Source organism: Primulina tabacum, chromosome 9 (genome assembly GCF_025594145.1).
Source record: "Primulina tabacum isolate GXHZ01 chromosome 9, ASM2559414v2, whole genome shotgun sequence".
NCBI classification, from domain to species: Eukaryota; Viridiplantae; Streptophyta; class Magnoliopsida; order Lamiales; family Gesneriaceae; genus Primulina; species Primulina tabacum.
Genome location: NC_134558.1, coordinates 2,661,814 through 2,805,992, shown reverse-complemented (window position 1 = coordinate 2,805,992; position 144,179 = coordinate 2,661,814). Strand labels below are relative to the sequence as shown.

General features: G+C 34.5%; 10 protein-coding genes, 2 non-coding genes and 1 pseudogene across 21 annotated transcripts in view; 5 read left to right on the top strand and 8 right to left on the bottom strand.

Annotated features, from left to right (window-relative positions):
* LOC142556432 (phosphate transporter PHO1 homolog 3-like) overlaps positions 1-3,254 on the bottom strand; it is a 5,414-nt gene extending 2,160 nt beyond the window's left edge. Inside the window, exons 1-11 of the mRNA XM_075667894.1 lie at positions 2,681-3,254; positions 2,241-2,601; positions 2,097-2,145; positions 1,911-1,982; positions 1,678-1,807; positions 1,452-1,572; positions 1,063-1,321; positions 873-977; positions 592-786; positions 218-496; positions 1-111 (exon numbers count right to left, since the gene is read on the bottom strand). The exon at positions 1-111 is cut by the window's left edge and continues 26 nt beyond it. Of these exons, the coding sequence (XP_075524009.1) occupies positions 1-111; positions 218-496; positions 592-786; positions 873-977; positions 1,063-1,321; positions 1,452-1,572; positions 1,678-1,807; positions 1,911-1,982; positions 2,097-2,145; positions 2,241-2,601; positions 2,681-3,254 (2,256 nt within the window). The remainder of the gene's footprint in view (positions 112-217; positions 497-591; positions 787-872; positions 978-1,062; positions 1,322-1,451; positions 1,573-1,677; positions 1,808-1,910; positions 1,983-2,096; positions 2,146-2,240; positions 2,602-2,680) is intronic.
* A 27,045-nt stretch (positions 3,255-30,299) lies between these two features.
* On the bottom strand, positions 30,300-32,597 carry LOC142556677 (uncharacterized). The gene is made up of 2 exons (XM_075668161.1): positions 30,963-32,597; positions 30,300-30,866 (listed from the first exon to the last, which is right to left on the bottom strand). The coding sequence occupies exon 1, from the start codon at positions 32,268-32,270 to the stop codon at positions 31,158-31,160; it is 1,113 nt and encodes a 370-aa protein (XP_075524276.1). The 5' UTR covers positions 32,271-32,597; the 3' UTR covers positions 30,300-30,866; positions 30,963-31,157.
* On the top strand, positions 32,596-34,184 carry LOC142556854 (ribulose-1,5 bisphosphate carboxylase/oxygenase large subunit N-methyltransferase, chloroplastic-like; annotated as a pseudogene).
* A 197-nt stretch (positions 34,185-34,381) lies between these two features.
* LOC142556675 (rhamnogalacturonan I rhamnosyltransferase 1-like) lies at positions 34,382-39,812 on the bottom strand. 3 transcript variants are annotated; one of them, XM_075668160.1, is made up of 8 exons: positions 39,127-39,812; positions 38,836-38,903; positions 38,671-38,759; positions 38,430-38,592; positions 37,044-37,333; positions 35,446-35,650; positions 35,110-35,267; positions 34,382-34,905 (listed from the first exon to the last, which is right to left on the bottom strand). In XM_075668160.1, the coding sequence occupies exons 1-8, from the start codon at positions 39,380-39,382 to the stop codon at positions 34,731-34,733; spliced, it is 1,404 nt and encodes a 467-aa protein (XP_075524275.1). In that variant the 5' UTR covers positions 39,383-39,812; the 3' UTR covers positions 34,382-34,730. The 3 variants fall into 3 exon arrangements, 2 of the variants coding, with proteins under 2 accessions (XP_075524275.1, XP_075524274.1); XM_075668159.1 differs by having other exon boundaries at positions 34,390-35,020; positions 39,127-39,808; XR_012822668.1 differs by having other exon boundaries at positions 34,777-34,905; positions 35,021-35,267; positions 39,127-39,811.
* A 1,444-nt stretch (positions 39,813-41,256) lies between these two features.
* Positions 41,257-44,967, bottom strand: LOC142504546 (rhamnogalacturonan I rhamnosyltransferase 1-like). The gene is made up of 6 exons (XM_075617391.1): positions 44,278-44,967; positions 43,987-44,054; positions 43,822-43,910; positions 43,581-43,743; positions 42,195-42,484; positions 41,257-41,900 (listed from the first exon to the last, which is right to left on the bottom strand). The coding sequence occupies exons 1-6, from the start codon at positions 44,531-44,533 to the stop codon at positions 41,834-41,836; spliced, it is 933 nt and encodes a 310-aa protein (XP_075473506.1). The 5' UTR covers positions 44,534-44,967; the 3' UTR covers positions 41,257-41,833.
* Positions 44,968-46,411: 1,444 nt separating this feature from the next.
* LOC142556673 (uncharacterized) lies at positions 46,412-49,375 on the bottom strand. Of its 2 annotated transcripts, XM_075668157.1 has the most exons (3): positions 49,175-49,374; positions 48,640-49,069; positions 46,412-48,226 (listed from the first exon to the last, which is right to left on the bottom strand). In XM_075668157.1, exons 2-3 carry the CDS (start codon positions 48,808-48,810, stop codon positions 47,468-47,470), a joined length of 930 nt encoding a protein of 309 aa, XP_075524272.1. In that variant the 5' UTR covers positions 48,811-49,069; positions 49,175-49,374; the 3' UTR covers positions 46,412-47,467. The 2 variants fall into 2 exon arrangements, with proteins under 2 accessions (XP_075524272.1, XP_075524271.1); XM_075668156.1 differs by having other exon boundaries at positions 46,413-48,226; positions 48,640-49,375.
* A 660-nt stretch (positions 49,376-50,035) lies between these two features.
* On the top strand, positions 50,036-50,196 carry LOC142504710 (U1 spliceosomal RNA). The gene has a single exon (XR_012804332.1). It is a non-coding gene; the product is annotated as a U1 spliceosomal RNA (small nuclear RNA).
* LOC142556672 (vacuolar protein sorting-associated protein 2 homolog 3-like) lies at positions 50,053-54,769 on the top strand. Of its 2 annotated transcripts, none has more exons than XM_075668154.1 (10): positions 50,053-50,219; positions 52,154-52,198; positions 52,855-52,889; positions 52,978-53,028; positions 53,153-53,257; positions 53,336-53,407; positions 53,628-53,699; positions 53,808-53,888; positions 54,204-54,239; positions 54,324-54,769. In XM_075668154.1, exons 2-10 carry the CDS (start codon positions 52,180-52,182, stop codon positions 54,429-54,431), a joined length of 579 nt encoding a protein of 192 aa, XP_075524269.1. In that variant the 5' UTR covers positions 50,053-50,219; positions 52,154-52,179; the 3' UTR covers positions 54,432-54,769. The 2 variants fall into 2 exon arrangements, with proteins under 2 accessions (XP_075524269.1, XP_075524268.1); XM_075668153.1 differs by lacking the exon at positions 50,053-50,219 and adding an exon at positions 51,820-51,981.
* A 90-nt stretch (positions 54,770-54,859) lies between these two features.
* LOC142556670 (casein kinase 1-like protein 10) lies at positions 54,860-98,479 on the bottom strand. 2 transcript variants are annotated; one of them, XM_075668152.1, is made up of 14 exons: positions 97,776-98,479; positions 97,615-97,655; positions 97,202-97,271; positions 96,659-96,807; positions 96,471-96,566; positions 96,128-96,198; positions 95,037-95,098; positions 94,881-94,944; positions 94,664-94,748; positions 94,362-94,488; positions 94,152-94,225; positions 94,018-94,075; positions 93,328-93,464; positions 54,860-55,236 (listed from the first exon to the last, which is right to left on the bottom strand). In XM_075668152.1, the coding sequence occupies exons 1-14, from the start codon at positions 97,849-97,851 to the stop codon at positions 55,225-55,227; spliced, it is 1,122 nt and encodes a 373-aa protein (XP_075524267.1). In that variant the 5' UTR covers positions 97,852-98,479; the 3' UTR covers positions 54,860-55,224. The 2 variants fall into 2 exon arrangements, with proteins under 2 accessions (XP_075524267.1, XP_075524266.1); XM_075668151.1 differs by lacking the exon at positions 54,860-55,236 and adding an exon at positions 92,441-92,945.
* LOC142556669 (pentatricopeptide repeat-containing protein At5g46100-like) lies at positions 55,761-90,685 on the bottom strand. 4 transcript variants are annotated; one of them, XM_075668150.1, is made up of 2 exons: positions 90,034-90,685; positions 55,761-57,733 (listed from the first exon to the last, which is right to left on the bottom strand). In XM_075668150.1, exon 2 carries the CDS (start codon positions 57,665-57,667, stop codon positions 56,231-56,233), a length of 1,437 nt encoding a protein of 478 aa, XP_075524265.1. In that variant the 5' UTR covers positions 57,668-57,733; positions 90,034-90,685; the 3' UTR covers positions 55,761-56,230. The 4 variants fall into 4 exon arrangements, with proteins under 4 accessions (XP_075524265.1, XP_075524263.1, XP_075524264.1 ...); XM_075668148.1 differs by having other exon boundaries at positions 56,214-57,733; positions 90,549-90,681; XM_075668149.1 differs by having other exon boundaries at positions 56,214-57,733; positions 90,611-90,661.
* On the top strand, positions 58,074-62,892 carry LOC142556668 (uncharacterized). 2 transcript variants are annotated; one of them, XM_075668146.1, is made up of 5 exons: positions 58,074-59,690; positions 59,771-59,901; positions 59,977-60,052; positions 60,124-61,399; positions 61,511-62,892. In XM_075668146.1, the coding sequence occupies exons 1-4, from the start codon at positions 58,526-58,528 to the stop codon at positions 61,374-61,376; spliced, it is 2,625 nt and encodes an 874-aa protein (XP_075524261.1). In that variant the 5' UTR covers positions 58,074-58,525; the 3' UTR covers positions 61,377-61,399; positions 61,511-62,892. The 2 variants fall into 2 exon arrangements, with proteins under 2 accessions (XP_075524261.1, XP_075524260.1); XM_075668145.1 differs by having other exon boundaries at positions 60,124-62,892.
* Positions 76,164-76,269, top strand: LOC142504649 (small nucleolar RNA R71). The gene has a single exon (XR_012804275.1). It is a non-coding gene; the product is annotated as a small nucleolar RNA R71 (small nucleolar RNA).
* A 1,843-nt stretch (positions 98,480-100,322) lies between the features above and the next one.
* LOC142556750 (ABC transporter I family member 19-like) lies at positions 100,323-116,130 on the bottom strand. Its single transcript, XM_075668232.1, has 6 exons — positions 115,890-116,130; positions 115,650-115,810; positions 114,734-114,785; positions 101,291-101,427; positions 100,988-101,074; positions 100,323-100,824 (listed from the first exon to the last, which is right to left on the bottom strand). Exons 1-6 carry the CDS (start codon positions 116,026-116,028, stop codon positions 100,555-100,557), a joined length of 846 nt encoding a protein of 281 aa, XP_075524347.1. The 5' UTR covers positions 116,029-116,130; the 3' UTR covers positions 100,323-100,554.
* Between the last annotated feature and the right edge of the window lie 28,049 nt (positions 116,131-144,179).

The following is a 144,179-nucleotide window of genomic DNA, read 5'->3' as shown; positions in this document are numbered from 1 at the left end:
AACGATCTCTAAAATCGCGACTAGCGCAATCATCATCTGTGTATGCAAGGAAAAGATTTTGAAGTTCAGCACAGTTTGCATCCAAGCCAATCTTAACAACACATTCAACACCTGCAATAAGAGAAAATACACCCGTTAGCTCGAAGTCGTTTATATTTTTACCCAGCTGGAATCTAGAGAATTAAGAACCCGGTAAAGCTCAATTCTTGAATCTTACTACTGCTGCATAGTATACACTTATGTGCGGAACAAGTAGCTTGTCTCTCAAGAACCGATTCTTAGAGTTTCGTTGGAAAAGTCCCCAGTCGAAAACGATGTCCCAATACGTGCTAACAATCGTTGCACCAATTGAAGTTATCCAGGCAACAATCTTCCAACTGTTTGCTCTACTGAGGGTGTATGCTGTTCTGGTAGAGACCGCAACAATGATTGAGAAATATTTCAACCCATTGTAGCCTTGCATGATGTCTCCCTCATCATATAGGCGACGTAGACACTGAGAAATCAAGAAACTCGTGTTAGATTTTATATAGCGCATAGCATAAAACATAGGGTTGATTCTATATAATTCTATATGGTTGAATTATACACCTGAAGGAATCGCCACCAGAACGGTAGAGCGGCTATAATGTACGAGAACGTGTTGAAAATGTCGCTGTCGCCACAGCTGTTTAGCCTGTGTTTATAGTCTCCCCAACCGTAGTAACAAATATAAAACTCGAAACTTCTCAGTGCTTCAGCCTGACTACTAATCTGGTCTGCTAATAAGAAGTCTGGTAGTGTAACCTGAAAGAAATTGGTAAAGAAATAGGCCGATTGATATCGTATACAGTTTCAAGAATATATTGGCAAAAATATGATACCTCGCTTACCTTGTATAGAGGAGAAAATAGACAATGAAACAGGGAGACGAGCAGGAAGAAACGACTTGAACGGTAAATAATGTTGAAAGGGCATAGCATAATGACAACTAAAAGCTGCAATAAAAAGGGAACATCAGATTGAGCAAGGGCCATTAAAAGGTTGAATAGCTATTGTTGATTGGAAGCGAGGTTTTTTTACCCCTACGAGCCCGAGAGGAAGAAGCTCGGTTATGGCTTTATATTCTTTTGTGACTGGATTCATTTCCATGTCCAAATTAGCAAGTACACAAGCTAGAGCTAGCACACTTATACAGAAACCGACTAGTAAAATCTCATTGTATCCTAGTTCGGTTCCTTGCTTGAAGCCGAATATGAACGAGTAATTGACTCGGTACCGCCTCCAGAAGTATATGTTTCCAGCATACAACACAAGGTGGAGTACAATGAAGCCAAACAAACTGCAAAGAAAAGTTTTTTACTTTACCATAAAGCGATGGAAAGTTGCAAGAAAATTGTATAAATATTCTTTAGTTTGGTGCAGAATTTGAAATCAAGAAAATGGATAGCAGTATATATATAAGGGCTCACCTGTAAAGAGGAAACATGGTTTCCATGTAGAGAACCTTGCCTTCTTTATCGAGAATTTTACGTGTACGAATGATTAATATTAACGCTATTATAAGAGCAAATGTGCAGCCTACAAGAAATCCTGCAATTTTATGAAACAATAGGAATGTGAGTGACAATCCAAAATCACCATAAAATTTTCATTTCCGAAAGTATGAAGTACTTCATGATTCAACACATTACGTACCCATCGAGAATGTCACTCTATGCTTTTCTCTTTTGGTCTTTGGTCTCAGAATATTTATCCCTTTACTACGATTCGAATTCGTGAAATGCTTGATGAAAATAACTTCGACCCGTTCCATCAATTTGTTGACCTAGGGGTTTCAAAGATAACCTATCTCAAATTTCACATTTCTTATATGTTTTTAGAGAATCAACGACTCTTATTAATGAAAATGATGAATAAATTAAGCTTACCTCATCTGAGCTTCCGAGGTAGGAATTGTCGACCATTTTCATATACAATTTGGATGCATTTCTTGAAGCAGTCTAACAAATATAGAACAAGCTCAGATGTATTAGTATTTATATATGTTCGACTCCTTTAATTAGTTGACATGCATAATAAAACTAAAAGAAATTAATTCTTGACAGATGATATACCTTGTCGTATTTCTTCATGATCTTTGAAAAGGCCAAAATATTGAGAAAACTGTTACATATATGAAGTTCATAAGTTAATCTTTCATTTGAAAACCAATAGTGATTAAGGGTAAATTTAGAACATGTATTCATCATCTAATCTACCTGTAGCTTTTTAGAAGCCTCAGCTTGTTGTAGAATTCGACGAAAGCCTTCTTAAGCTGTGCTTCTGCTTTCCTCAAATTATCCTTACTAAACTTTAAGTCAGTCTGATTAGGAATGTTGAGAAATCCTTTAATAGTCGAACGAGGGGTTCCTTGTGGTGTGTTGAACTTTACATATTGCAGTATCTCTAAAGGTGCCGGCCTTTTAGCTCTAGCACCATTTTGTGTATCTTCTTGAATCTGTGAGCTTGTCGATATCCTTTTCATCTCCTTGTTTTCTTTACAATCACCATGACTCGATTCATCGGAGAGCCCTCCGCTTCTTGAACTTTCCTCGTCTTTTACATCCATTGGAACCCTTTCTGCATAAAAAATAAGCAAACATTTCTGTTTAAGTACCATGCATAGGAGATATTTATAACACGGGGATAATAAACTTACTGCTAGCTCGAACTGCAGATGGAGCAGTAGCAAACAATTCAGCTCTAGAAGCTGCAACATCCGAAGCGAGCTGCCTAGTCTCCTCCACGCTGTTCGTCCATCCTTCCGGATGCTCCACCTTAACTCGGAAAGCAACTAAAGCCTCCATTTGCTTATTCAAAGCACCAGCCTCATCCACCACTTCCTTCATCTTTTCCTTGTAAAACTTCAACACCTTATTGAATTCGTCGTCCAATCTCTTGAAATACACCAGCTCGTATTCTCCCCCTTCATCATGCACATTGAGAAACGTTGTCTCCGCAGAATCACCGAACTCGTTCACAAGAATGACCTGGTTTTCGATGTCGGGGGGGCTGTGGTTTCGAGGGGAATGATGCACCATATGTGTCAGGCCACTGAAGGCCCGATAAAGGGTGGCATTTCGTTTCAGGCCATGCGGCCTGTGTGGGGCGGGACGGTTCCTTTGCTTGAAGAGATGGATCTCTTTTAGCAAAGATTTCATCGAACCATAGTTCATGTATGCTTCTTGCCATTCCGGCACCATCTGCGATGCTAATTCTTTACCAAACTTCATCTTCTTTTCGAAAAAAAAAAATGGTTAATATCTTCGTTATATGATCAGGAAATTAGATTTTCGCTACCACCAAAAGATTGAGTAATAATTTCAATGGGGATGTTCGGAAGAACAGATATTTCTTACACAAACTAGACCTTTGTGTTGTGCATGAGATATCTCTGTATATATAGAAACACTCACAGGAAATGAAGAAGCTCTAAAGCATCCTTGTTTGACCACTTTAACTTGATTATCCAGAAGATCGTTAACAGAAGATCAGAAATATTATATTTTAATTTCATGAAAACTTTGATCTAGATGAGTTGTATGAACAATTCAAAAGTTTCCAAATATTTAATAGCACGCACTGTTTTAGTTGATATTTGAATTTCCTTTGGTTGACGGTACGGTCTTTCAGGTCTTTCGACATCACACATGACACGTATATGGTTCTTTTTTTTTTTTTTAAATCATAATGTTGTATTTTTCTCCAACTTTTGTCAATCATTTTTTTTTTTTAAATCATAATGTTGTATTTTTCTCCAACTTTTGTCAATCAAAAGATGTGTTTTTCTTTATCAAACTAACATGAAAAATAAGGGGTTTTATCATAGTATCATCTTTTTCTGAAACTTTTACAATTTAACATTTTTTTATGTTTTAAAATTTTTTTTATTAACCGCTCGAACCGATTTGCACCGTACCATTTTTCCTAATATTTTATAAAAGCCGCGATTAAAAATAGTAATCGCAAATCACATCGTATACGCGGTTCAGTTATCTTTTTTATCAAGAACCGCACCAAAACGCACTGCCTAAACCGCTTGTCATAATATTTGGCCTAGAATTATAATAACTTGTAAATAACATATTCAATTAAAAAAGTCGTCATTCATTATATACCAACTCTCTTCAAAATTATTATTCCTACAAAGAAAACTTATCTTCTTCTTAATTATTCTATATATTAGTCTTATATTAGAGTATTTATTTCTTTTACCATAATATTTTGTTTGAAGTTTGAAAGTAAAAATAAAAATAAAAATAGTATAAATGTCATTTTTGTTGTGAGTGTGTTGTGTTTTTAAATTATTGTTTTATTTTTGAATCTTGATTATTGTTTTATCCAGTTTTATCTTTGTATGATTTGAATTATATTTTATATTTGAAGACACTATATTTTTGTTGTTTTCAAATAAATTAGAATATATGTTCTAATATTTTTCATTAAAAAACCGTAAACCGACCGCAACCGCCTGAAACCGCTCAAAATCGTAAGACTAATTCTACATGTAAAACCGCAATTATTTTTTAAAAATGCTAACCGACCGCATACGGCAATTCGATTCGAATTTTTTGCCACTTCTTGCCACTGGTAGAGGCTACCATTCATGTAAAATAATGATATTATAATTGTAAATTTTATCAATATTATTGTAACTATCTATTATTGTAGTTATTAGTATTATTTTCATTTTTACTATCTGATTTTAGTTTTTGAAGTCAATAAATATCAATTTAGATATTAAGTTTAGACTTTTATTTATTTTATTGTCAAATTTGAAGTTTACACTTATCAATAAGTATGGGTGATCACGGTGAGGTTTGAGCATTTTTTTTGTTAAATTCAAACCGAATTGTTAGATAATTTTAGTTTCATTGATTTAACAAAAGGTTTCTGTTAAAAGAAGAATTATTATAAGCTTAGCCGAACAGAATTCATAAGGAAAATCGATTATTCACGAGTTAATGTTTTCAGAGCCGAACTTACCTTAAAAACTAACTAATATAAAGTGTAGATGATGGAATATAAATGATTCGAGGGCCACTTCAACGAGACATGACAAAATTACCTCTTTATTTGGGAACAACTATCAGAATAAAATTGTCGACCGTTGGAATCGAAACTTATAAATAGATCATTTGATGAACTTTCAAACTCTACATGATTTTCCAAATCATCAAGTATTATCAAGTTTTTTAGAGCCTAACTGATCAATAAATTCTTCAGCACACACAATGATTTTATATCTGATCAATTTTTGCTTAGGATTTTGGTTCTAAATACTATAATTAACAATAAGAGTCTTACTAATAACTTGTTTTAAGTCTGTGAGCCTGCTCTAGGATTTTCAGTGGGCAAGAGATAAGTCCTACTAAATCGGGTGGTTTTAAATTGAATGTAATCACCAAATTCTTCAAGGGAATCTTTTTTGAGTAGAAGAAAGGGTGACGTGAGATTTTTTCAAATATCCGAACATCCAGAAATAATTATGTGTTTTTTTTACTTTCTACTTTCATATAAGTTTGATAGCCCAAGCGCTTTTTTTATTAGTCATTTTCAGTGTTCAATTGTTTTAGTGAATAATTGTTAGTATATTGATATCCAACTGATTACAATTCCAACTTTGTGTTGCTAACTCAACTAAGTTAATTTTGAAACTGTTGAGTTGTTTATTCATCTCACCCCTCTAAACCAATCTTCCAATCCCAACAATTGGTATCAGAGTAGGCTAATTCTTGTCTTTGAACAATAAATTGATAAAATGGTCTCTTTCAGCAAGATTATTTTATTTTCATAAGGATGTAGGCTCATTTAACTTCACAAAACAATTATATGTGGTACATCGTCACTAACGGGTCAAATGAAAATTATGAAAGCCAATACAACTTTTGCAATTTCAGATAGTGCATCTCAGATGATTGAAAAGCCACTAATGGAGTGGACTGGTGAAGATAAGAAGAAATCCAACTTACACAATGTGGCTAAGGATATTATGTACAAAACTTTGGACAAAAATACCTTTACCAAAATCAAGATGTGCTCTACTTGCAAAGACATATGGGAGAAATTGATTCAGTTGTGCAAGGGTAATGACTAAACGAAAGAAAACAAATTGTCTGTTGCAATATAAAAGTTTGACAACATCAAGATGAAGGCCAAAAAAATATGGAAATCAAGATATAGCCTTGAAAGTGATTAGGGTAGTCCCGATAGAATGGGAAATTCAGGACAAGGGCTATACGAGAATCCAAATATCTTAACAAGCTTGAATTGCATGATTTATTTGCATATTTTAAAGCCTATGAATTCGAATTGTATTCGAGAACAGGCGGTGACTCGACTACCAAATTGACAAATATTCTGGCTGCTACATCCATTGATCAATCTATCTCGAAAGAGAAGTTAGTTAAACATTTTAATAATGATGCGATGTCATTATTCATGATGAAATTTGGGAAATTTCTAAGGAAAAATCAAGGCAATATTTAGAACTCTCACCGAAGATTTCACCAAAATAAAGAGTCAACTGATGAGAAAAATTATTGTTTCAACTGTGGGAAAGTTGGTTACTTCGTAACTGACTATCCCAAACCCAAGAAGAATGGGAAAAAGCCAACTAACAGGGACAATAGATCTCAAGACAAAAAGAAGATATCCAAAGATGATAAGAAGTCCTTCACAAAGAGAAGAGACCAGAAGGTACTTGTGGTAGAGGAAAGTAAGGCCGAGTGAATGGATTCTGACTCTGATTCATCTGCATCGGAGTGTTCCAGTAGCAGTAGTGATGAGCAGGAGGTACAGTACCTCATGGCAAATGCCGAGCTGGAATCCACCAATGAAGAGGTATTTGACTTTAGCTCAATTGATTTACACTAGATGATCTTATAATTGCACTTCATGATATGATAAATGAGTACAAGAGACTTCTCTTTCATTTGAGGAAGTTAAATATAATATGTCAAGCCTTCCTTACAAAGTTGCTGAATTTAACTGTGAACAGTCGGGTTAAGTCTCAAGTTTTAAGGCAAAGAATGAAAGGCTTAAGATATAGAATGAACAAGTACATGTTGAGCATCAGTAGTTGAATTCTGAGAATTAAAAAATTATCCGAGCTAATCAAAATTTGGAACAAGTGATTAGTCAGCCTTGAGAAAATGTAAGGGCTACAAAAGTCATCAGGTGACATGACAAGTCTCGACTTTAGCAGTAATGATGGCAGCCTCACTGACAGCAAAACTCAGTCGCAACTGAACATGTGCAAAAGGAAATATATTCATTTTTTTAAATCCAGTGTGATATATAAACATTCGGAGCCAACCCCCAAAGTTGAAAAACATGTTGAACAGATGAACAATGGCCTGAAAATTTGGTATAGTTTATACACCAATTATAAGTGTAAGAATTGCACGTAATTTATGCGAGAATCCATTTTGGATTATGTTAGCTTCGAACGGAATTATGCGTTTTCGGGTTATTTTGAATTTGAATACATGAATGGAGAAAAAAAAAAGTATATGATGCCACACTGATTCAAGAATGACAGAGCTGCGCACGCACCCGCAACAAATCATGCGCATCAGCGCGCATGGAAAATTAGTAAGTGCCAGAATGATGCGTGCGGCCGTGCCAGAACACGTGCAGCTGCGTTCGCAGAGTTGCACAAAGAAGAACAGAAGGTTGCGTGCGGCCGCCGTGAGAATGAGACAGCCGCAGGACTTCCAGGATTTTGCACGCGGTAACGTCAGAACTACAGAATCCGACTTGCGTGAATAAAAGGAGACCTAGGGTAGAAAAGAAGGACACAACCGTTCTTTGGGAGAGAATTGACGTGAGAGACAAGAGGACACACGAGATAAAGAATTGGAGCACAAACATCGATCAGGAAGACAAAGAACGATGAATTTGGGGATAGAGACGCCACTTCTGATTTGTCATCTAATTCTTTCGCATTTTTTATTTCTTGAGTTGCGATGTCTAAACCTTCGAACATGTTTTGTTTAGATTTCATTATCAACTAATTTTTTCATTCTAGAGGATGATGTAGCTTTGTTGATACAGTAATTTTGATCCGGTTGTTTATATGAGTAAATTCTTTTGGTTTAATTGTGTTTCTTTATTTTAATTCGAATTCATTTACAGGCCATAAATTGTTTGTTGTCTGATTAATTCTACAACTCGGGAGAGGAACTAGGATTATAGATCATTGGAGACACATCGTTGAATGTTTATATCGTTCGAAATGTGTATAACTGTAGCGAGGCCTAGGTAAGATCATCGTTTGCATATATCATTTAAACTTAGATTTTTATTAGGAATGTTTAAATCGAAGTTTGAATGATACAATTTATTCGTCAATTGAGAAAGTGAATTAAGTGTTCTTGGCCATTAAATGATTGGAATTCGTGAATATAAATGCAACCGATTATTGTGGAAACTTAGTGAAATTACTCCTCTAGATATTTTCTTTCATTGATATTTCTCAATTCGGTGATTAGATTAATATTTATTTGCAATTGATTTGTTTTAAACAGACCAAATCATTAATTGATTTTTCTAGATAAAGTCATGAATATTTTAATTATAAGCATTGATATACTTTTATTTATACACTCCTCGTGGGAACGATACTTTACTCTCATATATTAAAACTTGACAACGGTGCGTTTGTGAGCAGAAAATACACAACAACCAGAGAGATCTCATGCCAAGCTTAACTAGTCTGGTAACAGATTCAGTTCGGTAAGATACAAATCTATAAAGGGTAAGCCCTACCAATATTATAACAGTATGCATGTTCAAAAGAGATACAAGCATACCAACAATCATAGGAAGGCGAAAAAAAATTTGTTTCAAATGCACACAGAGCATCGAACACACATATGTTTTCACAGCCCTTTCGGAACAAACTCGGTGTTCGGAAAGTTTGACTGATCTAAGTGTGAGTTCCTAAGGAACTGATCCTTTTTGGAGCCAAATAAAATTGAGTACTAGTTGATTTTATTTGTGCTTGTAGGTGAACAAGGAAAAAAGGGTTGAGAAATTTAGTTTGGAACTTGGACAGTGGTTGTTTGATATACATAATTGTTCAAGCCCAACTGTTAGCAAAACTAATCAAATGTGAAGGACCTGAGTTCGCTTTTGGTGACAACGCAAATGATAAAATCGTAGGTAAAGGAAATATTACTCATGGAAATGTTGTGATTAATGATGTGCTAGTTTTTTAAAAAATATGTTTTATAATTTAATCAGTATCAGTCAACTTTGTGATAATGGTCATTTAGTTGAATTTTATAAGAATAATTTTTTGAATAAGGATGTTGACGGTCGAACCTTACTGACATGCTTTAGAAATGATAATACCTATAAAATTAATGGAATAATAATTATCTAGTCTCAACTAAGTGTTTTGTAGTAGTAAATCATGATAAACATTGATTACGACATAAGAAGATAAATCATCTTAATTTTAGATGATCAATTAATAATCTTTGTAGATTGAACCAAGTTGATGGATTACTTGAAATAGAATTTGTAAAGAATTGTGTATGTTCTGCATATCCCTGTAATGATCTTACGGAGAATTAAATACAATTTTGTTATTGTTGATGATTATTTCAGATTTACACGAATTATATTCTTAAATGGTAAGGGTCATACAATTGATCATCTAATTAAATTTCTTATACGCACTATTATCATAACAGTGAATTCAAAATGAGTACTTTTCCGCTAAAACTCTTTAGCAAAATAGAGTTACTGAAAGAATAAACATGACCTTGAAGAAAGCTGCCCGGACAATACTTGTATATTTTGGTGTTTCTCGGAAACTTTTTACAGAAGCAATCAACATTGCCTGCTACATACAAAACAGAACGATGATTAACAATAAGGATAGTAAAAATCCATATTAGATATGGAATGAGATTAAACCAATTCTATCTTATTTCATACATTTGGATGTAAATATTATATTCATAATAATGACAAAAATCATCTATTTGCTTTTTATGCCAAGTATGAAATTTGTATATTTCTTGATTATTCTGATATCAGCCAGGCTTTTCGTTTGTTTAACAAAAAAACTTTAAATGTTGAGGAAATTGTTCATGTTGTATTCGATGAAACTGAACTAACTGATTATGAAATTAACCTTGCGGATATAAGTAATTAGATGAAAGATATTATTTAAAAGATCGCAACAAGGAAGAGATCAACTTGAACAAAAGAATTCATCACTCACATGAACCAGAAATTCCAGATCAATTAGTCAGACAGGTTATTGAGGAACAAGAAATTATGTTGGACCAGACTGATCTAAATCAAATCGACTTGAACCAGACAATTGATATACAAATTGATGACATCCAAGCCACCGAGAATCAAGCTGATGGGAACCCAACTAGACATAACCAAACTGATCATACTTCAAACATTGACAACAATCATCCTCTCGGACCATACTACAAATGGAGTAAAACTCATCCACTCTCACTGGTGATCGGTAACCCTTCAGCACCTCTCATAACTAGACAACAAATTATTAATGAATTTTTATGTCATGTTTTTATTTCGGAATTATAGACTAGAAATACAGATGAAGCACACTAGACAACAGTTTGGATAGAAGCATTGCAGGAAGAATTAAATCAGTTTTATAGAAAATAAAGTCTGGAACTTAGTTCCTAGACCTTCACATCAGTCGATCATAGGAACTCGATGGGTTTATAGAAACAAAATGGATGAAAATAGAATTGTGATTAGTAATAAAACAAAATTAGTTGCACAAGGCTTTATACAAGAAGAAAATATAGACTTTGAACAAATTTTTGCACCAGTAGCTAGGCTAGAGGCTATCATAATATTTCATGCTTATGCTGCTTATAGAAACTTTAATAGATTATTGCAAGAGGAAGTTTATGTGCAATAACCTTAAGGTTTTGTTAATCATACATTTCCAAATCATGTTTTTATATTAGGCAAAGCACTGCATTGTTTAAAACAAAGGACAGACAGCCCTATATCCTAGACAAGTCTTGTGGTCTTTGTGGTACTGTAAATGAAACTGCACAGCATGTTTTCTTTGAGTGTACAGCTTCTACACAGCTTTGGGTTAGATTGTGGGAGTGGTTGGAAGTTCAGTGTATGGCGCGTTCTATGACAGGTTTACTTCGTCTTCTCCGCAGGAGATTCAGAGGTACTACCATGCGTGCACGAAGGTGCCACTCGGGGATAGCTGCATTAGTTTATCACATTTGGAGTGCTCGTAACAGGGCACTTTTTGACGGTGAGAGGCCGGATGTGGAAGCTATCTTTCAGAAGATTTTGATTCATGTTGATCGAACGCTGGCTGCTGGATGATGTTCATATTTTGTCTCCCAGTATTTGGATTTCATTCTTGGGATGTATCTATTTTTTGATATAACCATTTTCTTCGATTATGGTTTTTGAACACTGATTATGTGATCCCTGGGTATGCCCAGTGTATTTTGTATTCTCTTTATTTACCATCTATGATATGTGTTCATATCAAAAAAATATCACGAACCTGGTAGACACACTATCACAATTATTGCTTAATCATAATTTTACAATCGTCTCATTAGATAAAAATTTATTTACATTTTTAAAAAACTTTGTTAGTCCATATTTATGCTGATGATATTATATTCTGTTCAACTAACCTAAAACTATGCGAGAAGTTTTCCAAGATGATATTGGACAAGTTCGAAATGAGCATGATGAATAAACTGACATTCTTTCCCAGCTTACAAGTGAAGCAGTTAGACTCAGGGATTTTTTTAACCAAATCAAATACACTGAAGAGTTGCTGAAACATTTTAGAATGGAAACTTGCTCAGCTACAGCAATCTCATGAGTTCATCAGTTAAGCTCGCTAAAGACGAAGTGATAATAATGTTGAGGTAACAATGTATCGAGGTTTAATAGGTTCTGTATTATACATAACTGTCAGTCAACCTGATATTATGTTTGTAGTATGTATATGTGCTCGTTTTCAATCTAGTCTTAAGCAATCACATTTATATATATTATAAATGTTGGGTTTTAATACATCAAGATTTTGCGTATTTTATTTTATATATTTTTTTACTATATGTTATTGATGGGTTAATATATTTAATTTTTAATGAAAATTTGTTAGCATAAATAACTTATCAAAATTTATAAATGCAATAAAAGTATTGTTTTTGGTAATATACATCCCCAAAAGTCATACTTGTCGGCTAACGAATAGTCTAATTAAATTGTATATAATTTTGGCAGAAATTTTCTATTTACTATATTAAATTAAATAGTTTGAACTAATCTATCCACATAAAACGTAGCACAGTTGAGTCAAAATGGTGTTACAGTACTTTTGTCTTGGAATCAATCTTAATAATCAACTATGTGGTCTACTTTAGAGAATTATCATTTTTTTATGTCTACTTTAAGGATTGTCATTAACAAGAAATATTGTAAATAGTACAAAAATTTAAATATAAAAATATCTTGAAATGTTTTTTTTAAAAAAAATTACAATTTTACTCTAGTAAGTTAGACATGTTTTTGGTTTTATCCAGTAACTTGGATTTTTTATTTTGGCCTTTTTTACCCGAAGCTACTAAATCCACAAATATTAGATATTTTGCAATGATATTGTTGGGTGCAATAATTGTCCATTTTTAGTAGAGCGATCGAACCGTGGTGCTTGAGCTGCTGTGCGGTTTAAAAGATTTGAGTTGCACCATAACCATGTTTGTAAAACGGTAAGCACTCGGTCCTAAAATTGATATCAGAGTCAAGGTCACGGGTTTGATTCCCATTGATTGGTTTAAAAGATTTGAGTTGCACCATTACCAATAGCTATAGCTTTTTGTAAAGCGGTAAGCACTCGGTCCTACAGATGCTCTCATATGTGTTTCATGTGACAAGAATAAAGCTTACATTACACACATTAAATATATATAAACAAAAATTATGAGAAACAGGAAATTATTTTCCTATCATTTTGAAGTATTGGGGGTCTTTTTGCTTTATTTTTTCTTTCTTCTTGATGAGATGAATTTAATTTGAGTAATGTGTTCTTAATTTTCGTCGCATATACCACGTAGAAGAACATCAGTATCAAATGAATTTTATTCGATATATTTAGTGGATTCATGTAAAATAAGACAAAAAAAAATCATAGTTGCTACATGAGAATCAAATTTTGATAAATTATATGACTAAACTCAAAACAGTCTAACTTACCAAACTAAAATTGTAATTTTTCAAAATAAAAAAAAATACTATATCTTGAAGGTTGCTGGTTCTTGGCACGAAATATGTGTACCTAGACTGAATTTTTTTCATTTCACCCTAAATAATAAAATTATATTAAAATTTGAAACTTATACATATTATATTTTATGTTTCTTACAAAATTCTTGGACAGATGGTATGGTCTTCTAAACTCGGATGTCATTGGAGATAGTTCTGTGTGAATAGATCATTTATTCTAGTGGGGTTTTAGTCAACATCAAATATTATAAATAAAGTAATGGTATATCTTATATTAAATAAACCAAAAAAACATATGATGATCTCAAAATTAGTATTAAAATATAGAAAAAAATGAAATTTGTGTTATTTATATTTATGTCTTTACGATTTTTATCTAATATGTAGTCAAATTTCACTTTTTATTTTGACATCTTTGTTTTTTTAATATAATTTTGGTCTTTTTTCCGTATGCGAGTTTAATATATCATTTACCTAACGTCGACGCGATGTTTGCTGTGTAACTTTACATGAATACTTTCAATGAAAAATAATTAAAACTGTCAAAATTTGAAAATATAAGACCAAGATCTAATTTTTATGATATAAATAACTAGAATTACAGGAAAAGAAAAGAACACAACTTAAAAAAAACAAAACAAAACAAAAAAAAAAGAAGAAGAAGAAGAAGCGGTTCGGTCGACCCTACCCCTGCGGGCACTGCCTGCAGGGGTCGATCCAACGGTTCGGATTTTTTCGAGCCAATTTTTTTTTTTCTTTACATGGAGGTGGGCCCGGATCACTCATGTGGAGTGATCCGGGCCGTTCATTGCCCGTGCAGGCACTGCCTGCACGGGTAGGATGAAACAAATCAGAAGGAGCAATGACTAGTTCTGTACAAACGTTTGTGATTGACCCATAAAGCTAATCTGAATAATCAAAGTTTCTGTCTTTTGAATTTTTTTAACAAATAAAAAAATTTGCCTACTTTTTGAAAATACTAATACAAATAAAGGTCATGTAAGGCACTAATTTAAAACACGTAACAATATATTTTCATGGGTTAAAGACTGTTCTTGTCTTATATTGACATATATTTCTAGCATTCCTATTTTTTATTCAAAGTTTTTGAATAAAAAATCTATTGTTTTTCCAACCGAACGCGCGATTTTTGGTGTATCGTTATTTTTGGAAAAAAAATCATGCATCGATCGGGACAGCACATACAGAATCTAGCTGAAATATTACTGAGTCTTAATTAAGCCACATGATTCCATTGGAAAAATCTTCCAGGGAGATAAATATATATATATATATATATATATATGTATAATATTATATATTCATACTTCCAGAAGTTTCCTAATTTGTCAAGTTTTTTATTCTCACCAATATTTATATTTTAAAAAGTAGAGTACATCTCTTGTGAGACGATCTCACGAATCTTTATCTGTGAGATGAGTCAACCCTACCGATATTCACAATAAAAAGTAACACTCTTAGCATAAAAAGTAATATTTTTTCATGGATAACCCAAATAAGATATCCGTCTCACAAAATACGATCCGTGAGACCGTCTCATACAAGTTTTTGCCTAAAAAATATGTCATTTTGAGTCATTAGACAATAAAATATTTGTACTGTTTTTTACAAAAACTTCATAGAAAGTTTTAAAATTTGTTTTAAGAATAAATATATATTTAGATTAGAGCTGTCAAAATTAGACACGACCCACCAACCCGACACGGTTCAACCCAAAAAAATCAGGTTTGGGTTTGGATTTTTCGGGTTCGGGTCAGATCGGGTTGGACCCGATAGCTGACCCGAAAAAAATGATCGGGTTGAGTTTGGTTCGGGTCAACCCGAATTGACCCGAAATTTTTTATTTTTTTTAAAAAAAATAATAAATAATGCCTATATTTTTATATATTATATGTCTGAAAAATATTTATTGTATATTTATATCATAAATTTTCATAATTTAATATTTATTTTGAACATTTTTTATTTTTTATACAATTGTTTATTTGATTTAGTAAATACAATTTATTTTTCTATATTTAAACTTTCAAATTTAAATCATATATATGACGGAGATTTTGTTATTATGTGTTTAAATTAAAATATTATAAAAAATTAAAAAAAATTCAAAATCAGTTTAATCGGGTTGATCGGTTTGATTCGGGTTTGGGTTCAAATTGGCAGTTTTCTGGTTGGCTCTGGTTCGGGTTGGGCAATTTTTTAATAGTACTATTGCTCGACACGATCCGACCCACCTAACCCACTCGAATTGACACCCCTAATTTAGACAACTATTTTATAAAAATGTTTTACAATTAAAAAATATTATATTTTGATTTTCATTATTGTATCAATTCTAAAAACATCAAAAAAACATATCTCAATTGTTTTTTTAAACTTTATATTACGATAACACTTTTTTGAAAATATTTTTAAACAATATTATTTTGAAAAAATATTATTCAGACACATACTTCAAGTTTTTTTCACTTATAAAATATTTTTAAAGTATTTTTTTTAAACAGGGTCTAACTATTTTAAGTCTTGTCTGACAAATCTCTCGCAACAATAATGGATTTTTTTTTTTAAGTAAACGGTTCATACAAAATGTACTCTTATCGAAAACGAGAAAAAAATACATAGAAAATTGGGACGGATGGGAACATACAGGTTCACAAGTGTATCGCAATAGGACAATCTGTTATAATATAAATTACCATAAGTTTTGGTAACGACAATAACATCATCGAGTTGTTTTCAGAAATCCAACTGCCAATTTCTTTTTATTATAAGACTTCTGACCATTGGACCAACTCAAGCTATTATATATCAATTGTTCATCTAAGCATAAGCTTATCAGATTGCATCTGATCATCTGAGGATCAATTTGTGTTACTATACCAACTCAAGTCATCAAAGATAATTGTTGATTGTGTTGTTATTTCTGGTAAATTGAAGGTTCTTAAACAATCATAAGTTGTGAGATCATTAAAAATTTTGATTTAGTCGGTGATAAGTCCTAATCGAAATTGGTTATTATAAAAGTTGTAAAACCAAAGTCTTTTAATAGATTTAATCTTAAGTAGAAGGAGTTAAGTATGAGTATTCATGTAACGTCTGAAAAACCAACCTACGTAAACCACATGCATGCAAATTGTTTTAATTGCTTAATTGTTTTAATTAATTGATTTTAAATGCTAGCATGATATTTAATATATGGTTAAATATATGATTGCATGATTAAATGATTATATGACATGATTACATGAAATTTAAAGCTTTTACCCGGATATTCGATAATAGGCAGGGGAAAGGAGACCAGGGACGACCAAGACAAGAATATGTAATTTCCATTAAATAATGGCAAGGCGACCTAATACGATTAAAAATGATTTAATTTTTCTAAAAATGTTAGAGTTCGACTTATTTTACGAGTCGAGTTCGATTTTCCCGGGAAGCCGGTTTTGGGCAAATAAGGAGTTTTAAAATATCAAAAATATTATTTTTGGGAAACTAATTTTACAAACTTTTATGTTTTAATTAAATAAGTATTATTGGGCCCAATTTAATTATTTAAATTAGACCCACTTGCCCTTAAACTTGCAGGTCCCAAAACTAAAGCCCATTAGCTTGTTAATTAAATTATAAATATGCTACCTAGGTCTTTTTGACACCACAATTCATCACATCAGCAGCCGAAATCACACCTTGTACACATCTACAATTTTCGAAAAAATAGGAAGGAAGAAAGGTTTGTGTTATTCGTCGTCCGGTCGTCCAACTCGCACCCTCGCCAACAATCATATATTCGAGCGTTATGAATGCAAAGGCATGTTTCCTAAAACCCTTTTAAACATCATACAAATCAAAATATGTGTGTGTTTATTGATTATGCATGAAAAATAGTGGTGTTCGATTATTTTACGATATGATACGTATTTGCAAAGTTTTAATGATTTTACGCTGGTTTTGAAAACGTTTTTGGATCCAACGAGTACGCTGCCAAGGTAGGATGTTATATGATTGAAATATGAACAAAACATGATAAATTTAAAGGTAAAACAAAAGCTGGAATAGCCGAGGGAAAAACCAGAGAGGAACCGTGGGTTGTGATGGTTTGTTCTTGGTTCTAGGGGTCGGCTACTGTTGCATGGGCACTTGGGGCTCGACCAGGTCTGGAGGTTGGGTCCTAAGGGTTTTGGTTAGGTCCTAGGAAGAGTCCTAGCATGGCTAGGACTCGTGTATCAGGGCTGGGGAGGAGTCCACGAAAGTTAGCACTCTCCCCAAGCAACTTCTCGGTAGGCTGCTGCACAAGGGGGATGAAGCTCGGCAGAGGCGTGGGTTAGGTGGTGTAGGCAGTGGATCAAAGTGGTCCAGTGAGGGTTATGAAGGGTAAGGCTCGGTGGTGGCCTGGGTAGAAGCCTCCACGCAAAGATGGCAGCAGCAGCGTGAGTTGAGAGGGGCGCAGCTTGTTCTTGTTTCAAGTGGTTTGCTGTAGGGGTTCAAGAGTCTGGGCTAGGCTCGGTTGGGTTTGGGCATGGTCCAGGGTCGGTTAGGGTCAAGTGGGCTTGGTGGTGGCTCGACTGGAAGTGTCCTAAGTTGGCTAGGAGTCTTAGGCGTGAGTAGCATGCTGGTTCGCAGATTGTGTCTTTGGGCAGGGCTTTTTGCGTGGGTTAGGGGATGGTCCGAGGGCTTGGGCTGGTCTGGGACGAGGCTGGGCGTGGTCAGGGTCAGTGAGGGTCCGAGTTGGTCGCCAGTTAAGTGGCTAGAAGAGTCCTATTTCGATCAAGAGTCCTAAGGGTGGTAGCATCTTGTGCGCAGAATTTTGGGGCTCGGGTGCTGGGCTTGTGCGTGACTTAGGGGCTGTTTCTATGGGTCACTGTCACTCAGTAGGGTTCTTAGGTGGGTTGGCTCGGGTTTGGCTCGAGGTGGATCGGGCGTGGCTCGAGTAAATTGGGAAATGGCTCGGTGTGTTCGAGTGAGGGTCAATTTCGAGATTTAAAGAATAAAATTGGAATCATGGCTCCACGGGTGTGGTTCATGACTCAAAAGGGTAGATTAGGTATTAAAAATATTATTTTTAAAATTTGGGATCAAATTATGGAGTTTGAATTTATCCGGGATTTAATCGTCTCTTGAAACGTTAAATTAAAGAATTAATTGAAACACCTAAATTTAAGCGGAATAAAATTATAGAAAATTATATTTAAGCTTAAATAATTATTTGGAATATACTCGTGTCATTGAAAGTGAGAAAAAGATAAAATCGAGAATTTTTACGTCTGTCGTCTAGAGGCAAAACGATAATTTTACACTTAGAAAAATATATAAAAGCTTGATAACGCCACGAAGGATCATAATGCATGTAAAATAATCTTTATTTTAATAATATTTTACTGTATTATCCAATTGTGACATTTATTTTATTTGTATAATCATGCAATCTGCATATGTAAATTCTTTGAATATACAATAGGCATCACGAGGTCTATGAGGTCAAATTATTATAATTATAATTAATTATCAAAAAATATATTGATTAAATTTAAATTTTTCAATGGAAAAATAGTTTAAAATACTTAAAATGGATCTCATGGCCTGGAAAAATTTCGACATGATCTCCTCATAAATATGACATATAAAAAATTTTAAATACTTGTAAAAGAAAAATTACTCAAGGACGACGTTGTTGTATTTATAAACAATCACACACAAGTGCCGACTAGACACAAATCAACAATTCACAAGCAACTGTTCAAAATATAGTCGGCATGACTCACAACTACAAAACTAAATCCAAACTTACCATAACATTTTAAATAACCATATAAACACACGGGGCATATCTCGGTAAAAAGACTCTGATATAAAATTAACCAGACTTCAATATAATAAAAATAGACTAACTGAGAGACTTCAACTCTGACAACCAATAAATCATATCTCATTCACGAGCTCCACGGACAGAATCTCCGCTGCAAAATTACTCGGGTGACCTATCATGGTGCCCAACAGCAACCACAATAGCCCCCCAGTATAAAATACTAAGGTTAGGATTATGCTATGAAATAGTTAAACAATAATAACGATAATCATAAATCATGCATAAACATATAATAAAATGAAATATGCATTGCATGAACATGACTCAATACCAACAAGAGAATAGGAACCAATAAACTTTACGATAACAACATGAATAATGCTCGAGCAACAACACACATGAGAGTAACATCGTCATGCAACTAATCCGTCTTGTCAAGTATGCGAGGTATGCCATTTTGTGTCCAATAAACACCCACGACTCGACTTCCATACAATCGATAACGATACAACAGGAAGCCACAATAACAAACACCATATGATGTCAATATTTCAAATGCATATCACACATAATATGCATCAAGAAATAGATAGTGATAATTTTGGTATCATGAATAACTCGACTCGAAAGCCTCCAACTGATTCAGAAATAACCATCTCTTGTGCCAAGAAAATAATACAAAAATAGTAACGACAACAAGAATGATAGGGCTCAAGATGTATGTCATAATATCATGTCATATATTAAATATCATAAAATATGTCAAATAATTTGAACATATAATTCAACAAGACATTTAATTCACATAATTCATAAAAATCAAATAAACAACTTAAAATATGAATAAAAAATAATTTATAATTTATCGTCGTGTGATATTGAACTGCAACACACTTATATCTTCTACAAAAATAAAAATGATCAACTTTAACTTCAAAATTAATCACTTTGACCTACTGTTAAGAAATTATTATTACCCTAAAGTTTTGGTGATTGACAAAATCAAAAAATCACCTAACTGTTTTATGAAACAACTGCAATCTTCTTTGTATAACAGGAACCATTTAAATCGCTTGGTCTTCGACCGCTAGATCTTCAAACTGCCTATTCTTCAACCATCAGAAAGCAGAAGACCGTCAACCGCTATAATAATTCCAACCGGATGTTCCAAGACAGATTTCGACCGCTTCATTAAAGAGATTTTTATTGCTCATTTAGTGAAAGACATTCTCTGACCGGCTCAGGATATTCAATGATTTTGCACCGCTACAAGTCAACCATATCCTGCACGAGTCCCGATAAAGATCTGCATTAATGTCAATATCCCATAAATAGAAAGATTGCTTATACATCCTTCAGGTTCTGATGAAGATAAGAGTCACCACAAAGGGATGCTCAGCACAAACTCTTCAAGAAACGAGATTCAAAGCTACACAAGAAAATAGAACATTAAATGTTTGTTGAAGAACATTTGATGTAGTTGCAGTTGATAGTGGCACATCATTCCAATGCTACAAGTTTACGTTATGTAACTTCTCTGACCGTTGAGATGATAGCTTATAAAATAAGAGCTAAAGAATGCAGTTAATATTTCGATCATTTTTAAACTTTTCAACCACGCGATTGACATACTACTGAAGTTTGCATACTCAAAGATCTGAGCGCTCTTAAAGTTCATATACTTCATCGTTCATCAAACACGCACTCAGCAAAAAGATATCTGATCATTCAAGGATCAATTTCTTGCTACACAAAACATAAAATTTTATTTTATCAGTAAAATTTTTGTTATTTGATTGATTGTGTTGTCTGGTGAACGGAGGGTTCTTAAAATTCATAAGTGTAAAGCGATCACTAAGAGTTCCAAAACAGGCAGTGTGATAAGTCTTGATTGGAGTGGGCTGTTGCAATAAGTTTGTAAAGCAAAAGTTTTTTTAAGGAATCCTTCCTAAAGAGGAAGAAGGGGTGACGTGGGAGTTTTTATCTCCGAACATCCATAAAAAGCATACGTCTTTGCTTTTCGCGTGCACTTACTTTTCGAACTGTTTCTTGTTAACAAGTCAGTCAACCAGTTGAAGCTATCATTAGAAATTGTGAATCATTTTTCGCACTTTTTAAGTGTTTCATATTTCTAACCGTTCAAAAAAAACTTTCAACCACCTAAAAACGATTGAAAACCAATTTTAAAAAGCAAATATTTTTAAAGAGTTTATTCACCCCCCTCTAAACTCTTTCCTGATCCTAACACCTACAAAATAAATAATATAAAAAGTCCTGTAAATTTCTAATTCATCAACAATAATTCTAATAATTCAACTATTGTTTCAAAAATCCTTATAATTTAGTTATTTTTCCAAAAATCCAAATTCGACGCATTATTATCCTAAAGCTTCAACTTTCCACTTACGATTATTTTTCTTACTAAATAATTGTATTTAAAGTCTATGAATTTTTGTATATTCAACTTTTTGTCAAAATTTTATATTTCGTCATTTTCAGCTTGTAAATGGGCTTGTTTTATGGTCATAACTCATTAAATGCTTATACAAAATGTACTTACAATATATGGTTGAAATCCTAACTCAATTTTCCACGTCATCTGGAAACACCAAAATGAGATTCAATAATTTCAATAGGCTAATACTCAAAAAACAACAAATATATTCAGCAAATCTCGAAATCGAATCCAGATTCGTCACTTGATGGCATAAAATTCATATCCCACTCATTATTAACTCAAATTAATATCCATCAATTGAAAATGAAAGAAAACTTGAATATCTAAGTTTTCTAGTTGAAAGAATATTCAAAACGTTTGAACCCACAACTTTCTAGATTACACGGCAACAAACCAAATCGCGGACAAAAATTTCCAAGAAAACATGCATAACTATCTTGATTTTCAATGGAATTAAGCAAGGTGGTTTCATTTCAATGATAACACAAAGCTCTACAAATTTCATTTGAACCATATATCCAGAATCCCAGTGCAAAAACCTCATATCCTTGAAATAAAGTATATTTTCTTCTCACTCTAATTACATAGTACTGTTTTGACACATTTTAGTAGAAAATGCATATCGATATATGGCTTAATAAAATTCGATTATTCTAGTGACTAATGAAAGCCAACACAAAGCTACAAGTTCTATTTTAACTAAAACTACAAATTCCCAACGTAAAAATCGCACAAACACGAAAATAAGACACATTATACAATAAATCTCAACATTGAAACAAAAATAGAATTCCATGAATAAATTTGAAACCCTAGTCTTAGGTTACACCTTCAATAGTTTCCTATATACTGAAATGAAGCTAGAATCAAGCTCCACACACTTCGAGAAACAAGAAAATAACAAGAAGAAAGGTTGAAGAAAAAGCTGTAGCTCACGCATATCAGTAGCACCAGCAGGGGAAGAGCTTGAATTATTCCTTACAGACTGAAATATAAGGCAAGACTACTTGGTTTAGCTTGGACAAGCTCCGATGACCTGCTTTCAAGAAGCAAGGGGCGGCGATGGGAGAAAGTTGGACGAAGGAGACAGACGAGAGCTGTTGGGATGGGAAGGCTAGCTGTTGTCTTGGGAAGAAAGAAATGAACGTATATCGTATATGGTTGTTGCGTGTGTGTGTACATTTATATTAAATTATACTTAAATGACCCGTTTCAATTATTTCAATTTTCGTGTGTTATTAAACTTCAATATATATTTTAATATCGTTTATAATTTTGATATTTTCTAATACATATATTTTAAACTTACAATAAAATTATTTGACTTAATTATTTTAATTTCGTAATTTAAAATAGTTATTTCTAATTCTTGCTAAATATTGGTTAACTAAATTCAGATTCTCACAAGGTCTGACTCTCAATATAAGATCATGAAACTCATTAAGAAATATACCGTATATTCTAAAAAAGTTCCTAGTCGAATTAGCCACCTAAAATAAGGATAAATGTCACTTGAACTTTGCACTAGCATCTATGTTGTAAACGTCACTACAAGAAAAATGATTTTCCGTATATTGTAGTGCGTTATGATTCATTGATAAGGGCTTAGAGATGTTCATTCGTATACATAAATGATCATTTGATGATGCACTGAACAACTCTTCCTCAGACTGTCCAAGTGGTTATCAGTTATCGAGTGGAATAATCCGCGGTAATGGTTGTACACTATTAGTCCTTTGACCTGAAATACATAAATGCTCTACATACTAGTATGCATTTTGATCTTTTTACCGACTCTATTTCGGCCACCATAATTTGTAAAACAAAATATCAACCACCACTATTTCACTACACCGCCGCAACACCATCGGATTTCTAAAATTCCAGCGATCCAATCTAGATAATAAATTCGTTTAGATCTCTAGTGCGATCTATACGAGAAACAAAGTTTCTGATTATGGACTTGATTTGACGATTGAAGGAGGAAGATTGGTTCGTAGAGATTTACGAGAAGAGTTATGTTTACTTAAAACCCGGAATAGTTGGAGTCGACGTTATATACGCAATTATAAATCGGATTTAAACAATCCATGATTTAAACACCTTATGAATTGTTTAAATCATACGACATCTAAGGAACATTTGAATGTTAAACTAAAATTTTTATACTTTCACTGTGTCTTGGGTGTTATAAAATGGTACTCCAACATAGAATCCATGCATCCATAATTGATCCAATTATTTAACTAATTTTCCATAAAAAAATCTCAATTTGGCCACTTGCTTATACGAAGGTCACATGGTTAGGGGTGGCATACCGTATCATAACGAAAATTATGGTATAAGAAAATTTTACACCGATACTGTGCTGAAATCAGTATACCGAAAATTTCGGTACATATAACTAGCATATTAATTATACCGAAATTGTACGGTGTACTGAGATTTTAGTCAGTATATGTCGTTTTACACCCCAAAAAAAACCTTATATTTTTAAAATTTTAAAAATTTATTGTTTCAAAATTTTTTTAATTTTTATATATTGCTTCAGCATTTCGGTATTCCTGTATATGCCAAAATTTTCAAATTTCATATCGTTACCATATAGAAAAATTTGGTATCATTACCGTACCGAAATCTTCGTTATGCCGAAAATTTATTATTTTTCTCACCATACACATGGTCCTCTGTTCATATTAGACGTGACACAAAATAAATAACACGGTGACCAACTTGTAGTTCGAAGGGTGGTCGAGTTGGTTTCTTGTTGTCCACCAACCGTGTCAACTTATGTGTTTATCAATGAGATGACATTCATTTATTCTATATACAATTTTGATATATTTCATCATATCCACTGGGTGTGTCACCTCATCGGTGGATAAAGAGGTTGGCACGGTTGGTAGCGAAACTATATATATATATATATATATAAATGTGTGTGTATATATATGTATGTATGTATGTATGTATGTATGTATGTATGTACATATGTGGAATTTATATATACACTCCATTTTTTGTTATTTTACTCCATTTATGAATAAATTTGACACATATTTTATCTTTGGAATAAAATTTTAGATAAAAAGTTTTTTTTAATAAAAATCAGAATTGTGACACTAGTTTAAATGAAAAATCTATCAATATATTTATGGATAATGACAACTTTCAAAAGCCATATAAAAAGACTTTGGAAAAAAAAAATTACGCTTAGAAATATAGTCAACGCAAATTTCAAAAAGTACATCATTCTAGAGTCCACTCCGGATAATTTTTTTTTAAAAAGAAGAAATTACGCTTAGAAATATAGTCAACGCAAATTTCAAAAAGTACATCATTCTAGAGTCCACTCCGGATAATTTTTTTAAAAAAAGAAGAAAAATTCATGTTTGAATCATTAATATCGAAGTTTCCAAATTTTTTTGTATAGACTAAATTCAAGTGAATATCAAATTACTTTATATAAAGTTAAAAAAATTCAACAATTTATTGTGATGGATTTCACATATATTCATCTTTGATTTCTTCGAACAACATCTTAAACTCATTCACAAATCAAATCAAATCAAAAATAGTTTGGTTCGGTAGGTATACCGATTTTTTAAAATAACTGTATGCCATACTGAATTTTGGTATTGGAAAAAAGATATTATTACTGTATCAAAATTTCGATATATGGTACGATATCAATAAATGCCACATATGCCAAAATTATAAAATAATATAAAAAAACTTTTGCAATACAAAAAAATATAATTTATGTTACTTAGATCTCTTATTTTGTGAGACAGATATCTTATTTGGTTCATCCATGAAAAAGTATTACTTTTTATGCTAAGAGTATTATTTTTATTGTGAATATCGGTAGGGTTGACCCGTCTCACAGATAAAGATTCGTGAGACCGTGTCAAAAGAGACCCACTCAAATCTAAATGCATAAGAAATATAGCTAAAATTATATTTGTTATAAAAATTTTGTTCGGTATTTCGATATATACCAAAATACCGAAATTTTTCACATCTCCTACCGTTACCGAAATTTGCATATCTTTAAGCCAACTAAGAGCTTCCCGAATTCCCAACGCTTGTGGAACTTCTGGGGTGCATTTTTCTGGGTTGCTTCCATGTGCGGCGGAGATCAGGAAACCTTGTGAGTCCCTAAGAACTCCTCATAACCCGCCTGGAAAGGGTTAGAAAAGATAGCCGCATCGACATTACTTTTCACGTCTCCTATTGCATCTGGAGAGTTATCGTGAAGAAAATGTGTTCTCATTCATCTCAAATGTAAGCAGTTACATAACTACATATACACCAACCAACCAAGTGGTTATCAACCAAAAATATCTTAAACTAACTGTGCCAACTACTATGCCAGCTGGCTTGGACTAAATTAATTACATTTCAGTCTAATACTCCCCCTCAAGGAGGACGGTAGATATCTCGGACGGCCAACTTGGATAGTAAAGGAAGAAGCATTGTAGATGGTAATGGCTTGGTGAACATGTCGGCTGGTGCTGAGAGCGAATGGGAAGGAGTTTGAGAGTTCCATGCGTAATCTTTTCACGAACAAAATGACAATCGAGCTCGATGTGTTTCGTACATTCATGAAAAATGGGGTTGGAAGCAATATGGACTGCAGCAGTATTATCACAAAAGAGAAGAGCCGGAGACGTAACTATAATGTGAAAGTCCGAGAGAAGCTGCTGCAGCTAGGGATGTAAATGAACCAAACCGTTTGCGAGCTATTCGAAGCTCGGTTCGATTAAAAGCTCGTTTGATTTCGTTTGTTAATCATATCAAGCCAAACTCAATCTCGATTTTGAGCTCGAAAATTTAATCAAACCAAGCTCAAGCCAAAAGATATTCGGCTCGTGAGCTCACAAACATGTTTGATAATAGGCTCGCAAGCTCGAGCTCGAGTCGTTTATGTGGCTCGTAAGCTTGAGCTTGACTCATTTGTTGAGTTGACAAATAAAAATATTAATACTAATGTCAATGGAAGGAATTGAACACAAGACAAATAAAAATATTAATACAAATGTTATTTTGAACTTTGCAGGATACTTGAATATATGTTATTGGAGATGATTTTGTAATTCTTGATTTTAATGGATTCTTTGACGTCCTCCCTACTTTCTCACCAGACTTAGTTGAAATATTAAACGTGTGAAATTATTTCATTGTTATTTATATGGTGATATCAGTGTATAATGAATATTCTAGATGTATTATTTTGGAATGTTCTATAATATATTGATTTATGTTTTTTTAGCTCTTATTTGTGTCGTTTTGGTTATTTATGAATGAATTTACATTTTTATGTCTGATTTAAAATTAGTTTATAGATATATTTAATTTTTATCAAGCTCGAATCAAGTTCAATTCTATGCTTTACGAGCTCGAAAACGAGCCGAGCTCAAGTCAGGCTTGTTAAACATGCAAAACGAGCTATTAATGAATCAAGCTCGAGCCTGACTTGATTAAAATGCTAAACGAGCTTTTAACGAGCCGAGCTCGAGCTTTTCTCAAGCTTGGTAATTTCAAGACAAACCAAGCTCGAGCCTGATAATAAAAGCTCGAATCGAGCTCGAGCCTCAAATAATATTAAACGAGCCAAGCTCAAGCCTGATATTGTTTAGTTTGGTTTGGATCGTTCACATCCCTAGCTGAAGCCAAGTAAGTTCACATGTTGTTGTTGCTAGAGCTCGATATTCGGCTTCAGCGGAAGAACGACACACAATCGACTGTTTCTTGGACTTCCAGGAAATTAGAGAGTCGCCTAAAAAATGCAGAAACCAATTGTGGACTTGTGGGTGTCAAGGCAGGCTCCCCAATCAGCATCAAAGAAAGCCCTTAAATGCAATGAAGAAGAAGCAGAAAAGAAAATTCCTTGCCCAGGCGTGCCTTTGAGATAGCGAAGCAAGTGATGAACAGCCTGCAAATGAGGCACTCGTGGCTTGGAAATGAATTGACTCAGTTTATGTATGGCAAAGGTAATATCAGGACGAGATAATGTGAGGTATAACAAGCGCCCAACAAGAAGACGGTATTGCGAATGATCAGAAATGATCTCGCCTTCAGTGGAACTAAGTTGGATGCGGGGATCCATGGGAGTAGAGGTAGGCTTAGAAGCTAAGAAACCAGTGTCATCAAGTAACTGTAAACTATATTGCCTTTGAGACAAATAAATTCCAGGAGCAGCCCGTGCTATCTCGATACCCAGAAAATAATGCAGCATGCCCAAGTCTTGGAGTTTAAAATGGGAGTTTAAGAACTGTTTAAGTGACGCAATTGCAGTAGAAGATGGGCCAGTAATGATGATATCGTCAACATAGACGAGCAAAGCGACAAAGGATGAACATGTGCCTTTGGTAAACAAGGAGTAGTCAGACTTTGATCTTTGGAAACCACAATCAAGTAAGGCATATGAAAATTTTGTGTACCACTTTCGTGAAGCTTGGCGGAGTTCATAAATCGATCGATTCAACTTGCAAACTAGATAAGGAGAACGATGCTCCCCCTGTCGAGCATATCCCATTGGCAAATCCATGTATACTTCTTCCATCAAATCACCATTGAGAAAAGCATTGTTCACATATAATTGAACCAAATGCCAACACTTGATCGCAGCCAAGGCTAATAAGACTTTTACTGTGACTAATTTTGCAACCGGCGAGAATGTATCAAAAAAATCGACACCTTCTTGTTGGGTGAAGCACTTAGCGACTAAACGAGCTTTGTAACGCTCAATAGAACCATCATCCCGGAATTTGATTTAATAAACCCACTTGCAGACAATAGAGTGTTTACCCAAGGGAAGAGGCACAAGGGACCATGTGTCATTTGCCTCTAAGGCATCAATTTCACACTTCATAGCAGCACACCATTCAGGAACCTTGACCGCTTGATGATAAAACTTGGGCTCAACATGGGAAGGTATATTCAATGCAAATTTTCGATATTTAGATGAAAGGTTGTCATAAGAAATAGATTGAGATATGGGATACAGAGGAGAAGTGGAAGAAATGAGAGAATGAGGGGTGCTGGTGAGCAAATTATAGTGATATTCATATATATAAGAATGTGGACGGAACTGTCTGGAAGAACGACGAGGAAGCACAACATCTGAATGTGCGGAAGCTAATGGTAATGGGGATGATATAGAAGAATCTGAAACGAAAGTTGTAGGAGGCCCGGGTAGAACTAACTCAGGAAAATGATCCACAAGAGAATCAGAACATGAGATGGAATGAAAGGGGAAATGTCTTTGTGAAAAACATCCCAAGAGAAAAATATATGTTTGTTTTCGAGATCGTAAACCTTGTAGCCTTTAATTCCTGGTTGGTAGCCAAGGAACACACAGGTGCGAGCCCAAGGATGGAATTTTAAACGATGACAGGAAAGTGTGGACACAAAAGCGCACTACAAGAAAAATGATTTTCCGCAGCACGTCATCAACAGCATGCATTAAAAGCACGCTGCGAATATTACTTTTAACGGCGTGCACCCATATGTTCGCTGTTAAAATTGTTGCACTTGACATAAATAACGGGGTGCATCAAAAGCACGCTGCAGATAGTAATATCCGCAACATGCATTTATGTGTGCTGTTAATAAATTATATAAACGACAGCGTGCAGTTATATGTGAGCTGTTAATAACCTATGAAATTTTCGCAGCGCACAATAAAGGCACGCCGTTAATAGTATTATTAACAGCGTGCATGTTTTTGTGCACTGTTAAAAGTAAATCATTTTAAAAAAAATCGTGTCTAGACATTAACGGCGTACATTAATCGCACGCCGTCAATATTATTATTCACGGCATGCATATTAGCACGCTGCGAAAAATGGACGCTCCGCGACGGTTTTTGACATCAGCGACGGTTTAATAAAAAATCGTCGCTATTAGACCAAAAACTGTCGCAAATTATCTATAAATACCAGCATCTTCGATCCATTTTTCTCCACACCACTTCACAACACTTAAAATTACACGATTTTAGTTTCGATTTATGTTATGTTTTTTCGTTTCAATTTTTGGTTAATTTTTAAGTGTTATTTAAGATCATGAGTATTGTTATCATATAAGTTTTTTTAAAAATTCATTAAATTATAAAAGTAATTTTTTTTTTAACAAAAACATTAGCGACGGTTTTTGATTAGTCGCTAAATGTAGCGACGGACATAAAATGTCGTTAAATTTAAACATCGTCCCTAAATTGGCAACGGATTTTAAACCGTCACTAAAGTAGTTAGGGTTTAAAAAACGTCGCTAAGTAGCGACGGTTTTGTTAAAAACCATCGCTAATTTTAGATGTTTTATGAATATTAACGGCGTACATTGCACGCTGCGGATAATTGTATTAACGGTGTGCATATGCACGCCGCAGATAATAGTATTAACAGGGTGCACATGTACGCCGCGAATAATCTTGAACTTTCAACAGCTTGCAGTTGTGCAGTGTGCAATGTGCGCCGCGGAAAAAAAATTTGCGCGCTGCTAAAAGCCATTTTTGTTGTAGTACGAGGCAACCAAAAGTGCGGAAAAATGAATAATCGGTTGGAGAACCATACAGAAGCCCATAAGGAGAATTTCAAGGCTGGAGTTCCTTGCTCTAGCCCGCGAAAAAGGCATCTCGGGACTAAACATGTTTTTATATGAGCATACCCCAATTAATTCATTCTGAATTATCAACTCCTTGATAAATCTTAAAATTCTAGCTCTTTAGCATTGTCGGAGCGAAATCTCTTGATAGTAGTATGAAACTGAGTTTGAACCATTGCAAAAAATCTTGGAATGACAAAGCTCACATCAGATTTATATTTGAGCATAAAGACCCATGTGAATCTAGTACAATCATCAACAAGAGTCACAAAAAACAATCTCCATTATGTGCCGGTACACTGTATGGACCCAAAATATCACAGAGTATTAAATCGAAAGGCAATTCTGACATGTTATTGTGAGCAATGAAAGGTAACCTATGTTGCTTAGCTTTGGGGCAAACATAGCATGGAGACGAATGAATAGAATGAAGGTCATCACATGGAAAGAAAGTCTTCAAGGCCTCAAGAGATTTTGATGAAGGATGACCAAGTCGATTGTGCCAAATGGAAGCTGACACTTTATTCACAGCAGCAATAATATGTGATGCAGATGATACATGATAAAAGATGTATAGATCGCCAACTCGATCACCCTTGCCTATCATCCTCTGGGGTGAGATCTCCTAAATAATGAATTGATCACGATAAAAATGAACCATAAGCCGTGAGTCTGCGGTTAAAGCACTGACGAATATCAGATTAAAAGCAAATTGTGGAACATATAAGGTATCCTTCAGGAACAAGTGAGAACTTAGGCGGACATCACCAAGTGCAGTTACTGGAATAATAGTGCTATTCGGAAGAGTCACCGTAGAGTTCTGCATAGGCTTCATGTTCAAAAATAGAGTAGCATCGAAACAAATATGCTTAGATGCACCAGAATCTACAATTCAGAACTTATTAGGCACTGAATCATGGTTTAATGACACTGATAAGCAGGTACATGTAGCGAAAGACGAGCCTATCTATCATTGTGGAGGAACCAGTGGGAGCAGAACTTGATAAGTGCGTAGCAAACATCCTCATTAGTTGTTTGTATTGTCGAGGGTTCAATGATTGGAAAAAATGCCATCTTGAGGTGCTGCTGGACTGTCATTGTTGACCACATGATTGACAGTGGCGTTGACTGCTGGAGAATGAGTTGCCATGTGCTCAAACTTTGGCTTAGGTTTGGGCTTATAACCAGAGGGTACCCATGAATTTTATGGCAAGTATCAATCGTATGACCATTAATTTGGCATTTAGTACAAAATGGACGCTCCCTTTGAGCACCTCGAGTTGGAAAACCAAAATCATGACCAGAACTCCTTCCTTTAACAGCAAAGGCCAAGTTATTTGACAAAGAGGTGTTAGCATCAGATTGCGAGCTTAAAGTTCGTTGGCATTCCTCTTGCGACACCAACCAAAAGACCTTGTTGATAGGAGGTAAAGGATTCAAGAGTAATAATTGTCCACGAATCTGTGTAAATGATTCATTCAACCCCAAGAGAAATGTCAAGACATATTCATGATGAGAAAATGCAGCAAGATTTTTGACGCCTCCGAATGTACACTGACCACAAGTACAGCTAGGGCGAAAATTTGACAGCTCAACCCAAAGAGATTTAAGTTTGGTGAAATAGACAGCCACCGATTGTTGATCTTGACGGAGATTTATCAGTTCTCGACGCAATTGAAAAATGCGTGGTCCATTCGATTGTTGGAATTGCTCGCGTAGATCATTCCAAATCTCATATGCCGAATCAGCAAACAGAATGCTTGCCGAGATGTCCTTCGAAACCGAATTTAAAATCCAGGCAATAACAACATTGTTGTTCCGAATCCAAGACGATAAATTCAGATCTGTATCTGCTGGCTTCGCAATTGATCCATCCAAGAACCCCAATTTGTTTTTGACGGTCATAGCGATGATCGTAGCTCGACTCCAGGAGGCATAGTTATCTCCTGTTAGCGGTTGAGAAACGAGCGAGATCGCCGGATTATCTGAATGATGTAAGAAATAGGGGCTGAGCAGATCATCAATGGCAGCTCGTCCAGCGGAAACAGAACTTGAATTTTGAAGAAAAGAAGCCATGTAAATCTCCAGAGATGACTATCAGCAAGAAATTTTCATAATCTGATAGTAAGATTGAATCTTCGAACAACGATCATTTGCACCTGCCGATCGGTGTAGAGCAGTGACGGCAAATTGCTCTGATACCATATTGCATCTGGAGAGTTATCGTGAAGAAAATGTGTTCTCATTCTCTCAAATGTAAGCAGTTACATGACTATATATACACCAACCAACCAAGTGGTTATCAACCAAAAATATCTTAAACTCACTGGCCAACTACTATGCCAGCTGGCTTGGCCTAAATTAATTACATTTCAGTCTAATATCTCCCGCCGGAGACTGACTCCAATGTATTTGTGACAGACTCAGATCGAGAGCATCTTCACGTCTTCGTAATCTAAATCTTGTAGTAATCCCCTTTGCGGACCTGGTAAAACTCTATGGTCTTGATGCTGTCCAGTGTCCTGCACTACGTATTTTTAGTATCCTCGAGCTAATGTAATTTGCTACTCTACAACTCATGAATTCACTTTTAAATTTTACTTTTTTGTAATTTATTTGTTTCATATCAACCACAATGTCAGAGTTACTACAGAAGATCATGCCTATGAGGTTAGAGGACCTGCAGGCCTTTTGTTTGCGTTGAGGATTCCTTCAGCACTCAAGGTTGGTGAGCAGGTGAACTTCGTTAGTAAGTCTTGAGTCCCTTCTATGTTAGAGTTCAATAAGCTATTGTGCGATTGCCCATGTACCATAGTGATTGAATTGTACATTTGGACTGGCTTATTATTCAAAAGAATTGTGTTTCACTATCACGATCACTTGTAGATTTTTATCAGCAAATGCTCGGTCTTTAATTTGTGTTAAATCCAAGGCATCTGTTCGATTTCCAGTTATTTCATGTTGGAACAATTGTTGAGAATTTGCTATGATATCACTAGGTGTTTACGCCTGTATATGATTTAAAATATTTGAGATGAATGGTTTTGGTCAGCTGGAGGCGCTCATTCCATTCTATCTTCATTTTCTTGCGTTAGGCCTGTAACCCATTTTGACACGACAGGTTTTTATCCAATATGATCTGAATAAGAGTAATGCTGATATGGCTCTGGACTATGGGTTTTTGACTCAACACCAAGCCGTGATGCATTCACGTTGACATGGGAAACATCGGAGACTGATAATTTTTATGCTGACAAGTTGGATATAGCTGAGATGAATGATTTAGGGGAAACTGCTTATTTTGACATTAAGTACGGCCAATCTCTTCCAATGGCTCTGCTTCCATATCTTCGGCTGGTAGCAAATGGTGAAACCTATGCTTTTCTTAAGGAGTCGATTTTCAGAAACTCCATTTGATGAAGAGCTAATATGTCAAACGGTTTGCCGAACATGTGAATCTGCGATATCTGGTTATCATACGACCATTGAAGAGGTAATCCGTTTATCCTCCTTGTTTCATCAAGATGACTTCCCGAACAAAACTAAATATTCAAGCAAATTACAGGATGAAAAGCTGAAGGAGGGAGGAAATCTTGGTCCAAGGCTTCAGATAGCAGTTGGTTTAAGATTAGGAGAGAAAAGGGTATTACAACAAATTTATGATGTCTTCAAGGAAAAGGAATTGGAATTAGATGTACTGGAATATTACCAGGAAAGGAGACTTGAAAATCTCGGTCTGGTAGGGGAGCAAGGTGATATAATCTTCTGGGAACCTAAGTAAAGCGGATAACACCGATTTTCTTATGGAATGTAATGATTTCTCCAAAAAAGCGAAGTTATGTTTGCATGCGCAAATTTGTGACAAGATTTCTGAGGAACTGCAGAAGCATTTCACAGCACTTTTTGGTAATTTATTGAAGAAACGGGGATTGAAACCATAGATAGCAGGAAGTTTCTTTGGGTTGTATTGAGTTCTACTTCTTGTGAAAGAGTTACACAGATTAGGGAATTTTAAGATTGTTTTTGAGTTGTGGGGTTATCTACAGCCTATTGTTAACAGGTGCCGGATCTACATCGTGAATGTTTTAAGGGAATCCACGTTTCAATATACCAGACAAGAAATTGAGTATAAAGCAAAATTTATGTTTATTCCACAACACATCCTTTCGATGAATGAGTTAGTTCTACCCGTAACTTTCTCGTGATACAGATTACAAAGAAACTAGTGTATAATATAGCTGTGGTATCAAGGTGGTACACTGCTTCAAATAAGGGAAAAGTAAGGCAAAAACACACCAACAAAATGACTACCGGCACTAAATCCTTTAAGGAGTAGCACGTCTTCTTCTCCCATTTTGACCTTCTTCCATGCCCGGGAAGAACATTCAATCAAACATCTTGCTATTTCCTAAAATGAATTCGAGCGCCTTTGATGTCCATGTCATTCTAGCTTGGCTTATAAAAAAGGATTTCATTTCTTTCATTTCGCCACTAAATGCACATATGCAGGTCGAGTTTCTGAATATCTTTGAAATTTCAGACATGTTTCGCCGGACTATACTGTGGTTGTATTGCCAGGGCTGGATGAGTACCCACACCCCGTACCTTCACGTAGACATTCTTGCGGATTCGCATAGAAATACTCTTCTTCTTTAGGCTTGTCTGCAATAACCCTTCTATGAATTGGCTGACCCGTTCTTTTTTCATGTGCCTGCCGAACAGCAAAGGAAAATTCGTCCCATGATAAAGTTCCATTTTGATGTAAATCCAACAATTCAACAAGTTTGGTACGATTCAGTTGGAAGGTCTTTTTGAACCCATGATACCTGCAAAAGATGGGATGAGAAATATCCTTGGAGATGGTTTCAAATTAATCTCGTTAAGAGTATTATATCCATTATTTCAAACTGGTTACCTACGATGACCTTCCACGATTCTTGCCATATTTCCATCATATGTGGGAACAAAAATATCGCTGGCAACAGAAACCATGAAGTCAAGAGCTGCCATTTGAGACGAATGATTCTGGAATTGCCGCAAATCTTCAGGATCTAGCAGCATCTCCTTTTTCAACTGTATTAACAATGATGGCAAAATTTTCGATAAATGACAAACTTAACCATAGAAACAGAGCACGAAAGGTAAATCATGGTCTACTTTTTGCTAAATGGCTCCCCCTCACACACTCATGTGAGCACTAATTTCGATAGGCACTAGGAGAAAAAAAGATGTGGAAAATGGCATGACTCACAATCCTCGGAAAGGCAGCTCTTAGTGTTGCAAGTCTCCTTTCATTACCATAGATTTCACCGGATGCAATATAGATCTGAATCTTTTTATTGAAATCCAATGCTTGCAAAACCAAAGCTGTCTCTTCGGGGGTAAGAGGACATAAGCCATGAGATCTTTTCTCTTCTGATACTATTTCTTTCTCCCTCCACCAAGGAAATGCATACCTGAATCAAGAATGACATCAAGAAATCAAATGAAGCAGCTAAAAGAAAGGAAAGGAAGGGGTGGGGGTTGGAGAACCCGAATTGCCAACATTACCAGGAGATAAAGGAATAGAACGAGTTGCAAAATTATATTGCTAAAAGCCCCCAGAAATAAGATAAGTACGTTAAGAAATTCCATTATCATAGTTTAGACATCCAAGATTTGTATCATCATCATTGCCATACAAAAATGAGCATCACATGTATCTGGGTTCTTTATTCCCAAGTGAGTGGCCTGATTGAACACTAAATAGCAATTTTTCTTGAGTTCTCTTAAAATTTAAAACCTTGTGAAGACTGGAGTCGAGGAAGTCCCGGACTTGTATAAATAGGTATAGAGAGAGAGTTGGTCCTGACCTCCGAAGCAAAAACAACTGGATAATACCAACCACCCAAACTTTGGGAAAGAGAGACAAAAGGCAATGATGATGCAGCTGCCACAACTAGATAGGGCTGAACTTGGACTAAATTAAACTTAGTTAATAAGCATACCTAAGCACTGCAACAACACCAAATGCTAAGGGGTTGTTTAGTTCCCTGGAATGGTAAAATCACCATCTATTGGCCATGAAAGAGATAAATTGACAAGATGATGGACGTGAATGCTGTACTTATTTCTGGAGAACTTTAAGCAGGGTGTCTGGAAACAAAAGCACATAAATGGATTCAAACATTTTAATATGGTAGAAAGCTCACTGTTGGATGATAAAATAGCAATCTTGAAGTATTGAATTATGGAAGTATTTCGATAGTATTCACAAAGTCGATGACTGTAAATCTTAAGCTCGTGTGACTTCTCTCTCTCTTTTTAAAATCCTGCCAAACTTACCCATTTATTAATCTTTCTCTATCAGGAAGTAGAAAACACCCCCGCCCTCACTCAATTTGTGAAAAGTGTCTAACCAGGCATATAAACAAGTTCTGCAAAATATAAAGGTTTGTTTGTTATATAAAGCTCATCTACATCAGACTTTGATTACAGGGGCCACATGGGATTTAAGTAGAAACAGTAAAACACATGGTAGAAGAGTAATTCAAAAATACAGTATCTACACAAGACAGTATAGCGCAATGTTGCAGAAGTGGAGAAACATCATTTTCAAGTATTGTGAGTCTGTGACCGTTATTAGGATAGTATTTATGATATTTGAGTTTTAGAACAAATTTCCAAAAGATATATGTATTAATTTCCTTGATCAAAACAAGAAACTCAGGTACATTAACACATTTTAAAAAGTGAATTTTTCTATCACCATGAAAGAGATGTTATAGAAATGAATCTTTTGACTTTTGTTCTCACAACTATATCCATATATAATTACTGGATAATGGTTGAAATCCTAGAAGCAGTTACCTCAGTCGTTTGAGATTATCTGCTTCCTCGTCGGTGCAGCCATGAGTGCAACCTGAGAAAGCCAGCATATCCATCTCATATCTCAAATGCAACGCTAAATAAGGTCCCTTCTGTTGAATAATATGAATCAACTTATTTCCCAAGGCCTCAATTTCATGCGTGAACTTTAATGCATGAAAATTGACACGACATCTAAGTCTCTGGAGCTCCAGAGGGATTCCATTATTTGTCAGCCGTGAGTCTGTTCGGTTAAATTGAATCACCTTGTGCTTTTCAAAGAGAGGCAGAAGCTGTATGATGTATACATAAAAACTAATAATGTCCAATAGATTACCAATTTGTGAAAAGATTACTAAGAAAAACATGAAGAGAGAGAAGTTACATCTTAAAGTAACATTGATATAAAATACGCTGGTCAAGTTTTAGACAGAGTTCAAATTTTCTAAGCAATTTGTGCCCCATATCATAAGCCTTAGAGGGAACATGTGATAGAGTTTGTAAAGACAAACAAATTATGGAGTAAGAACTGTAAGGCAGGCTGCAACCACAGACAAATTTATAAGAAACGTAATTTGGGAATTCTGTTGTAATTTATGTAGCTCTAAGATGCTACTGTATACATGTGTGTTGTTGTGTCACACTTTGTAATTGTATTAAAGCTTCCAGAAGAAGTAAAATGTATTTTATTGCGACAGGAATGGATTTTCTTTTTTCATTTACTCATCAGTGTGTCTTCATTTATTTGCTTTTCTTTTCGATTTTTAGTTTTGTTGTTCCTAACACCACATTTCTTCTCTCTACTAAAATATGATATTTAACAATTCAAACGTAGCCCTTCTCTCTTACCTTCAAATATGTTTAATTTCTCATACATCGATCTCATAAGATTTAATTGAATATTGAACACTGAGATTGAACAAAATCCAAAAAAAACATCTATGTTTGCATAAACAAAAATTTTGAGATTGGAAACAAAGTTGATATGTTGTTATAGAAGCTCGTGTGTCATTAATTGATCTTGTAAAGAGCTTTAAACAAAATGAAATCATTGTTCCCTATTCTGCACTTTCGAATATTCAAATCAAAATAATTTTCAGGTTATCACTTGCATCTGAATTGCATTTGATATTTTGCTTGCAACTGATCATATTTAAAAAGAAACAACTTCAAAAAATAAAAAAATCACTTTGTTTCCCTTTGCTGCTGCATGCATAGATGAGATACAAACCAAAATGAATGTAAAAATAACTCGTGCAAAGATGGCATAGCTCTCTGATCTTTTATACTCAAACAAAGAAAACAACAAATACATTCCAGTTTAACATGGTTTATTAAAAAATCAGACTGAAATTAAAACATATTTGTGATGATATAAATTATACTGACCTGTTGCAGGTAGTATCGCTCACTTGACCAGCTAACTGGAGACATCACAAGTGGTTGATATCCATAATTCAGGCCAAATCTCTTTGGTAACCTCTTGATAATTCGAACTTCATCTCTTAATGAATCGATGAAATGTTTCACATCAAAAATGTCCTCAAAATTGCTGCACAATAAACCACTTAGTTTCTAAATGCATGAATGAAATATATATGAAAGCAAATACTCATTTCACAATATCTACCTGGGATCAGCCCAGAATGACGTCTTGTCAAGCTCAGGAACAACCAATGTAAGATTTAAAAGCCGGGCAACTGTTACCATATCACAAATCTGATGTTTCAGGCAGCTAATTAGCCAAAGGAAACATAATAAGTAGAATATGGAAAAAGAAATGTATAAAACTTACTGCGGATCGCATTTGATTCAAGCCGCCATTGCAAGAAACTTTTAGAAAGCCATTGCTTGTGTAATTCCCTTCAAGATATTATGTTAAATTAAACAACTTGCACATGCTAACTATGCCACATAGAAGTCCAAACCACATTTAAAATTTTGAAATCCTTCTACATTGCAGTTCTTGCATACATAGCAAAGCAGCAACAAATCAGATTAAATCAAAAGAATCAAGTAATAAGCAAACAATGCATCAACTCAAAAACCACAATCAACCCGCTTAGACCTAAAAAAGACTACTCACTGGCAGGAACTAGAGGCGGAGGGGAAGAAGGCAAAGATCCCTCAACGCGAATCAACATTTTCGTGAAACCCGGGATTCCACCTAACAAACGGGGGTGCCACAGCTCTCCAACTGTAACAAGTTGAACCAAACACGTCCATATTAAAATGCTAGAACACACCCTAATAAACCAAACTTGCAATCTCGTCCTCGGCGTGGCATGCCCCTGTAATGGCAGCACTTTTTCTACAAATCTCTCCGATCTAACCCCCTCCATTTAACCCTCATTTCCGACGCCAAGAATTCATCACGGATGATTCAAGCAGCTAGTATAACACGAATTTTGTTCGCAAACAGTGTTCTTAAACCACAACAACATGTGCACCTCCCTGTATCATGAAATTTGAAATGTGGGCTGGCCGAAGATTCAAACTTTGTCGCACATCAGGGAGTTCGAACAAAACCCAATTCACAAAAATCTGGAGAAAAAAATACTTCTAAAAATATATATACGTAGGGATATTCGCAACAAGATTGAGGAGGTGGGATTCCTATGAAAAAGGGATGAATTGATAAATCTAAACAGGAAACGGTGAATTTCACGAGCAAGAAAGAAGTGGAATTAATGAGGAGTGATTCTCAAGAAAGGAAAAAAAAAAAACTAATCAAACTCTTTTTTCTCTGATTTTCCAAAAATGATTTCTAGTTGGGGTGTGGAAAATGATGACAAAAAAAAACACACACACACACTCCCCTTTCAACTCTCTTACACTGAATTTTTTTAAAAAAAAAAAACTCTTACATTTAGACCTAAGAGATCAGATTTAGGAGTACAAATAAGTCGGTCATACTCGAACTCAAGCTTGGTTTAATCGAGTTCGAGATGAGTTCCATTAGCTCGATCTTGTAATTGAGTCGAGCTCGAGTCTATGATGAGTCTGTTTGAGTAGCTCGCAAAAGTTTGAGTTGCTCGCAAATTATCGATTTATATATGTATATTTAAATTAAAATAAAATCGAAATCGACTTTCTCGAATTTAAACTCGAATAAACTAAATATTTTATCGAATCGAGTTCGTGTTTGAAAATCAATACTCGAGTCAATTCCAAATGAAATATTTTAAATTTTGTTTGCTCGACTCGATTGGACCCTTATATCAGAATCTTACAGCGGAGTGACGGTAGATAATTTTTCAAATTCTTTGCTTACTTTACTACCGATTATTAGTAGCAATTTATTATTTTAGCAGATCAAGAAAATCTGTTATGCGATCAACTATATCTATATTTGCCATCAATTATTCAGCATAATATATTTAAAGTTCATGTAGAAATTTATAATATATATTAAAAACCCTTTTTATTTAATATTATTATTAATTTTCTCGACAAAATATTTTACACCCAATAGTTTATTGGAGTACCTTAAAATAAGTTGGTTCACACAATATTTTTATTAATAATCATTAGGTGACGTTCTGCCAAAGTTTTTTTTAAAGTAAATCATATGCAAAGGTGAGACCGGGGTCTCACCCTCTACCTGATTAGCCGGTTCTCCGGGTTCGCTTTCCCCTCTCCGTATGTGTTGTAATAAAAGAAAAAAAAATCATATGCAAAGTTTCTCCCAAAGTTAGTTGACCTAAATAGGTTCCTGGATACTAATTAAAATATTATCACTTTCTTTAAAAAAAAATGTGTAAATTTAATAGAAAACTTCGTATTTTATTAAAAAAAAAATTTCCTACTTGTCATTAATTTTATATAAAAAAATATAACCATGACCATGAGATTAACTCGATTCAAATCAATTTTTAATCAAGCTCGATACATGTTATGATCCATTTTTTTATTGTATCGAATGTTAGTCACAAACCATGCAAATTTTTTAAAGCTCGATCCCATAAAATATTAAAGAAAAAACGAAAAATAGTAAATCAAAATTTTTAAACATTTTTCGGTGTATAATCAATAATATTGGTCTTTATTCCTTATTCTCAAGTCAAGACATGTAAAAAAAAAAAACATTTTATCATATTTTTTAGCTTGATTATGCATAAGTTTAAAAAGTAACATGGCAAAGCAATAATTATAGACAAAAAATTGATTGAAATAAATGTTTGAATTGTGTCATTAGTAATATAGACAATGATTTTTGTCAAACTGGCAGGCAGATAGATATTATTGAATGATGAGAAAATAAGGCAATTGAGCATTAGATCAAGACTACAAGCATGATGCAACCAAGGAGAAATGGGACTGTAGAAACCTATGGGCATTGATACAATCACATTTAACATTTCCTTCGATCAATGACGATTGCACTCTCCATCAAGAACAATTATGTTACGATGGGTTACGCCAGGACATTCCTCATGGGTCTCAATGACTCGTTTGCTCGTGTTCGAAGTCAAGTTTTTCTACTTGATGCTCTTATGTCTATAAACCGAGTATTTTGCTTTAGTCATACAAAAGGAAAGGCAAAAGGCCTTTGGAAGTCGACTCAATTCCAACATAACTACCAATGACATGGCATTTGTACTCAAGGGTGAACAATCTCAATAACAACCCAACAATTGAGCAAAACATATATATAAAAAAGGCAGGCCCTACTGTACTTCTTGCCATGCTCTTGGCCACACGGTTGAGACGTGCTATAAGGTCCACGGCTATCCACCCGGGTACAAACACAGAAGCAAACAAGTGAAATGGGGGTCATCTGCTCCTGTAAATCAAGTATCTGGGCAGATTTCTTCGTCTGAATCCCGAGGCACCCTTGATGCTTCCTTCCTCTTCAAACTTTTGACAAGAAAATCCAAAAGATATATGTATTAATTTCCAAGTATTGTGAGTCTGTGACCGTTATTAGGATAGTATTTATGATATTTGAGTTTTAGAACAAATTTCCAAAAGATATATGTATTAATTTCCTTGATCAAAACAAGAAACTCAGGTACATTAACACATTTTAAAAAGTGAATTTTTCTATCACCATGAAAGAGATGTTATAGAAATGAATCTTTTGACTTTTGTTCTCACAACTATATCCATATATAATTACTGGATAATGGTTGAAATCCTAGAAGCAGTTACCTCAGTCGTTTGAGATTATCTGCTTCCTCGTCGGTGCAGCCATGAGTGCAACCTGAGAAAGCCAGCATATCCATCTCATATCTCAAATGCAACGCTAAATAAGGTCCCTTCTGTTGAATAATATGAATCAACTTATTTCCCAAGGCCTCAATTTCATGCGTGAACTTTAATGCATGAAAATTGACACGACATCTAAGTCTCTGGAGCTCCAGAGGGATTCCATTATTTGTCAGCCGTGAGTCTGTTCGGTTAAATTGAATCACCTTGTGCTTTTCAAAGAGAGGCAGAAGCTGTATGATGTATACATAAAAACTAATAATGTCCAATAGATTACCAATTTGTGAAAAGATTACTAAGAAAAACATGAAGAGAGAGAAGTTACATCTTAAAGTAACATTGATATAAAATACGCTGGTCAAGTTTTAGACAGAGTTCAAATTTTCTAAGCAATTTGTGCCCCATATCATAAGCCTTAGAGGGAACATGTGATAGAGTTTGTAAAGACAAACAAATTATGGAGTAAGAACTGTAAGGCAGGCTGCAACCACAGACAAATTTATAAGAAACGTAATTTGGGAATTCTGTTGTAATTTATGTAGCTCTAAGATGCTACTGTATACATGTGTGTTGTTGTGTCACACTTTGTAATTGTATTAAAGCTTCCAGAAGAAGTAAAATGTATTTTATTGCGACAGGAATGGATTTTCTTTTTTCATTTACTCATCAGTGTGTCTTCATTTATTTGCTTTTCTTTTCGATTTTTAGTTTTGTTGTTCCTAACACCACATTTCTTCTCTCTACTAAAATATGATATTTAACAATTCAAACGTAGCCCTTCTCTCTTACCTTCAAATATGTTTAATTTCTCATACATCGATCTCATAAGATTTAATTGAATATTGAACACTGAGATTGAACAAAATCCAAAAAAAACATCTATGTTTGCATAAACAAAAATTTTGAGATTGGAAACAAAGTTGATATGTTGTTATAGAAGCTCGTGTGTCATTAATTGATCTTGTAAAGAGCTTTAAACAAAATGAAATCATTGTTCCCTATTCTGCACTTTCGAATATTCAAATCAAAATAATTTTCAGGTTATCACTTGCATCTGAATTGCATTTGATATTTTGCTTGCAACTGATCATATTTAAAAAGAAACAACTTCAAAAAATAAAAAAATCACTTTGTTTCCCTTTGCTGCTGCATGCATAGATGAGATACAAACCAAAATGAATGTAAAAATAACTCGTGCAAAGATGGCATAGCTCTCTGATCTTTTATACTCAAACAAAGAAAACAACAAATACATTCCAGTTTAACATGGTTTATTAAAAAATCAGACTGAAATTAAAACATATTTGTGATGATATAAATTATACTGACCTGTTGCAGGTAGTATCGCTCACTTGACCAGCTAACTGGAGACATCACAAGTGGTTGATATCCATAATTCAGGCCAAATCTCTTTGGTAACCTCTTGATAATTCGAACTTCATCTCTTAATGAATCGATGAAATGTTTCACATCAAAAATGTCCTCAAAATTGCTGCACAATAAACCACTTAGTTTCTAAATGCATGAATGAAATATATATGAAAGCAAATACTCATTTCACAATATCTACCTGGGATCAGCCCAGAATGACGTCTTGTCAAGCTCAGGAACAACCAATGTAAGATTTAAAAGCCGGGCAACTGTTACCATATCACAAATCTGATGTTTCAGGCAGCTAATTAGCCAAAGGAAACATAATAAGTAGAATATGGAAAAAGAAATGTATAAAACTTACTGCGGATCGCATTTGATTCAAGCCGCCATTGCAAGAAACTTTTAGAAAGCCATTGCTTGTGTAATTCCCTTCAAGATATTATGTTAAATTAAACAACTTGCACATGCTAACTATGCCACATAGAAGTCCAAACCACATTTAAAATTTTGAAATCCTTCTACATTGCAGTTCTTGCATACATAGCAAAGCAGCAACAAATCAGATTAAATCAAAAGAATCAAGTAATAAGCAAACAATGCATCAACTCAAAAACCACAATCAACCCGCTTAGACCTAAAAAAGACTACTCACTGGCAGGAACTAGAGGCGGAGGGGAAGAAGGCAAAGATCCCTCAACGCGAATCAACATTTTCGTGAAACCCGGGATTCCACCTAACAAACGGGGGTGCCACAGCTCTCCAACTGTAACAAGTTGAACCAAACACGTCCATATTAAAATGCTAGAACACACCCTAATAAACCAAACTTGCAATCTCGTCCTCGGCGTGGCATGCCCCTGTAATGGCAGCACTTTTTCTACAAATCTCTCCGATCTAACCCCCTCCATTTAACCCTCATTTCCGACGCCAAGAATTCATCACGGATGATTCAAGCAGCTAGTATAACACGAATTTTGTTCGCAAACAGTGTTCTTTAACCACAACAACATGTGCACCTCCCTGTATCATGAAATTTGAAATGTGGGCTGGCCGAAGATTCAAACTTTGTCGCACATCAGGGAGTTCGAACAAAACCCAATTCACAAAAATCTGGAGAAAAAAATACTTCTAAAAATATATATACGTAGGGATATTCGCAACAAGATTGAGGAGGTGGGATTCCTATGAAAAAGGGATGAATTGATAAATCTAAACAGGAAACGGTGAATTTCACGAGGAAGAAAGAAGTGGAATTAATGAGGAGTGATTCTCAAGAAAGGAAAAAAAAAAACTAATCAAACTCTTTTTTCTCTGATTTTCCAAAAATGATTTCTAGTTGGGGTGTGGAAAATGATGACAAAAAAAAACACACACACACACTCCCCTTTCAACTCTCTTACACTGAATTTTTTTTTAAAAAAAAAACTCTTACATTTAGACCTAAGAGATCAGATTTAGGAGTACAAATAAGTCGGTCATACTCGAACTCAAGCTTGGTTTAATCGAGTTCGAGATGAGTTCCATTAGCTCGATCTTGTAATTGAGTCGAGCTCGAGTCTATGATGAGTCTGTTTGAGTAGCTCGCAAAAGTTTGAGTTGCTCGCAAATTATCGATTTATATATGTATATTTAAATTAAAATAAAATCGAAATCGACTTTCTCGAATTTAAACTCGAATAAACTAAATATTTTATCGAATCGAGTTCGTGTTTGAAAATCAATACTCGAGTCAATTCCAAATGAAATATTTTAAATTTTGTTTGCTCGACTCGATTGGACCCTTATATCAGAATCTTACAGCGGAGTGACGGTAGATAATTTTTCAAATTCTTTGCTTACTTTACTACCGATTATTAGTAGCAATTTATTATTTTAGCAGATCAAGAAAATCTGTTATGCGATCAACTATATCTATATTTGCCATCAATTATTCAGCATAATATATTTAAAGTTCATGTAGAAATTTATAATATATATTAAAAACCCTTTTTATTTAATATTATTATTAATTTTCTCGACAAAATATTTTACACCCAATAGTTTATTGGAGTACCTTAAAATAAGTTGGTTCACACAATATTTTTATTAATAATCATTAGGTGACGTTCTGCCAAAGTTTTTTTTAAAGTAAATCATATGCAAAGGTGAGACCGGGGTCTCACCCTCTACCTGATTAGCCGGTTCTCCGGGTTCGCTTTCCCCTCTCCGTATGTGTTGTAATAAAAGAAAAAAAAATCATATGCAAAGTTTCTCCCAAAGTTAGTTGACCTAAATAGGTTCCTGGATACTAATTAAAATATTATCACTTTCTTTAAAAAAAAATGTGTAAATTTAATAGAAAACTTCGTATTTTATTAAAAAAAAAATTTCCTACTTGTCATTAATTTTATATAAAAAAATATAACCATGACCATGAGATTAACTCGATTCAAATCAATTTTTAATCAAGCTCGATACATGTTATGATCCATTTTTTTATTGTATCGAATGTTAGTCACAAACCATGCAAATTTTTTAAAGCTCGATCCCATAAAATATTAAAGAAAAAACGAAAAATAGTAAATCAAAATTTTTAAACATTTTTCGGTGTATAATCAATAATATTGGTCTTTATTCCTTATTCTCAAGTCAAGACATGTAAAAAAAAAAAACATTTTATCATATTTTTTAGCTTGATTATGCATAAGTTTAAAAAGTAACATGGCAAAGCAATAATTATAGACAAAAAATTGATTGAAATAAATGTTTGAATTGTGTCATTAGTAATATAGACAATGATTTTTGTCAAACTGGCAGGCAGATAGATATTATTGAATGATGAGAAAATAAGGCAATTGAGCATTAGATCAAGACTACAAGCATGATGCAACCAAGGAGAAATGGGACTGTAGAAACCTATGGGCATTGATACAATCACATTTAACATTTCCTTCGATCAATGACGATTGCACTCTCCATCAAGAACAATTATGTTACGATGGGTTACGCCAGGACATTCCTCATGGGTCTCAATGACTCGTTTGCTCGTGTTCGAAGTCAAGTTTTTCTACTTGATGCTCTTATGTCTGTAAACCGAGTATTTTGCTTTAGTCATACAAAAGGAAAGGCAAAAGGCCTTTGGAAGTCGACTCAATTCCAACATAACTACCAATGACATGGCATTTGTACTCAAGGGTGAACAATCTCAATAACAACCCAACAATTGAGCAAAACATATATATAAAAAAGGCAGGCCCTACTGTACTTCTTGCCATGCTCTTGGCCACACGGTTGAGACGTGCTATAAGGTCCACGGCTATCCACCCGGGTACAAACACAGAAGCAAACAAGTGAAATGGGGGTCATCTGCTCCTGTAAATCAAGTATCTGGGCAGATTTCTTCGTCTGAATCCCGAGGCACCCTTGATGCTTCCTTCCTCTTCAAACTTTTGACAAGAAAATCCAATGGAACAATTAATGGCCATGTTTGTCCAACACCTATCTACATTTTAAATAATTAATTATAATTTAAATAAAAGTATTGGCTAAATAATTTGAGCCTCATTAAGCTCTCTAAGACTTTGGAATGGATAGTGTTGCCTTCTATTGAGAAAATACACAGGGATCTGTCTCAACTGTTTTCACCATTTTGATTGCCATATAAAAGCAGAAAGATTAGCAGAGCATGATCTCATCAGATTGTTTCGTGCAAGATGCATCAGGAACTTGGTTTTCTGGGGGCGATGACTTCTCCAGTTAGGTCTGCCAGTGTTTCATGGAGCGGTTCGAGGAACAGAACATCTCAACATTCCAAGGACGTCAAAAAACCTGGAGAAAATTGGTACATTTCTTCCACAACTCCCTCAAACAAAATCCCTCAGCGCAAGCTCGATTTCTTCCACGACTCCCAACACTCGAAACCACTTTGCTAGTAACTGTGAAGCTTCTTTTCCGAGTACAAGACTCGCCCTTTCTAGTTCACTAAGAAAATCCAACGCTTCACTCACTCTGTTTTCCTTCTCATAAGCAGCCAACACCAATGCCACACATTTATCATTAGGTTCAAGACCAGCTCTTTTCATATTATCGAATGCAATACGAGCTTCACGTGTCATTCCTGAGACAACATAAGCATTTATCAGAAGCGCGCAGACCTTGTCATCAGGAGTGATACCAGCCCATTGGATAGCATCGAAAACTCTCTGAGCCCCATGACTATCACCAGCCATGGAATATGATCTCAGCAATGCTTTATAAACCTCTCTTCCAGCGAAAATTTCTTTAGCTTCTGTTTCTCTTAGTAAACTCTCTCCATGGTGGAACATTCCGGCTCTGATATAGGCCATGATCATTGAACCATACGACCTTTTGTCTAATGGAACGCCGAGTAATTTCATCTCTTCAAATGAATCTTGAGCTAGCTTGAGATTACCAGCCTTGCTATACATGTGAACTAGCGCAGTCAAGATGACTTGGTCGCAGATGAAGCCTTGGGTTTTCATGGCTAACAGCAATCTTTCGGCATCTAACAACCGGTTTTCCTTCGCACAAAAGTGAATTGCCTTGGTATAATCACGGATACTAGCTTCAAATGATTCTTCTGCGAGACCATGTTCCAGTATCTTAAAATAGAAAAACAAAGATACGATATTCAACATCCTGATGCATAACTTGTGTAACCAACCATAAAGTGCAGCACTGTATTATGCATATCGAAAATAATTTAAATTTAAGTACTTATTGTGGTTTGCTGAGACTTGAACACCACCATCATAATATCTGAAGAAATTTTACCCAACTGATACTTGGCTTGTCAAAATTGCAGAAGTAACCAGTTAACAATATAGAAAAACCTAAAAGGCATAGCATCCAAAAATGATTCACAAAAACGCCACAGCCAACCAGAGAAGCAAATATGCAGAGTCTAATCTGATTATATGAATAATCACCTAGTGTTTGGTACCTAGCATATCAAACACCATTCTCCGGCGAAAAACCAAAATCAGAGCATCCAAGAATGATATTCTATCTATACCTCCAAAAATAATGGATGATTTAACCTCTCCAGTTCTTTGAGAATCGAAAGCCAATCAGTTCTTCGCGGCTTCGTACTCTTAACCCAAGCATCCAACATAGCAGGAACACTCCCATTTCCCATTGAAAAGAAAATGATTTGTTTCATCAACGCCTTGCACCTATTGGTCATCTTTGGTGGAAGTTGAGAAATAGCCTGTCTTTGCTCCTCGGTAGAATCGAAACCTCTTGCAACCCACTTAAATTTTTTCTTCTCCACTTCTTCCTGATATTTCCCACTACCCTCCACTCCATTAATGCGAATAGAAGCCAACGGTTGATAAAGACTGGACCTTTTTCCTCTAAATGTTGAAGGGTCTTGAAACAATGAAGCTACCAATGACGGAAAGTCGTGAATGCCCACAAAATTTTGGTTGTGCACGCGAATGTGGCTGAGCAAAGGAAGTGAATTACAGGTAAAAGAAGCCATCGAACAAATCGCTTCTCGCATAATACAAACAAATACCAATTCAAGAACAGCTCAATAATGGATATACCAGTTCAAAAACAACAATTCAGTAAATTGGTTCTTCCAGAATACGAAGAAATCGTACTTCTAAATTCCTCTACCAAACCAAGAATTGCTGAAAAGGCAACATGAAATTGAAATGGGTTCTTATCCCGTTGTTGAGAGTTCAGGTTTCACATTTTGTTCGGGAAAGTGGAGAGGAGGGATGAGAAGAAGTTGGAACTAAATCTTTGGGCCCAAACAGGCTGTCTTGTAAACATGGATTAACCCAACAAAACTCCATTTGATCCACTTGAATAAATAATTACAATGTATTTTTTTATTATGCCGAATTATAAATCCAAATTTTAAAAAATACATCCATTTTAATTTTCATTTATGGTAAATATATATTTTTATATATTATATGTTTATAAAAGCATACATTTTCTCTTCCTAATATTTTTCAAACATTGATTATTACTTTCATTGCAAAAAATCTTATGAGACCCGTCAATCCAATTTGAATTTTTTTTGTGTAATTAAAATTTATTACCTCTAAATTTCTTGAGAAATTATCCGATTAATTGATCATATTAATAAAATAAAACATTTCGAAATATTTTTACTAAGAGAACCGATTTCTCAAGAATTATTGAGCTACTATTTAGTTGAACCATAATTATTCTTAAAAGTTAGTATATAATTGTATATATTATAGTACCCAGTAAGTTTTAGAATTTTCTTACTATTTATTAATTTTATTTTATTTTATTTATTATTATTATTATTATTGTTATTGTTAATCTCACATCCCAATTTTAACGGCTGTTCAAGTTCCCACATCGAAAGAGAAAGAATGTGAGAACCGTTTAGCACTATAAATAGATAGGGGAATGCATCTAGTTCCATACTTACCTGGACGGGATCAATTGGTGATCATGAAGGCCCATGGTCTAGGTTGGCGACTTTCATTGCACTTAGAAAGGGAGTCCGCCTAAGGTCGGCCCAAGTGGTCGAGCCTACGTCATAATTTGTGTTAGAGGGGGCCTGCGTTCGCGCGGCCCCTGCCAATTCAGTCTCAATTTTATCACGGAAGAGATGTACTTTATTTAATTATTCCTATGTTTTGATTTAGTATTTAGTGTAGTCCATTGAATAAATAGCAAGTCGAAATGTACAAATTATTGTTTGATTAAATTAATACGCCTTTTCGTCAGTCAATCTTACTCATTTTTTCTATTCTATTATTTATGTTTTTTTATAATTTCAAGCATTTAATTAACTTGATCTTTCTTTTGTAAAGATTTCCTTAAAAATGGATAAGAATGATAGTATCTAAATTTTATAGTTTGTTGATGGTATTGATAAAATTATAAACTCCAACAAATATTGAAGAAATATCATGTTTTTTTTTTTGCTATCATAAATTCATGAAAAGAGAAATTCACAAGCTATTAAGAGTACATTAAATCTAATTAAATGTGTTAGTGTCCAATTTTATATATTATTTTAATCAAAATTTAAAATATTTTTCAAAATTACATGTTCAATTTTTTTTTATTCTTCTTTTTTTAGTTATGCACAGATTCTGATTTAAGGACGTTCTTACAATTCATAATATCTATCAAAAAAATTTCAAAGAAATCATCGAGAAAATTTAATAATCTATTACATATTAAAATATAAAAATTTATGTGAGACAGATCTTTTATTTGGGTCATCCACGCAAAAGTATTATTTTTTATACTAAAAGTATTACTTTTTATTGTGAATATCATCGGTATGATTGACTCATCTCATAGATAAAGATTTGTGAGACCGTCTCACAATAAACCTACTCTATATACAAAGAAAGGTATATTAATATCAATCAACTTTAAAAATACGGAATAATTAAATGGAGATAATTTTGTTGAAAAAATTACATTAAATGTCAACAGTCGAATGCTACCTTTAGAATTCATTCCCAATAATAATATTTGATTTGACAGATAAGTTCAATAGAAATATACTAAAATCTTTGTTTAAAACTATATTTATATTGGAACAAATATTTCCCATCAAATTTATATTTGAACCATAATGTTATACTTTATTGTATCACGGAAATAATAGTATCTTTTGAACTTAAAAAGAGTTTTCTTTAATGGATTATATAGGCAAAATAATTATTATCGCGATCGTTTGCGTAATGATATATTTTATATGAAAATAATAAAAAATATTTTTTCTAAAATTAAATAAAACTGTTCAATAAATTTTTATCTGATTGCTGAAACTAAAAAACTGGATTTTCTAAAACTTGTTCATTCCCAAAATATAAATAAATAAAACTAATTGGAGTCAATGTTAAATTATCCGAAACTATAGGAGTCAATTTAATTAATTAATTGAAGAACATATGATTACTAGTCTTTTTATTCTAAATTTGTAAACCAATTCGATTCGCAAATTTTTTGAGTTGACTTGATAAATATTTGATTCGTATTTAAATTTATCGAACTCGAGTCGAAATTCAACACTTTTTTTTAGCCGAACTCAAGTAAAAACTATTTTGTTCAATAGTTCGCGAACCGATTACAAGTCTTATTATTCAAATAACCCGTGAACTTATTTCGATCCTAATCGAACTTATTTTAGATCCAAACTCGGGGGAAAAAAAGTCAAGCCTTAATTTTTTAAAAAATATTAAATTCAATTCATTTACACTCAACTACCATTATCCCATTTCAGCGCCAACATATATATATATATATACATACATAGTTGCGTCGATATATAATTTCTTGAAACTCTACAAACTTTGTGGCAATCGAAACATGAACATCTTCTCCAAAAAGCCCACGGCTAAAGGTTTCTGTTATGTTTTTCCCGTATATCTGTTATTAATATCACGTTCTGCAAGAAATTGTTGTTTACTTGAATATTCTTTAATTTCATGGTCAATTGTTGATGTGTTGACTGCTGGAGTAATTGACTCTCGATTTTGTTTGTGATCTGTTTGTGGGTTTTGCTTTGATTTCAGAGGCGCTTCGGGAGAGTAAACGGGAAATGGCCAATGCCACTAGAGGTATGTATTTGTTTTCCGAATTTTGTGATCTCTTTGCTCGTAATTTTCCTCTAAAATTTGCTTTCCGAAATCAGTTTGATCTTATTTTGATAGCGCTGTTCTGTTGTTTTTGTTGCGAAGCAAATTGATACTGCGAGCTCCCGTAGATGAAAATTTGACCAAATAAAAGAGACTTATTAAGAATGCCTTTGGATGAAGAAGAATCGTTTTAGGATATGGAAGCTTTTCTTGAAATAGCATTTACAAAGTTAAAGGTCAGATGCCAGAAAATGTGTTTTTCTCTGACTCCGAATTCATTTTCTCTTAAAAAAATCAAAGAGGTTGTTTCAATGTAAGTCGTAGGCTAGATAGTTAGATTCCCTTCTTCGGGTGTAGCGGGTATCCTACTCACTAAACTGATTGTGCGTTTTGTGAAAGAAACACTTGATCTGCTTTGCAAATTTGTTTTAAAGATAGTTTCTTTATCCAAATTGGCACCAGGTTGGAATTTTTTGAGCGCTTTTAGAATCAAACACGTAGTTTTATGCTACAATTAGGACTGCAATATAGCTCTAGCAGCTCAGTCAAAGTTCAACATTGAGCTGACATATGCTATTGAGTTTTATGTTGACTATTGAGTTGACATATGCTATTTTGGATCTGTGATTTTGATTCAGGTATCGAGAGGGAAATCCATACATTGCAGTTGGAGGTAATCAAAGATTCTTGGTGTCTTCCGCATTACGGTTTCCTCATTTTCGTAAAAAAGGAATAGATTAAATTCATGTTTGGTGTTTCAGGAAAGGAAACTTGTTGCTGAGATAAAGAGAACTGCTAAAACGGGGAATGAGGTGTATAACACTTGGATTGCATATTTGATAAATATTACATGAATACTCGAGTGACTTTTAAGAGATTACTTGGAATGGTTTTCCTATCTCTCACTGTCCCTGCCTTTTTTGTCTTGCCTTGCAGGCAGCAACTAAAGTTCTTGCTCGCCAATTGGTCCGGCTTCATCAACAAATAGCCAATTTACAAGGTAGTCGAGCTCAAATGAGGGGCATAGCGACTCATACCCAGGTAAGATGTTAGATAATCATAATGATTGTATTCTTTTGTTTTAGAAGGAGCACAACTAGTTCATTTGTCCCTTCGCAGGCAATGTCTGCTCAATCTTCTGTTGCTGTCGGTATGAAAGGTGCCAGTAAAGCAATGGCGGCCATGAATAAGGCAAGACCCTCAACTTTTAATGGAATCCTATCTTTTTATTTATTTTTCAATTCACTAATATCAAATTGCTTCTGATGTATACCACTCACGATCCCTTTTTAGAAAACACATACACAACAGTCTGTGTGTGTGTGTGTTGTGTAGTTTTGTGTAGTTGAGCTATTACGTAATGTGATCTATGATTGCTCGTTGTTTTAATTTTGATCACATGTACTGGCAGCAAATGGCCCCTGCCAAGCAAATGAAAGTGGTTCAAGAATTTCAAAAACAATCAGCACAAATGGATATGACTGTAAGTTTGAATCAATTCATTTTTACCAAACTGTGTTACGAACATGCGTACATTAATTCATTTAAAATTGTTATTAACTTTTCTCTGCCTTTTTTTTTTCTCTTTCAGACTGAAATGATGTCAGATGCCATAGATGATGCTTTAGATGACGATGAGGCCGAAGAGGAAACAGACGAGTTGACAAATCAAGTAAATATTTGTTTTTTCCTGAGTAAAGCTTATATTTTTTGTGATTATGTTGGCTGATTTATTAACCAGATGTGATCCATTTCAAAAGAAGTCTTGGCATGAGGCTCTCTAATGATGGTTATGGAGTTTCATATACATCAACCACAACTCATTCAACTGTTTTATCATCCTTAACTTATTTTGGAAGTTACTAATGTTATTGGCTTGGAGTATTTGAGATCAAAATTCAAACTTTTTCATCAATGTCTGCCAGAGAATTTGGTTTATTTTTCTCTTGTTTATGCACATTCACTTGATTTGCAAAAACGTTTCCAGGTGCTGGATGATATCGGTGTGGACGTCGCCTCGCAGGTTCGTTTCTTTGAGAAACATTTTCTGTAATTTCAAATATTTGCATCTACGATCAAGCTAATCTAGTTTCTGAACTATCAACAGTTGTCAGCTGCTCCCAAAAGTAAAATTGCGGGGAAGAACGCCGAGGCTACTGGCAGTTCAAACATCCACGAACTGGAGAAGAGATTGGCAGCCCTCAGAAATCCTTGAGAGCTGCAGCAGCCTGGAAAGTTATTTGTTGTATTGCTTGTTGACCAGCCTGTGTGTGTTTTTTTTCCTTTACCGTGGTACTCTTGTGTAAATAATTCCTTCTTTCTTCCATCAGTTTTAAGGCCGCAATTTTTCCAGGCTTTTTGGTGGAATAGAATCGAGTTGCAAACTATTTAAATCTCTATTCATATAATTATTAGCTTTGCAGTCTAAAGCGTATTAAATCAAACATGTATCGATATATTTCAACTCAAATCAAGCTGATTTTATCGTAGTTTTGAGTATATTTAATTAGTTATTTACATTTGCATTTTATAAATGCATCCAAAATCTATTTATTTTTTGGGTCGATTTCAACATTCAATCACCGAATAAATCATCTTGAGTTTGATTTGAATTGATCTCAAATATAGAATAATGTGTTGATATAGGAACACAATTTTTATTGCCAACTTTATGATCATTTGTCAAAGAAAAGTTTGGAAAAAGATGCGTGGATAGATAAAATATACCATTATCATACGCACACAACTTTTCTCAGATCTATCAGCCATACCGACTCTTCGTCTCGAGAACCATTAGTAATAGCAGCACGAGTGAGAGATGATTTGCTTGGGTTGATGCCGGGTTGAATGAAAGATGATTGCTTGGGTTGATGCCGGGTTGAATGAATTCTGTGCGTGTTGGATTTACGACGAGTGCTCGAGTCTAATCTGCTAGAGAACGGCCATCTGGAGATGTACGGCCTCTTTCTGATCAATCAAGTTGCTGCATACAAGAAACCGTGGAATCTTCATATTACATGCTTCATAATGAAGACAGATGACGATTATCATTATAATTTTAATGAAAGAATACAAAGCCAAAAAATACAATCAAACAAAAATATCGAGTTGGATTGTGATGTACATGCACAACCAAAGCCAGTCAGCTCAAGGCCTTGGTGCTTAGAGCTGCTAGAGAGCTTTCAGACTTATAATGGAAAGAGTATAAACCCAAATAGATACAATTTTTGTATGACCTAATTGCTAATGGGAGGGGAAAAAGGAATAAATACCACATCCTCGGATGAAGCTACATCTGCCGATTATGTACTGTGCCTTGGATGCTCAGAATGCCGAGTAGCAGTCGAAGCCTTCCTTCTAACTGCAGCTTAAAATTGATCTCGAATATTGTGCCCCACTGGACAGAAATAAAAACCTATTAAGAGAACGATGATTAATCTTGATGCAACCCGTCCAAAATTTCCAAGGGAGACAAAAATGTATTAGATTGGCATTCATCACATAAAAATCACATAATGACTGGAAAGATCGGAATGATAATTAATTCAATTTCACAAAAAACAAAAATTATATAGGATGGAGCACACATGACACATCAGTAGAGTCCTAATCCACTATTGCATCCAAGGAAAACATTAACCTCAACTGACAACATAGACTTGGATAAATCTCATGTAGAAGCCACACTGATTAGCTTATAATGCAAATTCATTGACATTTCATCATTGGCACTTTTTCCTTAACCAGCATGGCCCCTGAATACAAGGAAACAATTGTCAGGTATCCAGTCTACTGTCACCCAGAAATTTTAGGATATTTTTATGTGTAAATCTACTTCCTTCCTCACCCGCTCTGCTCTCATTTTGACTCAAGTATCTTTATCATTGATCCCCTTCTACTAATTTGTTCGGTCTCTCATCAGTATGAAAAATTCAATAAGCAAACACAAACACCAAGAATGATATCTGAACTAACGTTATATAATTTCTACTCACTGAAGAATTTGCTGACATCTCATATTTTCGAATGAAATTCTTCTATTAGTTTGGACTGCATCAATTCAGCAGCTTTGCGAACTTTTCCTCGGTCCCAAAAATAATCTAATATTCTATTCCAGGTTTTCGTATCTGGAATGCATCCATCAACCACCATTTCATCAATAATTTGAGCAGCTTTGTGAAAATCTTCTTTATCGCAAGAACATTCTACAAGCGATTCGAAAGTGGTTGCCTCAATAGATATGCCCCTATTTCGCAAGCTTAGGTACTTTTGGAAAGCTTGATTAATATTACTCTCGGAGCAAAGACCTTGAACTACTCGATTATGTATCCTAACATGAAGCCCCCAAGTTACACGGTTTGGTGTTATACCTGAAAGGACCATTTCATCAAGGAAGTTTGCTGCTTCCTGGAACTTGCTAATATCACAGAAGCAGTTTATTATTTTCGAGTACAGCCCCACATCAGGTTTCAATTCTTGTAGCTTTATTCTGTCAAGAATCTGAACCGCATCTTGAACTTTACCTTCGCTGCAGAAACCATGTATTAAAGAACTGTAAGTTATCAAATTAGGAACCAGACATTTCCGAATCATCCTGTCTAACAGTTTCATGGCCTGAGAAGAATGTCCATTCTTGCAAAGACCGTCAATAAGAGAACTATAAGTATATACATTGGGCTCAATGCCTTTGCCTTTCATCTCCGTGAGCAATTCCAGTGCCTCATCCAATTTATTTGTCTGGCAAAGCCCATGTACCAGCAAACTGTAGGTAACAACAGAGGGTGAACAACCGTTAGCCTCCATCTCAAGCAAAAGCTCCCTAGCTTCAAGATTTCTCCCAGCTTTGCACAGCCCACAGATCAAAGTTCCATACGTGTAAGAATCCGGAGTATGCCCACGTTTGGGCATCTCTCGAAATATCATAAAAGCAGAATCCAAAGATCCCCTGCTCTTGCATAGTGCTTTTATCAAAACATTAAGAGAAGTAACACTAGTTGGTATTCCCATCTGCCTCATGTATCGGTAAAAGTTAAACGCCATTTTTAGTTGACTTTCATCGACAAGAACTGAAAACACTGTTACATAAGATTTTACTGTGGGTTCACACTCATACTCCTTCATCTTCCTGAAAACTCTCACCACTTCATGCGGCTTGTGGACCCTAGCATAGGCCCTCAAAAAAGAGAGTAATATATTTTCAGTGATTGTACACTTCTCTCTTCTCATTCTATCAAGCATATCTTCAGCTGTCATGAATTTGTTGGCAGAGAGTAATCGCTTGATAACTAAACCAAAAGTGTTTTGGTCATGATGGAAACCAGTACAATACTCTGCTGTAGCAGCATCAAATATTGAAATTGCTTTCTCCAAGTCCTTTTCAGAACGAATTAACTGCTCAACTAGAGATGTTGTGACTTGCTGCGGCCACCTCATTATTGACCTGCTGCCCATCTCTGTATAGACCTTCTCTTTTTATTTGTTTTCTTCCTCAGTCTTCGTAGGACACAGATTGTTCACCTGCATCGCATACATAAAATTTATCAAGTTGTTTAAACAATAATTGCGTTTTTTTTAGATGAGCACATTTAACTTGTTAACTTCAGGATAAAACTTCCTTTAGAATAGGTGGTTAATCCAATTTCAGGAGATTTATAGCCTAAATATAAATATTTTTGAATTGAATTGATTTAAGAAGATAACTTTACCGATTTGCACACTAAATCATAGTTCACTTTGCATAGATGGGAATACCTGGGATATGCAAGTTTTAGAGAAAACGATTCAGACACACAACGTTCCAACTTCCAACATTCATCTAGTAAGGGAGATTAATATCCTCATCTCTGAATCTGCTCCGAAAATAATATTAATAACAAAATAATAATACTTCTAGTATTAATAATATAATAATATTATTATTTTTTAAAATATTAATATATTATTATTATTAATATTGATATTATCACTAATAATAATAGATAATAATAAGGTTTGGTTCGAAAAAATCCTCGAACCCATTCTCGTATTGCCCCTATTAATATTTTTGAAATGAGGATGAAGACGGGAAGAGGATTTGATCATCGCGATTTCGAGTTCGGGGATTCTCCTAACCCGAAAAAGCAGGGATTTAGGCGGGTATAAGGGTAGGGATGGAATTCGATGACGTGAATTGCAAACCCACCTGCTCATGGTTCGCCGGAACGGCCGTGTTGCGACCGGAACGGCCGTTCCGGTTCCAAAGTTCCGGGGTGGGTAGGTTGATGGCTTGTAGCGGCGTCACCAAGTGCAAATCCCAATTTAAGAAAACAGATGACTCGTAGCTTTAGCGTACGAGAGGGAGCTCAGTTACCATCGAAAGGGATTGATTCTTACATGTTTTCATCAAAACGAAAGAGTATAAAAAATTGGTTTGCTCCTGAAAAGGTCAAAGATGTTGGGAAGACTATTTCAAAATGGTTTATATACAATGCAATTTCATTTCATGCAGCAGATAGTGGTCCATACTACCAAGCAATGATTAATACCATCGCAAATGTTGGACCTGGAGTACAAGGTCCTTCGGGACGTCAAATAGGTGGTGTTTTCCTGGAAGAGGAGGTCGAAGATATCACTATATATTTGAATACATTAAAATCCAAATGGCCAAAATATGGATGTACAATAATGTGTGATGGTTGGAGCACACGCAACAAGCATCCTATCATTAATTTTATGATATACTGCAATCGCAACATGATATTTCATAGTTCAGTGGATTGCACAAACAAAAGAAAGACAGCCGATTTTATATTATCTCTTCTGAATAATGTTATTGACGAAATTGGAGAAGAAAATGTTGTACATGTGGTTACAGATAGTGAAAGTGCAAACAAAGCTGCTGGACAGAAATTGATGATTGAAAGACCTCACATGTTTTGGTCACCTTGTGCTGCACACTGCATTGATCTTATGCTTGAAGATATTGGTAAGATGACAAAGGTAAAGAGGTGCATTGATAAAGCAAAGCAAATAACAAGTTTTATATACAATAGTGACAAAATCGTGAACTTAATGAAAATCTACACAAATGATCGTGAATTGTTGAGACCTGGAATCACTCGCTTTGCTACTGAATTTATTTCTTTAGAAAGTCTCGTCCGGTATTATCAAGATTTGAAGAGATTGTGCACTTCAGTTGAGTGGCGTGAGTACAACAATACAAGCAAGAGAAGAAAAGATGTCGAAAAAATTACAGCGATCATTTTGGACACAAAATTTTGGAAGTCGGCTCGTGATATATGCACAGCAATGGAACCTCTCGTCAAAGTTTTGAAGTTGGTTGATCAAGACAATAAGCCAACGCTATCGATTATATATGAAGCAATGGATAGAGCTAAATTATCTATAAAAGAAAGTGTGAAAGACTGGCAATTGTACTGGGATGTGATTGATGAGCGTTGGTATAATCAATTACACCAACACCTACATGATGCAGGTAAAATTAGATTATATTTACAAAAAATAAATCCATTGTTGTGGTTATCGTTATATAATTTTAAATTTGTGTGTTTTTAGCATATTTTCTCAATCCAATGCTCCAATATTCTGGAACATGTGTTTACACCGATGAAGTAAGACGAGGATTGAAGACAGTAATCAAAAAACTAGAGCCCGATTTAAATACACAAGCTGCAATAATTAATGATGTATGATATTTATAAGTTTTGCTTAACATATTTTATATCCAGTATACTATAGTTTTTATCAAACATGTTTCACAGATTAAATTGTTTACTGAACAAATTGGAGAGTTTGGATCTCCACTTGCAAAAATGGCGGTTAAAAAAAGTCTTCCAGGTTTGAATTTCTTTATGTTTTTTCATAGATATTAAAGTTATACAATATATATCATATGTTTCATTTCTCAGCTGAATGGTGGAATGAGTATGGTGAAGAAGCTCCCCACCTAAGAAAACTTGCAATTAAAGTTCTTAGTCAAACATGTTCATCTTCTGGTTGTGAGAGAAATTGGAGCACATGGTCTTTAATACATACTAAGCTTCGCAATCGTTTGGCGATTGAAAAATTGCATAAATTGGTATATGTCCATTACAATATGCGGTTAAGGGTAAGAAATTTGATGCAAAAAAGTGGAGATGATGATTACTATAGTCCTATAGATCTTGATCACATATTCAAAGATGATGATATTTTAAATGAATGGACTAGAGATAATGAACCCTCTGTGTTGCAAGACGATGACTTAGAATGGTTAGATCAAGGTCATGAAATATCAAATGCCCAAGAGAGCAACAAGAACAAAAACAATGAGGGCACCTCAAGAGTATCAAAAGGAAAAGTAAACATATTAAATGAAAGTGATGAAACTGACAATGACGATAAAAGTGACGACAATGATGATAGTGGTGATGGGAACAATCGGGAAAGTGGCAAAAAACATGGAGACGCTGATCAAGCATGTCAAGATGATCAATATGATGCTGGCATGTCATGGGCACGGGGGAAAGAGAATTATTATGCAACACAAGACACTGATCATGGGTATCGTCCTGGGATAGAAGAACGTCGCTTTTTAGCAAGTTTGACAGGGTTCTCGAGTGCTGAAGATGATGAACATTTTAGTGGATCTTCAGATTCATATATGCGTGTGGAAGAGGAAATAAAAAATTTGGGCTTGGGGGGTCACCATCAATTTCAGTTTGGAGATGATTCGAGAAATTACCATTGGAGCTCTCAAGATTTTGGTCGTGGTGCCATTGGATATAATGAACCAGACTTTGGGTATTCTCATGGTTCTAGGAATAATCAATTTGAGAGATTTTCTAATAGTTGCCGAAATAGATATCATAATCCTCAAGCACCAGCAGCCACTAGTATTAGACATGAAGGTCATGGTTCTATATCTTCAAGTGAGGCCAGTAATTCTTTTGGACATCAAGAATTTGGAGACTACCATCGTCGTGACGATACATTATTAAATTCTCCCTCATTGCACCATATACATTCAGTTTCAAATCCACTATTCAATGCATATCCACCAGGACAATTTAACACTGGTTTATATCAGCAACCATATGGTGGAGATCAATTTTCTCAACTGAATCCCGAAGAAGAATACACTAATGATTTTGTTCCTCCACGTCATTCCTCATGGTATTAGTCTCGATGATATAACATTTACAGGTACCTTTCTGTATAAATGTTTGTTTTCATCAACTTATATTTTATTTCTCATTGTTATTTTATTATCATATGATATGAGTAATTTAATAAGCTTAACATTAATTTCACTAGGAACATTGGAAAGCAAAGCAACTCGGTTGATGTGAGATGGTGAATCTTGAGTCTTCTTCCCGCTGCATCCATCAATAAAAGACTAATAAAGAAGAGACCGCAAGTCAACCATTTCTATTGAGAAATTTTCATTATAAAGTGTGAAAAAAACTAAGTTAATTATAAAATTTTTCTATTTTAATTGATGTTAAATAATTTGTAACATCACTTTATATAAGATTTGATGGTTATTATTAGTCCATCACTCTAAATTGATTCAAATTTGTGCGAACTTATATATATCCAATCGAAAATATTTTAATGTTTTAATTAATTAAATACAAATAACTTTTAATAGTATATTTAATTTTTGATATGATTGGAAATATTTTAAATATAATGACGATATAAATTGTGTTCAATAAATTGTTAATAAAATTTTAAAAATATTTAAATTTCTTATTTACATCAAATATTCTATTTAAATGATATTTATTTTAATTTTTTTATTTCTAAATATTTTCCAAAAATTTTAAATTTTTATATATTTATAATATTTTTTTATAATACCCGTTCCGCGACCGTTCCGCGAAATTTCATTGTAACTGGAACGGTAGCATCCGTTACGATCTCCGCGACCGCGACAGCGAACCATGCACCTGCCCGATTGTCATCCCTAAATCTACTCGACATCATACAGAAATTGAATTTTATTTAAAATAAATAAATTTGTTATTTAAGTTTAAGTGGTGTTTATCATAAATTATAATTTTTTATTTTAATAATTGTATAAAAAATCTGCACATTATATTAAAATCTAAAACTTTAAAAATAACATTTTATAATACCTATTTATATCTATAATGATAATATAATAAATATTAATTTTTATATTAATAATTGTATACAAAATCTAGATAAAAATAACATTTTATAATACTTGTATATTATAGATAATATAATCAATCTTTTACAAATTAAAAATACAGATTAGATTAAAAAAAACATAATTTACCCATATAAAAATGCTATCAACCATGTAACTGCTGCAATTCAATCAAAGTTGAATTAAAAAGAACTAGCAAAAAATAGTATTCGGGGGTAAAACTTTTGGAGATGACATCTGGTATTCTTGTTTGTTTCAATTATCTAACTTCAAGCAAAAAAGCAAGTAGAAGCAGCGGGTTGTTCATCATTCCAGCTAACTTTACAGGTGTTTTATTTCTTAATCCGGTTAGCATGATATCTCAATTAGAAGATTTAACCGTGCATATGTGTTTGTGTAATTCAACGGAATATCAATTATCATATAATTGACTAATATTAATCAAGTTATAACATATATTTTCAACTAAAAATACGTATTTAACAACTATCAAAGATAATCTTACACTTATCCACAGCCTTACCTTTAGAATCCTCTCCAAAAGTGATTATTGGATTTTTTTTATACCTGCAACCATTGAAATACAACACTTGATACCCAAACAAGACATAAATAAAATTAAAAAACAAATTGTCCGCTCCTAGCTGCAGATCCAATATACCCACAAAAGGTAAAGGTTAAAAAGAATCGAAAATATGAAACACCCTATATGGAACCCTAGTTCGCGATTATATCAACAGCTAATGGGAGCATTAATATAAGAGAAGTAGGCCGCATTCCGCCCAATTTCAATCAAAAAAATGATGAATCAACAAATAATGATACAGAAGAACACGGGGGTGAGGGGATTAGCGAAAATTGAGGGGTTGGCAACGAAGAGAAGAGCAGGGGAAGGTGAATTAGGAAGGGAAAAGTAAATCGGGGAGACACAGAGAGAATTTAGGGTTTGAGTGGTGCGGATTTTGGGAGGGGGGGAAGTGGATGTAATTTCCGATTATGATAAGGAAAGTACACTTATATTTATATTTAGAATTTAGATTAGACCTTTTAAATTTTAATCAAATACTCTCTTTTGTTAATGGAATAATTTATTTTTCTATATTTTTAACACATTTTCTTAATTTTTAAAACCATACATTTTATATTCTTATGTTTATAGTTTTTTTTTTATTTGTTACAATCAGATCTTCGGTCATGAAAAATAAAAAAATTGGTGTAATTTTGTTAATATAATACAATTACTTTCTATACAAAGTATTATTATATCGTAAAACTTATTTTTGCAAAAAAAGTAATAATGTTCCACATAGGGACCGAACAAATTAGACACACAAGTGTTTAGGAAACTTTTTGTTGGGGCAGTCGGAATTTTTTATTGGGTTTTCTTACATCGACGACTGGATTAAATTTTTTAGAATTGTGTATGTGAACTTAAACAATCTCCCTCATTGAGCTAGTTTATAGGATGAACTCACGCTCAATCCATGATTTTAACATCTTTAAGATGATATATATACAAATATATAAATAATAATAAAAGATGTACACGCGTTCATATGTTATTGTTATTATAAATTTGATTAAATAATACTAAATAATTAATATGAAATTATTTTTAATTTATAAGAATTGTTCGATTTAAAAGAGAAATTTTGTACAAATCTTTTCTATGTAAAATATGGAATGACTTGAGAAAGTTTTTAGTAAAATAAGAAGGATAATTATGGAATTAAATATCTTGGTACACTGTAAAGTAATTATTCGGATGGTCTCACACTTTCAACAAAAGAATACGAACGTCACAAAATGGTCACAGAGAATATTCAAATGGCTGTCCTTTATTCATGTGTGCTCATTTCTGTTTTGTTGGGGAGTAAAGAACACATTTTTGATACAACGGGAGCAAAAAAAGTGCTAAAAACAGAAGATTTGAACCACCAGCAAGCTGACGATTTCTAATTTGAAAGTAGATTGTTCTCTAAGACATGGAATTCGGTCACCCAAACAATTTCTTGGTTCAAATTTCAGCTGAAAGGTAGCGAATTATCTTGATCAACGATAGTATGCCATATGCCTCGAAGATCTAAAAGGAGAAGATGCTTGAGGCTGGGGCGTCGGATTAATGGGTTTCTTTTCTATCTTAGTTTCAGATCGAAGCCAAGACTCGACCACAGATAGCAAATTAGGAAAATAATCCAGCTCTTTAAGACCTGATGCCTTCTCTGATCTCATCAACACGCCATCTTGAACATAAACAAGATCAGTAGCCCAAGTTTCCAGCCCATCAAATATGTGGGTTGCGTAAACAATTGTTGCTCCTCTCTGAAAATATGACAAATGGTTAATGAATCCTGATATTGCATATATTTTCTTTAGAAATCAAGAAATTGCAAACAAAACAAATATGACAATCATCACGTATATTAGCGATAGGATAGCTGTGTTTACTCAGACTGACTTGAAGTTTAAGTGTTTCTGTTGAGATAGTCAAATTTCAATGAGTTGGGATTTGACGATTATTGTTTGATATATATCAAACTGGATGCTTATAAAAGAGTTTATTTGCTGATTCCATAAAATAGAAGAAATGGAAGTTAGCATGATTGCTAAATAAAGAAGAAAAATGGAACTGCCTGTTTTGTGAAGAAGTTCACTAAAACTTGCAGCTGTCCAATATGGTAAATGAAAATTTTGATCTTTGAAATTTTCGATTTTCATTATATGAACAAGACTTGTATCATTGATACATCGGCACTCTCAGATTGTCGATCGGGGTTATAATGTGTTGTAATCATTTATTTAATGAATTTTTAATTTACTAATTAAATGTTGGTGCTAGTAGTGATGACTACTAACATGTACAAATTTTCATAAATGTTCTAGAAGAGTCTAGAATTAAATTAACCAACGATTTAGTTTATAATTAAATAATGATTATTTAGTTTAATGAACACACACACTATATATATATATATATATATTATATGAGAGTTTTAATATAATGATATATGTAGAGTCCTTATAGGAGAGAGACTCCTAATTAGATTAGGAGTCTCATTCTATGTATATATCATGAGGGGTGCTAATATAATAACCACAATTTAGCACACAAAGCTTGCAAAATTCTCCCATCCTCTTCCATAAAGTCTCAATGCATAAATCGCTTACGATTTCTAGTGCAATCCAAGCGGGGAGGATAACTTCTGATCGTTGACCTAATTAGATGATCGAGTTTGAAGAGCCGTTCATAGAGATATACAAAAAGAGCTATATCCGCTTAAAATCCGAAATAGCTTGGAGTTCAGAGTTATATATACGAAGATATAATTCTTAGAATAGCCTATGAATGTTTTTGAACACATGATGCCCAAGAACGAAAATTTTAAACTCCCACTGCGACTTAGGTACGAGAACACGATGTACCAACACAACCATGGTTTACACTAGGAGAATATTGAACGCATATGATGGCAGATTCTAATAATGTTCACGATGAACAAAATTGGGATGAACCTACATTCCAATTACAACACATTTTCCAATTATAACACAACGTGTTCATAGAGAAAAGAAGGTAGCCTGGTAGAGATGGCACGACATGCATAAGAAATTAGATGGACCAAGCATAATCGAGGGAGAAACAACGTGAGAGGTAAAAGATCTAAAACGAAATATTGTACTATGTTTTTACTTGATAGAATTTGAAGTTATTAATTTAATTTAAATTTTTTTTAAAAAAATTTGTATATTTCTTAATGATTGTTCTCCATTGCATTCAGATGAATGTGAGAAGATCGAGTCAGAAAGGCAAAAACATATGTTGGTAAAGCTGGTGTCACATTTTAAGATAAGTATGAATTAAACTTCATTTTATCGCTAGACTAAGTGTTGTATTGTTTTTTTAGTGTTTTGATTTTTTTTTTTATGAAGTGTTGTATTCTTTAAGATTTGTTTGGATATGAAGTGTTTTGCTTTCATTTGATTATGGTTGTGATTTTCATTATTAGCAAAATTGTCCATATATTTCGTATATAATTTTTAGATTATTTTAAAAAAATTATAGGTTTTTTAAATAAAGTAATAATAATTGAATATTTTAAAAAATGTTTTTTTCAAAATAAATAGCTAATATATTATATATACTAATTTGAATATAAAGTTGGAGTCGTAGACTAAACAACGTAACATTTAAATTCAGTTGCAATCACCGATAAAGGAAACTGATATAGATAATAATACAAGTAATATCTAATCAAATTTCGCCTTCATTACATGAAATTGAAAAGCAAGCATTAAAGTAAGATAAACAACACACAATAATTTATTTTTTAGTTTGAAATAGTTTGTCCATGATGATGGTAACAATGCACCTCGATGCCACACGAAGGTCTTATATTAACTCTGTGACCATGACCTAACATCTTCTCATCATCTCTCTATGCATGTGTTTGAGCTGCAGATTTACTGGTACCAGCCATGTTCCCGCCAACCTCATATCCTGGTGTCTGTGAATATTTTTGAAATGATATGGGTGACGTATTTAATGTAGGGCGACTTTAATTAATAAACGGTGGAAAGTCACTTTGTAAAAATTGTGTAAAACACTGGCAAATAGGGTGTGGTAATCATAATCATATGATGGAAAGCTTGTAACCACGGGTGTAGTAGTGTATGTAGTATTTGAAGATGAAGGTCTGAATTCTCCTCATTTTTTGTCCATGTCGGCGGAGGTTGCATATGAACAAGGCTTATCTGTGACATAGATGCATAACATCTTTGTTGATACAGTTGTTCCTGTATTGTGTAATGGTTATGATATGATATATATTGTCATCTATATGTGATCGAGCAATACTTGCACTGTGGAATCCTCAATAAAAATATGGTTTTGAATGCTCGAAAATTAATCGCAAGTGCACTATGTCAAGTAATAGTATAATGTACGAGAGTATGAGTATCGTTCCACTGAAGACTGTATTTTACAATTATTATTTTCAGTTATCAAATCTTTAGCAACGAAATTTGATTGATTGTTTATTACTACTATGCTCAAATAAACATGCAAATAAAAAGATTCATGAATTAAATAATGAGATATAATATCTAGAATGTTTGATTAAAATTCAATGAAAAATGAATTTGTTGGGAATTTCAGTTCACCTACCCCTTGTTAATTTATTAATTCGTTCAATATTGATTGTATGCTTCCGACAGGATTTTCTATTCAATTAAACACGCCCTCTCGAACTATGCCAAACTAATTCTACTCAATGAAGTAATTAAATGTCTTTAATTATTTATCAAGAGTGAATCACATATCGGTCTATGAAATCCCCTAGTTTTCGCCCTACTGGACTATGACTATCGGCGCGTATCCAATTTCATATGTCTATGTAAATTGTAGATCCACAAACTATGCTACTCAAATTCATATCACAAGCTATTCTCTCGAACTCACTCGCAATATAAAACGTTGTTAAAGTTAGCTATGCTCTAACAACACAATGAAAAACAGTAACACAATCAAGAATAAACCAACAATTGAAGCATGAATTAACTAAATCAGAGTTCGGGGTAGGATTGCCTTAAATCCCAACAAATATTGTAGTTTAGCTACTCGAATTCATAATAAACATAAACACACCAATGTTTAAAAGATAAAAACTAAATTGGAAATACTAGATTTGACGAAAAACGCAAAGACGATGCCGGGAAATCTTTGAATCTTCAATCCAAGCGCGAAATCCTCTCCAAGGCTTGTGGTGGCTGCTGAATAATCTCTGAATTTCGTGCCTCTTCTCCTTCCATATCCTTCCCACTTCAGAAATAAGGGAAGAAATCGGCCAAGAATCTTTCCAAAATTACAAGCGCGCCCCGGCGGACATAAGTTTCCACCCGGGCGGATGACCTTCACAGATCTTGTTCCAAAATTTTGATTGACGCGCCCGGGCGGACATAAGTTTCCGCCCGGCGGATGACTTTCGCAAATATTCTTCTTTCTCACACCTTGCAGGCGCCCGGGCGGATGTAAGTTTCCGCCCGGGCGGGTGGCCTTCGAAATTCTCCCATTGTTTTTGGTTCAGTCACGAATTACCTGTATTTTCAACCAAGAGCTTTATGAGCAACAAGAAAACATAAATTATGCTAAAATAACACAAAATGCATGCAATGTAAACGATAAATGCAACACAATGAACTATCACATAATAAGATAAACACGTAAAATCCACATATATCAACCCCCCAATACTAACATTTTGCTCGCCCTCGAGCAAAACAGGTGACAAGACAAAATGGAACATGACACAAAGTAGCTCGACAGTGACTTCATAGTCATCAAGTAGCCTCAGCGAAACTCAACATATTCCTTTGTCGATCAATGTAAAAGCATAACTCTTCGCACTTTCCTTAGTCTAGACATTGTTTCAAATAAAACCTGAACGTGTATGTGTGTGTCGTTAGTCCTAGCATCATAAATGACAGAGGGATCCATTCTCAACCATTATCAGAGATTTAAATCGGCCTGTTAGTTTAAATCTTACTCTCCTCTATTCCTCTGCACTCAGTAATCACCAACAGCTTCTCTTTTTTTTTTCTTTTTCTTTTTTTTTGATTGAATTGGAATACAGTAATAAAAGGACTGCATTAGAACCTTTCATTTCAGATTCAAATCCATGTGTTTTACAATTTTAGCCACGAATAGGATTTCATTCCTTTATTCGGCTCCCCAACACCTTACATCTCCAACTTTAGCCAGGAATAGGATTTCATTCCTTTATTCGGCTCCCCCACACCTTACATCTCCATTGTTTTTTTTTTTTTTAACGCTGCTGATAAATATCTCGATTCAAGATAATATAGTCAAGCTCAATTCACACCTTCAAACCGCTTCGTTCCCCACGTTGGTTTTAAATTTTCACCATCTTATCATGCATGATTCTAGTTCTAACATTCGTGCAAATAGAATTCAATGTTTTAAATAAAACTTTATGTCTTCACCATAGTATGTGCAAAAGAAGTGCGAGTACACGACCGACAGGACATGTCTCATCTCCTCTTAATCATCCTTGGCTAACAAGTGCTACTTCGAACACTCTCGGCTGACACACACACCAATGCAAAACGATTAAAACTAAATGCCAACAGATAAAACCAACAAAGAAAAAAAATGAACACACAAAACAACACCCATCCACCCCCCAATACTAAAGTCGAGCAGTGTCCCCAATGCAACAGACGATAGAAAAAGAGACAGATAGTGCATAACAAAATGGATGCAATATAGCCTAAGCATGCAACCGAAACAGAAATAACGAAAATGATTTAAACGAAATGCAAGAAATAAAAAGAAGGACAGAAGTGACTCCCCTCTCCATGATCATCCTGCTCGTGCTCCTCTGGAGGAATGACGCCAGCTTCGGCTCTAGTTCATCGGCATAGGGAAACTGAAACGGTGGCGGGAAAGCTGGCATAGGCGGTGGCATAATGGCCGGGTCAATACCACTGTGGCTCAAGGACAGACGCAGCATGGCATCAGTGGCGGTCTGATATGTCTGACTCACAGCCTGCCACTGTAATTGATGGTCAGCGAATGCAGCAAGTTCGTCCATCCGGTCCTGAAGTAGGCGACGTCGAGGTCGCGGGGCCAATGGTAGGGGCTACTGTGGCAGTGGATCGAACGTCAAGACGTCCCATATAGGGCCAAACTGAGGAAAGGCCTTCCGTCCGTACCGCAGTCTTCTATAGCCAGCTGGCGTCATCCAGGTCCTTGGTCGGTGGCAACCACTCATCGTCATCCTGAAAAACAACCCCGGCGCACGCACACAGCTCGGTGATAATGTGGGGAAATAATAATGCCACATTCAGGTTGTGGATACTCAGCTGGATCTGTGAATTAATAATTTTCCCCACATTGACCGGCATATGGGTTATCAGTGCGTAAAGCAACAGCCCCCTCTCCTTCTGTACTTCGCTGGTGTGCTCGACTGGCATCAATCGTGTGGCCAAAAATGCATATCACATCGCAGCCGGGACTAACAAATATTTATCGACAAAACAGGTGTACGATCCAGGTGTCTTCCACGTAGACCCCGGATAGCAGATTCTGCGCATCATCAAATCTAAGTTGGGGTTTGCAGCCCATGCCGTATATACCGAATCATCCACAACCGGTGTCTGCAAGCACCCTATTAATCTCCATTGAACTAAAATCCACAAAATTTCCTCTCACAATTGCTTTCTGATCGCTCCTCTCAGCCGCATTGGCGTAAAACTCCCGCACTACTGGCGCCACCGCGGCTTGCAGTTGGCTACAAAATTTTCCCCATCTTCTATTCTCAATTTTATTTATAATAAAAATGTTTTGCACAAGCTGGAAACCACATTCCCGAATCGGGGCTCGATGTATCTTTGCATGTTCATATCGTTCCTTGGCAGCAGTATTCATAAATAACTGGGAATTATGAGATGACGAGAAAGAAGCATTGTGACTTACCCGAGCTTTCTTAAGCGGCATAGTTGATGATTTGTGAAGAACAAGAAGCCCGGAGTAGGAGGTGTGTTGCCGGAAGTCAGTGGTGGTCGGAAGCTTCAGCGGCGGCCGGAGAGTTGCAGCGGTGGCTGGAGAGTTAACGTGGTGGCCGGAAAATTGATGCCCTTGGTGCTTGGTGAAGGTGGTGACACTTAATTGTACCTGAAATTGGCACAAAACAAGTTATTTGAGCGAGATTGAGAGAGGAGGAGGTGAAAATCGAAGGGGGGCGGCTAGGTTTCGAATGGAGGAAGAGGAAAAGAGTCTGCAGATTTTAACAAAATTCGCGTCCTGCCCGGGAAGACATAAGTTTCCGCTCGGGCTGATGTGTTGCGGCTTTCAGAAGAAAATCTTTTTTTTAAAAAAAAAAATTTGACACGCCCGGGCGGAAGCTTCACGGCTTTTCATTAATTTTTTGTAAAAGGATCGCGCCTGGGCGGAAGCTTCACGGCTTTACATTTTTTTAAATAGATAAATAAACACATAAACTAAAATAATAAAATCGAATTAAGTAGGGAAAATAGGTAGTTGTCGATTTATAGTCGAGAGCTTGACTGTCGATCAGTTTCAGTTCAGCTTGTCCTGGAACCGGGTGATTCCAAGTTGTGGCGCAATTGTGCCACCCATGTAGTGCTTCAGTCGCTGGGCATTGACCGTAAACGTCCTATCCTTTCCATCCTGCAGTTCTACAGCTCCCGATGGGTATACTTTGGAAATCACGAATGGACCAGACCATCGCGACTTCAATTTTTCGGGAAACAGTTGCAACCGGGAGTTGTAGAGCAGGACATTTTCACCTTCTTTGAATTCTCTTTCGATGATCCGCCTATCATGAGCCTTCTTTGTCTTTTCTTTGTATGATAGTGCGAGGTCATACGCCAAATTCCGGAATTCCTCCAACTGATCCAGCTTGAAGCAGACGTCGTTCACCTGCATCAGTAAAGTTAAAGTTTAGTGGTTCCGTTGCCCAATATGCCCGATGCTCTAACTCTACAGGTAGATGACATGCTTTGCCAAACAATAACCTATATGGTGTAGTGCCTATAGGTGTTTTGGAGGCAGTCCTATATGCCCAAAGAGCATCATCTAACATTATAGACCAATCTTTTCGACTGACACCTACCACTTTTTCTAAAATCCGCATGATCTCTCGGTTCGACACTTCCACTTGACCACTCGTCTGGGGGTGATAGGGGATAGAGATCTTATGTGTGACACTGTATTTGCTCAAAAGTTTTTCAAAGAGTTTGTTGCAAAAATGGGTGCCACCATCACTAATGATTGCTCGTGGTGTCCAAAACATGTTAAAAATATTTTTCTTTAGAAATTTCAGGACCACTTGAGCACCGTTAGTGGCATATGCTTCTGCATTTACCCACTTAGACACATAGTCGACCGCCACCAAAATATACTTTTTCGTGAACGAGCTGGGAAACGGTCCCATGAAGTCTATCCCCCACACATCAAAAACCTCACACTCAAGAATATTATTTAATGGCATTTCATGACGGTTAGAGATGTTACCTGTCCGCTGGCATTTATCACAGGCAAGCACATAAGAACGAGCATCTTTAAATAGGGTTGGCCAATAAAAGCCACATTCAAGTACCTTAGATGTCGTCCTTGTTGGTCCAAAATGACCACCTACCTCACGGTCATGGCAATGGCTGAGAATTTGACCAAACTCTTTCTCTGCAACACATCTTCTTATCATGGAATCTGTACAAATCTTAAACAAAAATGGTTCCTTACAAAAATAATGCTTCACGTCGGAAAAGAATTTCTTTCGTTGGTGAAACGATAGATTGAGTGGTGGTGTGCCTGTGACAAGAAAGTTAGCGAAGTTTGCATACCAAGGACAGTGTTTCACCTCAAATAGCTGCTAATCAGGAAACCAGTCATTAATGGCATGATCTACACATTCAGTACTAATCAGCTCCAATCTAGACAAGTGATCCGCTACCACATTCTCGACACCCTTCTTATCCCTTATTTCTAGATCAAATTCTTGTAACAATAAAATTCACCTAAGTAGTCGTGGCTTTGCATCTTTCTTAGCAAACAAACATTTCAGTGCAGAGTGGTCTGTGTAAATAATGACTTTGGACAAAACAAGATATGAATGAAATTTGTCAAGCGCAAATATTACTGTAAGTAATTCCTTTTCAGTTGTTGCATAATTCAATTGAGCCTCATCTAGGGTCTTACTTGCGTAGTAAATTGTATGAAATACCTTGTTTTGCCGCTGGCCAAGCACAGCCCCCACCGCAGTATCACTGGCATCGCACATGACCTCGAAGGGTAGATCTCAATCTGGTGCCACCAAGATAGGAGCCGTCACCAAGCGCTCCTTCAAATCCTCGTATGCCTGTAAACAGTCAGAATTAAAATCAAAAGGCGCATCTTCCATAAGTAAGGAAGATAGAGGTTTTGCAATTTTAGAAAAATCTTTGATAAAACGCCTGATAAAAACCGGCGTGGCCCAAAAAACTTCTAACTCCCTTTATGGATGTCGGAGGTGGTAAGTTCTTGATAACTTCCACTTTTTCCTTATCCACCTCTATTCCATGCGGTGATATCTTGTGCCCCAACACTATGCCTTCTTGTACCATAAAATGACACTTTTCCCAATTCAGTACCAAATTCGTCTCCTCACATCTCATCAACAATACCTTCAGATTCTGTAAACAGTCATCAAACGTTGCACCAAATATAGAAAAGTCATCCATAAATATTTCAAGAAATGTTTCAATCATATCATTGAATGTAGCAGTCATGGAGCGCAGAAATGTAGCAGGGGCATTACAAAGACCAAAAGGCATACGGCAAAAAGTAAAAGTTCCATAAGGACAAGTGAAAGTGGTCTTCTCTTGGTCCTCAGGTGCAATAGTGATTTGATTATACCCTGAATACCCATCTAGAAAACAGTAAAACTCATGCCCCGCTAGTCTCTCTAATATCTTATCAATAAATGGCAGTGGAAAGTGATCTTTACGGGTAGCATTATTTAATTTCCTATAATCAATGCACACAAGCCATCCCGTAACTGTCCTAGTGGGTATTAATTCATTTTGTTCATTTGTGATAACAATAATCCCACCCTTTTTTGGCACACATTGAACATGACTTACTCATGCACAATCAGATATGGGATAGATAATACCTGCATCAAGGAGTTTGATAGTTTCTGCTTTTACTCCCTCTTGCATCTTTGGATTCAATCTTCTCTGAGGTTGCACAAGAGGTGAGTACTTGTCTTCCATAAATATCTTGTGCATGCAGACAGATGGATTGATCCATTTGATATTCGCCACCTTCCATGCAAATGCGCTCTTGTGCGCTTTCAAGACTTTCAGCAGTTTGTTCTCCATCACATCTGTCAAATAAGAAGAAATAAAAACAGGAAGTTTATTATTCTCACCCAGATAGACGTATTTCAGATGTGGAGGTAATGGCTTGAGCTCCAGAGTTGGTGGCTCCTCTAGGCTTGACTTCTGAGGGATCAAGTCACTTCGATCCCCCAAGTCCTCTAATCTCATCCTTATTGGCCTCTTCCATTGCTGGTTGGCATTGAGGTATGCCACTATCTCGGCTTTCTCTGCATCCAATTCGTCTTCTCGTGATTCAGTAGTGAGAGTGGCTTCCAAAGGGTCCCTAAGAGCAGCCTGCACATAGTTAAACACAAGAGAATCAAAAGCATCAACTCTATAACAACTATCAGAATGCAGTGTGTGCTTAAGTACATTAAAAACGTCAAAAGTAATCTCCTCTTCTCCCACTCTCAATCTCAAGTTCCCCTCCTGCACATCAATTAGAACCTTGCCAGTTGCAAAGAACGGTCTCCCCAAAATCAAAGGAATTCCATATCCTCCTCCATGTCGAGCACCACGAAATCTGCAGGAAAAATAAATTTGTCCACTTTCACTAGCACATCCTCAATAACTCCCCGTGGATACTTGACAGATCTGTCTGCTAGCTGTAAAGACATCTTCGTTGGCTTAGGTTCTCCCAATCCAAGTTTCCTAAACACAGACAAAGGCATAAGATTAATACTCGCACCAAGATCACACAAAGCTTTATGAAAAACAACATCACCAATCACGCAAGGAATAGAAAAACTCTCTGGGTCTTTAAGTTTCGGTGGGATTTTGTTTTGCACCAAAGCGGAGCAATTTTCAGTTAGATTTACCGTCATGTGATCCTCCAATTTTCTCTTGTTTGCTAAGATATCCTTAAAAAATTTAGCATAATTAGGCATTTGCATCAGAGCATCGGCAAAATGAATATTGATATGCAATTTTTTAAACACCTCAAGGAACTTACCGAATTACGCATCAAGTTTTGCTTTTTTCAATGCTGCAGGGAAATGAGGAGGTATGACAATTTTTGATTATGCAGTGTGTGCTGGTGTAGAGTTAGAAGATTTACCTTTGGATGTCTCAGTCTGTTCATCCGGGATCTGACTTTTTTCTGTCCCTCTAGATTCTAAAATTTTTCCAATCTTCAACTCGATGGCCTTCACTTGCTCTTTTGGATTGGTCTCTGTGTTACTTGGCAAGGTGCCTGGCTCTCTACTTGCTATCATCTTAGCTAACTGTCCAATCTGATTCTCTAGCCCCTTTATCGACGCATCTTGATTTTGGAGTCTAGTTTCGGTAGATGAGATGAACTTAGACATCATCTGCTCCAAATTGGACTTTTCTTCTCTCGGAGGGTCAGATCTGTACATTGGTTGTTTCCCATATGGTTGTCCTCCATGTAGTCGATTCTGACTATTTTGGCCACCCCATGAGAAGTTGGGATGTTGCCTCCATCCAGGATTATATGTGTTCGAATACGGGTCATTCCTTGGACGGTTTTGGACTCCTACTTGATTCACTGGTGCCCCTTCTTGCACATAAAAAAGATCACTGTCTTGACAGTCCTTAATATAGTGTTTTGCTCCGCATTTTTCACAAAATATCTCTTGCAGACGCATAGCCGTGCCACCCATATTCAAACCATCCAATTTCTTGTTCAAGACATCAAGTTGTGCAGTAATAGCGAAAAGGTCAGTTACCTGGCGAACTCCTGCACTTCTTCGCTGGTTGTTCCTTTCAGATTGAGGATGATAGCTGCTAGCAGCCATCTCCTCCAATAACTCATATCCTTCCTCAGCAGTTTTTCTCAAGAGGTTTCCACAAGCAGCAACATCTATCATAGTACGATTAGGAGTAAGCAAGCCATAGTAAAATGTTTGAACAACTAACCCAAGTGGCAGTTCGTGATGATGGCATCTTCGTAATAGAACTTTGAAACGCTCCCATGCTTCATATAAAGACTCCTTCTCGAATTGAGCAAATGTAGTGATGTCTGCCCGCAGCTTCATGGTCTTAGACGGAGGAAACTATTTAATGAGAAACGCTTTCTCCATGTCCTCCCATGTGGTAATCGAACCTACAGGCAAACAATTCAACTATGCTTTTGCTTTGTCACGTAAGGAGAAAGTAAATAAACGCAACCTAACAGCATCATCAGAAACTCCATTAAATTCAAAAGTGCCGCAAATTTCAAGAAAATCTGCGATGTGCGTGTTTGGGTCATCTACTGCAGATCCTCCAAACTGGACTGTATTTTGAATCATCTGAATTATGGCTAGCTTGATTTCAAAGTGGTTTGCCCGCACAATAGGCCTCACAATGCTGGGGCGTGCACCATCTAAAGAAGGCTGTGCATACTCTAACATCGGTATGCGGCGTGGCATCTCAACATGTCCGCCTTCATGGTGTTCCTCCTCGTGCTCGTGCTTGTGCTCGTGCTCGTGCTCGTGCTCATGCCTCTCCATCAGTTCCTTCAGTCTCTGCTGCTGTCTTCTTCTGCGAAAAGTTCTTTCAATTTCCGGATCAAACTGCTCAAGCTCCACGTCAAGTGACTTTGGCATGCACTGGAAAAAAATATCTGGAATAGAATATGGAATGTTAGCTCAAGAAAAATAAAACAATGCTAAAGAAAATAACTAAGAATAAAATTGTGAATTTACAGTACTCGGCAACGGCGCCACAAACTTGATCGATTAATAATTGCATTGTGGAATCCTCAATAAAATATGGTTTTGAATGCTCGAAAATTAATCGCAAGTGCACGATGTCAAGTAATAGTATAATATACGAGAGTACGAGTATCGTTCCACTGAATACTGTATTTTACAATTATTATTTTCAGTTATCAAATCTTTAGCAACGAAATTTGATTGATTGTTTATTACTACTATGCTCAAATAAACATGCAAATAAAAAGATTCAGGAATTAAATAATGAGATATAATATCTAGAATGATTGATTAAAATTCAATGAAAAATGGATTTGTTGGGAATTTCAGTTCACCTACCCCTTGTTAATTTATTAATTCGTTCAATATTGATTGTATGCTTCCGACATGATTTCTTATTCAATTGAACACGCCCTCTCGAGCTATGCCAAACTAATTCTACTCAATGAAGTAATTAAATGTCTTTAATTGAAAGGATCGGTTGGAAGGATGAAAAGTGTTTAGAAGGGGGGGTTGAATAAACACTTCACGAATTTTAAATTCTCTTCTAGATTTGGATTCAGTTTGGTTACAAACTGACTCTAGGTATCACGTCAGTCAATGACAATCAGTTAAACTGAAGAAAAACAGTTGCGGAATATGAACTCACTGAAAGATAGAATATCTAACTGAAATATAATAACTGAAGTAAAAGAACACAATTGTTTCTGGATGTTCGGAGACTTGAATAACTCCTACGTCACCCCTTCTATCACGAAGATAGGATATCCACTAAAAGACTTTGATCAAATACAAGACTTGTACTGACCCACTTCAGTTTGGACTTATCAATGCCAAAACTGAAACTCTTAGCTACAAACGTTTTTACAATCCTTGACTGAACTTAGCACGACTTAAAGAGTTTGCAGATATTACAAAGTGCTATTAAGCTCAAATGTATAGCCTGAATGCTACTGATATATCAAGTGAGTGAGAGCTTTCGATATTTGAATGCAATAAAAGAATTTTGCAGCGTAACAGCAAGCTTGGAAATTCGTTGTAGGTTCGTTGGTTTCTCAGCTGCTCTCTTCAACTATTTATAAGCTTCCATTTCAACGGTAACATTAACTGCTGTTTGAATATTATATCCGTTGATATGCCACGTCGTTATTCTTCTGACAACAGTACTCAGTGACCTCTGAAATGTGGCGTTCCACTAATAGTTGCAGACTGTAGTGGTACTATTTGTCGGTTGTTAATGACGCGTTCAGCTGAATTCATCATCTGCTGGGCAAAAAAATGGTGAGGAGAATAACTGAGTTGTGTTTCAGTTGCGTAGATCAGTTTACTATATTCAATTGCTGAGTTCAGTTTACTAGATTCAGTTGGTTCGCATAATCAGTTGGCAATTTGTCAAACGCCATAATTTTGTTTCCAACAATTTTCCCCCTTTAAGGTGTTTGACAAAACTAAGCACAAAATAACTGAACAACTGAACTCATCATAGATAACATAAAAGTTTAGAATTGAGTAACAGACAATGACTCAAAGACTGCTCTTCTTTTGATGATCTAGCAGCTCTTTAATCTCTTCCCCCTTTTTGTCAAATAAACACATCTGAAGATATAATTTCCGAACATCGATTGATAAGAGATTGACAGAAGACGATATGTTAGAGACGGCAGAGAGCATTGTGGTTTGCAACGAGTCTATTTTGCTTGTTACAAGCGTCTCCAGATTTTCAACTCGTTTGCTGATAATGTCTTGAGTGATGGAGAGACTCTGAGCCAAACCTTTGTTCTTTTGAATTGCGTCCACTGACTGAGAAAGAGATATTAAGGCTTCTTGAATTGCTTTCAGTTTCTCTGAGTTGAATTCTTCAGCATGTTCTAGCTTCAGAGAATGTGCTAGTTGAGTATGCTGAATTTTGTACAAATCATTAATCACTCTCTGTATATTTTGCTGAATGTCCTTAATCTCTTCAAGAGCAAAATCGAGATCTTTGGCAGAGTGAGGATTTGGCTGATCTGACGCTCCAGTTTCCTGAGAAAGTCGATCAAAAACCACCATGGTTCTTTCAGATATCATTGTTGCAGCAATAGTCGATGCTGGAATATATGTTTCAGTTACTTCCGCTTGGACCAGAGGAGGTGAAGACTGAAGTTGATTAGCATTTGAGCTTTCCTGCTGAATGTGAGAGTTTGCATGGTCTTCAACTAGAGGGTCATGAACTGATGCTTATGCCTGATGATCATCTGAGATTTGAGCTGACACAACAGTTAGAGGATTTTCAGAAGTAGTCAATAGATCTTCCAGATTCTCAGTAATGTGGTGATCTGGTGATTGAACAGACATTATTTCTTGAACATTTGGTTCAGAAATGACAGTTTCAACTGTCTCGTTAGTTAAGATGGGATTCTCTTCAACTGCTTGATCAGCGGAGTGATCAACTGACAAGGGTTCATTGGTGGAAGTTTCTTGAATCATTGATTGAATGATTTCATCAATATGAGCTAGTGTCAAATCAACTTCAGAATACATCTTGGGATCATCAATAGGAGAAGGTGACACAAATGAAGATGGAGCAATTGAAGATGATGAGGCATCTTCTTTCTGAGAAAGGATAGCAGTATTGTCCTTGTCAGACTTTCCAGCTGATTGTTCAGCTAGATCTTCAGTCACAATTTCTTGAGAAAATTCTGGTATGATCAGTTCTTGATCCATTTCCCACTGTTTAATTTCTGCTTGTAGTCCAATTAAATCTGTCTCCAGTTGAGCATAAACTGCTTTATCATTGAATGCAGTTGGACTTGTGGGATTGAAATTTTGCCGAAGCTCAGTAACAATCTGCTTCAGCTTCTTTTCTCTTGAAAGATCAAAGAAATACCTCTTCCTCTGCAAAGCTTGATAAATTGAAGAAGCTTTGACAAACTTCAGCACTGCTATTTCTAGAGCAATAAATCTTTTCAGCTTAGACTTTTTGTTGAGGTCCTTGGCAAAAACATAGGCTCTGAAATTTACCCATTCTTCAAAAACTTGGAGCTTCTCTTCAGCAAATTTATTGACCTCTTGCCAAATTAGATCAATGTGAGTTTGAATGGCATTCGAAGGTCTGGGCTCTTCTTGTATTTTACCTTTGCCCCTTGGATTCAGTCAAAATATGAGGAATGGTTAATCCAGACGTAGTTGCATCAATCTTTTCTCTGAGCACAACCCTGTTGGTCTGGCAAATGGTAAAGGGGAGTAAGGAGAAATACTAATAAGTGGAGCTTTTACTCCAGCAAGTCTGGTTTTATCACTAGATTTAGTGATTATACTCTTTGGCGGAATGGTGAACAAGGGTAACTGATCCTCAGTTGAGGACTCAGTTGGAATTGCCTTCAATGGAACAGCCTGGATTGGCTGTTGAGCTCCTGATTTCATCAACTTATCGGTTGGTATGACTTCAAGTGTAGCAGTAGGTTTGGTTTTCAGTGTCCGTGGTTTCTTGGCAATTGGAGGAGACGGGGTCTTCTCTACATCAGAATCACTGATAAGCAGTTTGCGCTTTGAAGTCTTCTTCTGTGGTAGAGCCTGGGCAATCTTAACTGATTTGGGAACAGCCTACTGCGTCCCAATCTCTGTTTTGATCTTAACAAATTTTTCAGGAGTGATGTCCAACTTAGTTTTTGGAGGCAAGATATTCTTGGCATTGAACACTTTGAATTTAGATAATCTCTCTGAATCATCAGTTACTAACCCTTTGACTTTCATCAAATAGCTCAGTTGAATTGCAAAACATTTGGACTGCTTGGTGGAAGAGAACATATTCTTCAAGATGTTGAAAAGAAGGTGCTTCCAGTTGAGTCTCCGTCCAGCCATGATGACAATAATGGCTTGAAATTTTTTCAAGGTTAAAGCAGCAAAGGATCTTGCCTTTGCCAATAGCCCCTTGGCTACAATGTCGGCCAGTAACTGAACCTCATGCTTCAGCTCTTTCTTTGGATCGAAAACTTTGATTTTCCGTCCATCAGTAGAAAGTAAGGTTTGCATTTCTTCGATATCAGATGCTTTGACATCAGCAAGTTGTGCCAACCCATCAGAAGGCAGCAAAAATAATTCTCCAAGAGAATCCTCAGAAATGGTCAACAGTTGATTGTTGATAGTGGAGATGATGTTACCTTCAGAGTTGATAAATCCATTTGAGTAGAAATATTGAAGTTCCTTTGGATAGATTTCTTGAGAGAATTGCCCTAAGAAAGTTTTCAACCCTGCTGATTCCAGCTTCAGAAAAACATTTTTCATATCGGCTTCTCCGATTGATAGGGATGACTCAAAATTGATAGCCATAGCGTTCAATAAATGTGCCGGAATTTGATTTGCCATTGCTGAGATTAAGAAAACCTGAAATTTCACAAGACACAAGCACAGAGTGTATAAGTTTTCTCTTGAAAGTTGATGTACGCGTAAGAATAAACTGAAGTTAAGCGGGAAAAGGTACTTATGTATGTGACTGTTCAAATTCTGGACACTGTGTTAGTCCATTGAAAATTTGAGTGAAAACATGTGTATGTGTGCTGTAAGCGTGTGTACAAATTAAACGGTTAATATGCGTCCACGTTTTAAGATAGGATAAGATTCATCATGAGATAGCAGACAGTCACGTCACTTGATTTGGAATATAATATGGTTAATTAGATAGCTTATATGAGAAGATTAGTGAAATACCCAAATGAACGATCAGTTGTAAGACTGAGTCCTTTCAGTTGAGAGTTGACTAACATTTGTCTTCTCAGCTAACCTCTTAAAACCAATATTCCCCCTTAATAGATGCATATAAAAATTATAAGCAATATTAATTAAAATTATCCTGATGCTTAGTAGTGTAAGCGTCTGCTGTAATGACATTGTCCTTTCATCTTCCTTGTCCTGGTCTATAAATAAGAGTAGAACAGTTAGTTGCAAATTTATTAGCAAAAAGAAATTCAACAGCTAAAATGGCAGATGCAAGTGGTTCAAAAGCTCTGGATATGGCTGAAGAATTTATGCGAGCTGCACTAGAGAAAAGGAAGGAGACAATAGAAGAAGAAGTCTTCCATCAAATCCTTCGCTACTGGGAGGATTTACAAGAACTCCAGTTACTTTGGGAGAATGAGATGGCTACCACTCCCGTCCTGGTGGAGAAACTGGAGAAATACCGAAAGCGCCTGCACGTGGCACACACGGTGAATATATTCGAGTATGACAGAGATTATCAGCTGATGCTCTATAAGGAGAAGAGAATCCTAGAGCTTATGGCTGAATCTGACAGCTTCCATAAGACTTCCACATGAGATTTATCTCAATGGATGAGCAAGTGGAGAGCTTTTGTTCAGGAAGAATTGAACACTGTAATCCATGATGATTTCTTCAGATGAATAAAATGTCATTCCAGTTTATCTCTATCTTTATTTTCCTGTATTTGTTTTCAATTTTATCAGCTGACAAATAACTCATAAGCAAGATTACTGATAAATATTAACTGATAAAAATTAAGATAAATCAATTAAGCCAAGTATATTGCGAAAATGAAGAAAACTTAGTCTCAGCCAATGGTTTGGTGAAGATATCAGCTGCTTGCTGATCAGTTGAAACATATTCCAGTCTGATGTCCTTCTTCAAGGCATGATCTCTGATGAAGTGATGCCTGACATCTATGTGCTTGGTCCTGGAGTGAAGAACTGGATTGTAGGTAATAGCAATCGTGCTTGTATTGTCACAAAATATGGGTGATTCTTTTGCGTCAATTCCATAATCTCTCAGTTATTGCTGAACCCAGAGCAGTGGAGCACAGCAACTTTCAGCAGCAAGGTATTCTGCATCAGTTGTGGAAGTTGCTATGGATGTTTGCTTCTTGCTGAACCAAGAGATCAGTCTGTCTCCTAGAAACTGACATGATCCACTTGTACTTTTACGATCAAGCTTACATCCTGCATAATCTGCATCTGAATATCCAACTAAATTGAAAGATGAATCCTTAGAATACCATAACCCAACATTTTGTGTGCCTTTTAGATATTTTAGAATATGCTTGGCAGCTGTGAAATGTGATTGCATAGGATTTGCCTGAAATCTAGCACACATGCAAACATCAAATACAATATCTGGACGACTAGCAGTTAGGTACAATAATGAACCTATTAAACCTCTGTAAAGCGTCGTCTCAACTGATATTCCCCCTTGATCTGTGTCCAGTTTTACTGATGAACTCATGGGAGTATTTGCAGCTGAACACGATTCCATGCCAAACTTCTTCAGTAATTCCTTTGTGTATTTAGTTTGACTAATAAAAAGTACCCGACTCCAGTTGCTTCACTTGTAATCCAAGAAAGAATGTCAGTTCACCCATCATGCTCATTTCAAATTTCTCCTGCATCAACTTAGCAAATTTCTCGCATAATTTGGGGTTAGTTGACCCAAAGATGATGTCATCAACATAAATTTGAACGAGTAGAATATGATCATTCTTGGAGAATTTGAACAAAGTCTTGTCAACTGATCCAACAGAAAAATCGTGATCAGTTAAAAATTTTGAAAGAGTGTCATATCAAGCTCGTGGAGCTTGCTTAAGACCATATACGTCTTTGTTCAAATGGTAGACATGATTAGGAAGGTGATGATTGATAAAACCTAAAGGTTGTTCAACGTAGACTTCTTCCTGCAACTGGCCATTTAGAAATGCACTCTTTACGTCCATCTGGTAGACTTTGAAGTTTTTGAATGAAGCATAGGCAAGGAAAATTCTGATTTCCTCCAGTCTTGCAACTGGTGCATATGTCTCATCATAGTCAATTCCTTCTTCTTGCCTATAATCTTGTGCTACTAGCCTTGCTTTGTTGCGCACAACTGAACCATCTTCGTTCAGTTTGTTCCTGAAATCCCATTTTGTACCTATAACAGTTTTTGAAACTGGTCTTGGAACTAGGTTCCAGACATTGTTATGGATAAACTGATTTAGCTCTTCTTGCATTGCATTTATCCAGTTTGGATCAGCAAGAGCTTCATCAACTTTCTTTGGTGCCAGTTGTGATACAAAAGCTGAGTGAATAAATAGATTGAGCATCTGATTTCTTGTTCTCGCTGGATCAGATGGATTACCTATCACCAATTCTTGAGGATGTGATTTCTTCCATCTGAGTTCAGCGTTTATTGCTTCTGATTCAGCAACTGCTTCTGTGGGCAACTGAATGTTTTCAGTTTTAGTTGGAGCGATTTCAGTTGGTAACTGAATATCATTTGTTTGCTCTATCAACTGATAGTTCGGAACAGCTTCTGGTTCAGCTGGTTGATCTAATACTTCTGGTTCAGGTGTTTGGAGGTTGTTTTGATTGATATGATTGTCTTCTTTATCATCATCCTCCAAACTGATATCTGTAAATCTATCCACTAGCTCAACTGGATCAGTTGGCTTATCAGTTAGTACAGTTTCTTCAAAAACAACATGGATAGATTCTTCAACATTCAGAGAATTTTTATTAAAAACTCTATAGGCTTTGCTCACCGAAGAATATCCAAGAAATATTCCCTCTGCAGATTTTGCATCAAAAGTTTTTAAATAATTTTTGCAATTATCAAGAATGAAGCATCTGCAGCCGAATATTTTGAAATAAGAAACCACACTTTTTCTTCCATGCCAGATCTCATAAGGTGTTTTCATATGATTCTTATTAATCATTGATATGTTCTGAGTATAACACGCAGTGTTTACTGCCTCTGCCCAAAATCTTTGAGAAATACCCGAATCAGCAAGCATTATTCTAGCAGCTTCTTTAAGGGTCCGATTTCTCCTTTTAGCTACACCATTTTGCTGAGGAGTTCTAGCTGCTGAGAGCTGATGCTTAATTCCAGTATTTTCTAAAAAATTTGAAAGAATTTGATTGATGAATTCAGTTCCTCGATCGGATATGATTCTATCAATACCAACTGATTTTTCATTTAATAATCTTTTGAAAAGCTTGATCAGTTGTGCAGCAGTTTGGTCTTTTGTCTTGAGAAAAATTACCGAAGTAAATCTTGAAAAATCGTCTACAACTACCAATGTGTATTTCATTTCCCCTAAGCTCATGACCGGTATTGGACCAAATAGATCCATGTGCAACAGCTCTAAGCATCAGGAGGAGGATTTACGGCCTTTGTTTTTAAAAGAAGATTTTACTTGTTTACCAAACTGACATGCTGGACAAATTTTGTCTTTGATAAAATCCATTTTGGGCAAACCAGTGACAAGATCGTGGTTACTCAGATATGCAATAGATTTGAAATTCAGGTGGTTTAATCTCTTATACCACAACCAGTTTTGAGAAAATTTTGAAGCAACTAAACATACTGGTGCATAAGGTTGATCATTCCAACTAACTTTGTATGTATTTCCACACCGTTTGCCAGTTAGGATGATCTCATTATTTGAGCATTTGACTGAACAAGAATGTTTGTCAAACTGAACTGAGAATCCATTATCGCATAATTGACTGATGCTAATCAGATTATACTTGAGATTCTCAACTAATAAAACATCATTAATGATACAGTTACCATGGATAAGCTTACCCTTACCCACAGTTTTACCTTTGGAATTATCTCCAAAACTGATGTTTGGTCCAGTGTACTTAACCAGTTGAGATAACAAGTTTGACTCTCCTGTCATGTGTCGTGAGCATCCGCTATCCAAATACCATATTGATTCAATGCTTGTACCTGTTACCTGCAATCACACACAAGATAAGATTCTGGTACCCTTTTCTATTTGGGTCCGAAATTGATTAGTCCTTTAGGAATCCAGACTTGGATCAGTCTAACTGACCGTCCAGTTGCTGTATTCCAGATGGTCTTTCCCGATCTGTGTGTGCTTGGTGTATGGTGTGCAGAAGATACAACATATGATTTGCCCTTTTTCAACTGATTGTTCAGCCAGTATCTTTTCTGAACTGGCTTCCTGTTATAGTAATTGGAGTAGTCATTTGAATAATTTTTGCTAAAGCTTTTTGGTGACTGACTGCGTGAATCAGTTACCTCTTTTGGGCTATAACCAATACCACATCTTTTGCCCTTGTTCATACTTTCAGTTGGCTGTTCAACCAGTTTACTTAGTTCCGGTTGTTCTTGTTCCATAACTGATTTGACAAAGTGAATATATTTTCCTTTGCCCATAATCAGTTTTGGTCGAGTGTCTTTGGGAGACATTTCATCTTGGTTACTGAACTCTAAACCAGTTTTATCAGTAACTGATTTCTGTGAGTTCTGTATATCAGTCAATGCAACAGATGATTTGTTCCAAGCCTGAATAAGCTCAGTTTGCTTTGATTTTTCAAGCATTAACTTTTGAATCATTAATTGATCATTGCTTCTTTCAGTATTGAGTTCAGCAATCTCCTTTTTCAGACTCAACATATCAACTGATTCATCAGTTTTAGTCTTATTGTCTATATGATCAGTTTGCTTTACTCTAGCCTTTTCAAATGATAAGGCAAGCTTATGATACTCACTAACCATATCATGCAAAGTTGAAATAAGTTCTTCTCTGGTAAAATCAGTTGAGCTAAAGTCAAATACCTGTTGGCTGCTGGACTCCAGTTCTATATCACCAGCCATCAAGCATTTCACTTCCTCTTCATTGTCACTAGAACTGCATGAAGTTTCTGGTTTTGACCCCTCGCTGTCAGTTTCTGCCCATTTTGATTTGCTCTCTTCAGCCAAGAGCACTTCATTTATTCTTCCTAGAGAACTTCTTATCATCCTTAGATCTCTTTTTGTGCTCATATGTTTTCTTTCTTCTTTCAGTTGAGCCTTGACTGTCTTTCTTTGGTTTGGTACAGTCAGCAATAAAGTGACCTGGTTTGCCACAGTTGTAGCAAGCGTTTGATTCTTCCTGCTTCTTTGATATTTATTCTGAAAATTTCCCTGATTTTTCCTCATAAATCTTCCGAACTTTTTAATGAACAATGACATGGCATCATTGCTAAGTTGATCAGCAGCTTTTTCAACTGAGCCAGTTGAATCTGTTCTAACAGCAGCTAAGGCAGTCATGGCTGCTGGAGTAGAAGATTCTCCTTCTCGAGTTTGCAGCTCAAACTCGTAAGCTTTCAAATCAGCAAATAGATCATGAAACTCAACTTTGTTCAGATCCTTGGATTCCCTCATTGCCATGGTCTTCACATCCCACTCCTTGGGAAGACCTCTGATTACCTTCAATGCAACTTCTTTGTTTGTGTACACTTTTCCAAGTGCATTTAATTCATTGATGATGCAGCTGGTTCTTTCATCATATTCATGCATCGTTTCACCAACTCTCATTTTGATATTGTCAAACTTCTGAACAGCAACAGAAAGTTTGTTTTCTTTGGTTTGTTCGTTCCCTTCGCAAAGCTGGATTAGCTTCTCCCAAATCTCTTTGGCTGTCTTGCACATTTTGATTTTGCTGAAGGTTACTTTATCCAGCGTCTTGTATAATATGTCCTTTGCCACATTATCCAAATTGGCTTTTCTTTTATCCTCTGTCGTCCATTCTTCTCTGGGCTTTTCTATACGATGAGGTGCCCCATCAGTGATGGCAACAGCTGTGTTGGCTTTCAAAATCTTCATGGGTCCGTCAGTTATAACGTACCACATATCATCATCTTGTGCAGCTAAGTGAGCCTGCATTCTTATTTTCCAGTCATCAAAGTCCTCTCTGGAAAACATTGGAATCTTGTTAAAAGAAGACATACTGAACAGTTTGAGTAAGATATTCTGAGACGAAATACAACTGCTCTGATACCACTTGAAAAGATCGGTTGGAAGGATGAAAAGTGTTTAGAAGGGGGGGTTTAAACACTTCACGAATTTTAAATTCTCTTCGAGATTTGGATTCAGTTTGGTTACAAACTGACTCTAGGTATCACGTCGGTCAATGATAATCAGTTAAACTGAAGAAAAACAGTTGCGGAATATGAACTGACTGAAAGATAGAATATCTAACTGAGAAGTAAAAGAACACAATTGTTTCTGGATGTTCGGAGACTTGAATAACTCCTACGTCACCCCTTCTATCACGAAGATTAGGATATCCACTAAAAGACTTTGATCAAATACAAGACTTGTATTGACCCACTTTAGTTTGGACTTATCAATGCCAAAACTGAAACTCTTAGCTACAAACGCTTTTACAGTCCTTGACTGAACTTAGCACGACTTAAAGAGTTTGCATGATATTACAAAGTGCTATTAAGCTCAAATGTATAGCCTGAATGCTACTGATATATCAAGTGAGTGAGAGCTTTCGATATTTGAATGCAATAAAAGAATTTTGCAGCGTAACAGCAAGCTTGGAAATTCGTTGTAGGTTCGTTGGTTTCTCAGCTGCTCTCTTCAACTATTTATAAGCTTCCATTTCAACGGTAACATTAACTGCTGTTTGAATATTATATCCGTTGATATGCCACGTCGTTATTCTTCTGACAACAGTACTCTGTGACCTCTGAAATGTGGCGTTCCACTAATAGTTGCAGACTGTAGTGGTACTATTTGTCGGTTGTTAATGGCGCGTTCAGCTGAATTCATCAGCTGCTGGGCAAAAAAATGGTGAGGAGAATAACTGAGTTGTGTTTCAGTTGCGTAGATCAGTTTACTATATTCAGTTGCTGAGTTCAGTTTACTAGATTCAGTTGGTTCGCATAATCAGTTGGCAATTTGTCAAACGTCATAATTTTTTTTCCAACATTAATTATTTATCAAGAGTGAATCGCATGTCGGTCTATGAAATCCCCTAGTTTTCGCCCTACTGGACTATGACTATCGGCACGTATCCAATTTCATATGTCTATGTAAATTGTAAATCCACGAACTATGCTACTCGAATTCATATCACAAGCTATTCTCTCGAACTCACTCGCAATATAAAACGTTGTTAAAGTTAGTTATGCTCTAACAACACAATGAAAAACAGTAACACAATCAAGAATAAACCAACAATTGAAATATAAATTAACTAAATCAGAGTTCGGGGTAGGATCTCCTTAAAGCCCAACTAATATTGTAGTTTAGCTACTCGAATTCATAATAAACATAAACACACTAATGTTTAAAAGATAAAAACTAAATTAGAAATACTAGATTTGACGAAAAACGCAAAGACGATGCCCGAAAATCTTTGAATCTTCAATCCAAGCGCGAAATCCTCTCCAAGGCTTGTGGTGGCTGCTGAATAATCTCTGAATTTCGTGCCTCCTGTCCTTCCATATCATTCCCCCTTCAGAAACAAGGGAAGAAATCGGCCAAAATCTTTCCAAAATTACAATCGCGCCTGGGCGGACATAAGTTTCCGCCCGGGCGGATGACCTTCGTAGATCTTGTTCCAAAATTTTGATTGACGCGCCCGGGCGAAGTTAATTTCCGCCCGGGCGGATTGCGAAATTTCCGCCCGAGCGGATGACTTTCGCAAATATTCTTCTTTCTCATATTTGCAGGCGCAAGGGCGGATGTAAGTTTCCGCCCGGGCGGGTGGCCTTCGAAATTCTCCCATTGTTTTCGATTCAGTCACGAATTAACTATATTTTCAACCAAGAGCCTTATGAACAACAAGAAAACATAAATTATGCTAAAATAACACAAAATGCATGCAATGTAAACGATAAATGCAACACAATGAGCTATCACATAATAAGAAAAACACGTAAAATCCACATATATCAATATGTACTAAAAAAATGAATATATTTATATAAGTTTATGAATAGAACATGTCTTACGGTAAATTTTCGGTAGTTTGCATCTATAGGATAGTAGCTCACTACGATAAAAGGTACCACTGTTGGATAGAAAAACAAATGTGAAATGCGATGATACCAACTAATATACTCTATTGTGATGTTCGATGTACAAGGTATGTAAAAGCGGTTTGATCTTCTACATGCTTTTTTGCTTAGACTTACAATCCAATGCACTCAACTCTAGTGATCATTCTGAAGTAACATCTAACTCTTCTGCATTTATCCTCCCACTCAGATGATACAAATAATTGAGAGAGCTACCACCGATGTTATATTCTAGACAATACACCTCCATGTATCTTCAGAAAAAGTTCATTTCACAACACAAACAAATTCAATTTACAGGGAACCATTACTAACCAAGATATGATTCGATCCACCGTAAAAGGGTGAGTGAGCTCAAAAATGCACTAGCATATAGGAAAATGATAGCTTTGCATTCAACAGTTGATTCCAATGCCATCAGAAGGGATAAAATGTATGCTGATTATTTCATTATCCCAAGGCAAAATAACCATAGGGAACTCAAAGACCTTGCGCAATGTCCCAAACATCATTTGGCAGTTATGCTTCATCATACACAATAAGGTTCCAAGCTAGTAGACGAAAATGAATCCAAAGATACAGACCATCAAAATGATCTAACAAGAAGAGCTCATCCACAAAATAATTCACAATACCACAGCAAAACAAGGCACTAAAAACCCACAAAAAATTACTGCATACTAATCACTGCCTTATTCCACGAATCTCTTGAATCATACAAAATAGATACTGTAACAAACGCGGTCCTCTGAAGTTCATTTGTTATTAAATTTCCATATGGAAACAACAAAATTTCAGCTTTCATTAACTAGGAAAGAGGAGTATCTTACAGAGAATAGATAGCTAATAGATGGCTGCAAACAGAAGTAACAAATCTCAGTGAGAATCTAACCGTTTTAGATCGCGGTTTTCGTAAAATCTTTCTAAAAAATTAAGATCTCCAGAAGCTCACATAGACTCGAGAAAAAGTTGAAGGCGGCGGGCGGAGGCCGCTCTACGCGCCTCCGCCGTGAGCAGGACTCACCACGATTTATTTCATTCTATCCATGTGGACATTATCCTCGTAGTAGGATGTATAACCAATATTTGCCTATGCATACGTAGGATCCACTTTTTTTTTAAAATTATATGTGTTCAAAATCTTATTCGTTGAAATGAAATGAGAGCAATATCCACGTAGATAAGATCTCATTAACCATACCTATCACAGCCATTTCCAGCTACCATGACCGACAAAGTGACGATGAGATTAAACCTAGAGTTTAATGGAGCTCGACCTTAGGCCTTTGAGCCGCTAAAATATGGGCTGAAGAGGCACAAATCAGGGGATCGACCTTTGGGCTTTGAAATCCATTTCAAATGAAACGAAAAGTGCCGAAAATATTTTTGAATTCAATTGCATTTTTTTTCTCTATTACATACGACGGCGAAATCGATGCAAAAAGATTAAAAAAGTCGGACAACTGCAAGATATAGAATGTCATAACATGTGACACCCGTCACACAACATAAAATAAGTGTGTTGGGTTTTCAATTACTTGACCCACCTGACCTAATATATCATTTAGACTATCAAAATCGACTCGACTTTCGTAGAGTTGAGTTAGCAACATAAAATAAGTGAGTTGTGTTAATAATTTACCATTGAACGGCTGCTAGCATGCATGAGCCAACAAGTACGAAGTCCAAGAGCTTACATAGGGATGACAGCTTTCTTCACGGTTTCGGTGTCTATGGGAAAAACCTGAAACGGAGATGAGAATCTCCGATTTTTTTGGATTTGGGTTCGAGACAAATATGAGATTATTATCATCATCTCTGAATCTACCACGAAAATAATATTAATAACAAACTAATAATATTATTAGTATTAATAATATAATAATATTATTATGTTTTAAAATATTAATATATTATTATTATTATTATTGATATTGATATTAATATTATAACTAATAATAATAGATAATAATAAGTTTTTATTCTAAAATATCCTTGAACACGTTCTCATATTTTCCTCATTAATATTTTTGAAATGAGGATGGAGATGGGAAGAGGATTTGATCATCGCGATTTCGAGTTCGGGGATTCTCCTAACCCGAAAAAAGCGGGGATCTAGGCGGATATAAATGTAGGGATGTAATTTGAGGAAGTGAATTGCACTCACCCCATCCGATTGTCATCCCTAAACCTACTCGACCTTATACAGAAATCGATTTGTTATTTAAGTTTAAGTGGTGCTTATCATAAATTATAATTTTTTATTTTAATAGTTGTATAAAAAATCTACACATTATATTAAAATCTAAAACTTTAAAAATAACATTTTATAATACCTTTTTTATATCTATAATGATAATATAATAAATATTAATTTTTATATTAATAATTGTATACAAAATTTAGATAAAAAATAATATTTTATAATACTTTTATATTATAGATAATATAATAAATTATTTACAAATTTAAAAATATAGATTAAATTTTAAAAAAAAACATAATTTACCCATATAAAAATTATATAAACTATGTAATTACTGCAATTCAATCAAAATTAAAGTTGCTGTTACAAGTACTATAGAATATTATTTGTATTTTGTAAGCATGATTAAAATTTAAAATCCTATATACTTACATTCAATCTATTAAATAAATTAACATGAACTAGAATTCGACTCAGATATAGAATAATTTTTGACTTTCGAACTTCCTTGCACAATTTTTAGTGTCATTTCGATGATCATTTGAAAAGTTACATTAAAAAAACAAAACAAAAACAAATATTCGTGGATACATAAAACACCAATTATTAATACTACTGTAATCTCGAAGAATAGAAAAATTGCATGACACAAAATTCATTGATCCCTTTGACGACTGATACATTATGCTGGTGGTGCAGCCACATTTCTCATGTGGAAAGCATTTTATAAATCTGTGGAGGCCATAACCAGTTACTTCCTGATAGAGAGAAAGTCGAAGCTGCGAAGAGGATCGTCTCGAGAACCTTTAGTAACAGGAGCACGAGAGAAAGATGATGGCTTGGGCTCGATGCCAGGCTGACTTCTGTGCGCCGTGGATATACGACCAGTACTTGAGACCAATCTGCTAGAACGGCCATCAGTAACCTCACCAGAGGAGCTTGGCCGGCTACTCGAAATGGCTGCTGCTCTCTTCGAAGAGCTGCCATTTCGAGACATACAGCCTCTTTCTGTATCAGGTTGCTGCATACAAGCAAACCATAGAATCTCAATATCACAAAGATCATGATGCAAACCATCACGATTATTATTATAACTACTAAACAGAAACTTAAGCATGTATAAATATAACTAAGCTGCAATAGCTGTATCAAAAGGGTGTGCTAACGATAAAATGTCACCGGAGTGCTTATTTTACGATCCAATAATAACATCTAGACCCCTACCCCTCCCTCTCCATGCTGGACCCGACACAATCAAACCCAAAATGGCAGGTCAGATTATGGTCTTGGTTCTAGAGGGCGAGAGAGCTTTCGGATTTCAATTGAAAGAAAGAAAGCCAACTTAATACAATTCTGAGCGACCTAATTGCTAATGGAAAGTGAGAGAAAAAAAGGAATATTACCACATCCTTGGATGAAGGTACATCTTCTGATGATGTCCGGTATCTTGAATGCTCACCAGGTCGAGCAGGACCTGAAGCATTCCTTCTAGAGAAAGCTTCAACTGCGCCTGAAAATTTGTCTCGAATATCTCGCCCCACTGGACAGAAATCCATTACGAGAAATATGATTGATCTGGTGCACCCAATCAAAACTTTTGAAGGGAAACTTAATGCATTATTTAATTAAAAACGCAAACAGTACACATCCACACGTCTCGACTCCATTTCAGAAACTTAAGATTGAAACCAATAGATCCAAAGGTGGTTTATTTTCTACATCGTCATATCACTGTTTCAACATGTATAATCCAAATAAAATCACTTCTTCCACATCTAGAAATTTTCATAATTTTCAATATATATGAAGAAACTAAAACACGAACCAAAGGCCCTTCAAATTTTCTTACGCAAAGCAGAGCATTAGAAGAGGCACAGATAATATCTTTTCGCGATTTCTTTAGCTTTCTTTGCAGTTCATAACTACGCTTTTATGGTCAACATGATAATCATCACACAAATCAGACTGAAATAAACCATGCCCTCGCATAGAATTCAGCTATGAGCTAACCAATTATCAATTAACAAATCGGATGAATGCATGCTCCAAGAAGTTTGCCGCTCCAGGTGTTATTTAGAGGTAAGAGAGGTTACCTGAAGTTCTTCCCGGTCTTTCACCAGAAGTTCCAGCCACTGCATTGCCAGTGGGATTCTAAAAGCAAGTGCATCGATTAATAGACTTGTATCGAAATAAGATCCAAAGGAAAAAGGAATTGATCAGCACTTACTCTTGCTTTGGAACTGGCACCTATCTGAGGATACTTTAATATAGTCCAATCAAACACATAGTCAAATTGGTACCCTGAGTGATATTGCAACATAGGCGTGATTAAATACAAGACATGCAATAAGGTACTTGGCAAAGACAGGGAAGAAAATCAATGAAGCACATAGAAAGTTGATCCAAGAATGTGGCTGAAGTAGTCAATGGTCTTTACCTTCTCGAATAAACAAGTCCCGAAAAAGCCTTTTCAAGTAAGAATAGTCTGGCTTGTCTTCAAATCTCAAAGATCGACAATAGTGAAAATAAGATATGAATTCTGAAGGATATGATTTGCACAGAACCTGCAAATATTCTAAATCATGTAACATTCTCTGGTCACCAGTATGACAATTAAGAAAGTAAATGATCAAATACAGAGAAATAATATTTGATTGAACAAAAACCTAGTCTTTCAAACTGGTTACGAAAACATTATCTGCGCATGCGAAAAATATAAGCATGGAACAGGATACAAACCTCTATTGGTGTTAACATCTTCTTCTCACTGATCTTGTCATATTTCTGCTTTTTGGTACCAGCTTTGAGTCCTTGCCATGGAAGGCTGGAATATAAAGCATGTTAAATAAGTTAGGAAGTACAAAATTACAAAAATAAATGTTAACGAAAATCTCAAACAAGGTACCAAAAAAAATTAACCAGTATAAAGGGTGTGAGTCACAAATATCCAACAAACCTTCCTCTCAGAAAATACATAAGGATATAACCAAGAGATTCCAAATCGTCCCTTCTGCTTTGCTCTGCCAGCAGCATTAAACCACAAAATGACTAATTAAATTGAAATTAGAAACTTCCAGATAAGAAACTTATGATGAATATATATATCACTCACCAACTCCAAGGTGTGTATTGACACTGGCATAGCGAGCGGTCCCTGTAAGATTCTTATTCTCCCTTGAAATAAATGCCAAGTGTACTCAATCAGTGCATAGAAGACAAAAACAGAACTGTAAAAAAATCTCCAGAAAAATCAAGAGTAAAAAAACTCCATATCCATCTACTCGGAGAATAAATAAGTTCCCACGAGAAACATAAAACAAAAGCCATATTCAAGTTTCTACCCCTCACCAGTATTTCATTTAATCCTACATTTTAGTTAACCACGAGTCGAGAATGCTTTATATCTATACCTGTCTATTTGTTTTACCATATAACTTTTGGACCAGGAAACTACAACATAAACAGTGCATGCAATACCTTTTTGGAAGATCAAGAAAAGGTTCGAAACCACTGTGATCATGAAGAGAAATTATTTGAATTTGAGAATTATATTTGTTACCTCTGCCAAAAAGAGGTTCAATAAACACATTGAACATCAATAGTCGCAGTTCAGCAAAAAATACACTCAAAATATCTATCAGTCATGATAAAACAGGCAGATTAAAAGTTTGATTCACCATAAGTTGCAAATCAAGGAGTTCTTAATTCAAAGTATAGAATGTTTGAAAGGAACAATATGCACACTTGTGGATTTCTGCTAATTGCTAAACTCTACTGTGTCATGAACTTTCAACCACTCTGTACAAGTCAGGCCAACCTTTTAAGCCAAACCCCATATTCACGAAATCTCCTCCAGTCCTCCTCACTCCAGTAACTCAGGGACTCACAAACTACACACGAACAGGAGAATCCTCTCTCACTTGTTTGTTTTGTGTTTACGTAAATCAAACCACGAAGCCAACAAAATGAAGATGAACATCATCACTTTTTGCATGAGTCATGACACTAATTTACTCAACCATCATCTCATTTTTATTCCATGTCTACTCTATTTACAGATCACAGACCAAGATAAACCAATAGCTGAGTTTTTTAATTAACAGCACTTAGTAGAGACCGGAAAGATCGGCTAAATCCAGGACCATTGTTGGAGATAAATAAGAGATACTAACTTTTGCCAAATCAAATGCAAAGGCAAGGTACCTGTATGGTATGTGCTTATGAGTCTGTAGATCCCTATACTTTTTGGCAAGACCAAAATCGATAGCATACACCTGTAATTTAGTGTATTAAAACAGATATCACCATCTTGCACATAGGAGACCAAAAGAACTATTCATACAGCCATTTGACCAGTTAGGACAACTCTACCCATGATTTGTAGATGATAGTCCTAAAGCAAATACATAAAAAAGCAAAACAAATTTGAGAAATCCTATTGGCAGTGTCGACATTCATTGTGAGAAGAAACAAAATAAATAATAACACACATAATATTCATAAAACACAAATGACAGAATGAAACCTAAAAAGATAAAAGGCGTACCTGATTTGCTTTGCGCCCCAAGCCCATCAAAAAATTGTCAGGCTTTATATCACGGTGAAGAAATCCTCTTGAATGCATATATTCAACCCTATTGATCTGAAAATAGTGCATATATTCTCTTGTTCCATGACTTAATGATTAACTAAGAACATAACCTACAATAAAGACTGAAAATCCCAACAACTTACTAATTGATCTGCAAGCATTAAAACTGTTTTCAAGGACAACTTCCTATTGCAATAATTGAATAGATCTTCCAAACTAGGTCCCAGAAGGTCTATCACCATGACATTATACTCAGCCTCAACTCCAAACCATTTCAGGTTAGGAATGCCTGCTGCATGATATATAACATGATATATCAGATTCATTCATGAAATACTTTATGAGTTCTACTCCAAAATGGTGAGTTATGGTTATCATATAACCTATTTTCAAATTTTGAGTGCAGCTAAAATGCATCAACTCAAACACAAATAAACATCGAGCAAAGGACGGTTAACATTCCTACAATTAGGAATTCACACAAAGGAAGGAAAAACAAACCACTACACACCACCCCATCGATAGACAAAAAATCTAGGATCAAATAGAAGGTTCAATCTCTGTTTGCTTTACTTGTTTGATGTCTCATTGATATAGAAGAATTGTGTACGTGTGGGTGACTAAGAGAGTGATTGTGTGTGCACATGTGAGAAAGAGAGTGATGTTTGAGAGAGTGAGCGACTTACTTCCACCTTGTAGAAGCATATAAATTTTTGACTCATAGTGTAGTTGAGGGTGTTTGGTCTTCACAGATTCCTAATAATGGTGGCATAACCAAATAGCTTCGTTAATTGATAAAATAAAATCAACAACAGATATATCACCTCCTGACATACAAAAAACTTTCAGCTTCCCGACACAAGTATTCACAGACAAAGTAAGCATATACAAAGATATGGTATTATGGTATGAAGATATAAAAATTGGAAAACATAAACTTCCAGAGCAAGTTTTACATGATACAAACAAGCAAGACTTGCTTATTTAGTCAACAAACTAAGCTTATTTTACTGCAAAATAAAGGTTGAACCTTTTGAAATAAAGTCACTACAGATGTCAAAAAGAACTAGCAAAAGATAATTGAAACAAACAAGAATACCAGCTTGATGGCAACTTCTTCGCCATTTTGTACGTTCACACCTGCATCAATGAATCACCGATTCAGCATCAGACTAAAATACATTGAAACCTCAACAGAACACAATAAAACAAAAAAGAAAAAAAATTACAATCATCTAAATAAATAAATAAATAAAATACCTAAGTAGAGTTCTCCAAATGAACCACTCCCAATTTTTCTCCCGAGCTTAAATTTTCCACCCACGACATGATCCATGGCAACCAATTCAACTCAATAACTCCAAAAATCCAACCTTGATCCGGAATTCCAAAAAGTACCGAATTACAAATGAAAGTTTGCCAGATAAATGCACTCAGCCCTCACAGGGTTAAAAAATATATATATTTACGCTACCAGCTGCAGATCCAAAATATCGATAAAAAAAAAACACCGATACAAGGGAACGCGCTATTTTACTGAATCACGCCCCTGGAAAGAAGACAACGCCTAAATCGAAAACCCAATATAAGAAGCCGTCATCGATTGTCATTGACGGATCCCGAACAAGACATAAATAAAATTAAAAAACAAATTGTCCGCTCCTAGCTGCAGATCCAATATACCCACAAAAGGTAAAGGTTAAAAAGCCTTGGAATTATGAAACACCCTATATGGAACCCTAGTTCGCGATTATATCAACAGCTAATGGGATCATTATCTCAATCAAAAAAATGATGAATCAACAAATAATGATACAGAAGAACACGGGGGTGAGGGGATTAGCGAAAATTGAGGGGTTGGCAACGAAGAGAAGAGCAGGGGAAGGTGAATTAGGAAGGGAAAAGTAAATCGGGGAGACACAGAGAGAATAGAATTTAGGGCTCGAGTGGTGCGGATTTTGGGAGGGGGGGAAGTGGATGTCATTTCCGATTATGATAAGGAAAGTACACTTATATTTATATTTAGAATTTAGATTAGACCTTTTAAATTTTAATCAAATACTCTCTTTTGTTTTTATTTAATTTCATGGGATAACTTATTTTTGCAAAAAAATTTAATAATATTAATTATTCCACACAGAGACCGAACAAATTAGACACAAGTTTTTAGGAAATTTTTTGTTGGGCCGTCTTGTCGAACTTATGATCATTTGTCTTTTCATCGGCTGAATTAATTTTTTAAAGCTATGTATGTGAGCTAAGACAATCCTCATTGAACCAATTTTAAGGCGAACTGATGCTCAATCCATGATTTTAATATGGTGTCACAGTCTAAATTCACAGTTATGTATCTTCGTTCCATTCTCTTAAGATGAGATATTAAGGTTCGGACCTACAGTTATATATTGGATATAATTATCCATTAATATCTTATAAATTTCATTAGTTTAAGTTCTTGGATTTGTGTATATTAATTTGGTCAGTCCATGATATTAATATATATTTAGTCACCAGTGTGTCATAATTTTTTTTAAAAAAACCCAAAAAATGAAAATTTTAAGATCCGCCTATACAACGCTTAATGTAATATATAAGACTTTTTTATTTTTTAAAAAAGATTGTTTTAAATATTTTTCAATAAATTTGTATATGATAAAAAGATGATAATATACTATTAATTTTGAGTTCAAATTTGATAATTATTATAGAAACACGGAGATTAAAAAAGGAAAAAATTAGATTTTGGTAAAAATAAAATAAAAAAACCGTCTGGGCGGCCACCTAAGCACTTAGACAGTGGATGGCTGTCCGACTATCGTATACCGCTTTTCAGAGTATTGGATTTTTCTTTTAAAAAAAATCAATATTATGTTCCATTATAAAATCACTTCCTCGTTATTTTTTATTTTTAATTTTAAACATGCAGATTAAATAAACAAAAAAAAAAAAAATTTCTAATACGATGATTGTTATATGAAAACTGGTCGAAATAATTTTCTAATTAAAAAATAACCGCAACAGACTTTGAATTCTTTTTTCTTTACTAGCTGGCATTTTATTTTGTCAAAGATCATCTTTAATCATAATCATTAGCTAATAAAAAAATCAAAATTAATGGCCGAAGACTAAGACAACCAGTGAGAAATAATAATTATATAATTTAAATATTATATCATATTATTTATTATTATTAACTATGATGTACAATTAGGACCTCCTTTAGATAGGCATTAATATAAAATATACGTGTAAAATGTCATCTCGACTATCATAGAAAATTTACCATTGTTTTTTTACTTTTTTGAAAAAGACAAAAACTTGTGTGAGACGGTCTCACGAGTTGTATTTTGTGAGACGAATATCTTATTTAGGTCATCTATGAAAAAATATTACTTTTTATGTTAAGAATATTATTTTTTATTGTGAATATCAGTAATGTTGACATGTCTCGCAGATAAAGATTCGTGTGAGCTAATATTTGAAAAAAGTCTACCGTTGTTTTACGGAGCTAATTAGTTGACCATACCTTATCCACAAATCATCAGTGATGGTTTTAATATGGAAGAAGGAATTTGAAAAACTTGTTTAAAATGATTTTACCACTTCAAAATCACTAAGAAAAACGATTAATATGCTCAGCTCCGAGACTTCAAGAACAATACTTGATTTATTACTTGATATATATTTACATATACATATGTATATGTATATGTATATGTATATGGATATATGTGTATATATATATATATATACACTTTCAACAAAAGAATACGAACGTCACAAAGAGGCCATGATGGTCACAGAGAATATTCAAATGGCTGTCCTTTATTCATGTGTGCTCATTTCTGTTTTGTTGGGGAGTAAAGAACACATTTTTGATACGACGGGAGCAAAAAAAGTGCTAAAAACAGAAGATTTGAACCACCAGCAAGCTGACGATTTCTAATTTGAAAGTAGATTGTTCTCTAAGACATGGAATTCGGTCACCCAGACAATTTCTTGGTTCAAATTTCAGCTGAAAGGTAGCGAATTATCTTGATCAACGATAGTATGCCATATGCCTCGAAGATCTAAAAGGAGAAGATGCTTGAGGCTGGGGCGTCGGATTAATGGGTTTCTTTTCTATCTTAGTTTCAGATCGAAGCCAAGACTCGACCACAGATAGCAAATTAGGAAAATAATCCAGCTCTTTAAGACCTGATGCCTTCTCTGATCTCATCAACACGCCATCTTGAACATAAACAAGATCAGTAGCCCAAGTTTCCAGCCCATCAAATATGTGGGTTGCGTAAACAATTGTTGCTCCTCTCTGAAAATATGACAAATGGTTAATGAATCCTGATATTGCATATATTTTCTTTAGAAATCAAGAAATTGCAAACAAAACAAATATGACAATCATCACGTATATTAGCGATAGGATAGCTGTGTTTCGTAAGCATGAATATAGAAGATCGAATAATTAACACCACCTGCTCACATTCTTCCTTGAAAAATTCCAGTAAGTCCATCCTAGCCACAACATCTAAATCAACAGTGATTTCATCTAACAAAAGAACCTGGATAATTCAAGCTTCGAATAGTCAATATGACGGAGACAATTCTGAACAAATGTTAGCAGTATCTTATCTCATCTCAACATATCTTGAAAAGAGGACCAGACACTTCCAAGTTCAAACTAATGGTTCAAAATGTAGAGAAAAAAAAAGAAGGAAATGACAATTCTCTATTGAACCATACTGGCATTTCATTGTCCAGGCAGACTACCAGTTTACCTGGAAAGGATGAAGGAGACCCATGCAAATTTGGACTCTTCGACGTTGGCCATCAGAAACTTTATGCATCCTCCAACGAAGATCAATATCAAGTAATTCAATCAGCTTATCGCGCCTAACGGGGTCAACGCATTCAACTGGACCATAAAAAGGTAAAAACAAATAAAATCAGTCATAACTTGGGTCTTAGAGGGTGTTTGGTAGGTGTTTGGTAGAGCTTATAAGGTCTCTTAAACAACTTATAAGTTCTTATAGAGCTTATAATCTCTGAATTTGTTTGGCAAATTTTTTTAAAAACGTGTAAGCTGTCAAAGTAATTTTTGACAGCTTATAAGTTATTGTAAAAAAATACTTTATTCCCACTTTTTTTTAAGATCTTATTTGAATGTGTTTTAAAGACAAAATCATCCCCATATATTTTATAACATTTTAAACATACATTTATCTACATAATATATAAATTGATTAATAACCAATAATAATTATAAAAATTATATTTATTATTATTTTTTATACAAATTCTATTATAACCAATATAATTATGATTACTATTTATATTATTTCATTTTTAACAACAATAAGTATTAATTAACATAAACACGTGATTATTAAAATTATTATCATAATATAAATATTTTCATTGTTATATTAATAAACTAATATTACTAGTTATAATTAAAATTATATAAATAATAACTATCATTACTAGTTATTTTATTAATTTCTTCATCAGAATGATTCTCATCAAACTTTTCACTAAGAGTATTTAAATTGAGATTTTTAAATTTTTCTTCTAATAATTTTTCTATATCAGAAACAGAAGATTTAAATTTAAAATCTTTTATATCTGGAGGGGATTGAATAGAAGAAGTAGCAATAGAAACAATATTATTTTCTTCTTTAGCTTGTATATGAACATCTGGTTTAATTTGATTAATGGCTAAAATTATTTTATCAATACAATCCTTAAGAGAAACTGTCTCTTCTCCTATTATCGTAAGATATAAATTTGTATAATTTTGTTTTTCAATTATCTGATTAATATGTTTAACAGTTATTTGTAACATATCATTGTCAAATAATTTTGAAAAAGCAGTAAAATTTAAAATTTTATTATTTTTTTCTATAATAAAAGATTGTTGAGGAGGATAAACAGATTTTTGAATCTGTCCAGAAGAAAGTTTATAATTTTTTTCAAGAATAGAAATATAATCAACAATAAATGTTTTAAAAAACCAAGGAACAAAATGCATTAATTTATTTTGATTTTCACAATATTTGTAAAATTCCGAAACAATATATTCAAATTCTTATTCAGAGAAACTTTTAAAGTACCATTCTCTGAAAGATTCTCATTTGGGTAAATAAAATTCTGCATTGATCTTTGCTCTAGCAAGAGATCCTTTAGTAAAATCAATTTTTTGTTTACTATCCATTAAATACTAAAATAATATCTGAAACTGTATCAGTTTCTCTAACTTTTTGAAAGTTATTTTTATGAACAGTATTGTTTTGATTTATGATTAGCTCATCTACTGTATCTTGTACAGAAGATTCTACATCTTCTCTTATCTGAGAAGTAGAAGCTCTAGAAGTTTGAGGAACATCCACCATATAATCTAAGGGTGAAATAAAAGAATGAATAGATCTTGATCTAGCATAGATAGAAGATGGTAATAATCTTCTTTGTTCATTATTGAACTGTATTTGAACAGATCCTTCATTATTTTGTATGACTTGTTGTAAATCTCTATTTATTATAGGATTTCTAGGAACAACTTGTTCAATTATCCAGTTTTCTGGAAATTCAATTTCTTCCCATTTTATGGATCTACGTGTTGTAATATTAGATCTATTAAAATTAGTTTCTATAAGAATAGTTTCATTTAATTTTCATCTATTCTTTTACACATAGGATTCAGTGTAAATAATGGTTTATAATAAATACGATAACAGATACATATAACTTCTGTACCGGGAGTATAATTATAACCATGAGTTTTAACATTTAATGTTAAAGAATCTAATATATTGATATCAGACAAAGATAAATTAGGATAAACATCAAAATATACTGGACCGTGTGCCAGACTAGATTGAATTATTCCCATAAGGGATTGTTCCCAATTCAAATTTCTACCATCTCTTAAAGCTGCTATGAAGCTTTCTGGTAAACCTTCTAAAGTTAAAGGTCTAAAATCAATTTGAATTAAACCTATACGAATAAATCTATAATTTTTCCTATAAGGTAAAATATCTTTATTGTTTAACAATCTAATAACAATTTCATCATTATGAAAAAGTACTGATGATTCTGTAGTTTTAACTACTTGTTTAAAATCAATTATTTCAAAGGTTCCTAACTTATAGATCATTTTAGATTATACTTTAGGAATAGTCCATTTATTCAATAAATCCAAATTTTCTGGTAAATCATATTCTTCATTTAAACTGCTTTGAACAGTTTCTTTCATACTGAAAATATTCATTGAATAAAAGTGCTAAATTATTAACCAAACTATTTTCATGGCTCTGATACCATATGAGGCTTGGAATCAAAGTGAATATGATACGTGACATTATTTTACCAAATTTTTCCTTAGTGGCTTTCGCACACATGGAGGTTATTGGTTTCCAGTCTATATACCATCTTCAACTCTTACTGAGCTAAGAAAAGGAAGAATTTAAATTCTAGAATAATAATGAATATAAGGTTCTTATTTGGAACTTTTACAAAACATAAAAGGATTTATAAAAGATATACCAAAGAAATTAAACAACAGAGGATTTTACCGAGATCCATAGAAACATAAATTCATAAAAATCACCCATAAACGCCTTAAACGTCATTTCTCGGCTAAGCAGGCTGAAGGGCTACAACATGAATTTATTTTTCCTGGTTAAACTCGAACCTTGTGTTTACCATTTCCTGGTTCATCTTTTTACCTTATGTTCTAACCAAAGACTCTTATATTACATTAAATTCCAAAAATTTAAATAAATCTTTTATTATCTCAATTTAATTTCAAGTTACAAATAAATATAAATCATGTCATAGTAAGGTAATAATTTAGCACGAATACTTTAGCCTGTCATTCAGGCTAATCTTATGAAATATAAATTATTTAAAACAGTAAATAAAAACAGAAAATAAAAACAATATAAACTTACAAGGTTGTTATCAGAACTTCAAACTTTTATTGATAAACTTCAGAAGGGTTGTTTACAAGAGAGAATAAAGGGAAGCAAACTCAACCGTGTTTCTCTAAGAACACAGAAACAACCTATAAATAGATAGAAGAGCCGGACCTCAAACCCCGGATTCCATCTCAAAATATAAATAGTAAAATGCTTTATTAAAACAAATAGTAACATGGTTACAAAATTCAAAAAGTATACAGTGATATGCCACCCACTTTTGTCATGATATACCATGATGTGTAATTCCACCAACTCTGACTCGTGATATTCCACCAGCTTGATTGTGATATATCAGCAACTTTATTAAAGATGAATTCCTAGTCATCTTTAATATTATCTTTTATTGAATTCTTCAGATTTTCAAAAATATCATTTATTTGAGAAAATTGAGGAATATCATCCTCTGGATCTTGTGCATCTTGCATTTGCATTAGATGTATGAATTGATTTTCGCTGGATTTTGAATCAGAACATCCAATATTCTAAAAAAGATCCTTCTTCATTTCTTCAATATAAACCTCAATCATTTTGTATTTCGAATAAATCTCAATCATAGAGGCTTTTTCTTTTTCTTGTTGATTATGAAATTCTTTCTGGTATAACGAAATTTTCTCCTCCATTTGATGAAGAGTGTCATAACCATAAGGTTTTCCAGTTTCTGGATCATCTCGTAATAATTTGTCCCAAAATTTAGTAGAACTGACTCGCCATATGCAAGGAATTCCTTCATCAGTATATCCAAATTCTGGTTGCCATTTCCAGATCCATGGGATTCCAAATTCCATGAAGAATAGACATAAAGTCTTTCCATCAATCCAATGTTCAGAGAATGATTTTTTAATACTTGGGGAAACATTTAACCAAGTATTCATGGGTTTTATAAAATCCTCTGGCAAAATCTTTGCAGATGGACCAAATATTCCACCAGATTAGAAACCAATTTGGAACAGGAAGATGAAAAACATTTTCACAAATCTTTAGAAACTATGTATGTTTCCTTTTTTCATTTTCATAAAACAGTGTTTTATTAAAACTTTCAATATAATCCCAAAAATTGAATTTGAAACTCATTTTATGACTTTCAGAATCAAATTATTTTTCAACCAATGGAGATATACCCCATTCTTCAATAGATATTATCTTTTTGATAATGAATTTGGATAAGTTATAACTTCCTTTTTACTGAGTATTACTGAAAAAGTAAGTTATATCAACACTTTTTGTAGATAACAGAAGATTTTCATAAAATCCTCTTTGCTTATATGAACCATATACATATGATGTGTTGGTTAAGTATCTTTCCATGATAGTCCATGGAGTTTTCTCCCATTGGGTATCTTTTTCTTTATAAGAAGAATTAATTCTCGATGTTTTGTCTCTGTATATAGAGCAGAATCATTATCATCTTCTTTAATGATATTAGCATATAATGCTGAAGATTGAGAATCTGTATTATTTCTCTGTTTTTGTTTCAAAAATTCTTGAAACTCATTGTATAACTCATTATTTTGCTCAGTATTACTGGCTGATTAACTGGATAAGTTCTGGGCTGTTAGCCTTTGCTTTCCATGTTGTGCTATAATATTAGGGGATTTTCCCCTACCACCTCGCCTTCTATAAGAGAACTCTCCTCTGCCTCGAGAATTCATAAAGTTAAAGGTCTAAAATCAATTTGAATTAAACCTATATGAATAAATCTATAATTTTTCCTATAAGGTAAAATATCTTTATTGTTTAACAATCTAATAACAATTTCATCATTATGAAGAGGTACCGATGATTCTATAGTTTTAACTACTTGTTTAAAACCAATTCTTTCAAAGGTTCCTAACTTATAGATCATTTTAGATTCTACTTTAGGAATAGTCCATTTATTCAATAAATCCAAATTTTCTGGTAACTCATATTCTTCATTTAAACTGTTTTGAACAGTTTCTTTCATACTGAAAATCTTCATTGAATAAAAGTGATAAATTATTAACCAGACTATTTCCATGGCTCTGATACTATCTGAGGCTTGGAATCAAAGTGAATATGATACGTGGCATTGTTTTACAAAATTTTTCCTTAGTGGCTTTCACACACATCCATGGATGTTCTTATTGAAGAACAAGAATATATATTTGCTAATAGTTATAATGGGAAAAGTCATTATGAATAGAATATTGATGGTTTTAGTGATAAGAAAATCTATAATACTGCTCACAGAATGCTTATGTATAATTATTTAAAGGTTGGTGGGATAATTATTGAAATCAATCTCAAAAGGATGATATTATAAATTCAATAAAAATTGAGAATAATATTCAATCAGAAAATGTAGTATATTCATTAATAATGACAATGATTGAACACTTTACTGGTAGATTCACTGATGATAGTGAAAAAATTCGTACTTTATTAAGTAATCTAAAATGTAAAACACATACTGATTTTAGATGGTATAAAGATACATTTTTATCTAGAATATAAGAGATACCAGATTGTAATAATAGTTTTTGGAAAGACAAATTTATAGATGGTTTACCTTTTCTATTTGCCGAAAGAATTAGAAAAGTTTTAAGAAAAGATGATATTAATATTCCATATGAAAATTATACTTATGGAAAATTAATTAGTACTTGTATTAAAGAGGGTTTAGCTCTCTGTAATGAATTAAAATTAAATAATCAAAATTAAAAAACAGAATTTACTTGAGAAAAAACAATTAGGTAAATTTTGTGATCAATTTGGTATGGATTTACCTAATAAAGGTAAGAAGAAAATAATAGATAAAGATGAAAAAATTTATAAAAAGAAAATATATTTGTCTGAAAGACAAAAAGATAAAAAGAAGAAAAGAAAAGAAAGCCGTGATTTACGGAAAACAGAAAATTATAAAAATAAAAATAAATTAATAATTTGTAGAAAATGTAAAAAGCCAGGACATTATGCTAATCAATGTTGGGCTAAAAACAAAATTAATAATTTATATATAGATGAAAATCTAAAAGAAACATTATTTAAAATAATAATTGATTCAAATAATAATTCTGACAGTGAAATTAAAAGTTCATCAGATTCTTATATTTCAGAAGAAATACTAGATAGTGAATCAGAGATTTCTGATTTAGAAGAATGTAATAATTGTTTACAAGGAAAATCTTGTTTAAATCATATAGAGGATAATAAAAATCAAAATGATGATTTTTATAAACTCATGTCTCAATTTCAAGATTTAAATATTAATGTGTTAACTAACAATGATATTTTAGAATTCCTTAAAATGATTAAGGATCCAATATTAAAATCTACAATTATAGATCAAATGGAAAATATCGCTTCTACTAACAATAATAATAATATTCTTGTTAAACAAGAACAAGCATATTCTATGAAAGAAGTAAAAAATCTTCTACAACAAAAATATAGTAAACAAAATCCAGTTACTATACAGGATTTAGTCAAAGAAATAGAAAATCTTAAAAAACAAGTAAAATTTTACAACATAATAATAATAGTTTAAATTATCGTATTTCAATTATTGAAACTAATAATAATTCAGTTAATAATTCTGAAAGTTTTGATAATCTTCAAGATATTTCTTTTCCTGATCCAAATCAAAAACATTTATCTGTTTTAAGCATGATAATATCTCAAAAATGGTACACCAACATTACTTTATTAATTGATAATTCTTATAAGAAAATTTTCATTGCTATGATTGATAGTGGTGCAGATTTAAATGTTATACAGGAATGATTAATTCTTACTAAATATTTTCATAAAACCACTCATTCTCTTTCTCATGCAGGAGGAGAACCATTAGAAATAAATTATAAATGACCAAAAGCATATATTTGCAAACATAAAAACTGCATTCAAACCAGTTTTTTATTAGCAAAAGATATTTCTAGTCAACTTATACTTGGTCTTCCTTTTATTTATCAAATATATCCTTTCACTTATGTTGATGAAACAGGAATTATAGGAACTTTTCAAGGTAATCATATTTCCTTTAAGTTTATAACTAAACCTGTTCATAGAATTTTCAATGAGTTACAAGAAAAGACTGATAGGAAAACTTTTCAAATTAATTTTTTAAAAGAAGAAGTTAATATTTTAACTATAGATGATAAATTACAAAATCCAAAATTACAGGAAAAAATTAAAATTATTTATAATAAATTTTCATTAGAAATATGTAATGATCTTCCAAATGCTTTTTGGAATCGTAAGAAACATATTATCTCTCTTCCATATGAAGAGAATTTTGATGAAAAGAATATTCCTACCAAGGCTCGTCCTTGTCAAATGAATTCTGAATATTTAGAATTATGTAAGAATGAAATTCATTCTTTATTAGATAAAGGTTTAATAAAACCTTCTCAATCTCCTCGGTCATGTACTGCTTTTTATGTAAATAAACATTCTGAGCAGGAAAGAGGAGTTCCTAGATTAGTAATAAACTATAAACCCCTTAATAAGGTTTTAAAATGGATTAGGCATCCTATTCCTAATAAAAAAAATTTATTAGATAGACTAGTTCATGCAATTATTTTCTCAAAATTTGATTTAAAATCAGGATTTTGGCAGATTCAAATAAAAGAATCTGATAGATATAAAACTGCTTTTAATGTTCTAATAGGATATTATGAATGGACTGTTATGCCATTTGGTCTTAAAAATGCCCCTTCAGAATTTCAACAAATTATGAATGATATTTTTTATAATTATAGCAATTTTATAATTGTTTATATAGATGATATATTAGTATTTTCTAATGATATAAAAACACATTTTAAACATTTAGATATGTTTAAAAATATTGTTATTCAAAATGGTCTTGTTATATCAAAATCTAAAATGATTTTATTTCAAACCAATATTAGATTTCTTGGTCATATGATTGAGAAAGGAAAAATAATTCCTGTACAGAGAAGTATAGAATTTGGTTCGAAATTTCCAGATATTATAACTGATAAAACTCAGTTACAGAGATTTTTAGGAAGTTTAAATTATATTTCTCCTTATATAAAAGATCTTACTAAAAATTCTGCTATCTTATATGATAGGTTAAAGAAAAATCATTTATCCTTGGTCTGAAAGACATACTATGGCTGTTAAAAATATTAAGGAAAATGTTAAAAATCTTCCTTGTCTTATGCTTGCTAATCCCCAATGGGATAAAATAGTTGAAACTGATGTCTCAGATATAGGTTTTGGAGGAATCTTAAAACAGAAAGATCCTCAAACAAAACAAGAATTTCTTATTCGATTTTATTCTGGAAAATGGAATAATGCCCAGAAAAATTACTCCACGGTAGCAAAATAAATTTTAGCTATTGTTAGATGTATTTTAAAATTTCAAGATGATTTATATAACCAAAAGTTTATTATAAAAACTGATTGCAAATCTGCAAAATTTATGTTTAATAAAGACTTTAAACATGATGTGTCTAAACAAATGTTTGCAAGATGGCAGGCTCATTTAGCTCCCTTTGATTTTGAAATCATTTATAAAAAAAGTGAAGATAATCATCTACCTGATTTCTTAACTCGATAATATTTATCCTAATGTCTTTATTCACAGATATGAATTCTTGAGGCAGAGGAGAGTTCTCTTATAGAAGGCGAGGTGGTAGGGGAAAATCCCCTAATATTATAGCACAACATGGAAAGCAAAGGCTAACAGCCCAGAACTTATCCAGTTAATCAGCCAGTAATACTGAGCAAAATAATGAGTTATACAATGAGTTTCAAGAATTTTTTAAACAAAAACAGAGAAATAATACAGATTCTCAATCTTCAGCATTATATGCTAATATCATTAAAGAAGATGATAATGATTATGCTCTATATACAGAGACAAAACATCGAGAATTAATTCTTCTTATAAAGAAAAAGATACCCAATGGGAGAAAATTCCATGGACTATCATGGAAAGATACTTAACCAACACATCATATGTATATGGTTCATATAAGCAAAGAGGATTTTATGAAAATCTTCTGTTATCTACAAAAAGTGTTGATATAACTTACTTTTTCAGTAATACTCAGTAAAAAGGAAGTTATAACTTCTCCAAATTCATTATCAAAAAGATAATATCTATTGAAGAATGGGGTATATCTCCATTGGTTGACAAATAATTTGATTCTGAAAGTCATAAAATGAGTTTCAAATTCAATTTTTGGGATTATATTGAAAGTTTTAATAAAATACTGTTTTATGAAAATGAAAAAAGGAAACATACATGGTTTCTAAAGATTTGTGAAAATGTTTTTCATCTTCCTGTTCCAAATTGGTTTCTAATCTGGTGGAATATTTGGTCCATCTGCAAAGATTTTGCCAGAGGATTTTATAAAACCCATGAATACTTGGTTAAATGTTTCCCCAAGTATTAAAAAATCATTCTCTGAACATTGGATTGATGGAAAGACTTTATGTCTATTCTTCATGGAATTTGGAATCCCATGGATCTGGAAATGGCAACCAGAATTTGGATATACTGATGAAGGAATTCCTTGCATATGGCGAGTCAGTTCTACTAAATTTTGGGACAAATTATTACGAGATGATCCAGAAACTGGAAAACCTTATGGTTATGACACTCTTCATCAAATGGAGGAGAAAATTTCGTTATACCAGAAAGAATTTCATAATCAACAAGAAAAAGAAAAAGCCTCTATGATTGAGATTTATTCGAAATACAAAATGATTGAGGTTTATATTGAAGAAATGAGGAAGGATCTTTTTCAGAATATTGGATGTTCTGATTCAAAATCCAGCGAAAATCAATTCATACATCTAATGAAAATGCAATATGCACAAGATCCAGAGGATGATATTCCTCAATTTTCTCAAATAAATGATATTTTTGAAAATCGGAAGAATTCAATAAAAGATAATATTAAAGATGATTAGGAATTCATCTTTAATAAAGTTGCTGATATATCACAATCAAGCTGGTGGAATATCACGAGTCAGAGTTGGTGGAATTACACATCATGGTATATCATGACAAAAGTGGGTGGCATATCACTGTATACTTTTTGAATTTTGTAACCATGTTACTATTTGTTTTAATAAAGCATTTTACTATTTATATTTTGAGATGGAATCCGGGGTTTGAGGTCCGGCTCTTCTATCTATTTATAGGTTATTTCTGTGTTCTTAGAGAAACACGGTTGAGTTTGCTCCCCTTTATTCTCTCTTGTAAACAACCCTTCTGAAGTTTATCAATAAAAGTTTGAAGTTCTGATAACAACCTTGTAAGTTTATATTGTTTTTATTTTCTGTTTTTATTTACTGTTTTAAATAATTTATATTTCATAAGATTAGCTTGAATGACAGGCTAAAGTATTCGTGCTAAATTATTACCTTACTATGACATGATCTATATTTATTTGTAACTTGAAATTAAATTGAGATAATAAAATATTTATTTAAATTTTTGGAATTTAATGTAATATAAGAGTCTTTGGTTAGAACATAAGGTAAAAAGATGAACCAGGAAATGGTAAACACAAGGTTCGAGTTTAACCAGGAAAAATAAATTCATGTTGTAGCCCTTCAGCCTGCTTAGCCGAGAAATGACGTTTAAGGCGTTTATGGGTGATTTTTATGAATTTATGTTTCTATGGGATCTCGGTAAAATCATCTGTTTAATTTCTTTGGTATATCTTTTATAAATCCTTTATGTTTTGTAAAAGTTCCAAATAAGAACCTTATATTCATTATTATTCTAGAATTTAAATTCTTCCTTTTCTTAGCTCAGTAAGAGTTGAAGATGGTATATAGACTGGAAACCAATAACCTCCATGTGTGCGAAAGCCACTAAGGAAAATTTGGTAAATAATGCCACGTATCATATTCACTTTGATTCCTAAGCCTCAGATGGTATCAGAGCCATGAAAATAGTCTGGTTAATAATTTAGCACTTTTATTCAATGAATATTTTCAGTATGAAAGAAACTGTTCAAAACAGCTTAAATGAAGAATATGATTTACCAGAAAATTTGGATTTATTGAATAAATGGACTATTCCTAAAGTATAATCTAAAATGATCTATAAGTTAGGAACCTTTGAAATAATTGATTTTAAACAAGTAGTTAAAACTACAGAATCATCAGTACCTCTTCATAATGATGAAATTGTTATTAGATTGTTAAACAATAAAGATATTTTACCTTATAGGAAAAATTATAGATTTATTCGTATAGGTTTAATTCAAATTGATTTTAGACCTTTAACTTTAGAAGGTTTACCAGAAAGCTTCATAGCAGCTTTAAGAGATGGTAGAAATTTGAATTGGAAACAATCCCTTATGGGAATAATTCAATCTAGTCTGGCACACGGTCCAGTATATTTTGATGTTTATCCTAATTTATCTTTGTCTTTGTCTGATATCAATATATTAGATTCTTTAACATTAAATGTTAAAACTCATGGTTATAATTATACTCCCGGTACAGAAGTTATATGTATCTGTTATCGTATTTATTATAAACCATTATTTACACTGAATCCTATGTGTAAAAGAATAGATAAAAAATTAAATGAAACTATTCTCATAGAATCTAATTTTAATAGATCTAATATTACAACACGCAGATCCATAAAATGGAAAGAAATTGAATTTCCAGAAAACTGGATAATTGAACAAGTTGTTCCTAGAAATCCTATAATAAATAGAGATTTACAACAAGTCATACAAAATAATGAAGGATCTGTTCAAATACAGTTCAATAATGAACAAAGAAGATTATTAACATCTTCTATCTATGCTAGATCAAGATCTATTAATTCTTTTATTTCACCCTTAGATTATATGGTGGATGTTCCTCAAACTTCTAGAGCTTCTACTTCTCAGATAAGAGAAGATGTAGAATCTTCTGTACAAGATACAGTAGATGAGCTAATCATAAATCAAAACAATATTGTTCATAAAAGTAACTTTCAAAAAGTTAGAGAAACTGATACAATTTCAGATATGAATTTTAGTATTTAATGGATAGTAAACCAAAAATTGATTTTACTAAAGGATCTCTTGCCAGAGCAAAGATCAATGCAAAATTTTATTTATCCAAATGGAAATCTTTCAGAGAATGATACTTTAAAAGTTTCTCTGAATAAGAATTTGAATATATTGTTTCGAAATTTTACAAATATTGTGAAAATCAGAATAAATTAATGCATTTTGTTCCTTGGTTTTTTAAAACATTTATTATTGATTATATTTCTATTCTTGAAAAAAATTATAAACTTTCTTCTGGACAGATTCAAAAATATGTTTATCCTCCTCAACAATCTTTTATTATAGAAAAAAATAATAAAATTTTAAATTTTACTGCTTTTTTCAAAATTATTTGACAATGATATATTACAAATAACTGTTAAACATATTAATCAGATAATTGAAAAACAAAATTATACAAATTTATATCTTACGATAATAGGAGAAGAGATAGTTTCTCTTAAGAATCGTATTGATAAAATAATTTTAGCCATTAATCAAATTAAACCAGATGTTCATATACAAGCTAAAGAAGAAAATAATATTGTTTCTATTGCTACTTCTTCTATTCAATCCCCTCCAGATATAAAAGATTTTAAATTTAAATCTTCTGTTTCTGATATAGAAAAATTATTAGAAGAAAAATTTAAAAATCTCAATTTAAATACTCTTAATGAAGAGTTTGATGAGAATCATTCTGATGAAGAAATTAATAAAATTAAATGGGCAGAAAAACTATATATTAAATGAACATGTTAAAAATAACCATGTTTACCAATTTCATAATATTATGTAATTTTGGTAATTATAATAACAAAAAGATCTTATAACACTAAATACATCAACAACTTTGAGCTTTATTATTTTATTTTATCCAAACATTTTAACATCTTATTTTAAAAATAAGACATATCGCTTATAATCTCATAAAACAACTTATAAGACATGAGATTTTATAAACCTTTTTAAATAAGTTTAGTCACACACCCTCCTCTTAGTCCAATAGATTCAAAGCTCAGCCAAATATGTGAGTGCATTCAGTATACACAAAAAATGCAACATAACTATCATCATTTCAAAATGAAGAACATTAGCCAAAAACTTCCCAGTGATAGTGAACTTTCAACAAAAGTCAGAATAAAAATAGATGGTTTGACCATTGATCATGGAAACTGACTGCAGGTATATCGTAATTAGTAAGCATCCATGATTTCCAAGCCACAAAAGTAAATGGTTGACATACCTCCAAATATCATATGTTCAGCAGAAAAATCTCCTTGGAGAGGCAATTCTCCCTAAAATTTGGTCAACAAAAAAGAGAAAAAAAATTTCCTATAGAACGAATTTCAAAACATCCAAAACCGAAAAGCAGCATACATCTCATAATAAGTGAAAAGAGCTATGATTCAAGCCCAACAAAAATGATTAGTCTATTAACTGGATGAACTATTACATTCACAATTTCCGGTGACACAGATCTGGATCTCGTACTTTGCTCACTCCCAGAAATATTTAAAGCTCAATGTTCACTTTGGATAGTTTTAACCCATTAGGGGCGCGGGTATATTAATTCCCCAGATAATGTAGACTCTAACTTATAGACTCTAAAACACCCAAGCGAGAAATTTTACGCTTTCCCTTACATCAATTATCACAATGAGCAGAAGTAGCAAATAAACCACATGACACAAGACACTTTTAGGCTTGAAAATCTTGGGGAGTGGGGGAAGGCGATAACAAGAGAGTGGAAAATTATTTTTCAATGAATTAATCATAAGATTTCAAACTTTTCATGCTTAAGGGGATGTTCCTAGGTCCGCCCCCAATCACTGCCCAAGCACTCTCTACTATCTCTTAGACAAGTGACAGACATACATGTTCTAGATTTTGCAAATGACACAGCTCAAAAGTAATTGAAATGACTTTAAAGTGATGGTACGTTAGCTACAAAACTTAGACAAAAAAATATATGACATTCAATAGCTAACAAAAAAATCAACTTTATTCCACGAAATTCTTTGATCCCACATAAGATATAATCAGGTGCTAGCCACCAATAGCAATTAACCCCTCTAAATTCACGGATTACAATGACAATCAAAGCAACAAAATCCTTTAAACTCAGAAATCGGGAGATTAAACGAGGAAAAAACACTCACAACACAGCCAACGGTTTTATTCCACGATTCCCCCAAATAAGCCAAATCACCACTGCAGACAAGATTAGTATCATGAAAAGCCGAACAACCCAGCACCCTCACCACATCTGTGCCGCCCACCATGTGCTTCCCAGCCAATATCCTCAACAGGGTCGTCTTCCCTATTGAGATCAATTGTCTCCAGCATCACGAACGCGTAAAAAATTACCGAAAAATCAAAATTAATCAAATAAAGTGTACCGGATCCATTGGCACCGACGAGAAGGCATCTAGCTCCGGGGGAGATTTTGAGGCTGAATTCGAAGAACAAGGGGTGTTGATTGTCGTATGAGAACTGCATCCCATCCACTTGTACAACGTGGGATTGTTCCTCCGCCATTTTTGCTTATTCCACGTAGATTGTTTTCGTTGGATTTTCTGAGAGAGTAGGAGTTCATAGACGTGGGTTTGGCGTTGGTTTGAGTCGAAAGTAATATCTTGCAAGATCGTTTGACGACAGCAACGTGATTAATCAATTCTATCGATATTTACGATAAAAAAATATTTTTAATTATAAAATATTTATTTTTTATGGATAACCCAAATAAAAGATCCGTCTCACAAAATACGACTGGTGAGATCGTCTCACACAAGTTTTTGCTTGAATCGAATTTCAAATTTTTTGATTGCAAATTCTGATAAAATCATATAATTTATGACTTCCAAGACAAAAATAAAATAAACTTTCGTGAATTTTTTTAAAATACAAATATATTCAATAAGTGACAAAAAAACATCCAACAATTATTAACACATCATTGATGAACACAAAAGATAGACAACGTATCAAAACTGTATATATAAAAGTAAATGACAAAAAATATTCTTTTGCAATCGGTTATTTCGGTCCAAAACTGAATTTACTATCATGCTATTATGTGCGTTTTATAAAAACTAATTATACACCCTAAATATTTTATATCCTCCATCTATGGGTGAGAACATTCAGTTAATTTGGCCAAAAACCGAACCGAATTAACTGAAAATCGATTTAACCTAATTTCATCACATTCAAAAAGAATACGAAGCGTACCGAAAGATGCTCGAACGGAATTCCTACTTTAGGAATGTTGATTCAAACCCTGATTAACACTAAACCAGCACTTCAAAATGAATTTGTAATGTGATATCTCATGGATGAGCTCATCTAAATTGAGCCCACACCGGATCATGGGCCCCGGCCCATCCCTAACCAAGGTAGAAGGCCCATGACAGACCCATGTATTCTCCTATAAATATCAGGTTTGAGTCCAACTCATTCAGATTCAATATATTATTTTTCTAGCAGCACCCTTAACCGCTCTCTACTTATATCCTCAGTATCTGACTTGAGCGTCGGAGGGGCTACGTCAGGACACCCTCCTGGCCCCCTTCTAACGGTCTTATTCGTAATTTTAGACTCAGGATAATCTCGAAACCTACATCTGGACTAGTGACACTTGCTAGAATCGAACCCTAAATTTTCCGTGAATATCGCAATGAAATGAAAATATAAATATACAGCATAGCCACAAAACTTCGAAAACTTTTATCTCAATCAATCGGTTCGATCCCTTGGCTTTTGCAGAAACCTCTCATTCCCATTACATATTAAGTGAGATACGTCTTACTTTGAATTCAAGTATTAGAAAAACTACCTTTTCATCATCAAACACTTGCTCTAGAATCTTTTTTCTCACCCGATCAAAATGTATGCGTGAATTGTATAGTCAAAATTGAAGAGTGGGCGCAAAGTTGTAGAAAATTTTTTATTTGGGTTGTCTTGGTGAACTTAGATAGTTATTTGTCTTAACTATAAATTTTTTCTGATGACAAAGTATAACTGATCGAGCTTTTCTTGCACTCTCGTGGTCTTAAGGTTTAAATATATAAAACAAAATGAATAATTAAAATCAAATATGAAGTAAATTTGTTAGGAATTTCGAAACCTACCCCTCGTTCTTTTTATAATTAATCTCGACCATTTTTCATTTTCTTTTATATGATTCCATAAATAATTAATAATCTTTCTCAAGTTATGTTAAACTAATTCGACACGATAAAATACTTAAATATTTTTAATTATTTATCAACGGTGAATTTTATGCATGATTTATGGATTTCCCCTAGCTTTCGATCTATTGAACTATGACTACCAACATATATTCAATTTCATATATTTATGTAAATTGTAAATCTACGTATTATATTACTCGTTCTTATTGCAAATTATTCACTCGAACTCGCTCGCAATAAAAATTATTATCAAAGCTAGTTAGACTTTAATAATTCAGATAAAATCGATAATATAGTCAAGAATGACATAAAAGTCGAAGTTTTAATTAATTCAAATGACGATTTGGGGTAAGATCCCATTAAATCCCAACAAAAAGAAAGTTTGGCTACTAGCATCCATGCTGAAATATGAAATACAACAATTAAATGAATATTCTTAAACTAAAAATACTAGTGTAGTCGAAGAATGGAAGACACGCTGCTAGAAAAATCCCAAATTCTTCACGTTTCCTTGACACTGGTTCATTTCTCCTTGCGTGCAGTTGCTCTTCTTCCTGATAAAAACTGATTCACTCCTAGTGTAGTCGAAGAATGGAAGACACGCTGCTAGAAAAATCCCAAATTCTTCACGTTGCCTCGACACTGGTTAATTTCTCCTTGCGTGCAGTTGCTCTTCTTCCTAATAAAAACTGATTCACTCCTAAAAATGTGTGCTAGGGTTTTATCAAGAAGGCAACATCCAAAAAAATGGAAATAAATAGATGAATTTTTTTTTCCTTCTTAAGCGTGCTGGGTCAGATGGAATTTCCCGCCCCTAGCGCGCTTGTCTCGCACAAACCTTTTCTCGGGCACACTAGGGCGGGTAGAAATCTCCGCCTCATCGCACCTATATCGCAAAACCCTTCTTCTTTCTTCACGGGTCCGCTAGGGCCGGCAAAAACTTCCGCCCTAGCGCGTCTTTTTCGTATTTTTTTGCTCTCGAGCGCGCTAAGAGGGTAGAAACCTTCGTCCCAACACGCTTGTCTCGGCTTTCCTGTCCATTTTTCTTCATGTGCATGTAGGGGCAGATAGTTTCATCAGCCTTAGTGCACTTTTTCTCGAATTTAGTCCCGTCTTTCTTGACCATATCACCTATAAATTGACTCAAACACATGAAAACAATTATTATGCCTAAAAATAACTAAATATACCCGAAAGTTCAAGACACAAGCATTAAGGTGACAAAATGACACAATAAAAACAAGCAAAAACAACACTTATAAATAATCATATAGCATAATCAGAATTCTAAGAACTTTTTAAACGAAGATCTGATACTATTTGTTGTAAAATACACCAAAGCGATTGAGATCATGACCGTAATATATAAGCAAAAATGTAGAATAAAATAATCAACAATAACACAAAGATTTACACGGATCACCTAATATAGACTACATGAACGGAGCTACTGCAATCTTTATTATATTAGAAAACTACAAGTGTATACAACAAAACACTTTCAATATATCACAATTTTAACCCGCATAAACTTAGAAAATAATATCTAAAACTCCCTCAAGAAAATAGCCCTCAATCTTTTTCCATCACTTTTATTCGCTTGAGCTTGGGATGCTTTGAAGAAAGCTTCTATATAGCAATTGAGCAATTGAGCTCTTATAGATGCAATCCTCCTTGTGTCAACAAATAAATCAACCAATCAAATTTGACAAACTAGATTCAGCGTTCACATTTCTTTTGTCAAAAGAATGTGTTATCGTCCACATCTTCCAACCATTATTAAATCAAAGTAGTTCTCATCTCGCCTAACAAAATTATCTTCTTTTGAATATATAGAACAAAAAAACAATGGAATTTCTCTATTGATGGTCACATAACATGGTGATTGTCCACTACAAGAAAAAAATCATACGACAACGGTGAAAAACCGTTGTCGTATGTCCTAAAAAACCGTTGTTAAAATCTCTGTGGTTAAAGGGTTCGCTTAAAAGTTGTTAGCTACAATTTGCGACGGTTTGCAAATAAATTTAGCAACGGATTTATGCAAAACCATCGCTACTTAGCGACGATTAGCCTTAAAGTTCGTCGCTAATTTTAGCGACGATTTTTCATTATTTCCCACGCTTATATTTTCAGTAAAATAAAAAAATTACTTTTAATAATATAATAAATCTAAAAAAACTTATATCGAAACTAAAATCGTGTAAGAGATAAAAATTTTAAGTGTTGTGAAGTGGTAAAATTGTGTAAGAGAGAAAAAAATTAAGTTTTGTAAAGTGGGGTGGAAGAAAATGATAGAAAATGCGGGTATTTATAGACAGTTTGCGACGTTTTTTGGTAAAACCGTCGCTAATAGCGACGATATTTTCAAAACCGTCGCATGTTTAAATTTTACGACAGTTTTGCTTATAAACGTCGCTATCTTTAGCGACGGTTTAAAGTAAAACGGTCGCATGTTTTAAATTAGCGACGATTTTAACAAAACCGTAGCTAATTTTAGCGGGTGACAGATGAGAAACCGTCGTTAAATTTAGAGAAGGTTTTCAGCAAAACCGTCACAATTTCGAAATTAGCGACGGTTTCCTATAATTGTCGCTAAATTTAGCGACGGTGTTAGCAAACCCGTCGCTAAATATGGCATCTGTTTCACAAAACCGTTGTTGTTTGTCCAAAAAACACGCTAATTGACAACGATTTTCTAAAACCGTTGTCAATTGTCCAAAAAAACACGCTAATAGACAACGGTTCTTTGACCCCCAGAAGACAACGGTTTTTATAAAACCGTTGTCTTTGACCCCCAGAAGACAACGGTTTTATAAAATCGTTGTCTTTTGCTTAAAAAACGCTCTACGACAACGATTTTGGTGATGGTCACATTATTAGCATATGTGGTTGAAACTAGAGCCGGTCATTGTTGTCTTAAGGTCTAGAATGAAACTATAAATTATGTCCCACTTTTATCTTCTGATTAATAATCTGTCTCCCACCTCAAGCACTGCTTCTTCCAAAATAAACATTTACATAATTTAATATAGAATATACACATCTACAAAAAAAAAACCGAGGTAACTCATTTAAAGTGTCTTCTTGATGAATTTTTGAGGCAAAACAATAAATAATGGCATCATATTCAATGTTTTCCAAAATATTCTTTTAATCGCATAAAATTGCTAATCTATTCAGCCTATCTTGAGTTATTGTAGTCCATAAGTAAGATGTTATTAGTTTTAGTTTTGAAAAACTTCTTTCGGCATATGCTACCATCACGGGTATTGTCAATAATATCTTATAAGCAATCGTCATATTTGGAAACATAACCATTAGTTTTTAAAAACTCTAATACTTGAATAGAAGATCATTATTTATTTGTTTCATAAAATTCATTTGGTAACATTACTTGCAAAACTTGTAGTTCTGAAAACATATATTTTGCATCAATATCAGAAGGGACACAATTTCTTAAACTATTTTCAAGATTCATGTGAGATCTCATCAATTCATTATCATCCAATGAAACCAATTGAAACGTTTACTACTCGTTTTTCTTTAAAATGTACTAGATTATTATTTTTTTCACAATATTTCGGCCGAACCATAATATATATAAATATATTTTTGCCATTAAAATAAACCAACCAACATATTATTTTTCTCAAAATCCCAACGCAGTGCAAACCACAAAATCTTAAACCGTCAAACCAAACCTAAAACTAGGAATTTTCAAAAGTAGCATAAATATCTTAAATCCTCTAAAAAACCATTCAAAAGCATAAAAGTCATAAAGGTCATCATAATCTTTAAAATCATAATAATGCGGAAAACTAGCAAAGGTCATCGGGTTATGTGCACCATCAGCCCAGTCAGTTTAACCATCAAGTCATCTCATATCATCACAAACATCATCACATGCATCATTCACACCTAGTGAGTCTATTGACTCAGCAAACCTTAACCGTAATAACAAATATTACATATACATCCACTAATAACAATGAAAAATACTTTTAATAAAATAGCTTTAACATGAACATGCATAACTTTAAATCATTTCCTTCCATCATATACTTTTTCTTTCATCACATACGTATATGTTTCCACTTTTATTGAATTCAGATAATTTATGGTGACTTTCGTTTCAGCTGTTGGTTGATTGATTGTTCTTACATTTAACCATGGTACTAGGCGGTGGGGACATCAGCGACACTCTCACCGGTCAACTAAGTCTTGGCCTTACAAATCATCATAATATTACGTATTCGTATTCGTATTAGTTACAATCAAGTCACCTCCTTCAAATCCTTTTATCGTATTCATCACTTATAAAAATTCATGCATATATAACATTTTTCTTTGAAACCAATAATGCAACACATTTTTTAGCATTATCATTTTTCATCATAAAATCCCACAATCTTTCAAAATAAACATTTTAACATTCATTACAACATTCAGGGCACTGCCAGGACGTCTAACATTTTTCAGGTGTAAAATGACTGTTTTGTCCCTGAAACCTTAACTTCCTCAATTTACCCTTGGACATTAAAATGACGCCCTGAATCCATCCAAACTTAACATAACACCTTAAAATACACTCATAAATATTTTTTAGACGTAAAATTAAGCTAATCGACTAATTTCTCAATTCGTTTTAAAATTTGAACCTATTTTAACCCGAATTGATTCGAAAATTAACCAAACTTGAACCATAGATTATTAGCACCTAACTATACCCTACACAATCCAAATCAAGCCATTTAAAACCCATAGAAACAACTTAGCAAGCTTCTGAATTTTCTGCCCTTACTCAACCAAACCCTAACCTTAACAATTCAAGCTTTCTGTCGTTCCTAGCCTTTAACCGACCTAACCAGACCCTAATTGGCTCTGCTGGGACCCTAACTGAACTTGAAACGTCTGCTCCTTAAAATACTACTGAAATATATATATTTAAAAGATATGACCGAAAATACTCTGTGGGGTCCTTTAACTCCTAATCGTTATTACAATGAAATTTGATTAGAGCTAATTAATTACAGCGTAAAACGAGTTAAAATTTTCTTTACTTTACAATGAGCCCAAAATATGTCAACTATAATTATAATACTCAAAATAGTATATATTCAAGTCTCGTCTAAACGTATCACATCATAAAATATGCCCACACATAACTAAAATCAACTACATATAACAACTCATATCAAGGGACATGCCCCGGTATATAGATACATATATATGCTGGGATAAACCACTAAACCTTAACTCAACTCAGACGTGACTCCCTCCAGAAGTATCATCTCCGGTCTCCTGATAACCTGGAGTACATGCCATTGTCCACACACAAAGACAACAACAGCCCCCTTTGGGGTGAGCAAAAGCTCCGTATGGAACAACCACAATATATACAACATATATCTACACAATGATATATGATATGTAATGTATGCATGTCGTGGAGATATCAGGTCAAATGCCCATCCATTGAGCATGTATCAGAATCAATCGAATCGCTATCAAATCAATGCTCAAGCTGGCACACCGGCCAAAGTCAAGGATAAGGGAATCTCCGTTTGATAGCATCGGCAAAGCGCCATCAAATCCCAAATCTTAACCAATCATCGAAGCCACGAATAACTATGCTTTTAAGGGCCACATAATGCCAAACATAGCATCGTGTTCACAAACTCCAGAATCAAACCCAATCATATTAAGGTATCCAATGATCATAGCTCAACATGCATGTCATGTATCGATGTATGCATAAAATGATGTCAGCTAACAAAATATTTAGTTTACATCGATATTCCAATCATGAATGTCATATATGTCACATAAACTTAACAAATAAGACATATAAACACATATTCTCAGTCAAATCAATCAAACATATATCATATGGTACAGATACCTGTTGTATGTTACTCGGTCACAACATACCTTATTTTTCTTTGTTTGCTCTCGATGTCTTTCAGCCGAGTCAACCAATAGTCTATGCTGCAATTCAATTTACATATTCATACTAACAATTCAATTACCACTCATTTTTATTCGTTAATATTTAGTGTCAATAAATGTAAATTCAATGGTAATTTGTCTATTCATTCAAATTCATCATAAAGCCTTATAAACATACTTGATAATTTATCTATTCTACTATTATTATTTATAAGATATAACCACAATCTTTATTTTCCTTTTCTTCCTTCTTTTTTTTGTTAAATCACTTGATTAAAGTCTTGACAATACTTTAACCTTAATCTCATTACATGTTAACTGTCTTGATCAATTATTCAATTTGCTAAAATAGAACAATTGAAATTGATCTCAAAGAGTGGTTTTATACATTCCCCTTGATTTAATATCCATGATTCTCAGATTCTTCCTCAAATGACAATAATTCAACACACTATCCTTAAATTGAAAACTAGCAAATTCAAGAAGTATGAACTTACTTTTTGTCAAAATATTCGCTCACGTTGGAACTTCAGAATCGAAGGAGAAACATTAAGAAAACCAGATAGACACACGTAAATGCAATAAGAAGGAATAAGGCGGTTGTGCTATCTAGTTAAATCTGATTGCATATAATAGTATAATATATATAAAGAAGCAAGGAGATGAAAGGACGCGTAACCAACGTTCAAACAAGGCTCCCATTGAATTTTTTTACAAAATTACCATTTTACCCGACTATTTTTTTAAAAGTTATTTACAAGTGTGCCATCCAATTTTAATCAATATTTTTCAATTTATTTACAAGTTTGTCATTAAACTTAAATACATTATTTTTTAAATAATTATGTAGTATTTTCAACTTGTATAATTATTTCCATTTCCATATACTATGTCAAATCCATTTAAAAATACAATTATATTATGAATTGATTTACTACTCATAATGTACGTAATTAACGTAAAATAGATCATGAGGTCTCACATTTCTTCTCAACTTAAAAGATTTCGTCCCGAAATCTCAAGCATCTATATATACATAACGTTGGACAGCATATAATACATTACCATTTATAGTAGATATCAAAACTAAAATCAATAAATGGATCATCATACATTGAATACAATGGAACATGTGGAATAGAACCAAACAAATGTGGATATGATTCTCGCATGTTCCTTTCCAATAACCACGTTGATTCTTCCACACCATGTCCCATCCATTGTACTCGAACTAGTGGAATTGATTTATTACGCAATATTTTCTCCTTCGGATTCATAATGCAAACAGGTTGTTCAACATAGGAAAGATAAGGATTGAGTTCAACCTCATCGGGTCTAAGAACATGTGATGGATCTGGATCATACTTTCTCAACATAGAAACATGAAATATATCATGAATGACAGATAAAGCTGATGGCAATGCCAACCGATAAGCAAGATCCCCAATTCGATCAAGGATCTCGTATGAACCAACATATCGAGGAGATAATTTTCCTCGCATGCCAAATCGAACGGTGCCTCTAAATGGAGATATTTTCAAAAACACTTTTATCACCTTTCTGGAATTCTAAGGGCGTCTTCATTTATTCGCATAACTCGTTTGATGATCACGAGCGGCTTTCATTCGCTGTCGAATCAATTGAACCTTATCATTCATTTCCTGTATCATTTCAGGTCCATTCATTTGTCTTTCACCAATTTCATCCCAGAATAACGGTGACCTACATCGTCTCCCATATAGGGCTTCGAACGGCGCCATACCAATACTCGTTTGAAAGCTATTATTATAAGAAAATTCTACCAATGGTAACGCATCTTGCCATACAATTTATAAATCCATCACTATAGCACATAACATATCCTATAACGTTTGAATTGTAAGCTCAGTCTGGCCATCAGTTTGAGGATGATAAGAAGTACTCATAGCCAAACGCATACCCATAGCTTCTTGAAAACTACTCCAGAATTTAGAGACAAACCTTGGATCACGATCTGATACAATTAAGACTGGCACACCGTGCAGTCTCACAATATTCTTAATGTATAAACGGGACATTATCTTATGATAAGTTCGTTCATACGGAAAGAAATGTATAGATTTCGAAAGCCGATCGATAATAACTCAAATAGCATCGCGGCCCTTGGGCAAACGAGGTAAATAAGTCACAAAGTCCATAGCAATATATTCTCAATTCCATTTTGGAATTTCGAGACTATGGAGTAATCCTCCTAGTTTCATTCTCTCGGCTTTCACTTGCTGACAGACAAGACATTTCGAAATAAATTCAGCAATGTCCTTCTTCATATGTCTCCACCAGAATTGAGGTCTCAAAGTCAAATATATTTTTCGGCCTCCAGGGTGAATACTGTATTTGCTACAATGTGCTTCACGAAGAAGGGCAGATTTCAATTCAGGATTATCAGGGACTACCAGCCGACCATTAAGTCGTAAAGAACCTTCATAAAAAATCTGAAATCCAGACTGATGTCCTGCAGATACAATTTCTTTCGACTTCTGAATCTGAGCATCGCTTCGTTGGGCCTTTCGTATTTTAGATATCAAATTAGGCTCAATTTGCAATGTGGATACAGTGACAGAATTCCAATTTGAGTGAAAAATTCAGCCAGAAGTACATATATCCTCATGTACTTTGGCGACATTAACAGAGGCTAAAACAGAGTCATGAACTTTACGACTAAGGGCATCCACAGTAACGTTTACCGATCCAAGATGATACTGAATCTCACAATCAAAATCCTTCAGGAGATCCATCCACCTGCATTGCCTCATATTTAAATCAGATTTAGAGAAGAGATATTTTAGACTCTTATGGTCCGAATAAATAAAAAACTTTTTTCCGTATAAATAATGGCACCAAATCTTTAGAGCAAACACAATGGCGGCCAATTCAAGATCATGAACAGGGTAACGAGTTTCATGAGATTTTAATTGACGAGAGGCATAAGCAACCACCTTTCCATGTTGCATAAGAACACAACTCAAACCTTTACCAGATGCATCTGTACACACTATAAATCCTCCGGTACCTGAGAGAATAGTAAGCACATGTGCTGTGGTCAATCTCGTCTTCAATTCAATAAAGCTAACTTCACATTCATCTGAACAAATGAATTTCTGATTCTTCTGTGTCAGTTGAGTAATATGTTTAACTATTTTCGAAAACCATTCAATAAAACGACGATAATAACCAACTAAACCCATGAAGCTACCAAATAGACACACGTAAATGCAATAAAAAGGAATAAGGTGATTGTGCTATCCAGTTAAATCTGATGGCATATAATAGTATAGTATATATGAAGAAGCAAGGAAATGAAAGGACACGTAACCAACATTCAAGCAAGGCTCCATTGAATCTCTTTACAAAATTACCATTTTACCCTTAAAATTTAAGGGACTATTTTTTTAAGTTATTTACAAGTGTGCCATAAAATTTTAATCAATATTTTTTAATTTATTTACAAGTTTTCCATTAAACTTAAATACATAATTTTTCAAATAATTATGAAGTATTTTCAACTTGTATAGTTTATTTCCATTTGCATAGATTATGTCAAATCCATTTCCAAATACAATTATATTATGAGTTGATTTACTACTCATAATGTACGTAATTAACGTAAATCAGATCATGTGGTCTCACATACTCACACTCATATTCATAGAAATAAGTCAACCATGCATTTTAAAAGGTCATCTAATTACTGAATAAAAATAACTGTAGTTAATTAAATCTTAAAATGAAATCAATCTCCTAGTATACTGTTTTAAAAGAGAAACTCGAACAGATACCAAAAGTCCAATGAATCAACAACGTATAAAAAGATTAAAAAATATTTAAAAATATTGCTTAGAGTCATGTCTCATTATCATATTATGCGGAATAAATGCAAGATCCTCGGGTTTTCACGTGCACCCCTAGCTCAGCCTACTCAGTCTTCAACGCCTCCAGTCTCCTCAACCGTAAGATCACCTGCATCAATCACACCTAGTGAGTCTAAAGACTCAACACACCTGAACCATTATAACAAGTACATATACATATCATGCAATAGTGAAAAATACTGTGAACAAAATAACTTTCATGATCTTAAAAAAACATGAACAAAAACGTAAACATATTCATATCAAGTCATGTCATATCGTGTCATCATATACGTATTCTTTTTCTTAATTGAATTCAGATCATTAGTTGTGACTTTCGTATCAGCTCTAAGTTGATGGATCGGCAGCAGGGGAAATCAACGAAAGTTTTATCCATCCACTTAGCTTTGGCCTTACATGTTCGTGTTCGTGTTTGTATTAGTCACAACCAGCTCACCTCCTTCAAAACATGTCATTGTATTCATCACTTATAAAATTCATGCATATACGTACATTTTCTTCAACCAAGCATGCAACGTATTTTCTGTATTTTCATAAAAATTCATATTCATATTAAATGTAAACATTTTAAACATGCAATTTTGGTGATCAGGATACTGCCAGGGACTGCTACCTCGACCCAAGTGCAAAATGACCATTTTGCCCCAGGATCTCAAAGTTTCGACGCGAAGCCAACCAAACTTATTAAAACACCTCAAAACATATTTATAATCATTCCTTAGACATAAACTTGACCCATTCAGTAACTTTTACGATTCGTTTTATAACTTGGATTGGCTCCCGGTTTTAACCTGAATCAACCCGAAACTTAGCCAAATTTTCCCAAATTTAAATCATGACTTATTCACACCCTACCAGCCACTAAAAAACCAAATCCCAGCCATTTAGAACCCCCTAAACTTGGCTGCACCCATAAACCCTAACCCTAGTTGCACCCATGGCACCATAATCAATCCTAGTCCAAAAAACCAACGTGACCAGCCCTTAACCACTAGCCTAAGACCAAGATCAAGTCATGGACTCACTCCTGGACCAACCAAACCCACACCTACAGCACCATGCATGCGGACATGCATGGTTCCTTACACACAAGCCCTACGCGAGCTTCCCTTCGATCAAGCCCTCCTGATCACCCTCGGGTTACGATCAGCCACGCTTGGGCCTCCCTAGACCACGGTTTAGACCCACCAAGGTCTACACCATGGCCTGGTTCAACCCTACGCAGCCGTACCCCTTGTTTCCTCACCCGATCGGCCATTACCACCCAAGGAACACAAGATCTGCCACCTAAGCCGTACGCACCAGATCTGAACTCGAAATTTAGTCCACCTCTAAACCTTCTGTATTTTGTCCCTTGAACATCCAAGCCCTCGCAGCCCCCTTCAATCACACCAAAAAAATGAGCTTCATAATAATAAACATGCATGTCTCGTGTCAAAATCGTGTAAATCCAATGCAACATGATAGATGTGATATTTCTCAAGCATAAACACACAAATAAACATATGTTGATGTGAATGATGAGAAAAATGATGTATAGGGCGTGTCTTTGCGTATTTCGCTCGAAAACCTCGACACAATTGCTTAGAACGGGCACCAGAGGGACAGAGAAGAGTTCTTTTGAAAAAACTTGAGAAAAAACGAGCAAGATCGGGAGGTGGAGAGGGTGGGGCGGCCGTGTGAGAGTGAGTGAGTAGGGTTTTGGGAGGTAGGGTTTGTTATAATATAAAAGTATATTGGGCTCATCAATTAAAAAGAATGAGGATGTATAGGATTTTAGGCCCAATATATCTTAAAATAGGCCCATTAAGCCCTAAAATAACCTCGTAAAATATTTCGTTTAGATACGTTTTTGAAAATATTGCCCGATCCCTTAAAAAGTCCTCTGTTTTGCTAAAAATCGCATACCGGCTTAAAATATGACTCGATGAGTAAAAATGCTTCAACAAGGCCTATTTCCGAAAATCACACTTATTAATATCATATATTAAATAATTAAAAATAATTATGTAATAAAAAAATTTCCTTAACTGTCCCCGGTTTCCGTTCCTCGTTTGAGCGTGAAATACCGTTAAAATCCCTATATCATGCAATCTTAATGAACCAAGAATTAAAAACACATATTCATGTTAAAATCATGCATTTAATGCATTAAAATAATTAAATTAAAATACATAATAAATTTGATAACTTGCATGCATGTGGTTCACGTGAACCTTCAAATTTTTGGGACGTTATAGAACCCCTTAGACCCTAATGGACAAGCCCTACAGCCCACGCCTGCCACAGCCCACGCCTGCCACAGCCCTCAACCTGTCAACCACAAGACACACGCGACCAAAGATTCAACCTGCGGCCTTCCTCTTTGCACCAGCCTTCTCTCAACCCATCTAGGGCCATGACTCGACCCCCTTAGGACCCCTGGACGTGACCCAACAACAGCTAGTGTTGCATGTTTTCTTGATTGCTCGCAAGCGCACGACGTCAAGTTATAGTAAAATGTATTTTTGAGTGCAAGTGTCGATCCCACGAGGAGTGTAAATAAAATATATATCAATGCTTGTAATTATAATAGTCTCGACTTTATCTAGAAAATTCAGAAAGAATGTTTGGTTTATGTAAATGACTTGATTGCAAGAAAGTAATTAAACTAATCACCGAATGGAGAAATATCAATGAGAGAAAATATCTAGAGGAATGATTTCACTAAGTTTCTACAATAATTCTTCCTGGTTGTATTTAAATTCCTGAATTCCTATTATTTAATGGCCAAGAACACTCCCCCTTTCCCAAGTGACAAATAAATTGTACCAATCAAACTTCGATTCAAGTATTCCTAATAAAATCTACGTTTAATTGATAAAGGCAAACAATGTTCTTACCTAAGCCTCGCTAAAGTTATACGCCTTCCGAACGATATAAACATTCAAAGATGCGTCTCTAATGATCTCTAATCTTAGTCCCTCTCCCGAATTGTAGAATTAATTAGACTACATACAATTTATGGCCAGTAAATTGCAGTGAAATAATAAATAGAGAACACAATTAAACAAAACGAAATTCAATCATAAAAATATCCACGTCAAATCATTGTATAGACAAAGCTACGTCAACATCTAGAATGAAAATTTAGTTCATCACGAAATCCAAGAGAACACAAGACATATTCATAGTTCTAGACATTGCTACACTATAAAATAAAGAAGAGAAGGAAAAGATAACAAATCCGAAGTGTCGTCTCCGTCCCCAGATCCGTCGTTCTTCGTATTTGTAATTGTTCTTCGCGCTCCGAATCTTCGTCTCGTGTTTGCTTGTGCGTTTCCTCTCCCTAGGCGGCTGTTCTCTCATGTGTTTCTCCAATGATGGCTAACTCCCCTTTTCTGACCTAGGATGCGGCTTTATATAGCTTTCTGGAACGCCGTGCGCGCGGTGGCGCGAGAAGTGGCGCGGCCGCAGCGCACCATTCTGCCGCTGGTTCTTTTCTGCACGCGTGCGGATGCGCGTGATGTGGCGCGGCCGCGCGCGCGCCTCTTGTCAGTGAGCTATATGTGTGCGTGTGGCTGCTCGTGATGTGGCGCGGCCGCGCGCACGCCTCTGTCGATCATCTTGCATGTCTGCGCGCAGCGGCTGCGCGTGAAGTTGCGCGGCCGCGCGTGCACCTCTGTCCGATGGCGTGCTCGTGGCTATGCATTTCTTGCTCCACTTGGCTTCGTTTATACTTTTTTTCTCCATTCCTGAAATGACAATCAAAACAAGCCAAAAACGCATAATTCCGTTCGAAACAAGCATAATTCAAAATGGAATTTAATATAAATTAAGTGCAAATCTTGCACTTATCAAACCCCTCAAACTTGAACTTTTGCTAGTCCCGAGCAAAATAGAATAAAAGCTAATAAATAAGGAAAAAATTACGCAAACTACTTGTGGGACCCTTAGCTTCTAATCGTTATTACAATGCAATCTGATTAGGGTTAACTAATTACAGCGGAAAAACGAGTTTAAAATTTCTTTACAATGAGCCCAAATCATTTTATTTGAATACTAAAAATAGTATTTAATCTCACATCATAAACATGCCCACACGAAATCATAATCAATCATATACAAACAACTCATATCCTCGGGACATGCCCCGGTATATAGATACATACATATACATATATACTGGGAACAAAATATAAACATAAAACCTCAGCCCAAACTGTGACTCCCTCCAGAAGTACCCTCTCCGGTCTCCTGATATCCTGGAGTACCTGCCATTGTCCACACACAAACACAACAACAGCCCCCCTTGGGGGTGAGCAAAGCTCCGTATGGAACAACCATTCATATATACTACAGATATCTAAACAATGATATATGGTACGCAATGCATGTATGTCGTGGAGGTATCAGGTCAAATGCCCATCCACTGAGCACATGTCAGAATCAAACGAATCGCTATCAAATCAATGCTCGAGCTGGCACACCGGCCTCAATAAGGGATATTCGTATGATAGCGTCGACAAAGCGCCATCAAATCCCAAATCTCATATCCAATCATCGGGGCCACAAATGTCTATGTCTTTAAGGGTCATGTAATACCAAACATAGCATTGTGTTCACAAACCCCAGAATCCAATCAAATCATATCAGGGTATCCAAGGATCATAGCTCAACGTGCATGTCATGTATCGATGTATGCATCAAACGATGTGTATTAACAAAACATTTATTTTATACATCGATATTCAAATCACAATGTCATGTATGCCATATAAACTCAACAATTAAGGCATATAGACACATATTCTCAATCCAATCAGTCAAATCAATCCAACATATATCATATAATATAGATATCCTGTCGTATGTTATCCGGTCGCAACATACCTCAATTCTTCGTTTCCAATTGATGTAGCTTTAGATATCAGTATAATAAGCTATCTACATCAATAACATCATTCAAATTCATCAATATAAGTTTCAAATATCTTTTGAAACTTCAAAAATTCATATCAAATTCAGATCATAGCATAATTCAATTCCGACTTCAAAACTTGGTTTCTTGTCGGTTATTCTACCACATATATTTATCAGAATTAATAATAACTGACAAATAATTCTTCAATCTCAATCAAATGATTAAAATTCTCTAATTATAATAAATTGAGAATAATTCAAAATAACATCACTATAATCATCTTTTCTTCGTTAAAATCATACATTATTCAACAATCTTCAATTCTAGTATGATTTAACAATTTATCGGATTTATTCCAAAAATCGACGAATTTCAAATATCACCAAAAATATAAAATTTGTACCTCAAATCGAAGACCTCGTGTCAACGATCCCAGAACTGAAAGTCGGTTCGTCGATTGGATAAACCGATAAGTCGCACGATTTAAAAAAAAATCGAAAATCCTCTTCTCACCTATCTCTCGTTTTCTTCTCTGCAATGAATTCTGTAGAATTCATCACGTAACATTCATATTTATCTTTTTTTTATTATTATTTTTTATTTTTATATAATATTATATTATATTAATAATATAATAAAATATAATATATACTATTTAACGTTTTTACATCGGTACATCCCTTTGGACCAGTCAAACGATCAAAATTTTCAAAACTCAAAACATGAAACTTTTATATCTTTGAGTTTTCTACATTATATCCAAATCTCAAATCATTTGGACTTCATATGACCAAGATATGTCATATTTTATTCTTAAAAATTAATTCATTATTTTTCAACTTATTTACGAAAATGCCATCAAAATAAATTGAATATTTTTCAACTTATTTACAAAAATGTCATCGAAGCTATTTTATCTTCGGGGTCTCACACTACTAAAGTCATGGATATGCGAAAAGTGATATTGACCTCCGACTTATCTACTTTCATGTAATTCACGATTTCCCAAGAGTCACATGTGTGTATGATATGTCAATGTTCGTTTACCCCATCGAATGCTCAAATAGAGTTGCAATGCCCATTCGTCTTACAGAATCAAGAAATCATCAGTTCAGTTCAACTCACATTCCATCAACATAGAAATTTGCATTCACAGATCACATAGGACTTTATCGGTGATTATTTGGCTCAAAGATGGTCAACACGATAATGCCAAAGATGAAATCACACAGTGAGATGCTTGCACGCAAGTGATTAAAGTCTATACTCGTTGACAATGTTTTTCAGGTATCCATAGGCTTGACTTCAACAACTTTTCTCCACTAGTATATTGGATAAATGTGACAAGGTTAATAGGTCTTGTAGGCTTGTAACGTTAGGCCACGGCTCACGGCTACAATAAAGGGTATGTAAATCAAAATTTGAGAGAAATAATCAAATCTTCATCATTTTCACTATCATTTCATTCACTATCACTTTATTGCTTTCTTTCCCATCATATCCTCCATTTTCGAACTTTTCCTTTTTCACCGCTTTTGTTTGATTCATTCCCTTGCTTGTTTTTCGTTCCCTTTTCTTTTTTTGGCAACTTCTTTTTGCACACTTCAATTTTTCTTTTCTTTTCAAGGAGTATTTGAATCATTACAATACCCATGAACTTATTTTTCTCAAAATTAAGTAGGGAATAAGTGTATAAGCTTCATTAGATAGTCGTTGTGGGATGTAGAATAGATACAAGTGGGGGCTAATTGTATGTCATTGACATACACCACTTGATTTTTAATAGGCTCAAAATGGGACACTAGGGATATTTCATGTTTATTTGGTAGGCTCGAAGGCTCAAAATGGCTCCAAAGATCGCCTAAATCATTCCTATGTCACATATTATCCGTATTTCGCCTCGAAAAGTGTTCAAATAAGTTCTAGATTTCCGTCAATCCATTAGTCAACTCATACCAACTAATCACATGCATTTGTTCAACAAAAAATGATATACGAGGTGGGTACAAAAGAAATTCTCAGCATCTCAGTTAATTCGAAGCTCAAAGGGCTACAACTGATAGTAAACAAAGAACAAAGGCCCAAAGATATTGTGAAAAAAATTGTCTAGATCATTTCTATGTTTGCAAAAGTGTCAATCAACGTCATGCAAAAATTACCAAAAATCAGATCTCCCTCATCTATTTAGCATCATAGACATGCAACTTGTCTCTAAGCAACGATAGTATCAACAAACACGACAGTGAAAAATAATTGTGACTTCTAAGTTATCAAGAACACATATATACTTCAGGATCGCAATTCAGTTTTCATCATCGGTCACACATTTTACTTATCCATGACTTCTCCTAACAAATCTAGCATGCAATAACTAAAAAACTAAAGAAGAACAAAAAAAATCAATTTAACTATTGAGTAATAAAAAATAATAATACTAATAATTTAAACAAGCAAGCAAAAATTCACCCCCCCAAACTTAAAGTATGCATTGTCCTCAATGTATAGAAATAAAGAACACGACAACACATACCTCGCCTCGCGCACAAGTGTCAGAAGTCGGGGCTGGAGTCATCGTTCGCAGCATCTTCAGCATCATCGTCCATGGGCTGAGGCGGTGATAGATCTGGTGGTGGGTAAAATTAATAACTAAGGGAGTAAAATAAAATAAAATAATAAAAACAAAATGAATGCTAAAAAATAAAAATTTTGGGTTGCCTCCCACGCAGCGCTTGGTTTAACGTCATCAGCCCGACTATACCAATCCTGTTCATGGTGGATCGTATGATATCTCGGAAGCCTTGAGTTCTACGTTTTGACCATCAACCTCCATGGTCAGTTTTCCTTGTCTCAAATCAATGACGGCTCCAGCGGTAGCCAAAAATGGTCGTCCTAAAATAGCACGAACATTCTGACTGTTCCCCATGTCAAGCACCACAAAATCTGCTAGAAGCATTATTTTATCAATCTTAAGTTCAACATCTTCCACAATACCCAGCGGTGTTCTGACCGATTTATCTGTCATCTGCAAGCTTAGTCTTGTGGGCTTTATCCTACTCAATCCAAGTTTCTCGTAAAGAGAACTTGGCATTATATTCACACTTGCTCCTGAATCACAGATAGTTTTTTCCACCAATTTACCCCCTATTTCACATGGTACTACAAATTCTCCGGGGTCTTGTAGCTTCTGAGGAAGATTTCCTTGCCTGCCCTTATCATCTCCTCCAGTAAATGCCACCTCTTCCTTCTCTGCAGACTGATATTAGAGTGTAGGGTCTTGAGATCTTCAAGACCTTTTTTCTTGTGAAATTCAGCTTGTAATTGTAAAAATCTCTGGGGATAGGGGAGCACAGAAATATCAATACATTGATCAAAATCATAACCCATACCTTTCTTACCTCGGTTTCCTTTGCTTGGAGTCGGCTTATCTTCCCTGCTGGTTGTGCGATCAATTTTTTTTCTCTTCGCCTTCTATCATCCCAACCTCCTCATGTTGGATGAAGATAGCATTCACTTGTTTCATATTTGGATCTGCAGTCCTTGGTAATGCACCTGATGGTTGAGACGTGAGTTGCTTCGTTATCTGCCCAACTTGCGATTCCAGGATTTTCAACGAAGCTCCAATATTATCATGTGTGTCTCAAGGTTGTCAAGTATAGACTCAGTCCTAGCCATCCTCTTTCCAGATTCAGAAACGAATGTCCCAACTAAATCCTCAAATGACGGCTTCCCTCCCCTATTTGATGTATTGAACCTCGGTGAAGGATTCAATACATTCTTATTGTTTTCATATGAAAAATTCTCATGGTTTCTCAAACCAGGATGATAAGTGTTAGGGGTAGGGTTACCTCGATATCCGTCGAATCCTCCAAAATTTGTGTTGTTGATATACTGAGCTTCTTCAGGAAAGGATTGCTCTTCAGCAACAATCGATGGACCTTCAGTCTCTGCTGTGCTCACTTTGTTCATAGCTGCTAGTTGTGTGGTCAGTGCAAACACATGAGCAGTGAGTGACGTAATCGGATCCACGGCATAAACCCCAACTGCCCTCTTTACTCCAGATCTCTCATACGGCCACTGGTAGCTGTTTATAGTCATCTGCTCAAGTAGATCATAAGCTTGCTCGGGAGATTTGGCAAAGATCGTGCCACCTGCCGCTGCATCCACTGTCGTCCGTGTCTGACCATTTAACCCGTTATAGAATAATTCGATTTGCACCCAGTCTTCAAAGCCATGATTTGGGCACTTCCTCAATAACTCTTTATATCTTTCCCATGCTTCGTACAACTGCTCAAAATCAGTCTGCCTAAAAGTACTTATCTCAATCTTCAACTGTGCAGACTTTGCAGGAATACGCCAGAAATTTCGTCGCTAGCTCCTGCCATGTCGTAATACTTCCCAAGGGAAGCGATTGGAGCCATCCTCTTGCTTGATCCTTGAGAGAAAACGGAAACAAGCGCAGTCGAATAATATCATCAGAAACACCATTTATTTTTACCGTGTCCGTTATCTCCAAGAATGTTCTGAGATGTAGATGAGGATCTGCAGTAGCGGCTCCCTCAAACTGGTTCTGTTGAACCATGTTTATCAATGTGGGCTTAAGCTCGAAATTGTTGGCGTTGATGGTTCCTCTAGCAATGCCAGAATAGTGCGCGTTGATCACTGGTCGGAAGTGATCTCTGATTGGTATAGCCTCAGGCGGCATCTGTCGGTCATTTTCTCTGTGTTCAGCCATTGCTCGGATCTCTTCCCTTCTTGCTTTTCTTAATTTTCTCGCAGTTCTTTCGATCTCCGGGTCAAAAATCAGCAAGTCTGAGTTTTGCGATCTTAGCATACACTGTCAAGCAGGAAAAATTGAAAAACTCAATCAATGTAAAATAAAATAAAAATAAAAGCTCTAAATTAAAATCTGACTAATTGGTAACAATACTGATATAAATTCAAATTTTGACACTCCCCGGCAACGGCGCCAAAAACTTGTTGCGTGTTTTCTTGATTGCTCGCAAGTGCACGACTGTCAAGTTATAGTAAAATATATTTTTGAGTGCAAGTGTCGATCTCACGAGGAGTGTAAATAAAATATATATCAATGCTTGTAATTATAATAGTCTCGACTTTATCTAGAAAATTTAAAAAGAATGTTTGGTTTATGTAAATGACTTGATTGCAAGAAAGTAATTAAATTAATCACTGAATGGAAAAATATCAATGAGATATATTATCTATAGGAATGATTTCACTAAGTTTCTACAATAATTCTTCCTGGTTGTATTTAAATTCCTGAATTCCTATTATTTAATGGCCAAGAACACTTACGCATTTTATTCCGCCTTTCCCAAGTGACGAATAAATTGTACCAATCAAACTTCGATTCAATTATTCCTAATAAAATCTACGGTTAATTGGTAAAGGCAAAAAATGTTCTTACCTAAGCCTCGCTAAAGTTATACGCCTTCCTAACGATATAAACATTCAACGATGCGTCTCTAATGATCTATAATCCTAGTCCCTCTCCCGAGTTGTAGAATTAATCAGACTACATACAATTTATGGCCAGTAAATTGCAGTGAAATAATAAATAGAGAACACAATTAAACAAAACGGAATTCAATCATAAAAATATCCACGTCAAATCATCGTATAGACAAAGCTACGTCAACATCTAGAATGAAAATTTAGTTCATCACGAAATCCAAGAGAACACAAGACATATTCATAGTTCTAGACATTGATACACTATAAAATAAAGAAGCGAAGGAAAAGATAACAAATCCGAAGTGTCGTCTCCGTCCCCAGATCCGTCGTTCTTCGTATTTGTGATTGTTCTTCGCGCTCCGAATCTTCGTCTCGTGTTTTCTTGTGCATTTCCTCTCCCTAGACGGCTGTTCTCTCGTGTGTTTCTCCAATGATGGCTAACTCCCCTTTTCTGACCTAGGATGCGGCTTTATATATCTTTCTGGAACGCCGTGCGCGCGGTGGCGCGAGAAGTGGCGCGGCCGCGGGCACCATTCTGCCGCTGGTTCTATTCTGCGCGCGCGTGGATGCGCGTGATGTGGCGCGGCCGCGCGCGCGCCTCTGGTCAGTGAGCTGCATGTGTGCGCTCGGCTGCGCGTGATGTGGCGCGGCCGCGCGCACGCCTCTGTCGATCATCTTGCATGTCTGCGCGCGGCTGCGCGTGAAGTTGCGCGACCGCGCGTGCACCTCTGTCCGATGGCGTGCTCGTGGCTGTGTTCTTGGTCCACTTGGCTTCATTTATACTTTTTTCTCCATTCCTGAAATGACAATCAAAACAAGACAAAAATGCATAATTCCGTTCGAAACAAGCATAATTCATATGGAATTTAATATAAATTAAATACAAATCTTGCACTTATCAACTAGCAGCCGCACCCTTCAAGGACCAAAAAAAACGAAACCCTAGTTCCCCTCAACCAAAAAATCTTGCAGCCCTAGCCTTGCCTCAACCAGCCTTGAACCGTGACCCCTAAGGACTCTTAAACACACTAAAATTCAGTCCTTTTTTATGTCCTTACCATGACAGCCCCTTTGTGCATCGTTAACATGAATTTAAAAGCATGAATAGTCAAGTTTTATCATGTACAAGGCATAAAAACGAAGATATATAAAAGGAGATCATGTTTTTCATGTAATCATGAAAATTGGAATTTGAGTTCACTAAAACTGGCAGCTGCCAAATATGGTATATGATAATTTCTTAATTTGATAAATGAAAATTTTGATCTTTGAAATTTTCGATTTTAATTATATGAACAAGATTTTTATCATCGGTACATCGGCGACTCTCGGATCGTCGATCTGGGTTATAATGAGTTCAGAATTATTTTTTTTTTGTATTTGAAATTTATTAATTAAATGATTGTTCTAATAGTGGTGACCACTAACATGCACAAATTCTCATATATGTTCTAGAGGAGTTTAGAATTAAATTAATCAAATAGTTAATTTATAAATTAAACAATGGTTATTTAATTTAATTAATGTACATGTATATTTTATATGGTGATATAAAATATGTGTATATGATATTATTATATCATGTATTATTAAAAGTTAATAAATACATTATATATTAATTATATGAGAGTTTTACTATAATGAAATTAGAGTAGGTCTCTTGTGAGACAGTCTCACGAATATTTATCTGTGAGACGGGTCAACCCTACCGATATTCACAATAAAAAGTAATACTCTTAGCATAAAAAAATAATACTTTTTCATGAATGACCCAAATACGCACAAAAAGTAATACTTTCATGTATGACCCAAATAAGATATCCGTCTCACAAAATACAACCTGTGAGACCGTCTCACACAAGTTTTTGCCATGAAATTATTAGAGTCCTTGTGGGAGAGAGACTCTTAATGAGATTAGGAGTCAACCTCTATACATACACTACTAGGACTCATAATTGATTACCATTATTTTTCACACAAAGGACAACTCAAAATTCTCTCCATCCTCCTTGCAAGTCACGGCCATCCCGTTTAAATTGTTGGAAAATTTGTGGTCAAAAGGGCAAATTTGATTTGCCTAATTATTGATTAAGAATCACCAGTTATTGGTTAATGATTGATTAAGAATCAATTAGAAAAAAATTCATGATCATGTATCATGGAACCTTCGGCCACCTCGAAGAAAAATTGAGAAAATTTTCGGCCAAGTGCTTCCTTTCACTGTCGTGCCGCCGCCGCACCGTCTCCGGATTTTGGAAATTCGGATACCACAGTCTCAACGCAAAAATCGTTTGGATTTCTAGTGCAAACCAAGCGAGGAAGACAATATTCGATCGTGGACCTAATTAGGTGATCAAATTTAAAGAGCCGTTCGTGGGGATTTACAAGAAAAGCTATCTCCACGTAAAAACCGGAATAATTTAGAGTCCAGCGTAATAAACGCAAAGATATAATCCTAAACGTCATATGAATGTTTCTAAACACACGACGCCCAAGAACAAAAATTTTAAACATCCGCCGCGTCTTGGATGTGAGAACATGATGCATCAACAGAGTTCAGATATGAGAATCACATGGCATGTAAAATGCTCTAGGATTAATGTCCAGAAATCTCCTTGCACATCTTGATTTTTGCCTTTCATATTAAATCCATTATCATAACATTGCCCTCTCACTTTATCAAGTTCTAAAGATTGTAAAGCAACTTGTAATTCATTGAAAAAAAAACTAAACCAGATGCATATTCCTCTTAATATGAGATTCATCTGTTTTTTACAATCAAGAAGTTTTGAAAAATACTTTGCCTCTTTTAATTTTTTAATTATTGCATTTATCTTTCCGCGAGATCGATGCTCCCAAAAACACCAGATTCGTGATCAACTTTTTCACTTCCATTGGGCTCGGCAGAATCACAGTAAACTTGCGAGAGTGTCTCAAGAACATGCGACGACTCATCATGCAACAGCAGAAAGCTATATCAGAAAAATAGGAAAAATTAATCTAACTGCCAGATTTTCAACAAGAACCGTTCATTCATCCTTTGTACAACAATTTGGCCTTGATATACCCAGAAAGTACTGTTTGTATTCAATGATTCCTCTACCTCTATGATGAGATTAGTTGATATATTATTTCACTCTTGTCTATGTTGGAATCTCCGAATATTAATGTTTAATGTACATAAATAATTATTAAAATGTTAGTTACACTCTTAAAACTAAGAGTAAGTCTCTTGTGAGACGGTCTCACGAATTTTTATTAGTGAGACGGGTCAACCCTATCGATATTTACAATAAAAAGTAATACTCTTAGCATAAAAAGTAATACTTTTTCATTGATAACCCAAAATAAGATATTCGATCTACGAAATTGATCCGTGAGACCGTCTCACAAGAGTTTTTGTGCATGGTCAATCACATAATAATAATAATAATAATAAAATGACAATCAAGAAAAAAATAGAAGTAAAAACAAAAAATATATGATTTATAAATAAGTAATAAAAATTAAAACCTGATATGAAGACTTTTTTTTATTAAATTCGAATCCATTCATGTAAGACCTTACACAAATTTCTTGCAAGTTTATAAAATTACGCAACAATTTGATAAAAAAAAAGAAGTAAAAGACACATGGGATAAGTGTGCACGTGGTAAATTGAATCGAGATTCCTCCATATGGGGCTCCGAATTATGGGACCCGTTTCTTATCGAACCAACGTCTAATGGACTGACCGAAGGATGCGGGATTGTCGTCCTTTTGAATCACTCCGTCTCCCCACTGCCTCTTCCACTACCTAGCCAGCAGGCCAGCCCATGTGTTCGCTTGTAGGGGTAAATTTGACATTCTATCACCTTTCATACTATTTTTTAAAATTAAATAGTGGATATAACTTGAAAAAAAAAAAAAAAAAAAAAAACTCTAAGTTGAGCACCAGCTGTGTGCAAGATGTCAAAACCTTATTTATATAATGTTAAAATAAAATTAAACTCACGAGCTAATATAATAATTTGTAAAACAATATTAATCAGGTAATCGAACTACGGGAAATTTTATACGCGATAAGATCGTCCGAAAAAATGTTGATACATAGAATAAAAAACATGGATGTCTTAACTTATTTTCTGATTTTAATATTTTGAAATACCGAAATATGCTCACAATTTTTAGTAAAATATTTTATAAGATATTTTATTTTATAAAATGTTTAACATAAATTTAACTAAAAACCATCCTAATTTGTATGTTTTAATTTTGACTGGGGTTAAAAATTAAACATAACTAAAACATTAAAGAAATGTTGAGAGAATCGGATGATCACCATGAACATGCCATGCCAATTTGGCTTAATCAATCTAGGAGAGGACAAAATAATGGTTTTTTTTCCCCATATAAAATCATAATTTTGATCCTATATGTAATTTTATAAAGGGAAAATTGGTTTTAAATCTCCAAACTCAAACTCATCTTTATCCTAACTCTCTACACTTAAAAAACTTGGTCCAAACTCCATAAATAGTTTAAAGTTGACAAAAATACCCTTACATTTTTAATGATTGATTTTCCTGGGTAAAATGGTATCAGAACCATGTAAAATTAATTCAAATACAAAATTTATTATTATTAAGTAATTAAATATTTGAGGAGGAGAATTTCGAAAAAATTATGAATCCAAACTCAGGTTCGAGAAAAATAATTTACAAGAACTATTTCAATATTTTGGAATATACACAAGAACATCTAACCTTGGTTAGATATCAGGAGCATAAAGGGACGACAGAGCACCCTCAGGTAAACTTATGATTCAATCTAATAAGTTTTTGGAGATAGTACCAGATTCCTCTAAGCTCTCTTCAGATCTTAGGAAAATCCAGAAAACGGTACAAAATTATGGCAATATGCTATACTTTGTACCTCAACGAGTTGAAAAAATCCTTGAAAACCAAGAAGAAATTTTTGGAATATTAAAGGATGTTCAAACAAGATAGAATTCAAAAACTAGAACAACAACCAAGTTCTAGTAAAAGAACTTCAGGAGGAATATTACCACCATCATTTGGTTACGAACCTTTGTTACATCAACAAGGAAATGCCAAAGTGGTGTCAAAACCTTTGACTGAAGAAGAAAAGATTATCAATCTAATTAAATCTGTCTCAAAAAAGAAATTAATCTGATGACAAATTTAGAAAGGATTGGTCTAGAGGATCTACAAGAGCTTGCAGAATCTTTTGCAAATCTCAAAGTTGTAGATCTAAAGATGAACACAGCAGGAGGTGAACCACCTGCTATAACCTGGTCATCATCTTCTCAGGAGCCACCAAAGAAAAGTGTGGGATCTCGGAATATAAATATGAGAGAATCTCAACCCGATTTCCATACTGGTGAAGCATCACACCCAGCGGGAACAAGGACAAGAAAAAGTCAAATTCCCTTGCACCAAACACCCTATGGGAAATCTGTTCTATAATCTATACATCCTTACGGGATTATGCTTAACCTTGATATATTAGATTTCAAAAACAGAGAAGATCTCATAGATGATTGGACATCTGCTATGAGAATCGCTTCAGGAACACTTGATCTCAACAGAGAAGGATTCATTAAACTTTTAGAAATGAGTCTTATGGGATCGGTTAAGATTTCTTGGGATATGACTTCATTAGAAACTAAAGAGTCAGTCCTAGCTGGAGAATATCTCAGTGAGATCGCTGGAAAAATAGCTACCATATTTAAAGCACAATTTATAGGGGTAGACTATTTTAACAGTCAAGATACAGAGAAGATGAAGAAAAATACTCAAGCTTTGTATAGTCTTGAATTACATGATATATGTTTAGTGGATGAATACATTATGTTATTAACTAAATATAGATGGAATTCAGGAGTCGAAGAAGATATAGCTATGCAGCTTTTTTTCGCTAAAATGCCAAGTCCCTGGAGAGAAGTGCTCATAAGAGAATACGTACCTGGAAACACAGATACGTTGTCACGAAGAGCCTCTTTTCTCAAAGGAAAATTGGCAGAATGGTGTCATATGACAGCATTACAAAAGATTACAAACGCTTAAGGGGTATCAATAAAAGAACTCCTTTGTGTTGTAAGGAAAATGATCTTCCAACGATTATTGGAAGTAAACCACAGAAGCATAAGAGAAAAAGTTTTAGAACTCATCCTTATGCTAGAAGTGGAAGAAGTTCTTGGAAACCAAGAACAGTTTGGTCTAGACAGAAAGCCAGATCTTACAAATATGGACAAAGAAG

Bases quoted from the DNA above. Each gene is read 5' to 3' on its own strand.
- LOC142556672 (XM_075668153.1), top strand. From the start codon at position 51,948: ATGAACATCTTCTCCAAAAAGCCCACGGCTAAAG. The intron at 52,199-52,854 runs GTATGTATTTGT...ATTTTGATTCAG, and splicing joins AATGGCCAATGCCACTAGAG to GTATCGAGAGGGAAATCCAT. The intron at 53,889-54,203 runs GTAAATATTTGT...AAACGTTTCCAG, and splicing joins CAGACGAGTTGACAAATCAA to GTGCTGGATGATATCGGTGT.
- LOC142556750 (XM_075668232.1), bottom strand. From the start codon at position 116,028: ATGGCGGAGGAACAATCCCACGTTGTACAAGTGGATGGGATGCAGTTC. The intron at 115,811-115,889 runs GTACACTTTATT...TGATCTCAATAG, and splicing joins CGTCGGTGCCAATGGATCCG to GGAAGACGACCCTGTTGAGG. The intron at 100,825-100,987 runs GTGGTGTTAATT...TCATATTTTCAG, and splicing joins TCAAGGAAGAATGTGAGCAG to AGAGGAGCAACAATTGTTTA.
- LOC142504546 (XM_075617391.1), bottom strand. From the start codon at position 44,533: ATGGAGGGGGTTAGATCGGAGAGATTTGTAGAAAAAGTGCTGCCATTA. The intron at 44,055-44,277 runs GTGAGTAGTCTT...AATATCTTGAAG, and splicing joins TCCGCCTCTAGTTCCTGCCA to GGAATTACACAAGCAATGGC. The intron at 43,911-43,986 runs GTAAGTTTTATA...CTGAAACATCAG, and splicing joins TGAATCAAATGCGATCCGCA to ATTTGTGATATGGTAACAGT.
- LOC142556669 (XM_075668150.1), bottom strand. From the start codon at position 57,667: ATGGGCAGCAGGTCAATAATGAGGTGGCCGCAGCAAGTCACAACATCT.
- LOC142556675 (XM_075668159.1), bottom strand. From the start codon at position 39,382: ATGGAGGGGGTTAGATCGGAGAGATTTGTAGAAAAAGTGCTGCCATTA. The intron at 38,904-39,126 runs GTGAGTAGTCTT...AATATCTTGAAG, and splicing joins TCCGCCTCTAGTTCCTGCCA to GGAATTACACAAGCAATGGC. The intron at 37,334-38,429 runs GTCAGTATAATT...TACATCATACAG, and splicing joins AGCGATACTACCTGCAACAG to CTTCTGCCTCTCTTTGAAAA.
- LOC142556673 (XM_075668156.1), bottom strand. From the start codon at position 49,128: ATGCGAGAAGCGATTTGTTCGATGGCTTCTTTTACCTGTAATTCACTT. The intron at 48,227-48,639 runs GTATAGATAGAA...TTCTATTTTAAG, and splicing joins ATCATCCATTATTTTTGGAG to ATACTGGAACATGGTCTCGC.
- LOC142556668 (XM_075668146.1), top strand. From the start codon at position 58,526: ATGACTCGTAGCTTTAGCGTACGAGAGGGAGCTCAGTTACCATCGAAA. The intron at 59,691-59,770 runs GTAAAATTAGAT...GTGTGTTTTTAG, and splicing joins CCAACACCTACATGATGCAG to CATATTTTCTCAATCCAATG. The intron at 59,902-59,976 runs GTATGATATTTA...CATGTTTCACAG, and splicing joins AAGCTGCAATAATTAATGAT to ATTAAATTGTTTACTGAACA.
- LOC142556670 (XM_075668151.1), bottom strand. From the start codon at position 97,851: ATGGATCATGTCGTGGGTGGAAAATTTAAGCTCGGGAGAAAAATTGGG. The intron at 96,199-96,470 runs GTACGCCTTTTA...ACTAAATTACAG, and splicing joins TGGGGCGCAAAGCAAATCAG to GTGTATGCTATCGATTTTGG. The intron at 94,749-94,880 runs GTTTGTTGGATA...TTTATATTCCAG, and splicing joins ATGTATTTTCTGAGAGGAAG to CCTTCCATGGCAAGGACTCA.
- LOC142556677 (XM_075668161.1), bottom strand. From the start codon at position 32,270: ATGGCTTCTTTTCTTCAAAATTCAAGTTCTGTTTCCGCTGGACGAGCT.